Below are 144,179 nucleotides of genomic sequence, written 5' to 3' on the forward strand. Positions count from 1 at the left end.
TTCCCAATCCTGTGATGCCGCTCTGTGGTGATGTTCAGACAACAGTATTGTAAAGGAAATGTGAGGCTTTGATTTAGCCTTACATAATATAGATATAGTTGAGACACTAACCCTAGAATCTTCCTCACTGTATGGGAAGGAAAAGGAAACTAAATGCCTATATACCATTCTTTTGATGCTATTGATGGTTACTGAATTTTTCCTCTCCACTTGTAACTAGATCAAACCCAACAATTTGAAATGCATAGATCAGTTGAAGTCTTTACTATTCAAAACTTTAGTAAGTGATAAAATTCCCCATGTCACAGGAAAATATTACCAATCTCCTAAAGGATGGAAGACTCTTGACAAATGTGTTTGACTGCAAAACTAAACAAAACCTGGGGCTGACACTGCTTCTCTGTACAGAAAACAAGATGAAAAACTTTCAAAACCAAAATGGATGACTTAATGTTAACCAGATATTGTTCCTGGAATCTTGGGGGACATAATTATTACTTGACTTAATTTTGGAAATATTATTTGGCACGAATTTCCTCTAAAAATCAGCTCTGACGAACTAATAGGAAGGTGAAGGGTTTTTTTTTTTAAGATTTTATTTTTAAGTAATCTCTATATCCAACTTGGGGCTCGAACTTACATCTCCAAGATCAAGAGTCACATGCTATTTGGACTGAGCCAGGCCATTGCCTCCAGAAAGGTAAAGTTTAAATACATTGATTGAGGTTTAAAATATAGGATTTTAAGATTGTCCAACACTGTACTCAGACACTTAGTAAAACCATGCTACTTCTTTCTATTAAAAAAATAAATACAGGGAGGCTGGGTGGCTCAGTTGGTTGGGCGATTGCCTTCGGCTCAGGTCATGATCCTGGAGTCCCGGGATCGAGTCCCGCATCAGGCTCCCTGCTCAGCAGGGAGTCTGCTTCTCCCTCTCCCACTCCCTGTTTGTGTTCCCTCTCTCGCTGTGTCTTTCTCTGTCAAATAAATAAAATCTTTTAAAATAAATAAATAAATAAATACATTGATTGAAGTAATTGTAACAATAACTAATATTACTGAGTGCTTAGTATTTGCCAATCTCTATCCTAAGAAAATTTTGTGATCAATCACAAAAATGTGATTGATCATCACAACAACACTTGCAAGGCAGTAACTATTATTTTCATTTTATATATAAAGGCACAAAGAATTTAGGTAACTTGCCAAAGGATTTATGCAATTAAAGAGGCAGGATTTAAATTCAGGCAGTCTGGCTCCAAACTCCATGCTCTCAGCTATTACATTCTACAGTCTCTTAAGTATTCCAAACAAGGAAACATAAGTAGGCTCAAGAGACCACACACAGATAATTTCAGCTAGAATAGGGCTTAGGATGATGTGTAATTCAACATAAACTTTGTTAACTGGTCACTTTGTGTTAGGCATTGAAACTGAGTCCTGACGATGCAAAGATGAATGAGATACAGTGCCTCTCCTCAAGGAAATCACAGACAGGATGCAAGAAGCATACATGCAAATAAACAAGTGAAACAAAATATATTGACTTATCTGCAGAAGACATTAGAAGCACAAGAGACAGGGGGTGCTCAATGCTACCTTACGAGAGTCAGGAGAGGCTTCTAGGAGGCATTGCCTGAGCTGAATATTTAAAAGTGAGTTTGTTCTGGGTATTTACTCTATAGAGAAATGAGCTTATATTAAAAAAAAAAAAGAAAAAAAAACCTGTACTCAGGTTCATAAGGTCAAATACTGTAAACAGCCCAAATGTCCTTCAGTGGGTGAATGGATACACAAACTGTGGGCTATTCACAAAATGGGATACTACTTAGCAATAAAAAGGAACCAACTATTAATATACACAACCTAAATGAATCTCAAAGGCATTATGCCAAGTGAAAGAAGCCAGGCTTAAAAGGTCATGTACATTTATAGGATATTCTCAAAAAGATAAAACAATAGTGATGGAGAACTAATCAGTGGCTGCCAGGGTTTATGGGTGGGGGAGGGTGTGACTCCAAAGGGATAGCAAGAGGGAGTTTGAAGGGTAATATTTTATATCCTGATTATGGTGGTGGTGGTTACACTAATCTATCTGTGTCAAAATTCACAGAACTGCACAACAAATCGATTTTACTGCACACCAATTTAAAAACAAAATTTTAAGGGGTGCCTGGGTGGCTCAGTCAGCTAAGCATCTGCCTTCCGGCTCAGTCATGGTCCCAGGGTCCCGGGGTTCTGGGATCGAGCCCCACATTGGGCTCCCTCTTCGGTGGGGAGCCTGCTTCTCCCTCTCCCCGCCCCCCCCACTCGTACTCTCTTTCTCTCTCTCTAATAAATAAAATCTCTTTAAAAATTAAATAAATAAAAGTTTACAAGCTTCCAAAAAAGTGTTTGTGTTTGTTAATCAAAATGGAAAGGGAGACAGAAAGAAGGTTATTCTAGGTAGAATATAAAAAAATATACAGAGAACTGTTGATCAGCAATGCTGGAGTATGGGTTTGGGGCAAGTGTGCCCAGTGAGAGAGAAGGCTGAGGAGGAAAGCAGGGTCAAATCCTGTTAAACCTTGAATGGCATCCAGTGGGCTTTGTGCTTTATCACCTTATGCTGCGGGTGAGAGAGAACAATTAGAAGGGCTTTATGCAAGTTGATAGCATAACCCCATTGGTATTTTGGAAAAGCAGTAGCTTGGAGGAGGACTTCGAGACTGAAGGCATACACCACTTAGGACTCGAAACAGTGTAACCAGGAGATGATGACCTGGATTAAGGCAACAGCAGTAAGGATGCCATGAAAAAAAGAGATATTAAGGGGTAAAATCCATAGGATATCTCTACTTGGATGTGGGAGCAGGAAAAAAAAAAAGTGCCAGAACAACTTCCAAGTTTCTGACTTGTGGGACTGGGTAAATGATAGGTGTCATACATTAAACTAGACCACGCATACATACTAGCAAGAAAATTCCTAAAAGTTAGATTTTATACAGATCGCATGTGAATGGCCAAGTGAAGATGTCCAATAAGCACTTAGATATATGGGGTTTTTTTTTTTTAAGATTTTATTTATTTGACAGAGAGAGACACAGAGAGAGAGGGAACACAAGCAGGGAGAGTGGGAGAGGGAGAAGCAGGCTTCCCGCTGAGCAGGGAGCTCGATGCGGGGCTTGATCCCAGGACCCTGGGATCATGATCTGAGCCGAAAGGCAGACGCTTAACGACTGAGCCACCCAGGCGCCCTTAGATATATGGGGTTTTGTTTTTTTTTTTAAAGATTTTATTTACTTATTTGACACAGAGAGAGCACAAGTAGGCAGAGCAGCAGGCAGAGGGAGAGGGAGAAGCAGGCTCTCCGCTGAGCAGGGAGCCCGATGTGGGGCTCGATCCCAGGACCCTGGGATCATGACCTGAGCTGAAGGCAGCCGCTTAACCGACTGAGCCACCCAGGCGCTCCTAGATATATGGATTTTAATGCAGAAATGAGACCTAAGTTGGATATACAGGTTGAGGCATTGTCAAATAATTGAATTTATGTGACTATACTTTCACTCATGGAGAATATGTTGTCTGAGAAGAGAGCCAAGAACAGAATCCTGACCAAATTTAAGAAGCAATTTAAAATAAGTCCAAAAAAGGAAAACAAGAAAGAAAAAAGTTCAGAGAGATAGGAAAAGAAAAGCCAAGAGAAGATAACTTTCCAGAAGACAAATATAAAATTTGAAAGATAGGATAAAGACTGATTTTATACAGAATACAGAAATTTAAATGTCAGGATTGAAAAAATCGTATTTGAAGAGCAAGCATTTATCATTTTTGTATTGGGACTATAGCCTATGAAAGTGATACCTTAGTAGGATTTAGTCTAGGCAAGACAACAAGTTGGAGGAAAAATGATAGAAGCTTGAACTAGGTGGTGGCAGTTATGAATAGAAAAAAGAATGTCAAAATGAGAATCAACAAGGAGTTGGAGGCTCACTGAATATTACTCCGAAAAAAGAAGGCAAAGTCATATATATGAAAAAAATTAAACTATCAAGCTCCCATGGCAATTCCACTGTTTCCAAAGAAGGAATAAGTTTTGGAATAAAAGAGGAATTTAAGGGACAGGGAATTTGAGTTGACTGCAGTACTATCAAGAGACTTTTAAAAAAATTTTTTTTGATTGATGCATTTTTTCTTTTTTTTCTTTTTAAAATTTTATTATGTTATGTTAAACACCATACATTACATCATTAGTTTTTGATGTGGTGTTCCATGATTCATTGTTTGCATATAACCCACCCAGTGCTCCATTCAGTACGTGCCCTCTTAAATACCCATCATCAGGCTGACCCATCCCCCCACCCCTCTCCCCTCTAGAACCCTTAGTTTGTTTCTCAGAGTCCATAGTCTCTCATGGTTCGTCTCCCCGCTCCGATTCCCCGCCTTCATTTTTCCCTTCCTGCTATCTTCTTCTTTTTTTTAACATATAATGTATTATTTGTTTCAGAGGTACAGGTCTGTGATTCAACAGTCTTACACAATTCACAGCGCTCACCATAGCACATACCCTCCCCAATGTCTATCACCCAGCCACCCCATCCCTCCCCCCCCCAACTCCAGCAACCCTCAGTTTGTTTCCTGAGATTAAGAATTCCTCATATCAGTGAGATCATACGATACATGTCTTTCTCTGATTGAGCGAAATAAGCATTTTTTTATTTTCAGCTATTGTGATAAGTGTTGTGTCGTGTATTTCTTTTCTATGTATTTCCTTTTTAAATTTAATTTTATTTACATTCAATCAATTAACATATAACATATTATTAGTTTCAGAGGTAGAGTTCAGTGATTCATCTGTTACATATAACACCCAGTGCTCATTACATCATGTGCCCTCCTTAATGCCCACCACCCAATTACCCCATCCCCCAACCCCCTATCAAGTGACTTTAAATAGCATACAATTATAAATGTGGGACTGGATTTTGGGAAATAGATTATAGCTGGGAATAGAAATTTTAAAGTAATTCAGAGACCGTTAGCTGACAAATTAAAAAAAATAAAGAGGAGGGGCGCCTGGGTGGCTCAGTCGGTTAAGCGGCTGCCTTCAGCTCAGGTCATGATCCCAGAGTCCTGGGATCGAGCCCCACATTGGGCTCCCTGCTCAGTGGAGAGCCTGCTTCTCCCTCTCCCTCTGCCTGCCTCTCTGCCTACTTGTGCTCTCTCTCTCTCTAATAAATAAAATCTTAAAAAAAAAAAAAGAGGAAAAAAAGACTGAAACCCTTGTACACTGTTGGGGAAAATGTAAACTGGTACAACAGCCATGGAAAGTACTATGGCAGTTCCTCAAAAAGGTGAAAACAGAATCACCATATAATCTAGCAATCCCACTTCTGGATGGATATATATATAAAATCACCAAAGCAGGGTCTCAAAGAGATACTTGTATACCCATGTTCATAGTGGCATGATTCACAATAGCCAAAAGGTTGAAGCAATCCAAGGATCCATTGATGGATGAGTGGATAAGCAAAATTTGGTATACCCATACAATGGAATATTATTCAGCCTTAAAAAAGGAAATTCTGACACATGCTACAACATGGATGAACCTTGAGGATATAATGCAAAGTGAAATAAGCCAGTCACAAAAAGACAAATACTGTATGATTCCACTTATATGAGTTATCTTGAGTAATCAATCTCAAGTAGAATGGTGGTTACCAAGGGCTGAGGGTGAAAGACAATGGGGTACAGAGGGACAATGGGGTACAGACTTTCAGTTTTATAAGATAGAAGGTTCTGGAGATTGGTTGCACAACAATGTGCACTATATATATATATCTCAACACTACTGAACCATACATTTAAAAATGGTTAAGATGGTAAATTTTATCTGTATTTTACAATTAAAAAAATTAAGAATAAATATATAAAAACCAAGAGAACCCAGGAACTAAACCATGGAAGATGCTCACAATTAAAGGTAGAGGGAAAAGAGAAGTCATCAGGTGACAAGATGACTAAAGGAGGTGAAACATGAAGGCTTAGGAAAGAGATAAGAAAGACTTGTGGTCAATAGTTTCAAATACAATAGAGTAGAGGAATGAAATGAGGACGAGAGGAAGACCATTAGATTTGGCTATGAAACTGTTGTTGGTGACCTTAAAGAGTAGTTTTAGCAAAAGAGAGAACATAAAACCCAGATTACAGGAGTTAAAAAGACTGTGGGTGCTGAAGTGCAGGCCACAGGTCTAGATCATCTATATAAGATACCAAAACACTCTTCCTAAGAAGAATGTAGATTTAACTACTTCTGCCCCTTCCAGAAATCCAACTGGAGCAATGGTATAAGATTTCCTTTCCTTTTTTTTTTTTTTTTTTGTTGTTTTTTTTTTAAGATTTTATTTATTTTTATTTGAGAGAGAGAGAATGAGAGAGAGGGAGTACATGAGAGGGGGGAGGGTCAGAGGGAGAAGCAGACCCCCCGCCGAGCAGGGAGCCCGATGCGGGACTCGATCCCGGGACTCCAGGATCATGACCTGAGCCGAAGGCAGTCGCTTAACCAACTGAGCCACCCAGGCGCCCCTTCCTTTCCTTTTTAAGGCACAAAAGAATAGCAAAAGTCAAGAAACAACAGCAACAGAAAATTCAAAGCTGAAAGGAGATGAAGAGTGATCAGACTTTGCAGACAGGAGAACACTAAACTTTAAGCTATCAAAGACTAAGAAACAACTCAGTTTACATTGTAGAATCCCCTAAAGGCTCAAACACCTCTAGAAGTGGGAGTAAATGGAGGAGACCAACAAAGAGTGATTGGAAGTCTGTTTATGAAGCAGTTAATTTCAAAACTTAACAAAGTTATAGTCATCAAATCGAAATGGTATAGGGAAAGCAAGAGGGACTTAAGTCCTGTAAAGCTACTGGTATGAGGCAAGAGTTAAAAGTTTCCATTCCCTTGGAGACAAATACCTCCTTCTGGGAAAGAGAACAAATGAGAGATAACAGCTGTTAGGGAGTAATGGTTGTCTGATCAAAATTAGAAGTAACAATTTAAAGCCTGCTTGCGGGCGCCTGGGTGGCTCAGTTGGTTAAGCGACTGCCTTCGGCTCAGGTCATGATCCTGGAGTCCCGGGATCGAGTCCCGCATCGGGCTCCCTGCTCGGCAGGGAGTCTGCTTCTCCCTCTGACCCTCCTCCCTCTCATGCTCTCTGTATCTCATTCTCTCTGTCTCAAATAAATAAATAAAATCTTTAAAAAAAATAAATAAATAAAAAATAAAAATAAAAAAAAATAAAAATAAAATAAAGCCTGCTTGCACAAGTATTTTTATTTTCCAGGAGCCCTAAAGAACATTGACCATGAAGAAAGGCATCTTGTGATTGTCTTCTGTCCACTAAAACGTAACGACCGCAAGATAATGACCGTGGGACTGAAGGACACTTCCCCACTCCCAGCCTCTCACCCGTTGGAAAACTGCCTTTATAAGCCTTGCACATTACCCCGTTGGGGAGCAGGATTCCTCTTCTTGTTGGCTCCCTTGTATCCAAGCTATCTCTAATAAACTCTGCCTGCTTTATTAGAGTGTTCATTTCTGTGACATTGAGACTCAAGAACCTGGTGCTGGGGATTTAGTAACAAAATCAGTGTGGTACTGCAAAAGGATAGACATATAGATAAATGAAATCAAATTTAGAGTCCGGAAATAAACCCTTACATTTATGGTCAATTGATTTTCAACCGAAGTGCCAAGACAGTTCAATAGGGGAAAGAAAAATCTTTTTAACAAATGTTTCTGCGAAAACTTTGGATATCCACATGAAAAACAATAAGTTGGACTCCTACCTTACATCATACACAAAAATTAACTCAAAATGGATCATAGATCTAAATGTAAGAGCTAAAACTATAAAACTCTTAGAAGAAAATACTGGACTATAACTTTAAAACCTTGGATTAGGCAATTGTTTCCCAAATATGATACCAAAAGCATAAGCAACAAAAAGAAAAAATAGGTAAGATTTCATCAAAATGCAAGACTTTTTTTTAAAGATTTTATTTATGTATTTGTTTGTTTATTTATGAGAGAGAACGCATGCACAAGAGCAGGCAAGGAGCAGAGGGAAGGGAGAGGAAGGGGGAAAGAATCTCAAGCAGAGTCCACACCCAGCACAGAGCCCAATAAAGGGCTCAATTTCACCACCCTGAGATCATGACCTTAGCAGAAACCAAGAGTAGGATGCTCAACCAACTGAGCCACCGAGGTGCCCCAAAATGAAAAACTTTTGCTCTTCAAAGAACACCATCAAGAAAATTAAAAGACACACACAAAAAATTAAAAGACAACCCACAGTTTGGGAGAAAATATTTGCAAATCAAGTATCTCACAGGAGACAGTATCCCAAATATACAAGAAACTCTTACAAATCAAAAATGAGAAAACAAATAAACCAATTTTTAAATGGGCAAAGGATTTGAATAGACATTTCTCCAAAGAATATATGGCCAATATGTACATGAAAAAAATGTTCAGTATCATTAGTCATTACAGAAATGCAAATCAAAAAGCATAATGAGACACAATTTCATAAACCACTATGATGGCTAAAATACGCAAGTGTTAGAAATGGAAAAATTGGAGCCCTCATACATTGTTGGTGGGATTGAAAAATGGTACAGCCGTTTTGGAAAAGTTTGGTAGTTTTCTCAAAATGTTAAACATAAAGTTACTGTATGACCCAGCAATTTTACTCCTAAGTATATGTACAACGGTGTAGTTGCTTTGGAAAAATGTTTGATAGCTCCTCCAAAAATTAAGCCTAAAGTTACCATACACCTAAGAAAAATGAAAATATATGTCCCCACAAAAACCTGTACACGATTATTCATAGCAACATTATCCGTAATAGCCAAAAGTGGGAACTCAAATGTCAACTGAGAAAAAGACCAAACAAAACATGGTATATCCATAAATGGCAATATAAAGGAATGGAGTACTGATATGTCTTACAACATAAATAAACTTTGAAAACATAATGCTCAGTGAAGAAAAGCCAGTCACAAAAGACCACATATTTTATGATTCCATTTACATGCAATGTCTACAAGAGGCCAAAAGAGAGGGGAAAAAAGAGACAAAGAGACACACAGAAAGGAGATTAGTGGTTGCTAAGGGCTGGAAGGAGGTGGGGGGAAGGTAGAAAGGACTACTAAGGGGGTACAGAGTTTCTTTCAGGGTAATGAAATATTCTAAAATTACATACTGGTGATAGTTGCACAACTTTGTGAATATACGAAAAAGCACTGGAGTGTATACTTTAAGAGGGTGAATTTTATAGCATATGAATTGTATTTCAGTAAAGCTTTTCCTTAAAGGCACTTAAAACCCCCTTCTTTTCCTCCCCTATTCTACAGAACCAAGCCACTTCCCTTCCTGCCCCTAGTAGATGAATGGAGCTTATTCTCTGGAAAGGGTAAAATAGAGGCCTCTGGACTGATGGGCACCAGACGAAGTTGAGAATAGGGGTATCATCCTGAAAGGAGAGGGATTAAATGAACATATGCACTGGACACTGAGACTCACAAACCTCAGGAGGCTGACCGACAAGCATTTACCCTCCAGTCAGGCAAAGGGAAAAGCCTAGAGAATCTGAACAAAATGGAGCAATCAGATCACCCTACAGGGAAGCCCACAGTTGACAAACCCCAATTTAAATATTCAGTAGAAAGTGTGGGGTTGGATTAGTGACAATTATATATAAAATCAGCAAATGAAAAGCCTTGACAAGAATTAGCCCCCACCAGGGGCGCCTGGGTGGCTCAGTCGTTAAGCATCTGCCTTCGGCTCAGGTCATGACCCCAGGGTCCTGGGATCGAGCCCCACATCGGTCTCCTTGCTCAGCAGGGAGCCTGCTTCTCCCTCTCCCACTCCCCCTGCCTGTGTTCCCTCTCTCACTGTGTCTCTCTCTGTCAAATAAATAAATAAAATCTAAAAAAAAAAAAAAAAAAATTAGCCCCCCACTGTATGTTAACCATACTAGAATTAAGTTTTTGTGTTTTTGTTTTGTTTTTGTTTTTTAAAGGAATTAGCTCCCCAGGGAAAATGAAAGTTGGGGCTAAATTGCCTCAGCTAATTGCTTTAACCTAATCAATATTATGCTATCAACTGTATCGGAAGGTGGAAAAATAAAGAAGTTTGCGTATATACATTGGGTGCTGAGGGGAGGGGAAAGGGGGGATAAATTCACATCTTCCAAGATGGGGAGCCAGTGGATAAAGCCTAAAACTGAGAATTAAAGTAGTAGCAACACAAGCATATTACAGCACATTACAGCATCAAGAGATACAGAAGTGAATACCAAAAGAATCAGCTGAAAGCTGAAAATCTTGCCACCGGGGAAGAGGAATTGGAGACTGAAGGAACAGGTTTCTCATAACAACACATCCTGTGAAAACCATGTGCATGTGTGACATTGGTTACAAAAATAAAAAATTTTAAGAATAAATTTTACTGGGCGCCTGGGTGGCTCAGTGGTTAAGCGTCTGCCTTCGGCTCAGGTCATGATCCCAGGGTCCTGGGATCGAGCCCCGCATCGGGCTACCTGCTCCGCGGGAAGCCTGCTTCTCTCACTCCCACTCCCCCTGCTTGTGTTCCTTCTCTCGCTGTGTCTCTCTCTCTGTCAAATAAATAAATAAAATCTTTAAAAAAAAAAAAAAAGAATAAATTTTACTGCATCAAAAAATAAATTATATTGCATCAAAATAGGACATTGGTTTTGGATAAACTTGGGTTTAAATCTTAGTTTGGCCACTTACCTAGCCGTATTTGAGGACATGTTACCTCATGTTTCTCAGCCTCCATTTCTGTCATACAGGGTGATTGATATTTACATTTTACAGGGCTGTTATGTCAATTAAATTGGATGTGTTTACAGTGCTTATCACAATGTCTGACAGATATTAGATGCTCAAAGTATTAGTTATTTCTTCCCTGTCCCTCATTGATTCTGAAACCAGAGTGATATAACCTTGGGCACTGGTTTGGAATCTTTGGCAGAAATTAAAGAGATGTGGACACCTAGGTTTTCATGAGACAGCTGTCCTTATAGTCACAATAAGCAGGCAGCCAACAGTCATAAGATGAGCCAACAGAATTGGTTTGGACCAAGCAGTTAAAGAGCCCGCAAGTCAGAAAGTGGAAAATGAAGTGGGAATGTATAAAATGAGATATTGTCAGAGAAGAAGACCTCCAAATACAAGATCTTACAAAAGTGAAGAGGGCCATGCAATCATGAATGGTCATGCAAGTAAAAAGTTGGGAGATGAGACAGGGTCTACAAAATCAGTGAAGTTCTATGTTAAGGACATCAATGAGTCCTGAACATAGGTATTTGTCCTCATTGAGGACAGTTGTGAAAACAAGAGAAAAATAATATAAGCCATCCTTTAATCACCTGAAAATAGAAGTGGGTCCTGGGAGGCTTTTGACTCTCAGGACGAAGATATGGAAAAGGTGATATAGACTAAGGGAACCAAGGACTATATATGGTCCACAATTGGAAGACCAACCTTCCCACTCTATCAACTTCCCCACTACACATACACACATACTTCCATTTTGTAGGCAAAAGATGAGAGACAACCTGAGGACTTCCTCACCATTCACCCCCATCACTCTGGCCAAATAAAAAGCCAACCAGGAATACAATGACATCAAGAGAAAGATAAGCTTTAGACAAAGAAGTATGTTTGGGGGAAATGATAAAAATAAAGTGAAAGTAAGAAAGAATTCTCCTGGCCACTCTCCAGGGTGAATGGAGAAAGCAGGTATGAAGTTATTAAATAACAGAAATGGAATGGGAGAGGGGCACCTGGGTGGCTTAGTCTGTTAAGCGTCTGCCTTCAGCTCAGGTCATGATCCCGGGGTCCTGGGATTGAGCCCCGCATCGGGCTCCCTGTTCAGTGGGGAATCTGCTTCTCCCTCTCTCTCTGCCCCTAGCCCCACTCGTGCTCTCTCTCTCAACTAAAATCTTAAAAAAAAGAAAGGGAATGGGAGAGTATGGAGATAATTGAAAGAGAATTAGTGACTATTTCCAAACTGGGAATCAACAAAAGTCTGATCTCTTTCCCTTAAATAACTTGTTTGGGTTTTAAGCCATCATTCCAGCCTATCAAGTTTATGTCACAAGTTTATGTCATATGATGTATGCCTTTTATGCTTAAATTCTTGTTGAATAAAGAAAAAGAAAAGGCTGAACTTTATCGTGCAAAACCAACCTCATAACCAGTTAGGTTGGATTTTGTTCCCACTGACTTTTGACTCTTAGAGCTTACAGGGCAAACTTTAGGCTCCATGGCAGGAATTATTCCCTGTCACTACTATGCCCTCCTAGTTCCTCCAACTGAACCGTACGAATACCATGCCAACATAAATTTATACCATCTCTAAGGGAGTTCCTTAGTTTAGTAGTAATTTATCAATAAAAGGAAATGAAATGATAAGCTTGCCATGACTAAGTTTTAGGAAGCTCAACCAGGCCCCTACACAACACCATTCTCTTTTCAAGGTATTCACAAACCAACATTATATACATAGCATGAAAGAGCCATCTATCTGGTACTTTAAATATCTACAAAAGGATTAAAAAAAAATAAGTCAGCAGTATGAAAAAAAAAAAGTCATAGGTTCAACTGAAACCTTACAAAACCCCACTCTAACTTTTGAGTCTTCATAAAATTGATATCATGATAGTCAATGTGAGTGATGCACTTGCGCTCACATGAAGAAAAATTCCAAACAATACCACACAAGTGGCCTCCACCACTTCAACTCATATTACAACAGACGAAGGTGTTCATAACACAATGCAAATGAATAAATACATTTTGGGTACCCCTAAATACATTTGGGTACCCCTAAATACCACAAAAACTATCATTTTAAGGGGAAAAAAGTATAAACAAAGATAAAGCTCTACTTAAACTTTTCTAGGAGGTTGTCTCAACCCACCAGGTATCTAAACAATATAATCTAAAATTAAATTACAAAGGACAGACAATTTGGTTATCAGTCCAACTGAACTGACCTAATGCCGAAAAATAACCTAAAATAGCAGCCCACCACCTCAGGCATCAATTTGTTCCCTGATAAAATGTTCACTGTCAAATAGACACCATCATTTCCCATACTACTAAAAATGCGTAGTGCAGACAGGCCTTGTGATCGTTTTTCATTTTTATGATTACTGTATTTGCTATATTGATGGTTGGCTTGAGAATGATTAGACTTCATTAATAAGAAAAATATGAGAAATATGGTACACTGGTGTTCTCATTGTTTTTATAACAACTTTCATAAAGGGAGATTGATAAAAGACAAGCACATTTGAGCACAATTTGAACAAGAGGATAGAACTGAAGCACAAAGGGGACAGTGCTTTATTGTGGAGTCAGTGAGGCAGGGGCTCAGATGAAACTGAAATACATAGTTCAAGATTTAAACTCAACATGACCTCAGTCAGTGGGAAACAAACCATATGGTGCCCCAAGGCTATTCCTGTAGGAAGGTATGTTTTGGGGAAATAAACCACAGAGCTATAAGATTAAAAAAGACAGCCTGTGGCAATATCTATTTGGTTGCCATCAGAAAACAATGATAGCATTTATGAATGCTTAATCATGCCAGTCACCATATTAAACACTGTCTTCCATTTACTCCTCACAACTGGGGTATTATCTTCACCTACAGATGAGAAACAGAGGGCTCGGAGAGAACAGTTATGATCGCAAAACTAGGAAGCATCTGAGCCAGGTCTCAAATCCATGACTACCTGACTCCAAAACCTGTGCTCTTACCCAGATAGTTTAACTTTTCTGTTTCATATTCCTAAGGACAGTGGACATTTTCTAGTATGAACAATTCAATCAGTTTGACTGAATTTTTTTCTGACATCTGACTCCCAGAGCTTATAGGATAAACCCTATGTCCACATCATGAACCTTATAAAGCAGGAGGTGATGAAAGCATCCACATCCTACTCTAAGCCACCTTGAACTCGAAGAAACAAATGCCTCAAGCAAGCTGTACTGTTTGTCCAGAAGTACCACCTATCAATTCATGCTTTGTCTTTACATAGGCATGTAACTCTAAATTACGACTAAGAAACTTTGAATAGGTGATAAGTAACAAGAAAAATAAGGCATGCAAACTCCTAAGGTTTTTAAAAGCAAGTTTAACAAAGAACAGCATGTAATATATTTAAAATCCATGGTGATGCTCTCAGACAATGTGAGAGCCCTTAAGATAAACTTGGGAAACTTAGATAAGAGATTAAAATAAAAGGGACCCCGTAGATCAGGTCCAGGATTCTCATGGATTCACTCTACTGTGAAGCTACCACATGAAATACTCATCCACATGCAAAAGGACGAAACTGAACCACGATCTCACACGATAAACAAAAATCAACTCAAAATGATTTAAAGCCTTGAATGTTAAGAAATGCTCACAATTACTTGAGCTCTCACAGAATAAACTCCCACTCTTCTAAACTTTCCTTTTAATGTCTAATTCTGAAATACAGAGTTGAAGAGGGATATGGAAATCTCAGCAACCCAGGCATGTGAAAAGCATTACAAAATCGAATTTAGAGAGTGACCAAAAGAAACAGGAATTTCTGTGGTAAAGAATCTTCTTTTCCCCCTATGATCCAGTAATAACACTACTGGGCATTTACCCAAAAAATACAAAAACACTAATTTAAAAGGATACATGCACCCCTACATTTATTGCAGCATTATTTACAATAGCCAAAATATGGAAGCAGCCCAAGTGTCCATCAACTGATGAATGAATAAGACGATATGGTATAGGGGCGCCTGGGTGGCTCAGTCAGTTAAGCACGTCCAACTCTTGATTTTGGCTCAGGTTATGATTTCATCATCCTGGGATCCTGCCCGGCATCCAGCTTCCCACTCTTCGGGGAGTCTGCTTTGCACTCGCTTGCTCTCTCTCTCTCTCTAAAATAAAGAAATAAATCTTTAAAAGAGAAGACATGGCATATATATTCAATAGAATATTACTCAGTCATAAAAAGAATGAAATCTTACCATTTGCAACAACATGGATGGAGCTAGAGTATAATGCTAAGCAAAGGAAGTCAGAGAAAGACAAATACCATATGATCTCACTCGTATGTGGAATTTAAGAAACAAAACAAAATGGAATACTAGTCAGCCACCAAAAAAATGAAATCTTGCCATTTGCAACAACGTGGATGGAACTAGAGGGTATTATGCTGAGTGAAATAAGTCAATCAGAGAAAGACAATTATCATATGATCTCACTCATATGCGGAATTTAAGAAACAAAACAGAGGATCATAGGGGAAGAGAGGAAAAAATAAAACAAGATGAAACCAGAGAGGGAGACAAACCATAAGAGACTCTTAATCTTAGGAAACAAACTGAGGGTTGCTGGAGGGGAGGGAGCTGGGGAGGATGGGGTCACTGGGTGATGGACATTAAGGAGGGCATGTGATGTAATGAGCACTGGGTTTTACAGAAGACAGATGAATCACTGACCTCTACCTCTGAAACCAATAATACATTATATGTTAATTGAATTTAAATTTTTTTAAATGAAAAAAAAAAAGGAGCAAAGGTTAAAAAAAAGAGAGGCAAACCAAGAAACAGACTCTTAACTACAGAGAACAAACTGATGGTTACCAGGAGGGAGGTGGAGGGGAGATGGGGGAAATAAGTGATGGGGATTAAAGAGTACACTCATCATGATGAAATAAAGTGATTTAAAAAGTAAATAAAATAAAATGAACTTAAAAAAACAACTCTCCTTTTCCACAAGTTCTTTAAAAAGAGAAGGGGACTAGGTTCTCATGTCTGGTATGAGTCCACTGTAGTCCTGTTAGGACCAAGGGATTAGGGAAAGGATCCTGCTGAGACTGTGATGGCCCCAAGATCCCATCACCTGCATTCAATCTGCTGGCCATCAGCTCAGGCATTATTTCTTAAGATGCGCCTATGCCAAGGCTAACCTACCCATTCTGTAAGTTGTAGTTTATGAAGCCAGGGTTTCTTTTGTCACCCTTCTTAGGTATGAAATGTCTAGGGAAAGGATTCTGTTCCCCTCTATCCTCACCCGTCAGTAAAACTTTGGCACGAGTCATACTAAACACAAAGTTTAAAGGCTAATTTGGAAAACCAGGTAACAGGACGTGAAGGAAGCTAGAGAAAACCATTAAGACTGGGTTTCCCCTCCTTTGGGAAGTCCATTAGCCTTTATATAGAATCCTTAAAAGCTCTGTAAACGAAAAGAGAATATGGATTTGTCCCAAAGTTATTCAGAAGTTGAATTTAAATCGAGCAATTTAACAAAACTCAGTTTTTAGACTTAACTTCTTTACACCCTGATAGGTGCAAAAGAATGTACCTCCAATTTTTTCCTTTTTTGGGGAGGGAGAGGGTATAGGAGCATCCATGTGTTTATAATAGCATGTCTTAATACTAAGAGTATAAAAAGTAAAAGTACTTAAAACAATTTCACTCAGAAAACTTAACAATTTGGTCTTCACATTGTCTATTTGGGTTAGATGCTGTTAACTGCTAATGACTTCCTAGTCAGCAAATACTCCATTTGGCTCATTTAACACTTGACTCAGCTAACAAACAAAAAGCATGTGGCCCAAGTTTCCTTTGGGTGCATCCTGCATAGTTGTGCCCAACAGTGACAGCAGCACGCAGTGTAATTGCTAAGCACCCAGAAGTACCTTGATGGCTTCTCCACTGGAGAGCAATTTGCTTTACAAAGTGAGCCTGTGACACTCATGGAAGAGATTCTAGTCCCTTGTGCAATCAGGCCATACAACATCTAAAGCAATCTACAAACAGCCCTATTTGTGTTTTTAAAGCAGTCTACTAACCCATTGGGTCTTCTACCCCCAATCAGACTAGTGCGGGGTCTGTCACAGCAAAAGCCCATCTCTGAGGCTAGTAAGTCTTCTTAATTAAAAAAAGCTGAACCACAAATGGACTGCTCATTGATCACAGCTAAGCTTATTGGAATGTTCTTGTCATTCTGTCTTCTTTCGCACATAGATATATAAGAAGCAATATACCATACAGATATTTGAGAAGGAATAATAGCTGGCTCCCTATTATTCTAACATTCCAATTCTTAATTTAGGCAAATATGGTATCTCTGATTCCGGATAGTTGTTAGAAAAAGAGATTCTGATTATAATCAACTTTTCTTTACAGTGAATTTGTAAACAGTGTAATATTTTCCATGGGCTAAAAGTGTTTTGGATATCTAAAAAGAGTTATAGAAGTATGTCCAGTCTAATTGCCCTATCCCATCCACCTTTGCCTCTAAGAGCAACACAATGTTTTTCCCTATGGCAAGATGGATAACCTAAAAAACAGGGCTCTATTTACAAGACAGTGAGAAAAATATTTGTAATCAGAACAATACTCAAAAATCTACAAGTTAAAATCCCCACATTATAAAAACCCAAGAGGAAAAGAGGCCGCATACATTGTATTATTCAAATGGCAGTGTATTCACATTAAAAGTATAGATAAGTACACATGTTTGGTATCAGGTAATGACACTAGATTCTGATGGAAACCTTTCAGATTCATTTTAAATTTAATCCTGTTTCATGTTTAGAAATAAAGTAACACTGGAAGTTTATCTTCAAAATGTACAATGCAGAAGGAAGTCTACAATAAAATAGGCCATGACAACTGTCATCACTTTATACTAAAAATGGTGGCCCAAATAGGGTAAATCCACCTTAGAAAATCAAGAAACTACTTTTTTAAAACTCAGGGACTTGTCTACCTGACCATAAGTCAAAATGTTACCCTATGAAATACAATATATAATGGCGGTTCTCTAACTTCAGGGAGGCTCAGGAACCACCTGGATGCTTGGAGAAAATTAGAGAAACTATGTGACCTGTCCCCAGAAATACGCACACAAAACTTCAAATATAGTAAGAGGTTCATACATCTTCTGAAAGTAAAGAAATCTAAGCTAGATGGACGTTACCTGGTTACACAGTGACACACAAGTCAGGTGAAGTTCTAAGTTCTTCAATAAACATTTTGGGTTACTTTATACAAACTACCTTTAATGATGGACATAATTATATGAATTTCCCATAAGAATTAGTCGGCATCCATAAAAATCCTTGGAAATGTCAGGTTCAGCAAGAATAAGTATCCCAAAATGCTCTTTTCCTAACTTAAAAAAGCTCTAGTCATCACCAAGACTAAAGTTCCTAACATACAAAGAGATGAAGAATCCTACGCATATGAGACATTCAAAATAGGGATGTTCTTAAATGCAAAAAGGCTTCCCACAGACTCTCATATCAGAAATGAAAATACTTTTTACAGTTAAATTAGGAATTTCTTAAATTTTAACATTAAATATCACATAATATAGCACATATTTTACATGTTATCAGGGTACAAACAACATCTTGTGAAAACTGAAATAAACAAATCTTTAAGTTAGACTAACCAATTTACCTGAACTATTTTAGCGATCTCAATAGCTCAAGTTTATATAGCATTTGCTAACTGGATCTTGTAGACTCTCGTTAGGACTTTATCTAGCACTATGCTGTATTATTACTTCCCCATCAAAAATAAGCTAGGGCGCCTGGGTGGCTCAGTTGGTTAAGCGACTGCCTTCGGCTCAGGTCATGATCCTGGAGTCCCTGGATCGAGTCCCGCATCGGGCTCCCTGCTTGGCAGGGAGTCTGCTTCTCCCTCTGACCCTCCTCCCTCACATGCTCTCTGTATCTCATTCTCTCTGTCTCAAATAAATAAATAAAATCTTTAAAAAAAAAAAAATAAGCTAGATAGAAATTCAGGCTCTTCAGTATGTCTTAACAAGTAGTTTTATAATAAAACTTGACAAAAGTTCAAGTTACTAAATGTGTTAAGATTTTTTAAACTCTGAAGTAAATATGATATTACATAGTGGGGGAAAAAACTCCCCCAAAGCCCCTGTCCAGGAAGAACAAGAAGGACATCAAGATGTTCTAAGCAATTTCCTGAACAGCAGGAAATGAAAGGCTGGAGATGCTGAGTGTCTGATCAGTTTACTTTTTTTGTCTAAATAGGCTTACTCATTATTAACTGATGAAAGATAACACACATGTGATATTAAAAACTAAAATGTAATGGTTCTACTGTCATGATTGTCAGTTAATACTCAAGTAGGAAAAAAGTTCATTTAGTTCCCTAGTTTTCTGAAGGGAAAAAAAATCTATCTCCTGGACCATTTCAGAACTGCATAGCTTTCATTTTACATTATTAACATCAATTGTAGAAGTTGCTTTCCCAAGTCAGACAATTATATCCTCCAAGACAACACTATGCCCAAGTCCGTGCTGATGAAAATTTGTTTTCGGTTATAAAAGGTCATGTTTCTTTCTCATGTCCATTACTCATTCCAGTGATTGTTTTTTTTTAAATTTTTTTATTGTTATGTTAATCCCCATACATTACATCATTAGTTTTAGATCTAGTGTTCCATGATTCATTGTTTGTGCATAACACCCAGTGCTCCATGCAGAACGTGCCCTCCTCAATACCCATCACCAGGCTAACCCATCCTCCCACCCCCCTCCCCTCTAGAACCCTCAGTTTGTTTTTCAGAGTCCATCATCTCTCATGGTTCGTCTACCCCTCCAATTCCAGTGATTGTTTCAATCACATAAAAATAGAAAATGTGCTGGGGGCCATCTTGGATTTTTTTCTTCCAATGAAGAACTAGCAGACTATTTCTAAGTGTAATTTAACTGAAAGCACTACTTCAACTTCAAATTTATTTTAATGATATGTACAGGAGTTAACAAATTACAATTAAAATGGAATCAGTTATGTTAATTCCACATAACTTAAAATCATGCAACACTGCATGGTAAAAACAGCTTCATTCATATACAAAAAAGTATTACTTTGAGACTCGTGATAGTATATTGAAATTTTTGACATAAGCTTTTTGCAAAGAGCATTTTATAAAAATTTAAAGACCTGATTAATCAGTTAATGCATTATTAGGAAAGATAATAAACACATTATTAGTAAAGTGAGATTACAAGCAATTAATTTTAAAATTATACCAGGTACAGGGTTGAATGTAGTCCCATGAAATAAATGTTTGGTTAAGAAAATAGTTTTGAAAAAGATCTCATATTGAAGCTATGTATTACTTTTGTCAAATCAGGTTATATAAATCAATAGTCAAGTTTATTCAGTTAAAGAAAATATGCCTATCCTTTCTTATACTCATAAATAAGTACTTATATAGTTTTTATATACAAGTGAAGAAAACTTCAATGTAAAAAATATACTGCCAATCCACTTATTATGGTTGAAATAGCTCTTTTTATCTACACATTAAATTGCATTGATGAAATACCCAATTTAAATCACATTCAACCAGCATAAATATTTAAGCTGAGTATTGTTGTAAACAATAGAGAAAAACAAATTTTTTATCTCATCACTTGGGTAACACAATCTACTTCTCAGCTTAGCATGCTATAGAAAGGCCCAACATTTAATTTAATCAAATCCAAAACCCACTAAACTTAGAGTAAACAAAGTGAATGTTTTTCAAAGTGCATAATTTCCAACTCTTCCACTTGTAATATTTATCCAATTCCAGTTCATCAGCAAGAAAATAAAATGTACTTGGCTATAAAAATACTAAGGAATGTTATTGAAAAGGAAAGGCTATTTGGTAGAAGTAACTACAAAAATAATTAGTTTAAATCTTTGTAAAGCTTTAATGCAAGAACATCAGTACACTTTCTTTCCATAAACCTTAAAGCATGATCAATACCAAGATTTTAAATTTCCACCTTTCAAGTACTTGAAAAAGGTTGCAACAAAGTGTCTCTTCAAAAATTTAGCAAGAAGAATGATCATGAAGGTGTTAATCTGCTAACATTTGGGGACACTGATATCTGTGTTGGGTCGTCATCTCTGGCTCCACTGGTAGCAAGTACAGGCAAGGAGTCACTCTGAAATGTAGATGTAGGACAACTAGTCATGCCAACATTTTCATCTTCACCCGTGTCTGAATCTGGTGTTGTAACTTCACTGTCCTGAAGTCCCAGGATCTCACAAACTGCTTGTGGCAATTCCTGAATATGCAAAATTAAACACAAAACCATCCTTCACTATACAGGAAAAGTAATCACAAAATAACACTTCTACTTAAGACTACATTGATTCCAGAATCTGAACATTTACTCTAACAGTGTGATTGTTATGTATCTTCTCACACCTTCCTTCTCCATTCCAAATGAAATCCTAACCACTTTTTTCATAAGCGGTTCCATGATCTTCTATTCTAAATTAGTCACTCTCCACCCCACCCTACCACTCCCACAAATGTTAAGTTTTCTTTCTTTCCTTTCTTTCTTCTTTTTCTTTCCTTCCTTCCTTCCCCCCTCCCCTCCCTCCCTTTCTTCCTTCCTTTCCTTAAGATTTTATTTATTTACTTGACAGACACAGTGAGAGAGGGAACACAAGCAGGGGGAGTGGGAGAGGGAGAAACAGGCTTCCCGCTAAGCAGGGAGCCCGATGCAGAGTTCAATCCCAGGACCCTGGGATCATGACCTGAGCCGAAGGCAGACGCTTAACTGTCTGAGCCACCCAGGCACCCCAAACATACGTTTTCTAATATTTAGCATTTATTTCATTCTACCTGTTATTATAGAATCTTAGGTATTAAATGAGATCTTATTTACAGCATCTTTCTCCCTTAATGCACAAGGTTCCTTTAAGAAAGAAGTGTCTGACATATTTTGAACAGAATAGCTATCAAATAAATGTTTGTAGAAGTGAACCAAAATAAGTTTTTGGAACCATGAACAAATGACACAAAGACCAAACAGGAACTCTCATAAAATACATCAGAAGAACGATTTGGTTTGAATTCAGATCATAATACATCAAATTTGCCTTGTTTTTAGAAAGAACTAAGAGCCTGACTGATTCAGTTGTAAAGACACAGACTAAATACTATTCATTTAATTATTTCTGATTAGCATCTGTATTTAACATAAGATCCTAGGCTCTATTCAGACTGGATAATATATCAATACTTAAATTCTACAGCCTTGTTAGTTGTTGCAGAGACGTTTTCATTATTTTTGCCATTTTGCTGTCCTACGTTTCTTATCTAGCGTAATTAATTGACTGTTTTCAATTAAGTGCTATAAAATCCATAATGGTAAACAAAATCCTAGCTAATGCTTGGTGCCTGCCTTCAACTTGCTAAAATTGCCATTTATCTTACTTCTACAAAGAAAAATTCTTTCTTGACCTCAACCCACCAAATGCATACAAATAAAAAATCTTACAATTATTTAAAACACTGTGTACCTTGCATTTTACCATCTGTAGAGAAATTGCTTCTGCCTTGCATAGTACATCTTCCACATCAATTTTCATGGATAATTCATTGATATGCTAAAATGAATCCATAAAATAAAATGATAATTGAAACTAAAAGCACTATTATATTCTACTATATAAACAATTTATTACCAGTTATATTTCACTGCAGATAAAATCCTTAAAAGTATTCACATACTACAAATAAGCAGGAAATTCAATATATCTTTCAGTTTTAAAGTTAAAGAATAACTAATAAGCTTATGGAACATTAAATCCAGCATCTGTCCCAAGTCTACTATCTCAAAGTTATAAGCAAAAGGCAATTATTTTTTTTAGAAAACTAAACTACATAAAAGAGCATTTGCTGAATTTCCTTTTCTTCCTAATTAGCCAGGTAAAAATAACTGGCCAGTATGTAGTCATTGAACTGTCATTCTCAGAGTCAGTTTAGTATCAAGTGTTATTGATACAATTTAAGTTTTATCCAAGGGACTCAATAAAACTCCAAGGAAATGTTTTGTGTATTGGTACCACCAAATGAAGGAAAGAGCCAAAATATTAAAATCTAAATTAAAGGAATAACTACCTTTAGTATTTCATTAAAGCCATAATGCTTTTCCATTATTTGCTGCTTTTCTGATTCCAGAATAGCACAACAGAGAAGAAGATGGAAATTTTTACATGGCAGTTCAGTCCACATTACCTATAAAAAATAGAACTATTTAGTAAACTATATCAATTCTAAAATATTTTCCTCACAGAAACAATGCTGAACTCTGAATGACTTCTATGCAAAGCAGAAGTTGTCTAGATGGGGTAGACCACTGTTTTTCTAGTTAGGAAATGAGGAGTGGAGAAGTCTTACCTTTACCTACATAGTAACTAATATCAAGTTTAACATTATGTGAATATGATGAATTCCAAATGTGGCCCTTTAGGTAACTACAATAAGCAAATCACTGAGCCTAATTTATATGATAAATGATATTAATTAAGAAGCTTACACCCATGAGTTTAAGGTATAAGGTTAGAGGCATTTTCAGTATTTTCCTGACCTTTCAGTTTCTCACTTTTAAATCACCTTCAATCTCTGGAGAAATTAAAAAAAAAAGCTAAATCGTGGATATAAAAGAAAAAAAAATTCAGTTAATAGTGCATGGGATCAAAACTACCCAGAGATAGCTCTACATTATATTACATAACACAGAGTATCCCTGATTGTGACAAAAACTGAATCAACTACCCAAAATTTATATCCAAATGTATAAAACATCTGATCAATAGCTGCACTTCTTAAATAAAGTTAATGACCTCAAATAATAATGTACATAACAATATCTTATCTGGAAAGCAAAAAAGACCCACATAAACAATACTATTAAAGCACACCTGAAATGTTTTTACTTCTTTCATCAAGAGTAAATCAAACTGAATAATTTTCAGACTAAATCCAATTTTTAATTACAATGCAATTAAGCTCAAAATTTTCATTAGAAGTTCAATTTATTTGGTAAACAGATTGAGGATTATTCTAGCTATACAGTAATAATATTCTCAATTCATCCTTTAAAAAAGAAGTTGAGATACTTATTCAACAACCAAACTGATAAACTTTAAACTGTGATTCCATACAGAGAACAAAATGGTGGTTGTCAAAGGGAGATGGGAAGGTGGGCAAAACTGAAGGGGATTAAGAGGTACAAAATCCCAGTTATAAAATAAACAAGTCATGGGCATGTAAAATACAACACAGGGAATGTGGTCAATAGTATTGTCATAACTTTGTATGGTGATAGATGGTAACTACATGGAGAGCATTTCATGATGTATATAAATGCTGAAGCACTATGCTGTACATCAAACTAATAATACTATATGTCAACTATACTCCAATTTATAAATAAATAAATTCTTTTAAAAAATACAATGTTGTCAGCAACATATTTAATGGAAAATCAGGATGTGATAATTATTGTGCTTTTTTGCTTAATTATTAAACCACTAAGATTAAATTTTATAATGACCCCCCAAAATTAATCACATTAAATGAAATAGGATTCCAGCTCAAGAACATATTAGTTTTACTTCTAATTTCAAACAGAAGAAATCATCCCACAGAAAGCAATGATCCTTCAATTAGCACATCACCTTCCCTAATGGTAGCATGGTCACCAGAAGTGTAGGAACCAATTTCCAGCTGTAAAAGCCTCAGAGGACACATGGGTTCCACTATATATGTCTATTTATTATCCAAATGGATTATTCCCCCCTTCCTTCCTTGGGAGAATTTCTGTAACCCCTTGCCTTTATAAAGATAAGGTAGCAATCAGCAATTACACCAACATTCTCTTTTAAAAGCATACTGATCTGTTAACTTAACAATTAATGTATTTTAGAAGAAAACAGTAATTTTCTGCTTTAATCAAGTTACCCTGGGTCCAAAATGAATAAAAGGATATACATTCATGAATATCCTCTAGAGTTGGGGACAGGGAAATGGGACTTGGGGTGGAGATATATCTTTAATTCTTTTTCTTGGAAAAAAGAAAAACTAGAAATAAATATGGCAAAATGTTTACATATGTTAAATATGGATGGTGGGATGTTTGTTTGTTTTTTAATCCACAATTATGTTCCATCTCCTCAACCCCAAGTAATTAGCTAAGGTAATCAGGTCAGAGTCCAAGCTGACTACAAGTGATTAAATGTGGCCTTTCCTATCTTTGGTGTGCCCATTCTGAAAAATAATCATCTCTCACCTCTTCTTGGGAGTAATTTGGCAAAATCTATCAACAGACTTAAAAACTGACTAGTCTTTGATTCAGAGGTATCTAGAAATTTATTCTAAGGACATATTCAGAGGTATACATGAAAATTGGAATATTAAGATACTTGCCTTAGTGTTAAATATGATGTTCATTGCAACATTGTTGGTGCAAACAAGCAAAATATCAGAAACTAATTAAATGGTTATATATTCACAAGATGTTTGCTGTATTATTCTTAGTCTTTTTCTCTGCCTTAAAGTTCTTTAAAAAAGCAAAACACAAATCAGCTCCCTCCCAATACTTCAGACTACAAAGTGCCATCTCACCTGATTGTGTGACAAAACTTCCTTGAACTCTATACAAATCTATACCAGAATGTGGAAGAGCCTCACATAAAGTCAAGCCTCCCAAGGAAAGAAAACAATTATGAATCATCTAGAAAAGTGGTTCTAGGAAACCCAGTGGCCCCAAATCACATGAGGATTGAGATTTATAAAAAATGCTCCAAAGACCAAATATTCAAGATCATTAAGTAAAGACCATAAGACCATCAGAATTTCATAACATACATGCTTTAGAAATTTCAGTTAGGCTATTATAATCCATTTATACTCTACAGAATAAAGTGTTTCTTTCCATAATAAATATTACATTTGTATAATAATTTAAGAACTTACCTCCCATAATCGAAGAATATCTAGAAAACTAAATTCCCTTTTAAATCTAATTAAAAGCCATCTGAAGCAAAAATAAAGGTATCCAGAGTCCTGAGATTCTATACAAAATGGAAAAAAAAAAACATATATATGGCTTACTCTTATGCTAATTATCTCAGAATACAGTAACCTATTTCAAACTCAAATTTTTCCATGCAGCTTAAGCTACTAGAAGTCCTAGAAATTTAATTGCCTTCTACTAATTCAAGGAAACAATTCAAATTTGTTTAAAAGAAAACCATAAAAAAACAACAAATAATTCATTTTATGAATAAACTGTCTTAAGGCATTATACAAAGAAAGTTTCGTCCCACACTTTTATTCCTCAAAGGAACTCAGGCAATAGTGATAAGGGTATATGTATCTTTAAGACAGTTCTTTACATTTTTTCTCTCTGTATATATTATCCTACAATTTGTTGGGTATATAATTTTTTTTTTTAAAGATTTTATTTATTTATTTGAGAGAGAGAGACACAGCGAGAGAGGGAACACAAGCAGGGGGAGTGGGAGAGGGAGAAGCAGGCTTCCCGCTGAGCAGGGAGCCCGATGCGGGGCTCGATCCCAGGACCCTGGGATCATGACCTGAGCCGAAGGCAGACGCTCAACGACTGAGCCACCCAGGCGCCTCTGTTGGGTATATAATTTGATTCACTAAACTTACCTAAGTAACTGCAAAATCCACTATCCAACAATCGAAGTAAGGTACTTAGTTGAATTAGCTGGGTCTTCATACCTTGCATTTGTTCTTCAAAATTTTGATGCTTTAAAGGGAAATAAATGTCACCACATAAATAATACTTAATAAATATTTTACATTACAAAATCACTGATAACCAAACCATGAGTTTAAGGACAAATGCTGGACTTATACCACACTGGTTATATTCTTAAAAATCACAACAAATTAAATTAAAAAGCTAAAGCAACATTAAAAAGGAGGGAAAGAGAATCCTTGGTCTCAAACTAAGGATTATTTTTTTCCTCTATTCATTTCACTTAAGAATGCAGAGCTATAGACTGATACACTGATTTCTTACATGAAATAAGGAAGTTGGTGAAAGAAACACACATCTGGGCAATAAACTTTTACTAAATCACTTCCATTGTTAAATATTTCTTCAAATTGTCATATAAAATAAATTTTAGCTGTAACATATATCTTATTTTGAAGAACTAATTTTAATTATTTCTTAAATTTGATGACATTAGGGAATCTATGAAATCAAAACCATTTTCATGACAATTCTAAAATACTATATGCATTTTGCACTTTAAATTCTCCCACAATGGTAAAGGCTGTATGAGGAGTGCTATCGCAGTGGACTGAATACAGGGGCAGATATGAAAATCCAGCTGTCTTCCATTAAACTAGACATCAAAGAAAATGGAAAATGGAAAACAATCCCTCTTCTCAGTAAATTGTTTCTGTTTTGGAAAAGTCACTTTTCATTAAAAGATAGTATTATGTATATTAAAGTATAAAAGGTTTATTGTTATTTTTAAATAACTAATAAATGTTCATACACTTCTCAGTATTAATTTTTCATATAGATAAACATCAAAAGATATAACCTACATAAACAAATGTTCTCAGAGTCCTCAATATCTAAGAGTGTGAAGGGGTCCTGAGATCACAAAGTATGACAACTGCTATGGTTTATATAATTTTAAATACTCTGCAAAGTTGAGCAGACTCCCTACCAAAACTTTAGTCAAGGGTTGTGAGATGGGTGGGGAGACCAAAATAATGTAAAGTCTCCTTAGATCATTCCAATCCCTTTTATCCATGTGCCCCAACCCCTCTATGGTAACCTACTGTGCTAATGCTTATAAAAAGCCTAAAGACAACATCTCTTCCCTCAAACTTCTATTTAAGTTTTGGAGACAAAGCATCATTCTTGGTAAAAATAAAGTAAAATAACATTTTTAAAGCTACTGATTCTCAAATAACTGATTTCTTGGGGCGCCTGGGTGGCTTAGTCGATTAAGCATCTGACTCTTGATTTCAGTTCAGGTCATGGTCTCAGGGTCATGGGATCCAGCCCTGCACAGCGGGGCGTATGCTTGAGATTTGCTTTCCCTCTCCCTCTGCCCCTCCCCCTGCACACTCTCTCTCTAAAATAAATAAACAAATCTTTAAAAAAAACCTGATTTCTCCTTTATGCCTTAAAGAACTAGTTTACTAGACTGACAAGCCTTTGGGATATTGTTTCTTCACATTTACCACATAGACCTGTAAGGGAAAGACAGAATCAACTCTTTGATTAACACCATCATTTTTATTATGACAGCCAAAGGTTAGAGTTGGTTTGGGAGTACCAACATGGCACGATCTGCTATAAAAAGAAGCACTCCCAAAATGACAGCTACTTTGGAAAAGTAGCTACTCTGGGAGAGGGGAAAATGAGATCAACAATGGATATACAAATGGCTTCAACTGTATTTGTAAAATAAATACATGTGTGCATACAAATACATATGTATGTGTGCATGTAACACATATATATGTATATATAGAGATATATACATATATGTATATATCTATCTTAATATCTGTGTATATATACACGTGCATATATATGTATATACACACACATATATATGGGGGAGGGAGGTGAGGAGAAGGAAGGGAAGAACTAAATTACATGGTGAAATGAATAGTGGGTATAAGAAAGTTCAGTAGATCATTTTGCTAATCGTTCCATAATATTTCTGTAATAGACACATAGCCTATGCCTACACCTACATTAGATATGAGTAAATATAAAAAAAGTAAATCTATGGACATTAGATTCAGTCATCACAAAAGAAATAAAAACTTACATGAAATAAAGCTGTGAAACAAAAAGGAGTCAAATAGCAGTACAGATTAAAGGACACCAAGCCAATAGCAATGCAGTAAAAAATAATCATGCAGATTATTTTGATTGCAAAATATTGCCCTTTTATTCAAATCGAAAAAAAATGTGAGTAGACAATATATTGAGATTTTTTTAGAATAAAGACTAGAAAAATCCCCAGACTGTCCTCAATGGAAAAGGCAAACACAGAGAACATTTACGATGAAAAAGAAGAAAGAATCTGAACCTTCATACACAAAAATGACAAACAGACCGTAAAGTGTATATTACAAATGTTCAGAAAAGTCTTTACATATGAGACCTAAATACATGCACAAGTATGTATGTACATATGCATGTAGGTGTACGTACATGGCATCATAAGCCAATTTTTTGAACATGCCAATACTGGCTCAATTTTATGAAAGTTATTATTGTAAAAATCTAAATGCAGTATGTTCATGTTAATTTTTTTGGAATACTTACTATAAGTAAAGGTCTAAACTAAGCACTGGGGAAATATTCATGTGTTTATTCTACAAAAATCTGTTGCACAAAAACCTCATGTTGGCATTAGGAAAATTCTGGAAGCACACCGGAAAACTAGTTAAACAAAGACATGACCTATCAAGGAACATACTAGCTCTAGTGAAAAGAGGATAAACAACAAAAACACAAGAAAGGCAGACAACAGTTTTTATACAATTAGTATCAGTTGTACAGACCTTTATAACAAATGCCTCAGGTTTCTAGAGCACTTGGGAATAATTGGAACTAAGAAGGCAGGTAAAATCAATCAATCAAAAGGTAAGGAAGACAAACTATGATATTAGCAGATTACTGCAATTAATAATCTTTCCAAATAATCTAAAACATTAATTCATGTTCATGACTATGTACTCTGAATACTTATTAACAGTAAAAGATATTTTTAAACTTATCAAATCTTATCAAATATGCATTTGGAAAAGAAGTAGGAGAAGTGAGGATGAGTTGGAACCATGGATATAAGAGACGTGAAGAAATAGATAAAAGTGGGAAAAACTAGGGGGGAAAAGAAAAATTGGCAAGCAAGAGGGGAAGAACAGAAGTATGGAAAAAAGAGAAGGGTACTTCTTCTAAACTCCACATTTATATCCCAGAAAATGAATTAAACCCTGTATTACAGGGAAAAGTTGCATATGATTACATATTCAAAATCTTTATCCCCTTGCAGTGAATACCCAACATCAAAGTCCAGCATCAAGTATATTAGTTTTTCTCTGAAACAGTACAGTGACCTATGTATTCAGGTCTTTGGATTTCATATGCCTTTATCTACTCTTAGCCCTCTGCTGTTTTTTTCTTTCTAACAGATTACTTGAGAAGACTATTCTATTTTGTTCCTCTGTTAATACTCTGTGCTATTGTCCCAGAATTCTGTCTCCAAGCTATTATCAATAGATAAAATGTTCTTTGTAATAATATGTATATATAAACATAGTTCAACTCTGATAATCACATGCTACTGAGAAAATAACAATGAATTACTAAGAAAGTGTCACTGTTACAAATAGTTCAAACAGATTCAGAAGAAAAATCAGTTACTATAATGACAAAATCCAAAATGTTCACAAAAAGTAAGGATATTACTTGGCATGACTAAGCTTTATCTCCAAAGAAGATATGAAAGTTCAACTACTTCATAAGCACTGAATTCATCTATTCCATCAATATTCTATGACTCACAGCTCTTCTGCAGAACACAAGCATTTACTGATATTAAATCCTGATTATTCCTGTGCCACAGGCACTTACTATCTACATTTTGTATTAAAAATAATGTCCATATTTTCAAGCCCCTTGAAAAGGCTATTTAAAAAAGAAACAAACAAACAACATGGAGCAATTTTAAGTTCCACCATAATTGTCTAAATACAAACACCAATCTTATAAGATTATACAACTAAAATTTTCAAAATTAGTTTGATTAAAGGAAGGAGCCCCTGTTCTTACCATTTGGTCCATATAGGAGGCAAAGCACCAAAAGGCATCCACTTCATTTTCCATCACATATAAAAGAGGGGAAAGTAAGTCACTCATTCCCTGAACATACCCTAAGAATAGGGAAAAAAAAAAAAAAATCATGTCTCTGAAAACCTAAGCTTTATGTATCCGTCTGTGCATATCACCACGATTTCACTTAAAATTTCATCTTTTCTTTGCTTTCAGAAACTGGTAGATAATGACATTTACCAAGAAAAGAAAATAAACGAGGAGGAAGTCTAGCAATCAGTAAGAAAAAGGAATTGTTTTAGACTGAAATGTCAAGCAGATAGACAGCTGCTATTATGTGTCTTAGCGTAGGTATCATTACCAAGAGAGGGTAGTATTATTAAAAAATAATATGCAAAATTTTTATGATAAAGAGGAGGGATAAAAAGAAAACCCAGAGGAACATCAAAGGTAAGAGTATATACTCAAAGGACATTTGAGAAGGAGTAGTCAGAAGTAAGAAGGGGGGGAAAAAATCAAGGGAGAAAATTGTCATAAAAGTCAAGGGGAAAAAAATTTCAGGACCCAAGCAGCCAACAGCACCTAACTGCCATGAACAAGCCAAATAAAATAAGAATGAAAAAGGGTCCAACTGCTTTAGCCACCAGATCATTGGTAATCTAAACCAAAAGAAGTCATAACAAAATTATGTACTTCTTTTAAGTACTCCTATCTATGCTCTTCTTGCCTCTCTTTTCTTGTTACTCTATGCACAACTAATGCTAGCAACTGGGTTTAATCCAATTAATACTCTTTAACTGAAAATACCACTCTAACCACCTTTCTCTTGATGCTGCTATAATTTCTCAGTCATGACAATTATAGCCTATGATTAAAAAGAAAAACCGTAAAGTTAAAGAATCAGGCCCCTCACTTAAACAAAAAGTATTGGTTTTGCTTTCCACCTGAATATGTCAAGCTTCTTATTTTTTAGTTCCACCTTATGAAACTCAATTTTCTTAACTGTTTAACAATTGATTTCAGATTTAAGACAAACATTTTTGAATGAACAAAGGGGCAAAAGTTCAAACTATGCCTTCTTGCATACATATTATCATTCAACTTTGGTAACTTTTATACATGTGTTAAAGTTACATAGAATTGTTTTTTTTTTTTTCCAAGGTAGCTTGAAGTCATGGAAAATACAGTCTTTTATGTGTAAGTCCAAAGCTTACATTCTTATCATTCACAAAAATCAATGTGCACTGAAGCCATTAAAAGAGTATATATTTTAAAGGGGAAGAGGATATTTCTGCTAGAAATGATGTGCCTCTGAAAACCACGATTCTACACCTCTCTTCCTATTTTGGAATAAAACTTTAAACTTTAACAAATGACCTCAGAAAGCATGTAGGCCAGTCTCTTGAGAAACCTCAGATTAGAGGTATAACACAGAGACAATTCAGATCACCTCAGGATCTCCCTACAAATAAAAGTTTCTCTCTATCTGTTCTGAGGCTCTGCCCCATCATCTACTGCTGTGTTCCTATCAACCTATGTCTACATGACACCCTGTGGAAAAGTATGGCTCTACTCACATTAACACGAAAGAACACTTGGGTTGCCATGGTGGGTATCCAATTATTACAGTACCAGGGATAACATTTGGAGACAAGTGCCAGAAAAAAATGGCATATGACATGATATCTAAATGTAATATTTCTACAAACAGACTTTTTTAAAAACCATGCACACTTGTGATGATTAGTTTTATTTGTCAACTTGAGTAGGCCTCAGGATGCTCAAAGCCTGATAAAGCATTATTTCTGTGAGTGGCCTGAAGGTGTTTCTAGAAGAGATTACCATTTGAATTGATGAACTGATGAAAGTAGATGGCTCTCCCCAGACTGGGCACCACCCAGTCCATGGAGGGCTTGAACAGAATAAAAAGATGGAGGAAGGTTGAATGTGCTCTCTGCCTGGCTTTCTGAACCGAGACACTGATCTTCTTCTGCCTTTAGAGTTCATGGTTCTCATGCCTACAGACCTGAACTGGCATCTACACCACTGGCTCTCCTGCTCTCAGGCTTTCCTGGGTCTCCAACTTGGAGACAACAGATTGTGAGACTTCTCATTCTCAGTCTCCATAAACGCGTGAGCCAACACCTTAAAAGAATCTTTTTCTTTCTCTGTGTATCCATGTTAAAATATATAAAATATATATATATAAACAGAAATAAAAATATATAAACATACATAACCTTAATGGTTCTGTTCCCCTGGAGAACACTGACTAATAAAAAACACTTTTAAGAAAAGAATAGGGGCGCCTGGGTGGCTCAGTCAGTTAAGTGTCTGCCTTCAGCTCAGGTCATGATCTCAGGGTCCTAGGATGGAGCCCCACATTGGGCTCCCTGCTCAGCGGGGAGTCGGCTTCTCCCTCTCCCTCTGTGATCTGTCTCACTCTCTCTCTCTCTCAAATATATAAATAAAATCCTTAAAAAAAGAATAAATAGGTTGGAAGGAAGACTAAATTGTTACCAGCACTTTTCTACATGACACTGACACAGTGAAAGCAATGACAAATATAAAGCATGAAAGAAATTTGATCTGAATTCAACAAACTGCAAACGAGTACTACTTTACTGGGTCTGACTGCATATAGTCTATAATAAAAATATTTCAAAGTGTGCTATTCAAAAGATTTACAAAGCACCTTTCGTCTGGAAAAAAAGTGCTTTATTATAAAGTTATAATGAATAAAAATTTCTAAGAAACTAATTTAATTATTTAAGTCTTCAGCTTTCACATAGGATCACTACCATATTTCTTATACAAGTCTTAGCTGAAGTAAGTCAAATTAATCTTCATACTCTAGTTGCTTTTAATCTTATTTTATACATGATGTTCTTTGGGGTATGTCATGAGTTGTGGGGGTGGAATTAATGTACAAATTCCTTTTAATTAAAGAAAGATTAAAGCTGTTTAAATTAGCATTCGGTGACACTAAGATCCTGCAGCAGTGCTGACTGATGCACATCTTAATCAGCACTACTACAATTTCTCAAGTAGTTCCCTAAAATTATTTTCATAGCAAGTTTGTTTCAGGGGGGAGGTATGAGAAATGAACTCCTTATCATCCTAGTGTACACTTTCTTCCACCGAAAAGAAAAATTTCACCTACATCTAGGTCAATTTCCAGGTTAACTGAAGCTTAGCCCTTAGAGTATCAAATAAAAAATAGTAATCTTAGGAGTTGGATATCATTTTTTTTAAAAATTAGACACTCTCTGCCTTCTTACATACAGTATTTTGAGTATAATTTAATGTTTTATTGGTTATTTAGGATCATTATTATGTACATACACCACTTAAAAAGATTACCTCCCATAGAAACATCCTAAGTGTAGTCTTTGCACTAACTAAAAATTATTCTTCCTTGAGTTCTTCTTTCTGCTTTTGGTAATTTCTGTCTCCTTCCTCACTATTAATGAGATTGTATTCAATGTAAATATACCTATACCTCATCTATATGGGCTATGAAGCCAAACAACTCAATATGATATAGAATTACCTACAAGAGTAAATTTACAGCCCAGGTTACTTTGCCATGGTAAAAGACAAGAAATGTGGTGCACTGCTTTATGAAAACTACCTTGGCTCCTCACAAGGCCAGAGTTCAGGAACCTTGGCTTATGTTTCAGATAACTTAAGTATTTGACTAGAAAGAATGAGGGATTAATATGGACAAATGAAGACAGCAATTTACCCAGTTAGCGGTCTGGGACTATGCCCTGAAAAAACTAGCATTTAGGAACTCCAAAAAATATGCATGAATTCCTATCTCAAAATTACCACCTGAGAGTACAAGACAATGCCTCTTGTTCCCTAAGACAATGGTCCTAGTCCCTGTAGTAAAATGGCAATGGGTCAGCGTGGTGGATGTGTAGAGGTAAAAATGCCAGCCTGAAATAAAGACCTGGGTCTCTACCCCAGTCCAATATTTACTACTTGTGCAACCTTGAGTCACTCTCTAAAACAATAAAACCTCACTCATAAAATTGGGATTATTTCCCCACTTCGTCAAAAGGCTGCTATTAGTAATGAGTCAAAATCAAGTATGACAGCGCTTTAACCTGTTTTCTTTTTCTTTTCTTTTTTTTTTTTTTAAGATTTTATTTATTTATTTGACAGAGAAAGAGACAGCAAGAGAGGGAACACAAGCAGGGGGAGTGGGAGAGGGAGAAGCAGGCTTCCCGCAGGGCAGGGAGCCCGATGCGGGGCTCAATCCCAGGACCCTGGGATCATGACCTGAGCCGAAGGCAGACGCTTAATGACTGAGCCACCCAGATGCCCCTAACCTATTTTCAATGATCCAATTTGAGGTGTGATAGATAGGACTGGCTAAATTTTACATTTTAAAGAGAGATCTGTGGTTTTCAATTTACTGTCACCAAAGAGGCTGATGCCTCAAGATCCACAAAAGAGTTATATCTTCCCCCTAACATATAAAAGAGGAGGAATTCACAAAGATACAAATGGTGAGGAAAATGTACCATAATTCAAGGTTCATTTAGGTTTAATATGCTAAATATCCAATTACCTTCTCCAAAAGCTGTCTCAAGCTCTATTAAAATAATCTGGAAAACACCTATTTCCATTATTCTCTACTTGGGAATCACTCACATGGTAGATAACTCAGAAACTTTTCCATTCCTTATAGTTACTTAAAGGCTGATGCATAGAGAATTTCCTTTAAAGAAACAGCTTGAGTTCCCTTACCCCTTAAAATATTAATTCCTTATATTTTCTACCCCTTAAATCTTCATGCAATCCACTACTGCCCCTACCAGCCCGTCTTGCTATCCCATTTTGGTAGGAAACACACTTACCAAGAAAAAAGAGTAAAGTAAAGTTCTACATGGCCTAGATAATATTTATCTGCATGGCTTGTCCAAGATATCATCATATCAGTATTTTCCTTCACAAGGGAGGAAAGCATTTAAAACAAAGTTTCCCAAACTTTCTCAGTTCAGACTCCATAATGTCTTAGTAATTTTTTCTAAGGCACCCCTAGGCTCAAAGAAATAAACTAACATTTCCATTTATTAAGTACTTAGATCCATATTTATGTCCTATGAATGTAGCACATGTTGGGCACTGCACTACTTCTCAAATTTTGGAATCCAACTGGATACCACCATCCTCATTTCCTGTCCCTCATCTATTTTCACACAGTACTTGCTTATCACGACAAAGCCAAAAGCCCTGCTTTGCAAAACTATAACTTCATCAGGAGGAATTTGGAGATCTAATGTTGAAACTCTGAACTACTTCAGCGAGGACTCAGAGCAGTATCCTTACAGATGTCACTATCTTTTCTCAAAAATTTAAAATATCCCACATTGCCCCACAAGTATGCTGTGGCAACCCAGTGCTCTTCAGTGCACAATCGAGGAATCACAGCCTTCCAAGTTTCCAGTCCAATAGAACAATCCCTATAGAAACTAGCCCACAGAGCTGTTACGTATGCCTAACAGGTTAATAAATTTAAATTCTAAAATAAATATATATAAATCTTTTAAAATTAGGATATTAGAAGAGAACTTACCTAAGTCAAAATCATACATACAATAGGTCATCAAAATATCATGAAGCAAAATCAACCCTGGATTATCTTGGCCTTCATAAAACTTGTTTGTCCGATCTGTTCTGTTAACATCTTTTTCTGAGGAGGAAAATCATCATATATTTGAAAACTTTTCAAAAAAACTCATCAAATTCCATTTCAGATATGCAATAAAGTAAGATTTTAGAATATTTTTCAAAAATCAGTCCACTTCCTCATGGGTATATTTTCAAATATTTTTCAATTCTTATCTAACATAGAAGTTTTTCAATAGTAGAAAACACTTTTAATTAATTTAAAGCAATGCCAATAATTCACATTAGTTAGCAATAAAAATGCTAGTCATGAATGCATGTGATAGGCAGTATTACTTGAAAATAGTAATAAAAAAAAGCTACTACGCAATCAAGTGTAATCAAAGAGATTTGTTTCATTCACATTTGCTTCATTCATTATCAACTTCTTTGTCATGTCCACAGTCATCTTCAGGACAAATAACTTCCTTATTCTCATATATAAATTATTCAGTTTACATATTAGTATAAACAATTTATTTTAATTTTGAAAAAATGAAAACCCACATTGTGCTAGGAATGATTTCATGATATTAAAAACAGGTTTGGAAACATCACCATGAGTGTATCCCAAGTTGTACTGACAATTCAATTCACAAACACTAATACCTATTAAATGCAGCAATTTATTGTGGAAGGCTTTACAACTAAAAAGGTATTCCCCAAATGAATCCCTCAGTAAATGAGGAAGAAATAATTTAAAGAAACTCAAAAGTGTTTAATCTACTCTATAATCAATTCTATTTAAAAGTTATAACTGACCTCTCCCCCCCACTTTAAAATGAATAAATTGAAAACATTCTCAATACAGGTACTCCTGCTTTTCAAAAGTTTGCATTACACCACTTTATCTTTACTAAAGACCTACACTAGAACCTGTTTTCATTAACCAAAAGAAATCCAAAGATTTTCACTTTTACAAAAAAAACGACAAAAAGTGAAAAGAGCATTCAGGGTTTGTTTTGCACTGAACGGTTACAGAGGCAGCACTCACCCTGGGCAGCTAAAGGTGCCCCACCATGCTCCTTCCCCAGGACCTACACTCACACTCCTTCCCCAGGACCTATACTCAACATCTCAGCATCAAGCCACCACAGCTTTGAACCGTGTCTGGGGCATCTGTGCTGTATTTTGACTGCTTTTGTGTATCTGTTAGCAAAAAGCCTAAAAGAGGTTATTTTTTGAGTCTGGGAATGCTTAAAAAATCTTCCATATAAGTTAATAGTAATTATTTCTTTGCTTTACACCATTCAGGCTTACAAAAGGTCTCATAGGAACACTCTACTTTCAGATAGCAGGGTAAGCCTGTACTTGTTTAGAGATGGGGAGGTATTTTACAACAGAGAAGAATCTAACAACAGAAAATGACATGAGTTTAGATTCTGTAAGGGCATTTAAAAGAAAATATGAGAACAATACTATAGCTTTCTATTAAAATACACTATATTGGAGGAGCAAGATGGCGGAGGAGTAGGAGACCTAAATTTTGTCCGTCCCAGGAATTCAGCTAGGTAGGGATCAAACCATTCTGAACACCTACGAACTCAACAGGAGCTTGAAGAAAAGAATAGCAACAACTCTCTGAACAGAAAAGCGACCACTTTCTGGAAGGTAGGACGTGCGGAGAAGTGAATCCAAGGTGATATTCGGGAGGATAGACGGCGGGGGAGGGGGCCTCTGTCAGCCACTAGCGGCAAGTGATAGAGCCGCGGAGCACAAAATTGGAACTTTTAGAAGTCAGCTCCGCTGAGGGACATCGCTCCAGTGGCTAAGCGGGGGGTGGAACCCTCGTGGGACAGTGTGATCTCAGGACCCTCGGGGTCACAGTAAGACCGGGGTGCCTGAGTGCGGCAGAGCTCCCAGGTATCGGAGCCGGGAAGCCGGCTGCAGAGATGGAGCCGAGGCGCGGGCTCTCAGCTCGGGGTTGCCATAAACCATGACCCATGGCATAGTCGGGCCACTGCTCCTCCAGCAGGGACCCAACAAGCGGCAGATCCAGGGAGACTCCCCTTCCTCCCCCGGGAGGAGCAGTGTGGGAGCACACCGCAGGGATCTGCTGGGTTTGGAGACTCCACGCGGGGTCGTGTGCCAGAGATAGAAACGCTTGGTCACAGGCTGGGTGAGCACGGAGTGCAGCCGGAGACAGGGGAGACGGGAGTGACTGACTGCTTTTCTCTGGGGGTGCACTGAAGAGCGGGGCCCCGAGTTCCCGGCTCCTCCAGGGTGGAGATTGGGAGGCCGCCATTTTCACTCTCGTCCTCCAAAGCTGTACGGAAAGCTTGCAGGGAACAAAAGCTCCCCAGAGCAAACCCGAGCAGATTACTTAGCCCAGACCGGGCAAGGGTGGGGCAATTCCGCCTCCGGCAAAGACACTTGGGGACCACAGCAACAGGCCCCTCCCCCAGAAGATCAGCAAGAACAGCCGCCAAGACCAAGCTTATGGATCAATGAGAAGAGAAAAACGCCAGCACTAGGGGAATACTGCACGTAGAATTCATGGCTTTTTCCCCCTGATTCTTTAGTCTTTCAAAGTTAATTTTTTTAATTTCCTTTTTTTTCTTTTGAATTTTTCTTTTCCCCTTTTTCAACCAATATCTTATAATCCCTTTTTTAAAAATCTTTTTTAGTTTTCATTTTTAGAGTCATATTCTATCCCTTCATAGTAGTTAACCTTATTTTGGTATATATATAAGTTGTTCTCTCTTTAAAATTTTGGGATACAGTTTCTTCTAACAAACCAAAATATACCCTAAATCTCTAGTGTATGGCTTTGTTCTAGTCTCCTGCCTGATCACATTCTCTCCCTTTTTTTCCTCTTCTTTTTTTCAATCAACTTCTTATCAATTCCTTTTATACAATCTTTTACAATTTTCATCTTTACAGTCATATTCCATCCCTTCATCGTATTTACCCTTATTTTTGTATATATGTAAGTTTTCCTTTCTTTAAAATTTTGGGAGGCACTTTCTTCAAACAGACCAAAATACGCCCAAAATCTAGTGTGTGGCACTGATCTATGCACCAGCCTGATCATATTTGATCATATTCTATTTTTCTTAATCTTTTCCTTTTTCTTTTTTTTCCTTTTTTTCTTTCTTTCCCTTTCTTTTCCCCCGGTTTCAGGTCTGAGTTGTTTAGTGTATATTTTTCTGGGGTCGTTGTTACCCTATTAGCATTTTGTTCTCTCATTCATCTATTGTCCTCTGGACAAAATGACAAGATGGAAAAAATCACCTCAAAAAAAAGAACAAGAGGCAGTACCGACTGCCAGGGACCTAATCAATACGGACATTAGTAAGATGTCAGAACTAGAGTTCAGAATGACGATTTTAAAGATACTAGCTGGGCTTGAAAAAAGCATGGAAGATATTAGAGAAACCCTCTCTAGGGAAGTAAAAGAACTAAAATCCAACCAAGTTGAAATCAAAAAGGCTATTAATGAGGTGCAATCAAAAATGGAGGCTCTAACTGCTAGGATAAATGAGGCAGAAGAGAGAATTAGTGATATAGAAGACCAAATGATGGAAAATAAAGAAGCTGAGAAAAAGAGAGATAAACAACTACTGGATCATGAGGGCAGAATTCGAGAGATAAGCGATACCGTAAGACAAAACAATATTAGAATAATTGGGATCCCAGAAGAAGAAGAAAGAGAGAGGCGGGTAGAAGGTATATTGGAGCAAATTATAGCAGAGAGCTTCCCTAATTTGGGGAAAGAAACAGACACCAAAATCCAGGAGGCACAGAGAACCCCCCTCAAAATCAATAAAAATAGGTCAACACCCTGACATCTAATAGTAAAACTTACGAGTCTCAGAGACAAAGAGAAAATCCTGAAAGCAACTCAGGACAAGAGATCTGTAACCTACAAGGGTAGAAACATTAGATTGGTAACAGACCTATCCACAGAGACCTGGCAGGCCAGAAAGGACTGGCATGATATATTCAGAGCACTAAATGAGAAAAATATGCAGCCAAGAATACTATAACCAGCTAGGCTGTCATTGAAGGAGAGATAAAAAGCTTCCAGGACAAACAAAAACTAAAGGAATTTGCAAACACAAAACCAGCCCTACAAGAAATATTGAAAGGGGTCCTCTAAGCAAAGAGAGAGCCTAAAAGCAACATAGACCAGAAAGGAACACAGACAGTATACAGTAAGAGTCACCTGACAGGCAATACAAAGGCACTAAATTCATATCTTTCATTAGTTACCCTGAATGTAAATGGGCTAAATGCCCCAATCAAAAGACAAAGGCTATCAGACTGGATTAAAAACAAGACCCATCGATATGCTGTCTGCAAGAGACTCATTTTAGATCCCAGATTGAAAGTGAGGGGGTGGAAAACCATTTACCATGCTAACGGACACCAAAAGAAAGCTGGGGTGGCAATCCTTATAGCAGACAAATTAGATTTTAAACCAAAGACTATAACAAGAGATGAGGAAGGACACTATATCATATGTAAAGGGTCTATCCAACAAGAAGATCTAACAATTGTAAATATCTATGCCCCTAACATGGGAGCAGCCAATTATATAAGCCAATTAATAACAAAAGCAAAGAAACACATCAACAACAATACAATTAATAGTGGGGGACTCTAAGACCCCCCTCACTAAAATGGACAGATAATCTAAGCAAAAGATCAACAAGGAAATAAAGACTTTAAATGACACACTGGACCAAATGGACTTCATAGATATATTCAGAACATTCATCCCAAAGCAACAGAATACACATTCTTCTCTACTGCCCATGGAACATTCTCCAGAATAGATCACATTCTAGGTCACAAATCAGGTCTCAACTGTTACCAAAGGATTGGGATCATACCCTGCATATTTTCAGACCACAATGCTTTGAAACTAGAACTCAATCACAAGAGTAAAGTTGGAAAGAACTCAAATACATGGAGGCTAAAGAGCATCCCATTAAAGAATGAATGGGTCAACCAGGAAATTAAAGAAGAATTAAAAAAATTCATGGAAACAAATGAAAATGAAAACACAACTGTTCAAAATCTTTGGGATGAAGCAAAGGCAGTCCTAAGAGGAAAGTATATAGCAATACAAGCCTTTCTCAAGAAATAAGAAAGGTCTCAAATACACAACCTAACCCTACACCTAAAGGAGCTGGAGAAAGAACAGCAACTAAAGCCTAAACCCAGCAGGAGAAATCAAATAATAAAGATTAGAGCAGGAATTAATGAAATAGAAACCAAAAGAACAGTAGAACAGATCAAGGAAACAAGGAGCTGGTTCTTTGAAAGAATTAACAAGATTGATAAACCCCTGGCCAGACTTATCAAAAAGAAAAGAGAAATGACCCAAATCAACAAAATCATGAATGAAAGAGGAGAGATCACAACCAACACCAAAGAAATACAAACAATTATAAGAACATATTATGAGCAACATATATGCCAGCAAATTAGATAATCTGGAAGAAATGGATGCATTCCTAGAGATGTATCAACTACCAAAATTGAACGAAGAAGAAACAGAAAATTTGAACAGACCCACAACCAGCAAAGAAATTGAATCAGTAATCAAAAATCTCCCAACAAACAAGAGCCCAGGGCCAGATGGCTTCCCAGGGGAATTCTACCAAACATTTAAAGAAGAATTAATACCTATTCTTCTGAAACTGTTCCAAAAAATAGAAATGGAAGGAAAACTTCCAAACTCATTTTATAAGGAGAGCATTACCTTGATGCACAAACCAGACAAAGACCCCATCAAAAAGGAGAATTACAGACCAGTATCTCTGATGAACGTGGATGCAAAAATTCTCACCAAAATACTAACCAATAGGATCCAACAGTACATTAAAAGGATTATTCACCACGATCAAGTGGGATTTATCCCTGGGCTGAAAGGTTGGTTCAACATCCGCAAATCAATCAATGTGATATAATACATTAATAAAAGAAAGAAGAACAAGAACCATATGATCCTCTCAATAGAAGCAGAAAAAGCATTTGACAAAGTACACCATCCTCTCTTGATCAAAACTCTTCAGAGTATAGGGATAGAGGGTACATACCTCAATATCATAAAAGCCATCTATGAAAAACCCACAGCAAATATCATTCTCAATGGGGAAAAACTGAGACCTTTCCCCCTAAGGCCAGGAACACGGCAGGGATGTCCACTATCGCCACTGCTATTCAACATAGTATTGAAAGTCCTAGCCACAGCAATCAGACAACAAAAAGAAATAAAAGGCATCCAAATTGGCAAAGAAGTCAAACTCCCACTCTTTGCAGATGATATGATACTTTATGTGGAAAACCCCAAAAGACTCCACCCCAAAACTGCTAGAACTCATACAGGAATTCAGTCAAGTGGCAGGATATAAAATCAATGCACAGAAACCAGTGGCATTTCTATACACCAACAACAAGACAGAAGAAAGAGAAATTAAGGAGTCGATCTCATTTACAATTGCACCCAAAACCATAAGATACCTAGGAATAAATCTAACCAAAGAGGCAAACGATCTGTACTCAGAAAACTATAAAATACTCATGAAAGAAATTGAGGAAGACACAAAGAAATGGAAAAATGTTCCAGGCTCACGGACTGGAAGAACAAATATGGTGAAGATGTCAATGCTACCTAGAGCAATCTACACATTTAATGCAATCCCTACCAAAATACCATCCACTTCTTTCAAAGAAATGGAACAAATAATCCTAAAGTTTGTATGGAACCAGAAAAGACCCCGAATAGCCAGAGGAATGTTGAAAAAGAAGAGCAAAGCTGGTGGCATCACCATTCCGGACTTCCAGCTCTATTACAAAGCTGTCATCATCAAGACAGTATGGTACTGGCACAAAAACAGACACATAGATCAATGGAACAGAATAGAGAGCCCAGAAATGGACCCTCAACTCTATGGTCAACCAATCTTCAACAAAGCAGGAAAGAATATCCAATGGAAAAAAGACAGTCTCTTCAACAAATGGTGTTGGGAAAATTGGACAGCCACATGCAGAAGAATGAAACTGGACCATTTCCTTACACCACACACAAAAATAGACTCCAAAAGATCTAAATTTGAGACAGGAGTCCATCAAAATCCTAAAGGAGAACACAGGCAGCAACCTCTTCGACCTCAGCCGCAGCAACTTCTTCCTAGAAACATCGCCAAAGGCAAGGGAAGCAAGGGCAAAAATGAACTATTGGGACTTCATCAAGAGAAAAAGCTTTTGCATAGCAAAAGAAACAGTCAACAAAACCAAAAGACAACTGACAGAATGGGAGAAGATATTTGCAAATGACATATCAGATAAAGGGCTAGTATCCCAAATCTATAAAGAACTTTTTAAACTCAACACCCAAAAAACAAATGATCTAATCAAGAAATGGGCAGAAGACATGAACAGACATTTTTCCAAAGAAGACATCCAAATGGCCAACAGACACATGAAAAACTGCTCAACATTGCTCGGCATCAGGGAAATCCAAATCAAAACCTCAATGAGATACCACCTCACACCAGTCAGAATGGCTAAAATTAACAAGGCAGGAAATGACAGATGTTGGCGGGGATGCAGAGAAAGGGGAACCCTCCTACACTGTTGGTGGGAATGCAAGCTGGTGCAGCCACTCTGGAAAACAGTATGGAGGTTCCTCAAAAAGTTGAAAATAGAGCTACCCTACGACCCAGCAATTGCACTACTGGGTATTTACCCCAAAGATACAAATGTAGTGATCCGAAGGGGTATGTGCACCCCAATGTTTACAGCAGCAATGTCCATAATAGCCAAACTATGGAAAGAGCCAAGATGTCCATCGACAGATGAATGGATAAAGAAGATGTGGTATATATATATATACAATGGAATATTATGCAGCCATCAATAGGAATGAAATCTTGCCATTTGCAATGACGTGGATGGAACTGGAGGGTACTATGCTGAGTGAAATAAGTCAATCAGAGAAAGACATGTATCATATGATCTCACTGATATGAGGAATTCTTTTTTTTTTTTTTTAAGATTTTTTATTTATTTATTTGAGAGAGAGAATGAGAGAGAGAGCATGAGAGGGGGGAAGGTCAGAGGGAGAAGCAGACTCCCCGCTGAGCAGGGAGCCCGATGCGGGACTCGATCCCGGGACTCCAGGATCATGACCTGAGCCGAAGGCAGTCGCTTAACCAACTGAGCCACCCAGGCGCCCGATATGAGGAATTCTTAATCTCAGGAAAGAAACTGAGGGTTGCTGGAGTGGTGGGGGGTGGGAGGGATGGGGTGGCTGGGTGATAGACATTGGGGAGGGTATGTGCTATGAGAGCTGTGAATTGTGTAAGACTGTTGAATCACAGACCTGTACCTCTGAAACAAATAGTACATTATATGTTAAAAAAAAAAAAAAGAAGATAGCAGGAAGGGAAGAATGGAGGAGGGGAAATCGGAGGGTGAGACGAACCACAAGAGACTATGGACTCTGAGAAACAAACTGAGGGTTCTAGAGGGGAGGGGGGTGGGGGGATGGGTTAGCCTCGTGATGGGTATTAAAGAGGGCACGTACTGGGGTGCCTGGGTGGCTCAGTCGTTAAGCGTCTGTCTTCGGCTCAGGTCATGATCCCAGGGTCCTGGGATCGAGCCCCATATTGGGCTCCCTGCCTGGCGAGAAGCCTACTTCTCCCTCTCCCACTCCCCCTGCTTGTGTTCTGTCAAATAAATAAATAAAATCTTAAAAAAATAAATAAATAAAGAGGGCATGTACTGCATGGAGCACTGGATGTTATACGCAAACAATGAATCATGGAACACTACATCAAAAACTAATGATGTGATGTATGGTGATTAACATAATAAAATAAATAAATAATAAAATCAGAAAAAATAAAAAATAAAATACACTATATTAGGTTCAATAAAAGCAAGTATATATCTATAGAATTGTGGATATGTTTTTCAAAGAAATAAAGAAAAGCTATATCAAAAAAAGCATAATAAATGTAAAATTTAAAAACAGCATTTAAAAACATCAAAACACCTGGGTGGCTCAGTTGGTTAAGCATCTGCCTTCGGCTCAGGTCATGATCTCAGGGTCCTAGGAAAGAGCCCTGCATTGGGCTCCCTGCCCAGTGGGGAGTCTGCTTCTTCCTCTCCCTCCTCTCCCTCTGCCCCTCCCCCCCCTTGCTCATGCTCTCTCTCAAATAAGATCTTTAAAATATAAAAACAAAACAAAACAAAAAATATCAGAATCTTTCATTCTCAAATCAGTCTTGATAAGCGGGTACATAAGTTTATTTTTTTAATTAACTCAAGCACAATTTACATAGTCACAATGAAATACAGAATATCTGCCTTAACAGAGGTTTTAAACATGGTAAAAATTATTTGTACCCTCATGAACTATCTGCATTTCTTTCCTCTTGTAATATTTAGAAGTGTCATGCGAGGCAGAAAACAAAAAGGAATCAAAATGATATATAAAAATATTTTATAAGGAAAGTACTTCTAGAAACTATTTCTAGAAAGAAAATTAGTACTTAAGTTCGAAAAAAAAAAAAAAAGCCCTCATTAAATCCAACTCTCCATCTAACTTGATATAGCTAAAGATGGAAGAAAACACAACCATGCCAACAGACCCCATTTTATATACGCCATCACTAACCTCAATGGACCCCTAATGTTGCCTGGCAATCATGCTTTATTTTGTTCATCCATTCCTTATCCCCATTCATATAACTATTTTATATCTTTTCCTTTGTCCTCAAGCCTCCAACATGTTATCTCTTCCCAACTCTAGCTCTCAGATGAGGACCTTGCTTCCTATTTCTGAGAAAACGAAGTTATCCAAAGAGAACTTCTACAGGATCCTGCTATTTTAACCACATAACTGCATTTGTATTCACACAGTCTCCTGTCCTATCACTCTAAAGGAGATTCCATGATGGTGGTGAAGTCTAACCCCTCCTCTAGTGCATGAAATCCACCAAGGATACTGCCCTAGTTAATTCTTGTCTCCCTCTCTAGTTTCATGAGTTTTTCTTCCTACTCGATCCATTCTCACCTAGCTTTCAACCATACTGTTGTTTCTCTCATCTTCATAAAAACCTTACTTAACCTCACTTTCCCATCTCACAGCAGCCTATTTTGTCTCCATCTGTTTAGAGTAAAACTTCAAAAAAGAGCTGTATATATTGTCTCCAAGTCATCTCCAGCCCCTATCTCTCCCCTGAATTCCAGCCCTATATATCTACCTCCTACTGTACATATTAATATAGGGACATCCATTAGGCATTCTCACACTTAAACATGTCCAAAACCAAGTTCCAAATATTCCCTTCCAAACTTGCTTCTCTCACAGTTTTCCATGTCTTAATAAAAAAACCCACAACTCCATTCCTCCAGTTACTCACCTTAAAAACTCTGGGAGTCACTCTTGAGTCTTTGCTTCTCTTGTCTGACACTGATACACACACACACACACGTTAAACTTTCAAAATATATATAGAAACCAACACTGAACTCTCCAAATCATTCACTCCATGCCACCCCTCCCATTCACTTGACTCTAGCCATACCAGTCTCCTCCTTGCTCTTCTTCAAACATATGGAGGCCCTGAGGCAGAAACAAGTCTAGACCATGCTGTTCCCCTCTGCTCAGAATGTCCTTCGTCCAGATAGCTGCATGGCATACACTGTTTCTTCAAGTTTCTATTCAAATCTCATCCACTCAACCGCTAGCTCTCTGTATCAAGCAACCATCATCTCTCACCTGAATTATAGCAATAGTCTCACATGATCTTTATATTTCCTCCTTTGCCCCCCATAGCTATTCCCCAGACAGGAGCCAGAGTGATTTTTAAAAGTCAGATTATATCACTCTCCTGCTGAAAACCCTCCAGGGGCTTCCCCTCACACTCAGAGGAGAAGCTCAAGTCTTTATAATGAATTACAAGGCTCTATGTGATCTGTACCTATTCCTCCACTGTTTCTCTGACCTCATTAGTTTCTATATTCTACTCCCTAACCACATTTACCTTCCTGCTATACTTCAAACATGCAGAGACCCTGGGGTGAAAACAAGTCTAACATACGCTGTTCCTTTCTACCTGGAATGCCCTTCACCTAGATATCAGCACAGCTCACCCTTCCCCCTTCAAGTTTCTACTCGAATATCATCTTTTCAGTAAAAGCCTTCTCGGGTCACCCAAGTTAAAACTACAACATCACATAAACTTCCTAACCATCTTAGCTGCTTTATTTTTCTATTTAGCACTTATCACTAACATACTACATATGTTACTTACCTTGTTTACTGTCTGTTCTTCCCTACAAGAATATAAGCTTCTTGAGGGTATTTTGTCTGTTTTGTTCACTAATAAATCGCCAGAGCCTAGGGGAGAGCCTAGTACATAAGAGGCACTAAGTAAATATTTATTGAATGAATGTATGAATGTTTAAAATAATGAACATGATTTTCAAAAAGATTCCTGGTGATTCTAGCATACAGCCAAAGTTAGGAACCACTGCTCTAAAGACTGGGATTCCTGGGCCTTCTTATCTGCCTCTTTTTCCCCCCAGGTGACATTATCTATTCCCGTGGATATTTATACTGATAATACCCAAATTTATATCTCCTAACCAGACTGCTCCAGATTATTCAACTAGTCACTGGACTTTCCATTTGTAGGTGTCACCTTAAGGAATATATAAGTAACACCTAATTCAATTTCACCATACCCCATTCTCCTCATCTCCATAAGTGAAACCACCAACTGGCCAATTTCTCAAGGCAAGAAACATAGTCCCATCCTAAATTCTCTTTCCTCTTCATATCCTACATTCCATACATCAGAAAGTCTTACCAATTCTATCACCAAAATATAAGTTGAATGCATTTATTTCTCTACATCTCCATTACTACCATCTGTTGCTTATAGTTGTTCCCACTTATTGGTCTCCTTGTTCCTACTTTACCTTGACTCAATACATTTTCCATACAGGAGAAATACTGATTTTAAAATATAAATAAAATGGTCTTACTTAAAATGCTCCAATAGTTTCTCTTCACAAAATCCAACTTCTTGGCACTAACAGCAAGATCTACAGCTTACCTGTGTATTTTCTAATAAAGCAAATTTATACCAAAGAAAACAAACAAAAAAGCTTTTGGTAATCTTTCCAAAAAAACACTTTTGAGAAAAACTACTACAGAAAAAGAATGCTTTAAAACCAACTTATTATATACTTCTACTGGTAGACAGCATGGTATAGTTGAAAGGCTACTGAATTAGGAATTAGACCCGATTATGAATGAGTCTGGGCTATGAAACTACAAAGATGACTAAAGACAATTTACTAACCTTTTCTGGGCTTCAATTTTGTTATCTGCTAAAAATGAAAAAAAAAATTGGACTAAAGTATGGCTCAATTCAAATTATATTATGGGGATTTAAAACATCTACATTTTTCCTCCAAATTCCTGGCAAAGGGAGAATAGGACACAAGACAGATTGAGAATATCAGAGCCATTATCACTGCTGCCTGATAAAAAAAGGAAGATGATATGGCATGTGGAAAGAAAAGGCTTGGGGGATGCCTGGCTGGCTCAGTCAGGGGGAGCATGCAATTTTTGATCTCCGGGTCATGAGTTCAAGCCCCATGCTGGGTGTAGAGATTACTTAAATGAATAAATAAATTAAAACTTAAAAAAAAGAAAAGGCTTAAAATACTGAATTACTTAATCTGTAAGATCCCTTCCAGTTCAAATATTTTATGTCCAAGCAGGAAAAAACAGTCCATTACCATTTTCCCTACTGAAAGAAAACAGCAGGAGACTTCAACTGGAAACTTCACTTAACCACATGCCTCAAGATTCCCAACCTTTTGCCTTAACCCGAGGAAAAACACAGTTTATTCTGGTATAATTTATTTTTCAGAAAAAAAAAAAAAAAGTTCTTTTACAATCAAAAGTACTGCGGCACCTGGCAGGCTCAGTCAGAGGACCATCCAACTCTTGATCTTAAGATTATGAGTTCAAGCCCTACACTGGGTATAGAGATTACTTACATGAATAAATAAAAACTTTATAATCAAAAGTACTATCACCAAAAAGATCGCATCAGGAGGGAAAAAAAAAAAGACAACATCGGAGAGGAAGACAAACCATCAGAGACTCTTATTAATCACAGGAAACAAACTGAGGGTTGCTGGAGGGGAGGGGGGCCAAGGGATGGGGTAACAGGCTGATGGGCATGAAGGAGGGCAAGTGATATAATGAGCACTGGGTATTATATAAGACTGAAGAATCAATGAACTCTACCTCTGAAACTAATATACTGTATGTTAATTAACTGAATTGAAATTAAAAAAAAACTCATCATTTGTCTTTATGTCTACAAATGCTACCAAATTGGGGCGCCTGGGTGGCTCAGTGGGTTAAGCAGCTGACTCTGATTTTGGCTCAGGTCATGATCTCAGGTCCTGGGATCAAGCTCCACAATGGCCCTGAGCTCAGCAGGGAGTCTGCTTCAGGATTCTCTCTCTCTCTCCCCTGCCCCTCCCATCACTTGGTCACGCTCTCTCTAAAATAATCTTTTAAAAGGGGGAGGGGCGCCTGGGTGGCTCAGTCAGTTAAGTGTCTGCCTTCAGCTCAGGTCCTGATCCCAGGGTCCTGGGATGGAGCCCCTCACTGGGCTCCCTGCTCAGTGGGAAGTCTGCTTCTCCCTATCCCTCTGCCTCCTCTCCCCCCCCCCCCCACTTGTGCTCTTTCTCTCAAATAAAATCTTTTAAAAAAGAAAAAAAAAGCTACCAAACTGGTTATGTTGCACTTTCCAACTATAATTTAGAGATTTTCTTCTTCCATGGGAAGGTGGTATTGACCATGGTGGTAAAAACATCCCCCATCTTTATTTATGAAGCTATAAATAAATCCAAAAGCAATTATCAGAATTTTAAAAATAAGTTCCACTACTATCCAAAGCTATCCTAAAATTACATAGTGGCTAGCTAACAAGATAGTTAAGAGTATTAAAACTGGCTACTGCCCTTAACCATGTGATCTTGGACAAGTCATTTATGCTTTCAATGGTTCAGTTTTCTTTCGTAAAATGGAGATTATCAACAAAAACTTAGAGACATGTACAGCAGTAAATATGTATTCTCTCAATAACTTATACCAACCTGGCCTTTATCATAAGAGCTAGATAACCCAGTACTCACTCTTTGGAAATAAATCTAATTCTTTTAATGTAAAATTCTGTCAAGCATCTCTTTTTTATGAAATAGTTATTCCTAGATAATAGTTATTCAATTCTCAAAAACACTGACAAAAATTTATTATCTGAAGTCATTTATTAAAAAAATGAAATGTATGCATATTCAGAGATGGTCTGGAGGGATATAAACCAATGTCTATTAACTATAGTTATCTCTGGATGAAAGAAACAAAACAAAACTTTATTTTCTTCTTTTTGCTGATCTATAGTTCCTAATTTTTCTATTAATAAACACAGACTTTTTGTAATAAGGGAGACAATAATTTTTTTTAATGAAATTAATTCCATAAGCAAATAAACCTTTTTTAAATTCACATTTTGGAACTGGAAATGAAATATATCAGTACTTATACTGACTGACCTCATATTCCTATTGGAAAAGGAACAACCAAGAACATCTAACACACATTCTAATGTACTCTCCAATTGTGGTTTCTCTTTTGAGCCCTATCTCTGCATATATCTTCACTTCTTCAATCTTATCAAGACTTCATTGTAGACCCCTCTCACGCATTTCCAAAATTAGGAAAAAATTACCGATAAGACTTCTATAATCTCTTAACCTCGAATTTCTCTTCTCTTGTTCTTCGCTGACAGATTTCCACTGTAGTTTCATCCTGAAGTATTCGTCACTACAGAAAACAATTTTATACCAAAAAAAGCTATGAACATGGTATTTTTAAAAATTCTAATTGGGTTTTCCTATTAATAATATATCAAAGCATTTATGATGCTAGTGAAATGTGAGGTTATAAATATGATAGTGAAATGTTTAAAGTTACAATTCGTAAGTGAAAATAAAGGAAAAATTAAATAACCTTATACATACCATAAACTTTGCTTAAACGAATAATTTAGGTATGATTTTAAGAAAACATTCACCTCAATCCTTAATATACCTAAAATTATTCTAGTTATTAAATATTTTAACCACTAAAGTTTCTGAATAATTATAAATGCAAATCTACAAATTGCTGTTTATTTTTTTTTAATGTGACATAAGACTTCCATTGTCTAGCCAGTTTATTCACAAACTTGTTAATGTGAAATGTCTTAGAAGAACTGGCAAATTGGGGTACCTGGGTGGCTCAGTCAGTTAAGCTTCTGCCTTAGGCTCAGGTCATGTTCCTAGAGTCCTGGGATCGAGCCCTGCATCAGGCTCCCTGCTCAGAGGGGAGTCTGCTTCTCCCTCTGCCTCTCCCCTCTGGCTTGTGCTCTCTCTCTCGCTCACTCTCTTTCTCTCAAATAAGTAAATAAAAAAGAACTGGCAAATGTGTTGAAAGAGAAAGGACTGTCTGAAAGTTTAAATATGCACATAATGATTCAGAGTGAGCTTTAAATCATAGGCTAGACTGATGAACTGGGAATAAGAAGGGTACCTGGAAAGTCGGTCTAAGTTTTCTTTTCAAGTCTGAGAAATTACTTAAAAATAGAACCAGTCTTCCAAAAAAAATGAAAGACTAGTTTATGTTACAAGAGCACCAGGAAAATAATTTAAAGGTAATTAACTTAAATAGTAAATATACTTCTTATGGGACACTTTTATAATTTCATAATAAATTACAAAAATGAATAAATATGAATGATATATTTAAAAATCCCTATCTAGTTAGTTATTTTTCAAGTATGCAAAATGTTTTTACAAGGGAACTGGAATTTTTTTTCCCCATCTTTCTATATATTCACCAACACAACTGCAGTGAGTGTTTGAAATGACTAGTTTGAGTAAGTACAGAGCTCATGATTTTTCAATTAAAAAGATGAAAATAAAATTATTTTCCCATACCCTCATCTATTTAAAATAATCATCTAGATGCTCTATACTAATCTGTATGGGTGAGTTATCTGAATTTCTTTAATGAATACACAAAAGATCTTACTTACATTTTTTGTTTTTGTAATTGAGTTCTTTCCTCCTTGGTACTGTCCCAAGGAAAATAACCCAAAAGAAATTTCCATGCTTGCTTTCTCAACACATGACTAAGTCCCTAAAGAAAATATGCATATTAAACACATTCGTAAAAAAGAATGCAATACTTTAAGTTCATAAAACTTGCATATAAATATACAGGGAAACTAATATTTAAGAGATAGTTTTATAAATAAAATAGCTCAATTCAGTGAATACTAACTTGTTTTTTACCTCTAGACTCTGAAAATGCCAGAAAGCTTAAACAATGCAGAGTATACAGATTATATAGAAGGCAGCAGGACTGATTAGTTTGTCTAAGTCCAATCCTTATTAGATAAGGCAACTACCACTGGGGTACATACATGCCTCCTTCACATTACCCACAGAACTTTAGGTAAGGAAGACTATTCTTCCCTAGGCTTAATGGTATTCAGTCCCCACCTCCCCAACCAACCTTAAGGGATATCACAAGGACCTCACACTGTCCTACAGGATTTTAAGGCATCATTCATCAAAAAGGAGTTCATTCCATGACTACCTCCACACCTCCCACACACACAAAAAAATTTAAATATCAGCAGTTTCAAATACCCTCCATATTAAGGTATTTACCCCTCTAAATATCATCTGCTTCATATTATCTACATTTAAAATTTTTCCTTCAGAATCAATGTTCTTAGTCCATTCTTCCAGTGATACTGGCTCTCTCCTTTGAACAATAGGTCGTTCTCCCAAATCAATCTAAAAGAAGAAGATAAGCAATAAGGAGTACACTTTTAACCAGTGAAATTAAATCAAGGTACATGGAAACCATTAAAATACTATTTATTACTCAGGCATGAGTTCTAACATTTCTAATATCTTCCCTTATTTTCCAATGTTTAGTTTATGAACTTTAATAGCATTCCATACATTTTCCTTCCTACTAAACATACAAATAACAGGGTTATAAATTCAGAGACAGGATTACATTTGCTATTCTGAGTTTCAATTACGTAAGTACAAAACATTCGACATGTAAATTCCATAAGAGACGCTTCAAATTAAATGGTATGCTGTATTATTTAAAAAGTATTACTCCACTAATCATATTCTAAAATTAGCTTTTCTTCCAAACTACAATTTGTAGCTCTCAGAATTGATTCATGATCCACTAGCTCCACTTGGTATTTTCTACAGTTTTTTATTCAATTAACAGGTGTTGGTAATTTAAAATGCCATTTGTAAGATAAACCCTTTAAATATTACAATTCAGATATTTATAATGTTTTAACTATGTACAGCCTAGAATTGTAGCAAATTCAAAAGTCTTGCTGAGCATATATAAAGATTTGCCATAATTCAGGGCCAAGATCCATCTTACTTAAAAAAGAAAAGACTCACATGAGCATAAAAGCCCTAGAGTAGTGTCCTGACTAGCTGCCTCTGGTCCCTACTGAGAAAACATATAAATTAAGGAACAGAACTAAGAACAATATGTAAGGCTCACTATTCACTCACTGCTATGCACTCAATGAAACAAACAACCTGCTCATTATTATCAAAAAGTAATCAAAGAAAAGAGATCCAACTTATTAAACAGAAAGTATAAGTAGTAATCGACGAAGAACAACCCAAGAATTTGGTGGCAAAACAAGTATTAGTTGTTAGATACATTAGTTAGTAAAAAAGTTATAAGGATTATAAGAGGCAGATATAACCAAAATTGAGTTTCTATTTCTACAGCATTCAGTACATGTTTAAAAAGCATTTCTCCTGTTAAAATATAAAAGATATATTAATATAAATCTTCACTCACTCTTGTGATGACTTCAAATCCTGGTTCTTCTTGTTGATTTATCTTTAAACCTGGAATAGCATCACTAAGAAAATCTGCCATTTCTGAAGGCGGTCGTTGATGTGTAGAGGGATCACTGCCTCTCAAACTATCAAAAATGTAGTTTGTGACTTTGGAAAATCCTACCATAGTTGCTGTATAAGGATCCTTTTTAATTTTCTATGTAGTAAGAAGAAAAATATTAGCATTATTAATTCAAATGAAGAATAAAAATACCTTATGATAGGCAAAAGGGCCACGTTTTTTAAAGAGGGGAAATCAGAACTAAAACAGAGTGTTCTAAGATTATTTTTAAATTTTATTTTTTTTCCGGGAAGAAAAATTTATATTTTCTAAGCCATTCTTTTCATTTGGTTAAAACAGAATATTACACGGCAAGGTAATGCTACTGATTGAATTGCAGATAAACAAATGATTTGCAGGCTTTATTCAATCTGCATACATCACAAATATATAGAGTGCTTACTTTCCACTGATGAATGGCCCACAACAGCTTTCTTCTGTCTAGCAGTCCTGCCTTTATAAAAAAAATATTTCTTCAAGTGTTCAGAACCACACTAGTCTAACAGAAAATATTCGATAGCTAAGCTTTAAAGCTCACCATATTTAAATATCAGCTGACATTTTAATCTAATTATATGATTAATAAGTCATGCTAATGAGTGTAATTTGTTCTGGATGGTGCTACCCTGGAAAACAGCAAAAGGTTTTTCTATTGCTAGGGTTACTTCCAAATCCCAAACTGCCTACTTATTCATATTTAGCAAAAACAGTTACTTTTTTTAAAGGTCTTTTATGATTATTTTCACAATAAAAACTGCTGCCTAATTTTCTACTTTAATCAGTATCTAGCTATCTTGTCCTCCTTCCTCAAAAGTTCCCCTTTTATCTTGTTATCTTCAGAACCAAGAAGAGGATACTTGGGACAGAGTAAGCACCCAAACATTTGTTGAGTGAATAAGTGAATCAATAAACAACCATTTCATTACTTTACATAAAAATCTGAGTGAAAAATAAGTTAACTTAATTTCTGCCTATGTTAAGTGCATATTTTTAGCCAAATGTAACAATATACTCAAATACTTTAGGGGGAATTAGATTATCATGCCCCAAATGAACCTACTTAAAATGGAAAATAAAAATTCAAACCATATTTTTGAGTAAGTTTTTCATTAATGAATTCAAAGTGGCTTACCCAGTGACCTTGCAACTAATCAGTAAAAGCTATGATAATAAAAATCTACTAATGTCCAATTTCAGTATTACAATAAAGGGAAACATTGCTTTAAGAGGAACTAAGAACCAAGGAAGCTTCTGAGTCTTACAAATAATATGAAACATATTATTTCTAAAAAATTACAGAAATTACAGTTCCATAAACTTTACACACAGAGACACTTGCCTTGTTCTGTATAATCTCTGAGAAAGTGAGAGAGAGGTAGGAGGTGTATGAAATAATGGTGTCAGATTAACAGATAAGTACAAAATAGATTAAGAAACATACTTGGGGCGCCTGGGTGGCTCAGTTGGTTAAGCGACTGCCTTCGGCTCAGGTCATGATCCTGGAGTCCCTGGATCGAGTCCCGCATCGGGCTCCCTGCTCGGCAGGGAGCCTGCTACTGCCTCTGACCCTCCCCCCTCTCATGTGCTCTCTCTCTCACATTCTCTCTGTCTCAAATAAATAAATAAAATCTTTAAAAAAAAAAAAAAAAAAAAAAAGAAACATACTTGTATTAAACCATATGCAGGTTCATCAAGAAGATTTTCAAAAGACTGTGAAAGACTCTTATTCTGACAATTCACAAGAAGTGTTCTTTTATCCTGTGGAGATCTGTAATAAAAGAAGGGATCCGTAGAAAATAACTAGCACACTACATCAATTACTACCTGAACGATTACTAATGCCTAGTTACTCTTCCTTAACAACAGTAACAACAACGAAAATCCCAAAACTCAAATGTCCAGTTCTAGAACTGCTTCCCATTAATACAATATTAGCAAGTACTTAGTAACTATCTTAAAGGAGCTCCAAAACTACATGAAACATGAAATACTAAATTGACAAATATAAAAGGGTTGAAGTGTATTTTTATTCTAGGTAAAGCCAAGAGGACTAAATTGTAATTAACCAAGTTTTTGTTTATAATTATAGTAGAAAAACCTTACAAATGTATGTCTTTATTATCATAAAAATTAAAGAAAGTTAAAGCACACTTTGGATTCATCAGTATATATAATATGTACAAGACAGGAAAACACCTATTTTTTTTTTGTTGTTTTTTTTTTTTTTTTGTAGTTTTTAATTCTATTATATTATGTTAGTCACCATACAATACATCATTAGTTTTTGATGTAGTAATCCACGATCCATTGTTTTCGTATAACACCCAGTGCTCCATGCAGTACGTGCCTTCCTTAATACCCATCACTGGGCTAACCAATCCCCCCTCCCCCCTCCCCTCTAAAACCCTGTTTGTTTCTCAGGTGCATAGTCTCTCATGGTTCATCTCTCCCTCCAATTCTCCCCCCATTTATCCCTTCCTTCTCCTAGTGTCCTCCATGTTATTCCTTACGTTCCACAAATAAGTGAAACCATATGATAATTGATTTTCTCTGCTTGACTTATTTCACTTAGCATAATCTCCTCCAGTCCCATCCATGTTGATGTAAAAGTTGGGTATTCATCCTTTCTGATGGCTGAGTAATATTCCATTGTATATACGGACCACATCTTCTTTATCCATTCATCTGTTGAAGGGCATCTCGGCTCTTTCCACAGTTTAGCTATTGCGGACATTGCTGCTATGAACATTGGGGTGCATATGGCCCTTCTTTTCACTACATCTGTGTCTTTGGGGTAAATACCCAGTAGTGCAATTGCTGGGTCATAGGGTAGCTCTATTTTTAAATTTCTGAGGAACCTCCACACTGGGAAAACACCTATTTTGAAAGAGTTTCCAACTTCATTCCACAGCTTGGTAGTATTGCAATATAAGGAATTAAAAACACAAGATAAAATAGATTATTATATGTTAAAGATCATAATTATGCTAACCATAATTATAAACACACATACATGAACATATTTAACAAGGTTATAATATATCATTAAGGTAACAGTATGTTTTTAGTTCTTGCTTATTAAGCTCTAGAAGCAAGTTTTTCTTCACATTTCTTAATAACTGCAGAATAAATGTTTTCCAAATAGACATTTAATTTCAAGTAATCAGATGAATTATCCAGTCTTTTTTCTATTCAGTAAGTTTTATAACTTAGTAAGTTCGCTATAATAAATCCACAACTTTTCTGTGTTTAAAATAAAACTTAAATGTGTTATGTTGTGGCTATCTACTTCTAGTTTATTATAAATGTTTGAGATAAGAACTTTAATAACAGTTATCTCTTCTCAGTTCTAACATAACGGGATGCAACAGCAATGCTGGAGGGGATATGAACTCCAAAGCAGGATCTTATTTTTACACATTCAGAAACAACGCTTGATCTTCAGAGACAACAGTAACTTAATAAGCCCCTTGGCTTTTTAAAAGGAGATGAGGTTGAGTCATTTGAGGTAAGAAAAACATAATGACTTTTAAAACGTTCAATTTTCATTAAATGTCATTTTTCTGAACACTTACTGGGGTTATGCTTAATATGAAGACTTATATGGTCCCACAAGGCATTTTTAATAAGTCTTTTAAATATAGCACCAGAAAAAGTAACTAATAGCAATATACACTTTCCTAGCACAGTACAGCTGGCACTGTGGTTATTATTTTATTTCTAACAAATTAAGTCAAATTATTTATTTAAAATCCAAATAAAGGGGGGCCTGCGTGGCTCAGTCATTAAGCATCTGCCAGGTCACGGTCCCAGGGTCCTGGGATTGAGCCCCTGCTCAGCGGGAGGCGTGCTTCTCCCTCTCCCACTCCTCCCGCCCTGCCTTGTGTTCCCTCTCTTGTTGTATCTCTCTCTGTCAAATAAACAAACAAAATCTTAATAAATAAATAAATAAATAAAATCCAAATAAAAATTGGTCATCAAAGTCAAAACACTGGTTATGCATGTAGAACAGGAATAAATTTGTAACCTTTAGCTATGTGGGCTCAGATAATTATTATGGCTCCAGATTTAAAACTGTAGTCAATAAACTAGCAATGGGAAGAAGAAACGACTGCCCAACCAATAAGCAACCACGGATATTCTTTTAAGAAGAAAGGATTTAGGGGCTCCTGGGTGGCTCAGTCGATTAAGTGTCCGACTTCAGCTCAGGTCATGATCTCAGGGTCCTGGGATCAAGCCCCACGTTGGGCTCCACGCTCAGTGGGAGTCTGCTTGTCCTTCTTCCCCTTTCCTTCTGTCCCTCCCCCTGCTCATGCTCTCTGTCTCTCAAATAAATGAAAAATATCTTTTCAAAAATAAAAAATAAAAAGAAAGGATTTCACTTTTTATATCCAATGCTCTGTGATGAGGGGCTGGGGAAAGCTCTAGGAGAAAGAGAGATATAAGAAATTTAAGACTTGGGGCGCCTGGGTGGCTCAGTTGTTAAGCGTCTGCCTTCGGCTCAGGTCATGATCCCAGGGTCCAGGGATCGAGCCCCGCATCGGGCTCCCTGCTCTGCCGGAAGCCTGCTTCTCCCTCTCCCACTCCCCCTCCTTGTGTTCCCTCTCTCGCTGTGTCTCTGTCAAATAAATAAAATCCTTAAAAAAAAGAAATTTAAGACTTAGTTGCCCTTAGCTAAGGAAATCAACAAACATTTTTAAAAGGTATATGAGTCAAAGGACAAGTTGTGTATTTCTAGGTAATTGCAGAGCTCATCAAAAGGAGGGTTGGAATTCCAGAATGTTGTTACATTTCCACCTGCCAGGTTATCACAATGACTTAATTTGGAAAGACGAAATATTATGGATTTATATGTATATATTCTGGAAATATAATGGATTTTGGAAGTTGATCTCTTATGACAACATTATGCAAGACTTTCAAAGCAGCAAGACAGAACTTCTAATGATGTTTACATCAGCAATTCTATTAGAGCCTACTAAAGGGCTTAAAGAAAACCACTGTCTAATATCACAACTATACAAGAGTATCTACTGAATATTCAGAAGTATTTCCCAGGCTTTTGAGTGAGCCTCTCCCAAAGACCTCAGAATAAATTCAGAAATGATAACAGTTGAAGAATGTTCTGTGTGCTGAGATGTTGTGGTAACTATTTTCCATTGCTACTGAGAAGGACCAATATGGAAAGCTAAAGAAATAAAAGTATCACTGCAAAGGCTGTATCAATCAAAAAAGGTTGATAAAATAAAAAAGTACAGAATATTCACAATAAAACTATATATATAATATATTCTTATTTTATACATATAACTCAAAGGGAATAAATGAGGTTTTGTAACCTAATCTTATAAATGGTGTTATATGATAATATGAAATATCTTACTGCTTATTTATATATTAATGTAAAAATGGCCCAATATACAAAATAATTTTAATGGAACCTTTATATCACAACCTTCATTCATATCCTAGCAACCAACCTGGTTCCAGAAAGGTGACATAAATGTATTTGTGATTCATTCTTTACCCAAGTATCATGTTTTAAATGGTGATAAATCAAAGAACACTAACAAACATGAACAAAAAGGACAATTTGTTTTTCCCAGAAGATAAGAAAACCATTTGAGAAATAACAAGTCTCAAGAAGCTAGCCTATTTTGCACTGCCTGATCCAGCTGGTGAGAACGAAAGACGGAACTGTGTGTGCACAGCTGGCCCAGCCTCATTCTCACTCTTATAAGGCTGCACATCCCCAGGACATTCATGATTTCTGTTCATCTGTATGGTAAGGCCTTTAATTCGTTAGGGCAGTCTTAGGAAGAGAAGATGGCCACAAACACAAGCCACATCATTCAATTTAAGTTACTCAGAGAAAAAAGAGAATGTGGTCTGACTCTCTCTGTTGGTTCCGAATTGAAAAGAAGACAAGAAGGGTGACGCTGGCATAGACTGCCTGGCACCCCAGTGAGGCTGCAGAAACCACGATTTTCTGAACTATTCTTCTTCCTTCTAGTCTCTACAACAATCTCTGACCACAGGAACTGACTCTGGAAACATCATTTTGCTTAAGGTAACTGCTCTGGGGACAGGAAATGAGATTGCCATGGCTGACATCTAGTAGACTGAAAAACCAAGAATATTTGGGAATTTTCATTTCTTTGGAGTTCAAATTAATTGAGAATTCCATTTATTTAGATCATAACTAATGAAAAAAGGAACAAGGATTTTTACTATCTCCCTAAGAATCTGATAGAGATGGCTTATACAAATATGGAATTTCTTTAATGTCAGTGACAGTTTATTTGGAGTATCCATATTCTACCACTTAGGCTCAACATATAATCTCTAGTAAGCTCTATAGTGCAATATAACTGGGTATAATTTATGATGGTAAAGAGAACAGGAAGTGTTTATTTTCACCTTAGGGTACAGAGGGGCCTTGGAGATAAAAAATCTGATGTATTATTCTTACATATTTCAGACCATCTAGGGGGCAAAGAGTAAATTAGCCCCCAATATCACAGAAGAATACACAGCGGAGAAGTGGCTGGTATTAGCAGTAGTTTTTGAAGGACTCACTTTAGGCTATCTCTCCCTACCACTACCTCCCCCTTTCCTCCCCCCCAGAATGGCCACATCCCTTGTTGACCATAAATTGAAAGATAAAGCCCAAAAGGAAGAGAGAAAAGAACAAAGTATAGGGAGGGAGGTCAGTACCTCTGTTAGGTTCTTCTCTTTGACCAGGTCATTAAAGGTTGTGATTAATCACTGATGCTCATATCATGTCCCATTTTATCCTCCCCTTAATTTCATTCTCTCTCAGAGCTTCAATTACTACTGACACACAAAAGACCTAAAAAATATCCTATTATATGCTGTGACAGTGCTACACATTTCTTATCTGGAGTACTTATTACAGCTAAAATGCTACCTTTATTTGTATAAATAATGTTTGTTTTTCCCACAACAGTACAAACTTCATGAAGGCAGGGCCCGTATCTTTTCTGATTATTGCTTTTTCCAGCAAGTTAGCACAGAGTGTCTAGAACATAAGTGGTCCTCAAAAATAAACTTGTTGAATGAAAAATTAAAAAAAAAAAAATATATATGGAAGAACACCATTCCCTTGGCTTCGTGTTTTCAAATGGAGAAGATGCACTTCTATTAAACTCTCCTTCACTAGGACGTATCTGATTACTGAGATCAGGAAAGAGTAAGGTGCATGCTTGGCATAAATAACCCCTTTCAGGCTCGCTCGCTTGCTCGCTCTCTCTCTCTCTCGCATTTGCCTACCAACCCATAGAAGGGGCTTTCTTGTCTGCTTTCATTCACATCATAAATAGTCTGTCCTCAATAGGAAGACTTGTAGTTGTTCAAAAATCATAACTGGGTGACTTCAAAACTACTTTGGGGTGAATTATTATGATGCTGCACATCTAAGCCTCACTAATAATGATATTTTTACCATCATGATTCCTATATTTACTCCTTACTTTGTTACCTCTTCTGTATTTGTAAAGAGGTTTCATTTACAATCCTCATTAAAACATCACCCACACACATTCAAGGTACACATACTCTTATAAGCACCTAAGTGATTGTTGAGTCTATCCTTGAACCCACCCAAGACAGAAAACTCTCTAATCCCTGAGCTACAACCCTTTTCTTCTAATTGCTTCTTGGAGCCACACAAAACAAATCTATGACATATTTCTTATAACAACTCTTTCAAAATTATTTGTAGAACTAGTTAAGTACTATGCCATTTATTCATTCAACTGAATTTTTTTTTCATTTTTTTTATTCTTATGTTAATCCCCATACATTACATCATTAGTTTTAGATGAAGTGTTCCATGATTCATTGTTTGTGCATAACACTCAGTGCTCCATGCAGAATGTGCCCTCCTCAATACCCACCACCAGGCTAACCCATCCTCCCACCCCCCTCCCTCAACTGAAATTTATTGTACAAATATTATATGCCAGGCATTGTGGCTAGGAACTTAAGTGAAAATGTAAACAAAACAGATGCAATCTCTGCTTTTGTGTGCATACATTCTAGAGTAGAATATTAAAAAAGTAAAGAGATAACATTATTCTATTAAGAGTTATGAAGGAAGCAAACAAGGGAAAGAGACAATGAAAAAGAATGGGGGTGGGAACCTACATTACTTGGGAGAGGGGGCATCCAGAAAAGCCACTCTGAGGAAGTGACATTAAACTGAGACGTTAGGATCAGAAAGGGAGAAGAATATTCCAGGCAAAAGAAACAGCATACATATAGGACTCTAACTCAAGAGTTTGGGGCATTTCAGGAACTGAAAGAAAACTATATGGCTAGAATATAAAAGAGAATGGCATGAGATGAGGCTTAAAAGATAAAAAGAGTTAATAAGGCAATGCAGGACTTCAATGACCATAGTAAGTTTGGATTTTATTTAATGTTGCACCAAAACTCCTCTTCAAGTTAAATCCCTATACCCTTCTAATGCTTTTCATGATACCACTCTGATCCCTCTCATTACACTGGTCATCTTTTCTATGTAGTATAGTCTAGCACATTTAAAATGCAATGTTTAACACCAACCCTAGTTCTCCAAAGTAAAGACCAGTAAAGGGTAGAGAGGAACTACCACTTCATCCTAAATACTATGCTTTAATCAGTGGTCTCAAATTGAATGAACTCTTTTCTGACAGTTATTTCACAACACTGACAGATACAGAACTTGCTATGATACTAAAACCCCCAAGCCTTTAACACCTGCTATTCAACAGCCAAAACTTTTGCTCTAATCATGCCCCTCCCGAAGTCTTCTTAAACCCCCACCCACACCCCCGGGAGGTAACCTATTCAAAGCTTCCCACTTCAAGATCCAAGACCCACATACTGCCAATGAGGCCTGACTTTCTTATGGATACTGATACTGATTTATGCCTAGTGCCAGCCAGAGATGGTCAACATGGTAGGAAGGAGAATTTCGTATCAGAAAACACAGCCAAAATTTTCCAATTTTTGGATCACTACTAGATTTATACAACCTAAATTTGGGTATTATGTTACTCTATTATAAAGTGACATTATTAACAAGGTTAACACTCATCCCTACAGCTCCCCAAGCTAAAATCTCAACTTCTCCCTTCTTCTCACCTCCACATACCCACTCAATCACAAAATCAAACCCTAAATATTTTTCTCCAATACTCTCTCTTTCCTGTCACTCTCCTAATTCATGCCACTATAATCTCATCTACATGAATGGAACAAACAGCTAAAATGATTTACAAGATCCTCATGCTCTGGCGTTTACTCAGCGCTCTGGCCTCATCTTTAAATTTGGTACCCTCTGTCCCCCAGTATGCAGACCTGTGATATTCAACTACTCTGTTCTGTGATTACATCATGTTTTACATCCTTCCATCTAAAACATTTCTCCCTCAAATATGTCCTTCTCTTTCATGCTAATGTTCACTCATTTGTCAAGCTTAACACACATACTACTTCCTCCAGAAAGTCTTCCCTGAACCCTAACCAACCCCTAGTCTGAATGAGGGACCCTTCTTCCCTTCCTGGGATCTCTCAAAGCACCTTGTACTTCATTTTAGTTCTTGAGTTTTATTGCCATTTACTGGTTGGCATCCTTCACAAGACTATAAACTCTCAGATACCCAGGAATAGCCTGTTGTGTTCACTACTTAACTATCAAGCAACTAGCACGGTGCTCAGAACTTTGATACCCAAAATATATTTGTAGGGAGTGAAAGCAAGTAAGAGTATGTGTGTTCAAATGCACATAGGTGAATAAATATAAGACACCAGATTTTTGGAACGTGAGAAAGCCCTGTCTTCCACACCTATAATAATTTTATAAAGGCCTTAGATTTGCTGGATTTAAATATGCAACAGTACAAATAAAATTCTATCTTTAACAGACAATATGTAATAAAAGGTTAATTACATAAATATATAATCCATAAGTTATTGATGTATCATCATTCATTTAAATGTGTATAAAAAATATTGGACCACTCTTCTCTTTAGAACAGCAATAAGGTGATAGGTTGTAGATCCAAAGTACTAAAATGGCAAAATTTTATTCAATCATTCATCCAAAGCAGTCAATATCCCAGAAAGAACAAAGTTCCTTGTGCCCTCATCTGCACACAGGTCACTAATGCCCAATGACAAGTAAAAACTGTTTGCCTTGGGACCAATACAATAATCCAGTTTCAATAAGTAGAAAATAATTTGATACTTACTCACACAATACCACATATTTTTCAAGAGAGTCAATCAGTAGTTTGCTATCTCCTTGATGAAAGTGCAGAGCAGGGAGAACGACGTCATCCTTTAGACAGAATACCAAATACGACCAGCCCATACCCTCTCTGTTTTGCTTGATTGATTTCAGGTCTGTCAAACTGAACAGGAATGACCATTTGCTTTTCCCATTTCTATGACTTGGAGCATCTTAAAAACAAGAAAGTGGGGCAAAATATTTTTGTTCACCTTTTTAAAAGGTACTGATAGCGCTCTTCATGACTGCCTAACAGATACTTGTTGAACCTAGGGAATGACTATAGCATTCATATTACTATGGTTTCTACCTGTATTAGAAATGGCAACATACATTTTCTTAAAAGAATAGTTTTGAAAATAATCATCTTATTGCATACAGAGGGAAAAAATATTATCCCTATTTCAAATAAAAGCTTGCCCAAAAATGACTATGGCTTTGGAAGCAGGCAGGATGGATTCAAATTACAGCATCACCATCTTACTAAATGAATGATCTAGGGCAAATAACTGAATCTCTCTGAGCCTTGGTTTCTTCATCTGTAAAAATGGAGATAATTATACTTACCTCCCAATGTTATTCTAAGAATTAAAAGAGCTAATTAATACTTGTCACCTAACTAGTATAGTGCCAATTATATAGCAAATACTCAAAAAATGTTATTCTTTTCCACTGCCCACTCCCCACCCCGCCAAATACGAATGGCATGATGCTCTTGGAGAGTCATTAAAAGTGAAACAAAAAACCTTTACTTCCTCACTTCCTTTTGCAATTATTTTTACTAGACTACACTGAGTGAAGGTAAATAACACTGGTATAAAAAAATAACATTGGAGTAAACATACCAACAGACATTTTATTTACAAAAACCCAAAGAGCAGTGAGGAGTTGCGGATGAAAATATAACTTAAGTTGTGAGTGCTTCAAAGAGAATGAAGACAGTGCTTGCTTGAGCAACACATACACAAAATTGGAACAATACAGAGATTAGCCTGGCTCCTGTGCAAGGGTGACACGCGCATTCGTGAAGAGGCCTGTGTTTTTTTAAGAAAAGAATGAATACATTCAATCTTCCTACTAAATCCATCTACTAAAGTAAGGACTCAGTTCAACCCAAACTATAGTAACATAAAACAAAGTATTTTCTGAGGTTGTGGGCTATTTATGGAAGCTTAAAAATCCTAGGCTTGTGAACAATATCATACCTGATAACAAGCAGCATAAAAAACATATGAATAAAAATGTAAAGAACAAAGGGAAAAATATTACTTTCCCCCTACTACTTATAATTTCTATCCAAAAATGCCATTTTGACCTGTTTTAACTTGGACATAAGCATGTCATGTCTGTGAAATTTTAAAAATCCATTTCTCTAATGTTATTTCCTAAGAAGTGTTGCACTATCCTGTTATTCAAGATCTTAGTTCCATTCCACGCTATCAACTCCACAAACTAAACTGCATAGAAGATATGTGCTTATAGAACTTGATCAAAGAGTAGATCAGTGTTGACCTGCATATATGTCACCTTCCTATATAGTCAGGAACACCATAGCTCCATCAGCTCCAACAAGGATCTCCTAAATTGACACAAAGAAATCTACAGCTTACAGAACCTCTACCTACCAGGAATACAGGCACCATCACTATTTCATGGACACTTAAGTATCATTTGAAAGAAGTCCAGAAAGGCTAAAAAGTAATTTATCTCCACAGTGACCTGCCTAGGTTCCACACCAGTCCAGATGGTGAACTCATATCTAAGGCTGATACTAGATTAAGTGCCATGTGCCAACTTGACTACCATACATCATATTTCACTAGAATTTATATCATAGAGCTCATAACACCACTACAAGCTAATATCAAAATGAAAACTATTCTAGAATTTCAGTGTCTCCCTGAATCATTTACATGTTAATGTATTTAGGACTACTAGATTATTTGCAAAGACCAAAAATATTTTCAAAGCAACGAAAAACTAGATATAGTCAGTTTTTAAAATTAAATTCTTAAATTACATAGAAAGACTTAATCTTAAAATTAATGCATGAAAATCATATGGAGAATATAAATACATGCAAGCTATATGAATTTTCAGGAGTTTGTGCATATTCAAAAGTAAAATTTTTACACAGATTTTTCCCATGTTAGTGGAAGAAACACATCACATATGGAATAGAAAATGCCTTACACATTTCCTCACTTGAAGCTCTGATAAACAATGAAAGAAACATTACAAGTCAATTCTGGAAGCCCCTTTACTTGAATATAGTAAGTTTCATGAGAACAAGAACTTTATTTTGTTCATAATTATATCCCCAATGCCTAGAAGGGTAAATAACACATAGTAGGTACTCAAAGATGCATTGAATAAATGAATAACCTAGTACCAAGTCAACATAAAAGAAACCTGCGATTTAGTCTACTACCAATAGCTAACCAGAAATAGAAAGGGTTACACAAAGGAAACCTAATGAATCCAAGAGTTAACTCAGAATTTCCTTTTCTCTCTTGAAGAAAAGTAAATAAAACTAACTAGTTCTGGGATGCCTGGGTGGCTCAGTCGGTTGAGCATCTGCCTTTGGCTCAGGTCATAATCCCAAGGTCCTGGGATCAAGCCCCACATCAGGCTCCCTGCTTAGCAGGAAGTCTGCTTCTCCCTCTCATTCTCCCTCTGTGCCCACACACTCTCTTACTCTCTCTCTCTCAAATAAATAAAAATCTTTAAAAAAAAACAACACATTAGTTTTGATGAATGATGTTACCAAATACACATAAGAAGTATCCCCAACACAATGACATGGGAAAACTAACCATAATAGCATAAGTGTAAAACTAAAACAGTTCAGTAAGTCCCTATATGTCTTGAATAGAATTAACACTGAGGACATGACATTTTATTTGGATGGGTGTACAGAACATGATGAAAGTCTGTTGTTCTGGTAAGAAACATTTTCAAAACATTTGATCTGCTATATAAAAACAAAGACTTCATAATAGAAACTCTTAAAAAGTATAAGGAAAGTTAAGTCTTTGATAGTCAATTTTTTAAGTTTTGTCCCAATTTCCTTTGTCGAACAAAAAAGTAAAAAGTAGGGGTGCCTGGGTGGCTCAGTCATTAAGCGTCTGCCTTCGGCTCAGGTCATGATCCCAGGGTCCTGGGATCGAGCCCCACATCAGGCTCCCTGCTCAGCGGAAAGCCTGCTTCTCCCTCTCCCACTGCCCCCGGGCTTGTGTTCCCTCTCTCACTCTCGCTCTGTCAAAAAAAAAAAAAAGTAAAAGGTATAAAATGTGAAAACTATAAAATGAATAAAATTAGAAAAAAATACTTTTTAAACATATAAAAATGTTTCATAATGGCATAAATTTGAGTTTTGAAACATCAAGCTTAGAAAGTGTCCCCTTTAGGAAGAATTTTTGATGAAATATAATTGGATGAGACAGTCTGGGAGAAGAAGGGATGGGATGGGGTGGAATAGAATGCACTACACTTGGGCGCCTGGGTGGCTCAGTTGGTTAAGCGACTGCCTTCGGCTCAGGTCATGATCCTGGAGTCCCAGGATCGAGTCCCGCATCGGGCTCCCTGCTTGGCGAGAAGCCTGCTTCTCCCTCTGACCCTCTTCCCTCTCGTACCCTCTATATCTCATTCTCTCTCTCAAATAAATAAATAAAATCTTTAAAAAAAAAAAAAAAAGAATGCACTACACTTCATAACTCCTGTTCCGTCAAATATGTGCTCATGTATGCATACTGGGCCATACTATATTCAGTATTGTTTTCTACTGCTATACATATTCATAAAATTTTTTAAATACAGAGAAAAAAAGAAAATGTCTCCTTAACTTTCAATAATTGCTAAATAAAGGCTCTTTATAAGTCACAGTTCATGGCCAAGTCATATAAGCAGTATTTACATCTGTGGTTTTTTGCTAAACTACACAGCTACACACAGGTTCTCAGTTCTGTACATTAAAATCAACAGGACAGCATTTAAAAAATAGAAATGCCCAGTTTCCATCCCCAGAGTCTGATTTAATTCATTGGGATGAAACACAGGCATTAGTATTTTTAAAAAGCCTAACCTAACCAGGTTATTTCAATGTGCAGCCAAAGTTGAAAACCACTAATCTAAAAAGACGTTTATTGTCAGATTATGCTCTTCTCATACACGCAATGCTTCTCTTTTATGAAATTCTGAAAACTCATTCCTTTGTTCTTTCCTATAGCCTGTCATTTTCATTTTCAAGGATTCAATGATATTAGGCAACAACAAACAAAAAAAAGCACAATTCACAAAACTTAATCCTGAAGATCTAATCTAGAGCAGTTAAAAACCACTTCCCATGCCAAATACATTAAAACCCAGTGGTCTTACCTTAATACTTTGTATTATTCTGGTAAGAACCTTCCCTTTCAATAGAAAAAGAATGCCAAAAAGGAAAAACAAACAAAAAACAACACACCAGCATGAGCTGATTTTAATTCACCAAAAGCTTATGAATTACTATTAACTTCTTAATTGCCACTGTTTCCAAGAAATGATACAGTACAAAATGTAACTACTGTATATGAGAATGATTCCCCAGGCCATATATGAAAATCAGATTCACTGGGTAACAACGCTATATAAATGTAGCATTACATATTCCAGCCAATTGTGGCCAGCTTTTCTGAATCTGGGAAATGTGGGTAAATCATAAACTCAGACTAAAATGAGTAAGACATTAAATGTCTTTTTAGTTATAAAACACAAATTAATCAATAAGGAAAAAACATTTTAACTCTGTACAAGTATTTATTATTTTTAAAAGAATCACAAATCATATTTGGTGTAGTATATGTGTTCTATCAGGCTGTTAGCTTGGCTCTTTTTTGTTATCTACATGTAGATAATCATCACACAGAAACACAGATTTAAATATATACATGTAGTATATAAAGGAGAACAGTCACTGAACATATATTGTAATGAGCTGTGAAGATCTCAGTAAGCACTGAAATTAGAACAGTATTGTTTAGTGGTATACTCCATCTCCCCCTGGTGCTTTAGGACGAAACAACATGCTGTTTTTGTTTTTTTTTTAATGCTAGAAAAATGTGCATGAGAGACATCTAAAGCAATTTTTTAAAGTGTTTCTATTTTCTGCCATGAATAACTACAAAACAGAACACGTATTTTTAAAACCTTGTTTTTTTATAAAGTCACAACCAACAAAACAAAAAGAGAGATGAAGAGGGAATATAACTAAAATATGAGTTCTATGTATTAAAGCACCAAATCATCCTTGCGACAGAGAAACACTAAAGAATTTTTTGCACTTTTATTTTTATTATATTGTAGCAAATCAGTTTAAGATTTCAAAAGATTTAATTCATACCTTCATTGGTATGTGGCTTCTTTTTAGACGGAACTGTATTGACCATGTCCCACTCTGCTTCATAATTGTTCAGATGTTCCGATCCCCGATGACCTCTTTCCTTTGGGGCCTGCGTCCACTCTACAACTGAACTGGAGTCCTAAAAAAAAGTATAACATATGAAATATTTAGGGACTAAAATTAGAATTTAATTTCAATTAACAATATATTCTCAACTTCTACATAAATTAAGTTTGGAGATTGTGACAGACATTACTGGTGGGAAAAACAACCACTATTTCCTATCCTTTTCTTTCTTGCCTATCTTTACCTGCCACCCACCCCATCCCCGCCCCCACTTCTCCACCCACCCTCCCTTACCCCCCTCCACAAAAGAAAGAAAAAAAGAAAAGCCTGCCCAGATTCCCTTGCAGTTAGGGTTGTCAATGAAATAAAAGCAGAGGTCAACTACAGGGCTTTTGGAAATGCTTTTGCTTTCCTAATAGAAAAGCCTCATCCCTTTTCCCCTTTCTCCTGCTTTGAATGTAGCTATGATGCCTAAAAATATGGCAGCCATGTTATGACTGTAAGAGAAAAAACAGGAGAATCACTCCAAACCTGTAGATTTGTAGTTATTTGAGGAAAATAACCAATGGTGGCTATTTTATTTAAGCCACCACTGGTTGCATATTTCTCAGTCAAAATTAGCTAAGAGCTACAAATAACATATCTACATGTATAATTCTAAAGAACTTACTATTTTAAAAGAGAATAAAACCAAATGTCTAAAATTCCATATTAATAATTTAAATCAAAATATTTAATTCCTATACTATAAAAAGTAGCACACCTAAGTTAAAGATAAACAAGACTGAGTGAAAATGTTTTCAAAATATATGGCAGACAAAAGAAAAACATCCAGAATACAAAAACAACACCTACCAAATTATTTAGAAACTGGCAAATATCAAAACAGAAAAACAAGCAAATGGTATGCACAAGCAAGTCAAAGAAGAAATATGAAGCAACAAACACATAGGAAGATGTCCAACTTCAGAAACAATCAAAGAAAAGTAAGTTAAGGGGCACCTGGGTGGCTTAGTTGGTTGTGTCTGACTCTTGGTTTCGGCTCAGATCAGGATCTCAGGATCCTGAGATCGAGCCCCACATCAGGCTCACACTCAGCATGGAGTCTGCTCAAGATTCTCTCTCTCCTTCTCCCTCTCCTTCCTCCTCTGCCAAACCCCCTGCACATGCATGCTCTCTTTCTCTCAAATAAAATCTTCAAAAAAAAAAAAAAAAAAGGAGGCATGCCTGTGTGGCTCAGTTGGTTAAGCATCTGCCTTCGGCTCAGGTGGTGAACCCAGAGTCCTGGGATCGAGCCCCGCGACAGGCTCTCTGCTTCTCCTTTTCCCTCTGCCCCTCCCCCGCTCGTTCTCTCTCTCAAATAAAATCTTCAAAAAAAGAAAAAGAAGAAGAAAAGCAAGTTAAGATGAATTTCAATTTTTTGACCCATTCAAGTAAAAAATAAAATATGAAAGACAGCGTAAAGACCTAGTATCTCACACTGCTGATGACAGTGCTAATTACTACTGACTCCAAAAGGTCAATATAGCCATTATTTATTAAAATTCAAACTAGGGGGGCGCCTGGGTGGCTCAGTCAGTTAAGCATCTGCCTTCAGCTCAGGTCATGATCCCGGGGTCCTGGGATCAAGCCTGCGTCGGGCTCCCTGCTCAGCAGGAAGCCTGCTTCTCCCTCTGCCTGCCACTCCCCCTGCTTGTGCTATCTCTCTGTCAAATAAATAAATAAAATCTTAAAAAAAAAATTCAAGCTCTACATGTGTGTCATTACAATAACTCTCTTTATATCATCCACTCCAGAGAAATACTTACACATGTACACAAAGAGGCATATGTAAGAATTTTCATTGCAACACTGTAAAAATGAAAAACTGAAAATATCTTAATACCCATCAGTGAAGGAATGAATAAACAAACTAGGGGGTAGCCAAGGAAATACTAAGCCATAGTTTAAAAACTGATATATTTTAATATTTATTTACTCTTAAATAATAGTAAATTAAACAAAGAAGCTGCAAAACAATGTTTGCAGTGTAACTACAGGCAGCATATGCAATTAGAAACAGAGAAAAAAAACTAGGTCTAGATAGATCGATAATAAAATATGAACAGATTAAAGTCTGGAAAGATACACACTAAACAGGGACAGACGACAAGATTCTAGTCAAGCAAGACTTCAATTTCTATTGTTTCTATTATTTGAGTATTTTTACAAGAATGTATTCATATATTGCTACTGTAATTCTTTTTAAAAAGGGAAAAAGGAAAATTTGTAGGAACAGAAAGATATTATAAAGGCACAAGAAAAATTAAGAAATAGAAACAGACTGAAAAATAGAGAGGAAAACTGAATGAATGAAATCAATGAGGAGAGCTAAGCAGCATCTATAGAGCCCCACCAGCACAAAGGCTTGGAACTGGTTGATCAAGTACTTCTGGAAATTAGGATAGAGGTCAAGCTAAAAAGAAGAGTACTAACAAAAGTCCAGAAGGCTGGAGGGTTATCCATTAGAGAAAATAAAAGAGATTATTTCTGGATTACGAGAAACCAAGCACACTGAGCACAGGGGTAACACACTGAAAACAAGAATTAATTAAAAGTTCATCTACAGGGGCGCCTGGGTGGCTCAGTTGGTTAAGCATCTGCCTTTGGTGGGTCATGATCTCAGGGTCCTGGGACTGAGTCCCGCATCAGGCTCCTTGCTCAGCGGGGAGCCTGCTTCTCCCTCTGCCTGCAGCTCCCCCTGTTGTGCTCTCTCTCTGACAAATAAATACATAAAATCTTTTAAAAATAAATAGATGATAGAAAGATAGATAGATATTTTGAGAAGAAATGCAGAGAACTGAGCCTGAGTTTCAGGGTGAATTAGAGATAAAACAGAAATCTCTACCTTCCACAGTGAGTCAACACACGATACAAATGGCAAATACATAGTTATCATATAACCCAACAATCCCACTCTTAGGTTTTTAAAAGAAAAATATATATCCACACAGAAACTTGTGTATGAATGTTCATGTCAGCATTATTTATATTAACCTAAAAAATGAAAACAACACAAATATCCATCAACTAATGAATAAACAAAATGTGGTACAGTAGTTCCCCCACCCCTGACCCCATATCCACGGTTTCTCTCTTTCACAGTGTGTTACCCAAAGTCTGTTACCCGCAGTCAACAATGGTCCATCCAGAAACAGATGATCCACCTTCTGACAGTACATACATACAATTAGTAGCCTAACACTACTTCACAATGCCTACGTCATTCACCTGCCTAATTTATAAATTAAACTTTATCATAGGTATGTATAGGGACAAACATAATATGTATAGGGTTCAATAGTATCTGTGGTTTCAGGCATCCATTGGGGGTCTTAGAATGTATCCCCCATGCATAAGGGGAGACTACTGTATTTCCATAAATGCAATGTTGTTCAGCAGGCAGGCAAGAAGAAAGGCAAGAAAGAAAGCAAGAGAGAGAGAGAGAAAGAAAGAGAGAGAAAGGAAAGAAAGAAAAGAAAAAGGAGAAAGAAAAAGAAAAAGAACAAACGAACTGAGAGGTGTTATAACATGGATAAACCCTAAAAACAACAGGCTAAGAGAAAGAAGCCAGTCATGAAAGATTACATATTGTATGATTCCATTTAGATGAAATGTCCACAATAGGCAAATTCTCAGAGATAAAAAGTGGTTGCAGGAGGCTGAAGTTAACTGGGAATGAGGGGTGTACTACTAAAAGGCAGAGTTTTTCTTTTAGGAGTAATGAAAATGTTCTAAAATTAGATATTGGTGATGGTTACACAACTCAATATACTAACACCACTGAATTTATACACTTTAAAGGAGTAAATTTTATGGCATATGAATTATAGCTCAAAGAAGTTGTTTTAAAAATGGCATTCCTTACAGTGGAATGAATAAATGAATAAATGAATGATGAATGAACAACAAAAACAAAAAAATAAAAATGGCATTCCTTTAGCCACACCCTTTCTTTCTTAAGTACCTTTCCAGCATAGAGAATACTAGAAGAATCTAAAGCATCATCCAATGGTCTCCAGTCGACTATTACTTCAGCATCCTAGAGAAAGAAATTATGGACTATATTTACTAGTCAGCAATATCTTACATTCTTAGTTACCTATTTTTAATTCCCTGAACGCAAAATGAAAATTTTAAACCCTTAAATATTAGCATTTTAAATATGCAATATCACAAGTAAACCACTATTTGACAATAAATGTTATGTACATTTTTAAATTCTGCTTATTTTTCATGACAAAAATTTGTAATACTGAAACTTTTACATAAGTTTTTAATATTCCATGCCATTTTACGGGCTTATCTAAAGTATTATTTTCCTGGGGTGCCTGGCTGGCTCAGTTAGTGGAGTATGGGACTCTTGATATCAGGCTTGTAAGTTCGAGGCCCATACTGAGTGTAGAGATTACATATTTTTCAACATCATTTTCATGTTAAATTTATAACCACTGTTCAATTACGTAATTTCACCTTACACATGAAATTCAAACTTACTGATAATGCCCCGAAGATACACCACTGCCATAAACAATTATTAAATAAAATCACTTACTAAAAACATACCTTTTCTAACACACGTAATATTCCTGAAATCAAGCTGTCTTGGTCATTGGTCTTTCCACAAGATGAGTGAATATAGACCCCTTCCTGTTCATATATAATCTGGAACAACAAAAAAAGAATCACACCATTATTATTCAGTAAGATTTCGACATTTGTTAAAAAAAATTATGTATTTTCATATAATGCCTGAACCACATTTCTGACTATTTCATATATAAACGTATTATTTTAAAAATACCACTCAGGCTTAAGAGCACTTCAAATTAAGATAAACTGGAAGGTAGTCTGCTCTATGGAAGTTTGCTGGTTTAGTGATAATCACAATCTTGATCTTCTCCATAAACAAAGATGTCACAGTAATTGCTAATGTGTCTCAAGTGAATTCCACTTAAAATACATTTTTAACAAACGTTAAGCAAAATATTGGATTCAAACTGAAAAAGGCCATGAAAACATTCAAGAATAAGAACAGATGAAATACAGTACATGTTTTACTGTAAGATCATTTCAGTGTGTTTTTGTAGCACAATGGCATAGAAATTCAGGGAGTAACATGGGAATTTTAAGGAGTAATGATGAGGACTTCTAGGAACGATTAAAGTAGTTCATGCACACAAATATTTACTGAGTGCTTCTATATGTAAAAGCATGCAAAAGACTATAGCTATATAGATATGATTAAGACATGGTCCTGAACAATATCCTGTGGGAATATAAGGGAGACTGAAGCTAATTCCTGAGTAAACTGAACCATGTAAAGTTAAGTCTTGTCTTCTATTAGCAGAATATTATAAATTTAAGATTCCATTCCTGGGACCCATTTCCCAAACAATTACATTTTTTTTCATTATGAAAATAAGAGAAATAAAATAATCACTTTGAGACCTAAGTACTTTTCACATACAGAAGTTTGGAATAGAGTGTAAGTTTCTATTTATGTAGACCTCTTTTTTTTTTTTTTTAACTCCAGTATAATTAACATAGTTATATTAGTTTTAGGTGTACAACATAGTGATTCAACAATTCTATACATTACTCCGTGCTCATCATAAGTGTACTTTTTTTCTTTTTTAATTTAAATTCAATTAATTAACATATGATGTATTATTTGTTTCAGGGGTACAGGTCGGTGATTCATCAGTCTTATATAATACCCAGTGCTCATTACAACACATACCCTCTCTTAACCGTCTTCCCGTGCTTCACCCATCCCCCACCACCGGCTCTCTGGTACCCACCAGTTTGTTCTCTATATTTAAGAGCCTTGTTTTTTGTCTCTTTTTCTTTGTTCATTTGTTTTGTTTCTTAAATTCCACATATAAGTGATATCATATGGTGTCTTTCTCTAACTGGCTTATTTCACTTAGCATTACACCCTCTAGATCCATCCATGTTGTTGCAAATGCCAAAACTTCATCTTTTTATAGCTGAGTAATATTGCATTGTGTGTGTGGGAGGGTGTATATCACATCTTTTTTTTTTAAGATTTTTTTATTTATTTGACAGAGAGAGATAGAGAGCACAAGCAGGGGGAGCAGCAGAGGGAGAGGGAGAAGCAGGCTCTTCGCTGAGCAAGGAGCCCAACGCGTGGCTCGATCCCAGGACCCTAGGATCATGACCCGAGCCGAAGGCAGACACTTAACCGCTGAGCCACCCTGGTGCCCCCACAACTTCTTTACCCATTCATCTATCAATGGATACTTGGGATGCTTCCATATTTTGGCTATTGTAAATAATGCTGCTATAAACATAGGGATGCATGTATCCCTCTGAATTAGTGTTTTCATATTCTTTGGGTAAATACCCAGTAGTGGAATTACTGAATCTTATGGTAATTCTATGAATGTTTTGAGGAAGCTCCATACTGTTTTCTATAGTGGCTGCACCAGTGTGCACTCCCACCAACAGTGCACAAGGGATCCTTTTTCTCCATATCCTCGCCAATACTTGTTGTTTCTTGTGTTGTTGATTTTAGCCATTCTGACAGGCGTGAGATAATATCTCATCGTGATTTTGATTTGCATTTCCCTGATACATGATGATGAGCATCTTTTTATGTGTCTCCTGGTCATGTGTATGTCTTCTTTGGAGAAATGTCTATTTGTGTCTTCTGCCCATTTAATTGGATTATTTGGTTTCTTTGGTGTTGAGCTGCATAAGTTCTTTATTTATTTTGGATACTAAGCCTTTATCAGATGTGTCATTTGCAAATATCTTCTCCCATTCCATAGGCTGCCTTTAAGTTTTACTGATTGTTCCCTTTGCTGTGCAGAAGCTTTTTATCTTGAGGTAGTCCCAACAGTTTATTTTTTTTTTATTTTTATTTTTTTATTTTTTTTTTAAAGATTTTATTTATTTATTTGAGACAGAGAGAATGAGAGACAGAGAGCATGAGAGGGAGGAGGGTCAGAGGGAGAAGCAGACTCCCTGCTGAGCAGGGAGCCCGATGTGGGACTCGATCCCGGGACTCCAGGATCATGACCTGAGCCGAAGGCAGTCGCTTAACCAACTGAGCCACCCAGGCGCCCCCCCAACAGTTTATTTTTGCTTTTGTTTTCCTTGCCTGAGGAGACATATCTAGAAAAATGTTTTTACAAATGATGTCTAAGAAATTACTACTATGCTTTCTTCTAGGATTTATATGGTTTCAGGTCTCATATTTAGATCTTTAAACCATTTTGGTTTTATTTTTGTGTAGATTATAAGAAAATGTGTCCAGTTTCATTCTTTTACATGTAGCTGTTCAGTTTTCCCAACACCACCTGTTGAAGACACTGCCTTTTTCCCAATGCATATTCTTGCCTCCTCTGGTGAAGCTTAATTGACATGGGTTTATTTCTGGGCTTTCTGTTCTGTTCCACCCATCTGTGTGTCTATTTTTGTGCTAGTACCATACTGTTTTGATTACAACAGCTTTGCAGTATATCTTGAAATCTGAGACTGTGATATCTCCAAATTTGTTCTTTTTCAAGACTTCTTTGGCTAATCGGGGTCTTTTGCAATTCCATACAAATTTTAGGATTATTTATTTTAGTTCTATGAAAAATGCTGTTGGTATTTTGATAGGAATTGCATTAAATCTGTAGACTGCTTTGAGTAGTATGGACATTTTATATTTACCATCTCACTATTCAGAATACCATGGGAACCACCATGCAAGACAAGCACCTTCACAACCCATCACCATCACACCCTAGTTATGAATGTAAATGGGTATGCATCTTCCTGTTTTTAACTAACATTTATGGAATACTTATGCACCAGGAACTCCACACGTTATAGCTTAATCCCCCTAACCCTAGACCACAGGCTCTATAACTGTATCCTACTACATCATTAGAATGGAAAGCCCATTTGTGTTAATGAGAAAACTGAAAAAGATATTAAATAACTTGCCTAAGATCGTTGATGCAAATAGTAAGGGATGGTTAAGGAGCAGTGTGGAGATTAAAATCCAGGCAGTCGGATCCCAGAGAACTGTGCTCTTAGCTACTATGTTATAAAGTACATTACTTTTACTGTTATTCCCATGTTACGTTAGTCACTTGTGATATGAAGTTATATGTCAGGAAAAGAGTCCTTCTAGTAATCAAGATCACCAGAGAAATTCTGATCTCAAAAACCCAAGATGGCCTTCACTGAAATAGTCGTTAAGCACCGGACCAGCATTAAGCAGAAGGCAAAGACTGGGGACAGCATGAGTTGGGGAGCAGTAGAAGACAATTCTATACTGTTTCCATAAAGATAAAAACTTTTAAAGTACACAGATTTATTCACACATGTGCATAAAGATATGCTTAAAACTATTCACAGCACTATTATTTATAACATCAGGCGGGGTGAGGGAGGGAGAAAAAAAGGAAAGGGAAGTTATGAATCTAGATACCCACACAGGGGAAATGATCAAATATCTCCTGGGATAGTCATTCTATGGGGAATACTATTCAGGAATTAAGAAAGGATATGATAGATTAAATGAACAAACAAACATGGAAAAAACTGCCAATTATATATAGTATGATGACATTTATGTATTTTTAAAAGCTTCTCTAAATTGCTCTAAAATACCCAGAACAAGTTCTGGAAGGACACACTTTAAGCTGTTAACAGAGATTACTTGTGAAAGAGAATGGGATATGGAAAGGCTGAAAGAAAACTGTAACAGTCTATGTTAATGCCTCTAACATACTTGAATATTTCAAAGCTAAAATACAGTTACACATTGCTTAGTAATAAAAAATAATTTTAATAAGTAAAAAAGGAAATTGCAGAAGTATAAACTATAACCTTTCCAGACTTCAATTTATCAATTTTCAAAACAAGAGGTTAAACTAGATAATTATATCTGGGGCCACAATATGAAGTTAAGGGAAAGAAATCCGTTAAAATCTCAAGCTTTAGTGAGAAATAGATCAGAGACATGTCTGGAAACTACATGTTAGCATACTTTCACCTAAGTCTCAGCTAAAACAATAATCAAGAGCTTCATAGTTCTCCCGTCGCCTGGGTGGCTCTGTTGGTTAAGCCTCCGATTCTTGGTTTCAGCTCAGATCATGATCTCATGGATCAAGGGATCAAGCCCCACATCAGGCTCCCTGCTCAGTAGGGAGTCTGCTTGAAATTCTCTCCCTCTGCCCGCCCCCCCAAAAAGAGCTTCATAGTTCTCATAGTAGAAAAAAGGACACTCATTTTGCCCAGAAAAGTTTGGTATCATTAACAATGCAATCTAAAATTCTGTGATACTATTAACACTAAACAGACTCTGGAACCTTAATAAAGTAAGTGAATCCTAAAGAACCAAATAAAACACTTTACCTAACTGAAGCACATAAGAAGAGTTCCTTACTTTCTTTCCCATGCATATATTGGTCAAGTGTTGCCTATTCTCTTTTTCATTTAAGAAAAAGTTGAGATTCCTAAGTAATTTCACTGAGAAAATATTTAAAAAGCATTAAAGTACCAGGCACCTTACAAAAAAAATCCAAGCTGCACTCATTCTGGGTTCTGTCCTTAACTCTTTAGCACTTTCTGGGGAACAAATTACACGTCCAAAAATCCACAACTCCAAACCCAGACTTGTACTGTCTTTAGAAAGCAGTCATATTCAGCTTTCTAATTTGAAGGGTGTGATGTTAATCAATACAAATTATTAATCCTGCCAGAAATAGAATGAAATTAATAAACTTACCTTCCTGAGCTCCTAAACCTTATGAAGTCTTATGAGACTTACAGGGACCAAACAAACTAGTTACATCAGTACATAATTTACTTCAAATAGTAAACAACTAAATGATAAGTTTTAACTATTTATTGTTTTCAAAACACTCCGATCTTATTTAATCCTCAGAGCCAAATTGAATGTCTCAGAAATAGACTTTATTTCCATCTCCATCTTACAGAAGAATAAACTGAGAAACAAAGCGGTTCAGTGACTTTACTCAAGACCACATGCATACCAAAGAAAGGAGTGGATTTCAGATTTCCCAATACCTTCATCCATTAAATTTCAACTGTTATTGCCTCAAGAAACTACCAGAAAAATTTCACATGGCTTCCCTAGAGGAAAGCAGTTTCTGAAATTGCTTAGATGTACAAAATGATGCTGCTTAGGACTAAAAATAATTTTTAAATGTCTTTCATTTATAAATCAATGCAGCAGCTAACTACTTAATAATCTGGCCGTTAAACAAAAATCTTTGGTTTTAACCCCTCTGTAATTCTAAATATTATACACAAAAAGCTAGTACTCTCTTTTATATCATCTTCGTTTGAATCATTCATTTTAATATAGTCCTTCACTCTATTTTTGCGGGAATGATTTTACTTATTTTTTTATTTACAGCATATGTCTGTTCATCACTCAAGCTTCTGAGTACATGTGCCTAATAAAATACAACTCTACAGGTATCAACTACCTTCAATAGCTCAAAACACAAAAACAGAAGTCCAACTAAAATTCTGATCTTACACAATATAAAAATGGTATTTCTTCTTCATTAGACTCTATAAGTGAATTGATTCCTGAGGAGTATCTTTCTGCCATAGGACATTTTGCTTCCTATCTTCATCAATAGTAATAATTAGAATTTGAAAAGCTATCTCCAAGCTTGTTTGATATGAAAAATTATTTCGCTACAGGGAATAATTATGATATCAGGAATTTCATCTGAGGCAATACATTTAGTAAAACAGGTTTCCAATTTCTTTACTCTGGTTTTGTTCATAATCTCTAATGCAAAATAAAAAGAAAAGTTAAAATGCTATTATGAGCATGTAATATTCTATTATGCATTACTTTACACAGCATTTGTATGTTATCACATTTGATCCTCATAACACAATTAGATATGTGTTATCATTCCCACTTTGTAACTGAGAAAAAATGCAAGGGAAGTTAAGTGATTTGATCAAGGTTCTTCCACTAGTCTGGGGTTGAGATCCAGAAATCTGCTCTGACATGTTTTATTTGTCCAAAGGGTACACAATGACAAGCCAATCAACATAAGTGCAGTATATAAAGACACTAGCAAAATTATTCCAGTATACTATGGCTCATATTCCAATCCGAAGAAGTCAGCAATTACCAATGCTGTAAACATAAGTAGGTCCTCTGTGCTACAGGAAGCAAAGAAAGGACACCAGCAATGCCTCTCTTTCTACTACCTGAGATTTGAGACAAGATGAAGAGTTCATACGAATAGGAAAAAAATGTAAGTCAGAAAGAAAAACAAGAAAAAATCATATTCCAATGAGGTAAAGGGCAAATAAAACTAATGTCAGGAAGTTGGCAAATGGTATATTTGCTGCTGAAGCAAGCACAGGAAGCTGGGAATGTAGAGCTAGGAGAAGAAAAAGACTGAGACAAAAGTCTGCACTACTAGAGATGACAGCACGTTTGAGACTCCTTGAGTTATCCACACCAAGCACCACAAATAGGAACACAATGTACAGGCAGTAAAGACATCCCATGATTGCTACCCTAAGGACAAAGGCACTGACTGAATGTAAAAATATAACAGCCTAATCATTTCTCTAGCACACATATCTGAGATACTGTAAAAAGTCTATGTCAGATTCTCCAAGCCTAATAACTCACAAATTTATGATATTCTATAACAGAACAAATTATATGGCAAAAACACATCTGTGATACATCTCTAATGAAGATATAAATGGTGCTTTCACTTCATCTTCCAGTTTATTTGGCAGGGAAAATAAAGTATGAAAACTGTACACAATAGGATATACAGTTGTCAAAATCAGGATTTGGGTGGTTTGGGGTAGTTTTGGGTTTTGGTTTTTGAACCATGATTCCTGTATGGTCCAATTTCTCGAAATCAAGAAATACCGTGTTTGGGTGGTTTGGGGTAGTTTTGGGTTTTGGTTTTTGGACCATGATTCCTGTATGGTTCAATTTCTCGAAATCAAGAAATACCGTGTTAAAATGAAACAGGAGAATAAACAAACTACCTAAGGAAAAATAAATATCAAATACCATAAAAGACAAAAGGTGCAAGACTGAGGAAAAAAAAGAACTGAAAGAAGTATCCAGTAATACTAAGTAGAGAACATAAAAGAAGAACTGAAATACAAACCAAAAAAAGACAGGACAGCAGTGTTTAAAAAATGCTAGTACCAATAACGAAATGCAAGAAAGTAAGTACTACAAAAGTTAGGGCAGTGGTTACTTGGGGGAAAAGGGTACATGGAAGATCTTCTGGAGTGGCTGTAAAGGTCTATTTCTTGACTGAAGTGGTGGTTACAAGGATGTCTGCCTTATGAAGTTATAGACGTATCATTTCTCTGTAAATAAGTTTTGTTTTACAACCAAAATGCTAAAAATCACTGGTAATAAAAGCAAAATGTGCAGTTTTACAAACAATTTAAACCAAATCTCATAGCTAGTGGAGGAATACTGTCAGATGGAAATCATGACATGAATTCAACAATGAAAGGACATACACTGAGGAAACTAAACAGAAGGATACATCAAGCAGATTTGAGGGAATAGCACCACCTACCACTACACATACCAGCAAAATAAAAGGAAGGGAAGGAGGGGAAAGAATGTTATCTTTACAGAGATTATACACAGACTACCAATGAAATAGGGAAAAAAGATACTTTCATATCAATTACAAACTGGCATAAACCCACTCTTATAGAGGTGATGATGACCTTCAGCTACCCATATATCTACGTGACATTCTCTAAATACTTAGCACCTGATAAAATTCTTGAATGTCTTGTTGACAACATCACCTCTCAGAAAACACAGAGCAAAAGAAAACCAATACAGATAACAAGAATGAAATGGTTATTACAAAAACTGGAAGAGGGGCACCTGGGTGGCTCAGTCAGTTAAGCGTCTGCCTTCGGCTTGGTTCATGATCTCAGGGTCCTGGGATAGAGCCCCACGTCAGGCTCCCTGCTCAGAAAGGAGTCTGCTTCTCCCTCTTCCTCTGCCCCTCTCCACTGCTCATGTGTGCGCTCCACCTCTCTTGCTCTCTCTCTCTCAAATAAGTCTTTAAAAACAAAAAAAAAAACAAACAACAAAAAAACCTCTGGAAGAAAAAGATCTCAGAGTTCCTAACAACCAAGGAAACAAACTTGGAACACAGTCAAATACTCAGCCTGAGCCTGAGAAAAAAAAAAAAATACATAGCAGAAATAGGTATTAATCCCACCAAAAACAGAGGGGAAAAAACCCTATAATATACATGCAGCCAAGATAGAGCGAAAGAGACTGGATTTACCCTCTCACCAGAAAACAAAAACAAAAACAAAAAAGCAAGCAAGCCAACCAAACGTTTGAAACAGTTTGTTTTTTGTTTTGTTTTGTTTTGTTTATCAAGTAATGAAAGACAGTGACTGCTCAAAGGAAACAAATGAGGTGAGCCATACAACTGCAGGAGCTTACTGTCTTGAGAGAGTTTCTAGCTGGCAAAGGGAGAGAAAACCCAGACAATACCTAGTAGTCTCCTGGAGTTGAGGACATAGAGCTGGGAATTGGGGGAGGCCAAGACAGAGTTCACAGGACAGAGTCCCAGGGAAGAGAGAAGGGCACAGAGAACTCAAAAGAGATCTGCAGAGGTCCATCCCTGAGTAGCCAGCAGAGTACTGGTCAGTGCATGTGTATCAGTAATTTACATTAAATTAACTAAGGCTAGGGGGGAAAGTCACTTAAAATTATTAGAAGAAACAATATGCAAGCTCACACAGAACTATTCCCACCAGAGTGGGAAACTTCATAATTCCCAGGGCACTGGATAAAGTACTCAGAACAGCCTAGCCTCAGCAGTGGGGAAAAATTAGTTCCACATTAAATGCTGTGCTGTACCCATCTAACAAAGTTTAAAAACAAGACCCAAAACTGTTGGTTTCCACATAACAGGATAATACATAAATACATAAATATCTACAACCAACAAGATAAAATTCACAAGAGCTAACATCTAGTAAAAAAAATTTACCAGGCACACTAACAGGAAAATTTGATCCTAATGAGCAGGAAAATCAACCAATTAAATATGACCCCAAATGACATAAAAAATAGAATTAGCAGAGAAGAATATTAAAGCATTATTATAACTGAATTGGATATAGTCAAGATTCTAGAAAAAGTCAGAAATCACTAAGAAGACATCAAAAATATAAAAAACACCCAGTGAACTTCTAGAGAAGAAAACTTCAATGTAAAATGAAAAATACACTAAAAGGAGTAATGGCAGATTAGACATCACAGAAGAATAATGAACCTCAAGTTACAGCAATAGAAACTATATACACACAGGAAAAAAAAGACTGAGAAAAGGTGAAGAGAGCATCAATGAGCTGCAGGAAAACTTGAGGTGGTCTAATATACATATAATTGAAGTACTTGAAGATGATGAAGAGGAGAAACAGAAAAAGATCTCTTTTGAAAAAATAACTGCAGACATTTCTCCAAATTTGATGAAGACTAATAAACCCACAGATCTAAACACCCCAATGAACTCAAAATTGCAAGAATCACAAAGAGAACTATATATAGGTACATCATAATCAAATTGTACAAAATCAGTAATATACAGAAAATCTTGAAATCAGCCAGAGGAAAGAAAAATGTTAAATATAACGAGTTCAGCAGATTTCTTTTTAGAAACAAGACTAGAAAACAATGAAGAAACACTTTTTTCTTTTTAACCACGTTACTAAGATATGATTGACATGAATTTAATGTGTACAATTTTTTTAAAAAGATCTAATTTATTTATTTGACAGAGAGAGAGTATAAGCAGGGGGAGTGGCAGGGAGAGGGAGAAGGAGGCTCCCGCTGAGCAGAGAGCCCGATGTGGGGCTCAATCCGGGGACCCTGGGATCATAAGCTGAGCCAAAGGCAGACAGCCAACAGAGCCACCCAGGCACCTCTAATGTGTATGATTTTTAAAAAGATTTTATTTATTTGAGATAGAGAAGGCACACGCACACACGCACATGCAGGAGCAGGGATGGGGTGGAGGGAGAGGGAAAAACAGGCTCCCTGGGAGCGTGGACGCGGGGCTCAGTCCCAGGACTCTGAGATCATGACCGGAGCCGAAGGCAGATGTTTAACCAACTGAGCCACCCAGGCGCCCCTTTAATGTGTATGATTTGGTAATAAGTCTGGGGATAAGGATACACCCATGATACCATCATCATCAAACCATAAACATATCCATCACCTCTCAATGCTTCTTCCTATCTCCTTGGAACATCTTGAAAGTATTGAAAGGAAAACATTGTTAACCTATAATTTTACATGCAGAGAAAATATCTTTCAAAAAAAGAAGATAAAATACTTTTTCAGACATATAAAAGCTAAAAAAGGGGCGCCTGGGTGGTTCAGTCGATAAGCGTCTGCCTTCGGCTCAGGTCATGATCCCAGGGTCCTAGGATCGAGTCCCACATCGGGCTCCCTTGCTCAGCAGGAAGCCTGCTTCTCCCTCTCCCACTCCCCCTGCTTGTGTTCCTGCTCTCGCTATCTCTCTCTCTGTCAAATAAATAAAATCTTTAAAAAAAATTCCATCACCATCAGACCTACACTACAAAAAATGTTAAAGGAAGTCTTTCAGGCAGAACAAATTATACTAGAAGGAAATCTGAATCTACACACAGAAATGAAAGCCACCCAAAATAGTTAACTATGTGGATAAACACATTTTATTTCTTGTTAATCAAATCTCTTTGTTTAAAGTGTAAGTAGAATGCAGCACATAAACTAAAATTGGAACAATACACAGAGAAGATTAGGATGACATGGAAATTCGTGAAGTGTTCCATATTTTTTCACTATATTGTACACCTGAAACTAATATAACACTTTATGTTAACCATAGCAGAATTTTTTTTTCTTTTTTTTATGTTCAGTTAGCCGACATATAGTAATATCATTAGTTTTTGATGTAGTGTTCAACCATTCATTAGTGGCGTATAACACCCAGTGCTCATTATAACATGTGCCCTCCTCAATACCCATCACCCAATTACCCCATTCCCCCCCCTACCCCCCTTCCCTCTGCAACCCTCAGTTTGTTTCCTGGAGTCCAGAGTCTCTCATGGTTTGTCTCCCTCCCTGATTTCTTCCCATTCAGTTCTCCCTCCCTTACCCCATGGTCCTCTGCGCTATTCCTTATGTTCCATATGAGTGAAACCATATGATAACTGTCTTTCTCTGCTTTCTCTCACTTAGCAAAATACCCTCCAGTTCCATCCACATCGATGCAAATGATAGGTATTCATCCTTTCTGATGGCTGAGTAATATTCCATTGACCATACCAGAATTTAAAATAAAAGAGAAAAAAAGAAAGCACAACTAGATAAATGCACGTATATCTTTGTTTTGTGGGTCTGTAACACAGGCAAAGTAAAATAAAAATAACACAAAGGTCAGGAGAAGAGAAATGGAAGTATATTATTCTAAGTTCTTATACTTTACGCCAAGTAGTATAACTCTCGAAGATAAATGTTAAATGTTAAAGATGTAGAAGTTAAGGTAAGTTAAAGTAGTAAAGATGTATACTATAAGCCCTAAAGCAATTTCTAAAATAAGAGATATAGCTAATAAGTCAACAAAGGAAGTAAACGTGGAATAATTAAAACTACTCTGTTAATCACAAAGAAGGCAGAAATAGAAAATGAAACAAAGAAAAGATGGGACAAATAGACAACAAATAGCAAAATGACAGATTTAAATTTAACCACATCAGTAATTGCATTAAATGTAAATCATCTAAAGACTCCAACTAAAAAGAGGCTGTCAGACTGGATAAAAAATAAAACCAAACTCTATGCTACCTAAAAATATTTTAAATATAGAGACAAACAGGTTTAAAAAAAAAGAAAGATATATCACACTAACACAATCAAAAGAAAGCTAGAATGGCTATATTAGTATCAGACAAAAGTAAATTTCATAGCCAAAGAAATATTAGCAGGTATAAGGATAATTTCAGAATGATAAGGTAGTCTATACATCAATACAATCTAACAACCCTAAATGTTTATGCACCTAACAACAGAATTTCAAAAATTTTAAACATAAACTGATAGAACTGCACAAATAAACAAATCCACAGTTAAGAGTCAGATTTCAACACACCTCTTTCAGTAACTCCTAAAACAGCTGACAAAATATCAGTCACAATGTAACAACTTGACCTGATTGGCACTTACAGAACACTCTACCCAACAACAGAATACACTTTCTTTTCAACTGTATACAAAACATCTACCAAGACAGATCATATTTTGGACCATAAAACAAATCTCAGCATATTTAAGAGTTCAAGTATATTATGTGACAACGATAGAATTAAATTACAAATCAGTGAATGAAATATCTTCAGAACATTCCCACATATCTAGAAATTAGTAACATACTTCTAAATAATCCAAGGGTCAAAGAAAAAAATCAAAAGGGAAATTAGGAAAAATGTGAACTGAATGAAAATACAAACACAGGGACACCTGGGTGGCTCAGCCGGTTAGGCGTCTGCCTTCGGCTCAGGTCATGATTTCAGGGCTCTGGGATGGAGCCCCACGTCAGGCTCCCTGCTCGGTGGGGAGCCTGACTCTCCCTCTCCCTCTGTGCCTCCCCCACCGCCCCCCCCCACTCATGCTCTCTCTACCTCAAAAAAATAAATAAAAGCTTAAAGAAAACGCAAACACATATAAAAATTTATGCAGTGTCAGGGTACCTGGGTGGCTCAGTCGATTGGGCGTCTGTCTTCAGCTCAGGTCATGATCCCAGGGTCCTGGGATCGAGCCCCTCATCGGGCACCCTGCTCAGCAGGAAGTCTGCTTCTCCATCTTTCCCCTGCCCCCACCCCGCTCGTGCTCTCTCTCTCTCTCCCAAATAAATAAATGAATAATCTTTAAAGAAAAAATTTGTGCAGTGTCACTAAGCAGTGCTTAGTGAGTGGGAAATGTATAGCACTACATGCCTTTATTAGAAAAGAAAAAAGGCCTCAAATTAATGACCTCAGCTTCTAACTTAAGATACTAGAAAAAGAATTGCAAATGAAACCCAAAGTAAGCAGAAAGAAATAACGATCAGAGAAGAAATCAATAAAAATACAAAAAAGAAAAATGGGGGAGGGGGAAATCAATGAAACCAAAAACTACTTCTTTAAGAATAAAACTGGTAAAACTCTAGCCAGACTGATAAGGAAAAAACAAAAGACACAAATTAACCAATATTAAGAATTAGAGCATTAACATCACTACAGATTTACACAGAAAAAAGATACCACGAAAAAAAAAGGGAAAAAAGATACTAAGAAATTTCTTGACCTTAGACTAATAAATTTGACAACTTAGAAAAAACAGATAAATTCCTTAAGAGACAAAGCTATCAAAGCTCACTCAAGATGAAATAGATAACCTGAGTAGCCCAGTATCAATTAAGGAAATTGAATTTGTAGTTAAAAACCTTAAGACAAAGAAAATTCCAGGCCCAGATGCTTCTACTGATGAATTTTGCCAAATATTTATAGAAGTAATACCAACCCTACACAAACTCTTTCAGAAAACTGAAGAGTAACTTCCCAACCATTCTATGAGGCCAGCATTATTACCCTGACACCAAAATGAAACTAAAACATTACAAGAATATAAAACTATAGACCAATATATCTCATGAACTTAGATGCAAAAATTCTAAACAAAATTTAGCAAACTGAATCCAACAATATGCAAAAATGAAAATACTTCATGACCAAGTGGGGTTTACCCTACTTGAGGTTGGTTTAATATTCAAAAATCAATCCCTGTAAATTCACCATAGTGAAAAAAATTTTAAAGAATAACCATATGATCTTGGGGCACCTGGGTGGCTCAGATGGTTAAGCATCTGCCTTCGGCTCGGGTCATGATCCCAGGGTCCTGGGATCAAGCCCCATGTCCGGCTCCTGGCTCAGCAGGGAGCCTGCTTCTCCCTCTGCCTCTCCCCCTGCTCGTGCTCTCTCTCTCTCTGTATCTCTGTGTCTCGAATGAATAAATATTTTTTTAAAAATTAAAAAAAAAAAAGAATAACCATATGATTTTTTTTTTTTTAAGATTTTATTTATTTGAGAGAGAGAGACACAGCAAAAGAGGGAACACAAGCAGGGGGAGAGGGAGACGCAGGCTCTCCGCCGAGCAGGGAGCCTGATGCAGAGCTCGATCCCAGAACCCTGGGATCATGACCTGAGCCGAAGGCAGACGCTTAACGACTGAGCCACCCAGGCGCCCTAACCATATGATCTTAAAAGGTGCAGAAAAAGCATTCAACAAAATCCAACATCCATTTCTGACAAAAACTCTCAGCAAATTAAGAATAGAAAGAACCTTTCTCAGTCTGATAAAAGGCACCTATGAAACACTAGAGCTGATACCACATATCATATAAAGACTGAATGTTTTTTTCCTAAGATCAAGAACAAGATAAGGGTGTCCAGTCTTACTACTCTGTTCAACACTGTACTTGAGGTTTTAGATATCACAATAAAGAAAAAATAAAAGACATCTATATTGGAACAAAGAAGTAATACAACTTATTTGCAGATGACATGATTGTCTATGTAGAAAATCCAGTAGAATCTACAAAAAAGCTACTAAAACTACGTGAATTTATTATTATTTTTTTAAAGATTTATTTATTTGACGGAGAGAGACACAGCAAGAGAGGGAACACAAGCAGGGGTAGTGGGAGAGGGAGAAGCAGGCTTCCCACCGAGCAGAGAGCCCGAAGCGGGGCTCGATCCCAGGACCCTGGGATCATGATCTGAGCCGAAGGCAGACACTTAACGACTGAACCACCCAGGCGCCCCCTAAGTGAATTTATTTACAAGAATCCAGGACTCAAGATCAATATACAAAAATCAACTATATATTAATATATAAATATAAATATATATTAAATACAGCATTTACAATAACATCAAAAACTATCAGGTACTCAGATATAAATCTTCTTATTTAAATGCAATTAGCCAACATATAGTACATCATTAGTTTCAGATGTAGTGTTCAATAATTCAATAATTTATCAGTTTCATATAACACCCAGTGCTCATCACATCACATGCCCTCCTTAATGACTATCACCCAATTACCCCAGCCCCCCACCTACCTCCCCTCCAGCAACCCTGTTTGTTTCCTATGTTTCCTCATGGTTTGTCTCCCTCTCTGATTTCTTTCCATTCCATTTTCCCTCCCTTCCCCTATGATCCTCTATGCTGTTTCTTATATTCCACATATAAGTGAAACCACATGACAACTATCTTTCTCTGCTCACTTATAAATCTAAAAGATATGCAAGACTTCTAAACTGAAGATTATAAACGTATTTGAGAGAAATGAAAGAAGACCTAACTTACATACAAAATACACCATGTTCATGGCTCAGGAGAATCATATTGCTAAGATGTCCATTCTCCCCCAAACTGACCTCTAGATTGATTGCAATGCCAATCAAAATCCCAGCAGGCTCTTTTGGAGATATTAACAAGCTGATTCTAAATTTGGTGGAAATTCAAAGGACCTAGAATAATCAAATCAGCCTTGAAAGAGAATAATGGTGAAGCACTGACATACCTCACTATAAGACTCAATATAAATCTATAGTAATCAAGAAAATGTATTATTGATGTAAAGAAAAATAAACAGACTGACAGTACAGAATAAAGAGTTCAAAAATCCACATATATATATATATGGTAAATTTATTTTTGACAAAAGTACAAAAGCAATTCAGCAAAGAATAGTCTTTTCAATAGCACTTGAAAAACTGTTCTTCAGTGTGCAAAAAATAAACTTCAATCCATATACTGCACCACATACACAAATTAAATTGAAATGGGTCACAGATTTAAAGGTAAAAAGTAAATCTACGGGGGTTCTTGGGTGGCACAGTCAGCTAAGCATCTGACTCTTGGTTTAGGCTCGGGTCGTGATCTCAGGGGGGTGAGATCAAGCTCCATGTCAGACACCACACTCAGCAGGAGTCTGCTTGAAATTCTCTCTCTCCCACTGCCCCTTCCTAAACTGTGCTTGCATGCATGTGCTCTCTCTTTCAAATAAATAAATTAAAAAAAACAAAACAAAACCTACAAAATTGAGGAAGAAAACATAGGTGATAATCTTATGGCCTTGGTTCAGCAAAAATTTTTTAGAAATGACACCAAAAGCATAAAAGAAAAAAACTGACACATCAACAAAATTGAACACTTCTGCTCTTTAAAAGACATTATCAAGCAAATGAAAAGCCAAGGCTCAGGCAGGGAAAAGACATTTGCAAATCACATCACATATCTAATAAAGGACCTATATCCAGAACATAAGAACTCTCAAAACTCAGTAACGAGAAAATGAGTAACACAGTTTAAAATGGGGAAAAGATATGAACAGACACTTCACCAAGGAAGATATAGGGATGGCATAAAACTACATGAAAAGATGCTCAACATCATTAATCATTAGGGAAATGCAAATTGAAACCATAATGAAATACTACACATCTATTACAATGGCTATAATTAAAAAGACTAACATGCCAAATGTTGACAGAGATGTGGAACAGTTGGGACTTTCATACACCACAGTGAGAATGTAAAAATGGTACATCTACTTGGGAAAATAGTTTGGCAGTTTCTTAAAATGCTAAGCGTGCAACTAACATGATCCAGCCATTCTACTCCGTGGTATCTGCCCAAGAAAACAGAAAGCATCTGTTCATACAAAGACTATACCAATTTTCGTAGAAGCTCTATTTGTAACAGCCAAAAGTAGAAAAAAATCCAAATGTCTATCAACAGGTTAATGAATGAACAAATCTTGGTATACCCATACAATGGAATACTATTTGGCAATAAAAATGAATAAACTAATTATACATGCAATATTAATGAATCTCAAAATAAATATGCTGAATTTATATGAAATTCTAGAAAATGTAAACTAATCTATAGTGATAAAAAGTGATAAAAAGAAGCTCAGTGGTTGCCTATGGACAAGGTAAAAGTAGTGATAGATTACTGTGAGTCAAGAGGAAACTGACAGAAATATCATCATCTTGATTGTGTTGATGGGTTCACAGTATACACATGCGTAAGTTATCAAATTACACACTGTATGTATAACTTATGACAATAAGTTGTAACTTATTGTCAATTGTACCTCAAACTGTATGAAAAATATTTTACATGAAAGGTCTATTGTTTTAAACTGTAAAACCCCATATAAAGGTAAATACGTAAATAGATAGTTCCCTTAAAAAAAAAAAAAAAGAAAAGGGAAGTTGATCCTGCCTCAAAATAAAAATGAGATTACACCCTGTTTTCATTGCAGATTAGGTGTCCATAGGGAGCAAACAACTATCAACAAAGACTTGCCACTTAGTGGTATTAAGCTAATTATATAAAACTGATTCAAACTGAAACTTTTATTAGGCACTTATTACGTGCCAGACATCATGAAGAACAGAAAATAAACAAGATAAAGTTCCTTGCATGTACCTGGCAATGTTATAAAAAAGGTAAAATCTTTACACAAACTAGAATATTCTAAGCACTACCCACCCTCTTGGGAGGGGGAGGAAAAGAACAATGTATTAAAGTACTAAAAAAAGGAGAAAAGTTGTTCATTTGGAATAAAACTGCCTCATGCCCTCCAGGATCTTATCTGTTCTTAAATATTTGCTAAGATGCCTAAGCAGGTAAGTATATTTATAAAACTCTCAGTGATGATGGCCTGCTGATGGCAAAACAAACTGCACATTTTTTTCCTTTAGCAAAGGAACTCCGCCAGATATAACTTATTAAAAGAACTCTAGACCACAGCAAATGTTTTAGAATAAACTTGATGACCTCTAATTTAGCAAAAGTTAAAATTAAAAGGCAAAAATGAGGAAGGCAAACAGATAAATTCACCTTTCTAGATAAACCGAAATGTACTTGGGACTATCCAACTCAAGACCATGCTACTTTCTGACAAAAAAAGCTGGAAAAGATAAGTTGCACAACACACCAGCAAGTAATTTTTTATATTGTTCCTACACTTGAGTGGGATGGGATTGGATTTTTATTTGTATTATTATCATAATCTTTATTTTCAAAATTTTACAATTCAACCCAGCTTTTTAAAATTTACTATTAAGCTTAGGGGTAAAATTCTTGCCCTAAGTATCTGTTTAAACATGTTAATCCAACACCTACTATGCATAACATACATTCTTGAACTGTAGTAGCTATGTTAATTTTATAAGCTAAATTGAACAACAAAAAAAGTTTTAAAAATTCAGTTTCTTTAAAACCATTAAGCAGGGGGCGCCTGGGTGGCTCGGTTGTTAAGCATCTGCCTTCAGCTCAGGTCATGGTCCCAGGGTCCTGGGAGCCCCACATCGGGCTCCTGCACAGCGGGAAGCCTGCTTCTCCCTCTCCCACTCCCCCTGCTTGTGTTCCCTCTCTCACTGTCTCTGTCAAATAAATAAATAAATAATCTTTAAAACCATTAAGCATATTGAAAATTTAAACTTTGGTTAGAGAAGGTTACCCCCACAAAATACCAGAGTGAACCCAGAAATTCTAATGAACTCCACACCCAAATATCTAAGCACCTACTTGATATTTCATTTGAATAACCCACAGGCATCTTAAGCTCAGTATGTTTTACCCTATATCTGCTCTTCTGATAGTCCCAGCGCTGTTAAAGACATCCCATCCACCCAGTCATCCTTTTTTTTCATCATCCCCATCCTATCTCCTAAATCACTCAAACCTTCACCTCTGACTTTGACCCCTCATCATTTCTATCCTGAGTTGCTAAAATAACATTCTGGTCTCTCTTCTCCCAATCTAGTCACCTTTCAATAATTTGTGTAAAGTGAGTAATGTGTAAACACTGCCAAAATTGATCTTTATAAAAATGTACATCTGACCATGCCATGACTGAGCTTAAAAATCCTTCTGACTGCACTCTCTATATTTTACCTCTGCAGCGAATCAACACCTGACACCCCCCAATACATACCAACTTCCTGCCTTGGGCCACTTTGAACTCACCTGTTCCCTCAAAGCCTTGTGCCTTTTTATGTGTGCACTCTTTTATTCTCTCTTCATTACACATTCTCTCTGCAGATAACTTCTAAATCCTTCAAAAGACCAATAGCCCATCCAAACTCTTCCCACCACCCCCTCTCCACCTAATCTGATTTAGAAGTTTCTTTACTCATACACTCTACACATTTATGAAGCTTCAACAAAATACTGGGAATAAAAGATTTTGGTGGAAAAACACACACCAAAAAAAAGTATCTGCCTAAACCAGTAATGTCATGTAAACCAGTAAATAAATTGCCATAGCAGAGTGTGATGGAAGTATGCACTGGCTCCTGAATGAGATGTCATTTTCAGTTATTTCTCCAAAAAATACATAATGAATGCATACAATGTGCCAGGCACAGAGCATGTTTCTAGGTATAAATATGTAAGATTCAGTCACTGCCTTCATAGCATTTACAATCTAAGAGGGGATTAGGACAAGAAAACAGCATGAATAGGATACCACAGGAGGACCTAATAAATGATATCTAATCTAGACCTAAGGACTTGGCAGGATGGGGGCGCCTGGGTGGCTCAGTTGGTTAAGCAGCTGCCTTCGGCTCAGGTCATGATCCCAGGGTCCTGGGATCGAGCCCTGCATCGGGCTCCCTGGAGAGCCTGCTTCTACCTTTCCCTCTGCCTGCCACTCTGCCTACTTGTGCTATCTCTCTGTCAAATAAACAAATAAAAAATATCTTTAAAAAAAAAAAAAGGACTCGGCAGGATGAGAAATCAGAAAGACTTAGAGGGACATGTAAACTGAGACCTGGAGAATGACAATTTTAACTACAAAAGGGCTTATGCTCTTGGCAAAAAGTATATGTTCTACACAGGAAGCAGCAGTTCAGTGCATGGCTGCAATCCAGACCAGACAGTAGAGGTAAAAGAGTTTAGAGACAAGAGTAGAGACATATCAGATCACAAAGAGTTACACAAACCATGCTCAAGAATTTGGGAGTTTGGAATTTGTCCTGAAGAAAACTCTTTGCACTAGAAAGCCATTAAAAAGTTCTAGCAGGGGAATGCCATGGTCAGACTTGCCTTTTCTAAGCACACACACTGGCTGCAGAGCCAAGAATGAACAGCTGCAATAATCCAGGGAGGGAGAGAGTCATGGTGGCTTGAAGTACAGCAGTGGCGGTGGGGATGAAGAAAGGCAGATGGCTTAGAAATATATTTAGAAGGTCAAAATGATAGGAAGGACTTCATGACTGATTAGATGTGGGAGAGGAAGAGAAGAGAAATCAGGGACAAAACTGAGTGGATGAGGTTATTCACTGAGATAGGGATACAGAAGGAAAAAAGTAAACAGTGAGCTTTATTTGAGACAAGTTAATCAGTAATGACTGTGGAACAAAAGAAATGTAGAACATAAATGGTTTTAAGAGTAACAAGTCACAGAAATTCTGGGAGTGAAGATATAGAGATGTTGAGATATTAAGGATGTTACAATTCTCAAATGGCAGGCAGCAGAACCATTATTGCTTCTTAAGGGCAACAGTGTGCCAAACAATGTCAGACAGGAGGACAGGAATAATTTAGCAGTCTGTGGAGGTACAATGAGGACTAAATGAATGACTTCTCTTATACCAAGGACTACAAATACATTACAGTGTTCCACATTAAGAGACAGTAAATAGGTTTCATAAGGATTTCCTTCCACCAAAAAGTAAAAATAAAAAAGCTGGGTTATAATTTTTCATTTAGTCCCAGCAGCTATGTCCCATCAAAGACCTAACATTTTAATTCTTTCCCCCCCAAAAGCCATGTTTTTATTAACTCATAAACTAACATGTTAAATTTGCAAACTACTGTACTGTATCAAAAATAAAGTCTATGTTTAACCACTCAGTATCCAAAGAACTCAACATACAAAAGGTATTAAAATGTTTGCTAAAGAATGCCAGAAAAAGGGATGCCTGGGTGGCTCAGTCAGTTAAGCGTCTGCCTTTGGCTCAGGTCATGATCCCAGAGCCCTGGGAGCAACTCCTGCATCAGGCTCCTTGCTCAGTGGGGAGCCTGCTTCTCCCTCTGCCTGCAGCTGTCCCGCTTGTGCACTCTCTCCCTCTCTAACAAATAAATAAAATCTTAAAAAAAATAATAAAGAATACCAGGGGAAAAAAAAAAAAGACATATTGTATTTTACACCAGGAAGGTATTACCATGTTATAAGATCTAGTCTAGGAAAAGAAAAGTTCTCCAGGAAAATCTAGATACTAGAATATTCTTTCCATTTCTTAAGCACAAGGGTTTTACAGGACTATAAGCATATCTAAAGGGAATGAGAAGGGGCCAAATTCAAGTTACAAGTTATAAGGAGCCAAATTCAAGTTATATGAATTCCTACTAAGAGTGCCATCAAAGCAAACTCTTAAAAAATAACAGCTGATTTCCCAATTGTTTCATGTTTTTTTCCGATAGAACTAAATTCTAAAACAGTCACAGTAAAAATAGAGTGAAACCCAAGTGTACTAAAATAGAACTTTTTAACTCCAAGACAAGAGGACTCTTAGTGATTCCATCTCTCCCCACTCATTTTCTCTATCTTCTTGCTCATTCCTAATCACTGAATACCTACTATGTGCCAGAATCTTGGCTAGATGCAGGTGAAACACTTCAGGCCCTGCCCTCATAATGAGTCAGTTTACTGGTCTTCAGAATACAAACATTCACTAAAAATAGCACCTACTTCAAGGACGTGAAATTCATTTTGCATTTCTTATTTAGACAAGACAAAGAGGTGGGTGTTACTGAGTATTTTCCCTCTAAAGAACTTAAGTCTTTAAGAAAGAAGGTAAGGGGCTATCTGATATACACCCAATGCCTAATATAGTGCTTGGAACAAATCAGATGCTTAATAAATATTTGTTGAATAAATGAATGAAAGTAAACTAACAATCAGAGCAGTGGGTCTAAGGCCAAAACCTATTTCAGGCTATCTCCTTTCTCCTGCCTTTTCTGTGATAGGTAAATTCAACTCATTCTATTAATTCAATTCTGTCCACCAGTTATAGAAGACACAGGATGGTCTTTACAAGCAGTGTCCCTGTTTCTTCCCTCAATATTCACAAGAGGATGTCACTTTCTCTGGTTGGTTGACTGTTAAAACATATTGTTCTACAGACAGTTAAAAGAAAAAAAAGGTGAACTCTAAAAACTAATCAGGGTTTCTAATCAAACTCAAACCTATTTTCAAAAGCTCAGCTAAAAACAATATTCATGTAAAATTGAATTCATCCACATGCTGACAAAAACCTACCCTTGATTTAGTCAAATCATCAGAGACCTGAAGATGTCAAATTGGTACCCTGTATTTAGTAACAACTGAACTACCCACTGGCATAAAACTATCAGCATCCTAGAGGCATTACACGGTCCTTTTTTCTTACCAAGAAGATACAGAGGCACCTGATGGTGCAGTCGGTTGAGTGTCCGACTTTTGGTTTCAGCTCAGGTCATGATCTCAGGGGTCATAGGATGGAGCCCCACATCAGGCTCCACATTCATTGTAGAGTCTGCGTGAGTTTCTCTCTCCCTCTGCCCCTCCCCCCCGCAGGCTCTCACACTATCCTCCTCCCTCAAATAATCTCTAAAAAAAAAAAAAAAAAAGATGCAATATACCATATAAGTACATACGTTATATTACATAGTACAAAAACCTACAGGAAACTTTATTCTCTGGTCTACCCTTCAGAAACTAGATTTTTGGGGTTTTACTTTTGGTTTTATTTGAGTGTGGATCCTATCATCCTTATAATGGATCAGGTTCCCCTCTTTACTTTGGCTGCTAAAAAACTTAAGAGCTAAACTGTGCCCCACTAAAGCATACAGTTTATTTAATAAATATACTTCCAGTACCATTTACCTTTTTTACCCTTACTTTCCTTTTACTTTTTTTCCTAATGTATTTTACATAACTATATTGCTTTTATATTTGTGAGCAGCTTAAATTTTTGTGGAAAACGGCAGCAAAAATAAATATTCAACTATTTCCTAACCAATAATAATTTTATAATGTTTAAGAAATCTGAAAGATTTTCCTTAACAATAGTAGCAGCTAACATTTATTGAGCACTTACTTGACACCAGGCACTGTTCTGAATGCTTTGCAAATATTAACTCATTTAATCCTCTTTACAATTCCATGATGGAAATATAATTATTCCTCATTTACAAATGAGAACACTGGGCTCAAGGAAGTTAAGAAATTTGCCCAAAGTATACAGCCATAAAGCAGTGGAACCAGAGGTCTGAACCCAGACAATCAAACTCCATCTCCTTACCCACTGCCCAATTAGGATGATTTTTCATTCATCAAAACTACATGATTTCTGAAACAAGGTATTTTTCAATTCCTAAAGTAAAAATGAGAATCAGAGGTAGAGCTAACTTCAAAAATGTAAGTTTATACCCATACCAAAACCATATTGTAAATCTTTAAAATTCTGCTATACCCAATGACTTGCAGAGAAATTGAGATTACGAATTAACACCTACACAGCATCTACCACGTGCTAGGATTTCTTCTAACATATTTACTTATTGATCCTCTCCACAATCCCATTAAGTAGGTACTATATCATCCCCATATTACAAACGAGGAGACTGAAGCACAGAAAGGGTAAGTAATTTGACTGACGTCACAATAAGTGTGAAGTTAGGCACAGGGAAAAAAAGAATCTCAAGCAGACTCCATGCTGAGTGCAGAGCAGATGCAGGGCTCCATGTCATGACCCTGAGATCGCCACCGGAGCCAAAATTAAGAATCAGATGCTTAATCAACCAAGCTACTCAGGTGCCCCAGATTTTGTTTGTTTTTTTAAAGCAAGAAACAATCAGATTTGTACATTACAAAACCAACCAACCAACCAACCAACCCTCCAGTGGTGGTGTAGAGAGGGGACTGTGGGCAAAGAAACTGCAACAAGGAGAAAAATCAGCTAAGAACTCAAGACTAGAGGCAGACTAAATGGACTAAAAACAGAGAATGAAGAGTATGCAGAAATTTAAGAAACTTCTTTAAGGTAAACTGGTAGGACTTGGTTCTTTTTTTTTTTTTTTTATTCTTATGTTAATCCCCATACATTACATCATTAGTTTTAGATGAAGTGTTCCATGATTCATTGTTTGTGCATAGGACTTGGTTCTTGATAAATTTTTATTGAAATGGACGTCTCCAAGTTTGTTTTACATGCAACCACTGAATGATACCATTAAACTAGATCTGAACTTACTGAGGGAAGAATAAGTTGGGTTTGCGCGTCATGATAGTATTATTTGGGAGAGGAGCAGGTTTTGGCATAGAAACATAATTTAGGTGGTATGATGGTAATGGGTGTCAAATTACAATGAGTGAGAATAAATGAGATGATGAAGCACAGTTATGAAATAAAAGACTAATTTTAAGAAATCAGATTATGGGGGCACCTGGGTGGCTCAGCCGGCTGAATGCCCAACTCTTGATTCCAGCTCAGGTCCTGATCTTTGAGTCATGGCACTGAGCCCTACGTGGGGGCTCCATGCTCAGCAGGGAGTCTGCTTGAGATTCTCTCTCTCCCTCTGCCCCTGCCCCGCTCACGCTCTCTCTCTCTAAAATAAATAAATAAAATCTTTATAAAAAAGTCAGATTAGGGGGTGCCTGGGTGGCTCAGTTGGTTGAGCGACTGCCTTTGGCTCAGGTCATGGTCCTGGAGTCCTGGGATTGAGTCCTGCATTCGGGACTGCTTCTCCCTCTGACCCTCCCCTCTCTTGCGCTCTCTCTCTCATTCTCTCTCTCAAATAAATAAAATCTTTAAAAAAAAGTCAGATATGAAAGAGAGTGACTGGAAGGAAAGGGTGAAAAAAGTCTTATATTTCACAACTGGGCTTCACCATCTCAAGGATTCTCTCATAAACAATCCATGCCTGAAAGAGGGAAGCATAGTTCAAGGAAAGGATCCCTTCTTGGAAAGACCTAAATTGAATCGGTCCAGACAAAAAATCAAGCAGGATAACTTTCAAGTATGTAATGAATCATATAGAAAATCAGCATCTGCTATGAAGACTTAAAAACTAACAAGACAATCAAAGAGCATGAATAATCAAAAAAACTATGACCAATCTATCATTTAAAATAGCCAATATGCAGAAGTATGAAATCTTAATGTTTTTATTATTTCATGTAGTCCCAACAACTCCAATACAAATAACAACTGGCACCACCACTATTCTGGAGAAAAAATTTACGAAGGACAGAAAAGTCATACTTGCTCAGCTTCCCAAGGTCACACTTCAAAGTAACAGCAAAACCAAGACCATATGTGTTATTCTGCGGCCAAGTCTAGTGGTCCATACACCAAACCACAAACATTGTCAAATAATTCAAAATGGGATAAGGAGAGCAGCACAGAGAAAATGACTCAAACTCGATCACCAGAGGAAGCTACTGGTGACAAGTAAATACGTAGTCATTAGTTTTCCATGAGTCATCACCAGACCCAACTGTTTACGAAATACTCCCGCAATAGGAAATACTGCCTGTGGCATGTCATGACAGTCCTAAATAACAGGCATTAAGATGTGCCCTCGGAACGTATATAGGCAATATACAACGATATCTCCTCCGCACTAATCCTAGTTCCTAACGAACTAGGAGGGAGTTAAGACAGGATCACAGATACTCCCCACGAGAACATCATAGAGACCTCTATGAAATACCGTAACTAACGCCTTCCTAGACAAGCGTGAGATGGTCTAAATCTCCTGCTCCCTGAGTGGAAACATGCCCTGCTGCTCATAAGCACCAGCCAACTCGGCAGTCTGGTAAAATGAATCCAATACACTCTTTTCTTCTACGTGCACAGCTGCACAACACCTGTTTTCAGCTCCTCCCGATGGGGGCAAAGATGCCTTCACCAGAGTGAAGCAGAGAAAGACGGGAAAGTTAGATTAACGCCTCAAAGGAAAAGAAAAAAAGACGCTGGAGTCAGAAGAGTACATCTAAAGAACTAGAGTAAGGAAAAAGTGAACCACAAAAGAAAGGAACTAGGCAACTACCTGTCTCTTAGAAAAAGCAATACAAATTAAAGCCCCCTGCTGCGGGGCAGTGCAGAGCAGAACTGCGCCCGAGGCCTAGCTGGCCTTGGAGCAGGAGCCGGTCTCTAATTCCCTGACTGAGCCGGCAATCTCGAGAAAACAGCTGACACGACCAAGTCCTCTTCTCTTACATCCGCCACAAGCTGTTCCTGATACAGAATGGCCTTCACGTCCCTCCCCAACCGGCCTCCAAGCAACAAAAGCACACCATCCCAGAGAAAAGTAGGGACGTTCGCCGGGGCCGTTACTTACCTTCCCGCTCACAACACTCTCCGCCGCCATGTTTCCTTCGCGTGCCTGTGATGACGTAGCAGCGCCTCACGTGTCTCTGGGATTCACAACAACATCCGCCAAAACTAGGCTGATATCCGGGCGGGAAAGGGGCGGGGAGTGGGGGGAACAGCACGGAGCGAAGGGGCGGGTGAGAACAGCCTGGCGCATGCGTACTGAGTGGATCACAAGCCGCTAGGGTGGGGTGTCTGGTGCATACCGCGCATGCGCCAATTTTTTCCCAAGGAGGGACGCTTAATTAAAGTGTTTTTGCCTTTGAGTTTTCCTGGGGACGAGACTTTGAGCCACTCACAGGCCATTTCTGTTTGGTATGATGGGAAGACCATATATTAGGAGCCAGTAAACGTGGCCCTGGCTTTGTGGCCATAGGTAAGTCACACCTTCAGCCTCTGTTTCTCATCTGAAAATCGGGATAGTAAGACTGTGGCGAAGATTAAAGGAATCCCAGCCCTCTATCCGAGCACCCACACAGAGACTTTCCCCTTCTGTTTGTGAAGTTTCTGAATTTGAGTCTGATTACGGCAACTCACACATGACCTTTAGTAAGGTATTTTGATAGGAACTGCGATAATACCACGCCCCTGTTGCTCCGGAGTCCCAAGCACATAGCTCATAGCTCCTACACAGTTACTTAATAGCTGTGTGACTTGAAACAAGTTTCTAAATTCATCCACGCTTCAGGATGTAAAATGATTACCCATGGAGTGGTTGTAGGGATCTCATGGGTCAGTGCATGTGTGTCAAGATGATTTGTTGAGATATTAAGATACTGTTTTGTTCTCAGGGCTGCAATAGAATGCGGGGGGTGGGGGGTAGAGAGGAGTAGAATGCCAGAGGGTGACTGGATAGCACCCCAAAGATCTGGGACTTTCCTTGCCCCAGGGCAGAATAAATGGCCCCTTTGTGTGAAAACATCTGTACCCACTGAGGTGATTCTCTCTCCGAACAATGGAGAGAGGTTGAAGACTTTACAGGTTGGTTAAGTGGCAACCAAAGGGAGTAACAGAAAAGGAGGGTTGAAAGTTCTGTGAATATCAGGAACCTAATGGGAAAGGGAAGTGGCAAGACCTTGTAGTATCCATTAGGGAGGCTGCACACTAGGCATCAGAGATTCTAATCACGGCCAAGACCCCATGTCCAAGCTTGGCATTGAATCAGCAAAGCAGGTCACCATCAAAGGATAAATGAGCTGGGGAAGTGAGCGTATTAGTAACCAGCACTGAGTGAAGACGAGGCCTTTCCCAAAAGAACTGGATTGAGTAAGACCCCTAGAACCTTCATACAATCCTAGGTATGGTGTGTAGATCCTTAATAGTGACCCACATTAAACTTTCCACCAGCTCAGGGCGCCTGGGTGGCTCAGTTGGTTAAGCGACTGCCTTCGGCTCAGGTCATGATCCTGGAGTCCCGGGATCGAGTCCCGCATCGGGCTCCCTGCTCAGCGGGGAGTCTGCTTCTCCCTCTGACCCTCCCCCCTCTCATGTGCTCTCTCTCATTCTCTCTCTCTCAAATAAATAAATAAAAAATCTTTAAAAAAAAAAAAAACTTTCCACCAGCTCAAAGTAATTGGGTATGGTTAGAGGAATTTTTTAACAGACATTTCTTACACCCTGTGTTTTGGAGAAAAGTTGAAGCCTAGTACGCTGCCTGGAATAGAACACTCAATAAATGGCAGCTATTATTTATATAAGTTTGGGAATTAAAGCTTTCTCACTGTAAACTTGGCATCCTAGTTTCATCTGCTGCTTCCATGTTTTAAAGCCTCATCCTTCAGATGCCCCTTAAATGCTGGCACTGACTACTCATGGGCTATCCTTGGGTTTCTTTACTTTTTTCCAAGCACATTCCTAGACCATTATCTTTATATATTCTGACATCACCACCTCCTATGTGCCAATGACTGAAATATCTCCAGCCCAAGTCTCTCCTAAAATTTAGGGCCTACGCCTGTTGCCTGCTGGACCTTTTTACTTGAATGACCCATCACACCTCAAAAAATCCTAAATCTTTGCTCCTTAAAATGTAGTCTGCAGACCAGCAGCGTCTGGAAGCTTGTTAGAAATGCAGAATCTCACATTGGGGAGGGTATGTGTTGTAATGAGCACTGAGTATTATATACGACTAAAGAATCACAGACCTGTACCCCTAAAACAAATAATACATTATATGTTAATTAATTTAAAAAGAGGGGAAAAAAAGAAATGCAGAATCTCAGGTCCCACCCCAGAACTACTGAATCAAAAGTTGCATTTTAACAAGATCTCCAGGTGATTTTTGGGCATGTTAAACTTTCAGAAGCACAGTCTTAAATTTTGTTTTGTTCTCTGAAATTTACTACCATTTGCTTAATTAGGGATGCAGACAGAGCACAATTTCTCCAGGAAAGTGTTGCTATCATGTTACCCAGTTCTGGGAAACTCGTGGCATGAGTTTTCTGGAGAACTCATGGCAGACATCCCCACTGTGTCTCTCCTTCCTAGCCCCACTACCACTCCTACAGTTGAGGTCTCTGGTTACCCCTGGTTTGCATCTTAATTCATTCCCTTGCTTTCTGCTTCATCTTCCCCCTAATAATTCATAACCCCACCAGATTTGTCTTCCCAAAGCATAAATGTGATCATGTGAACTCCCTGCTTAAAATCCTTTAATGGCTTTCCATCTATTCAAGGAAAAAGTCCAAATTCTCCAGCATAACATACAAGGCCCTTCATAAACTGTTCTTGCCTATTATTTTAGCTTTATCTCCCAGCCTTACCCACTCAGACCCAAGTTGCCAACCATAGCCAAATATCTGCTGTTCCCTGAATATACCATGCTGTGTCCCAAGATCCCTTGAACTGCAGCAGATTGGGTTGGCTTGGATCCCTAAATCAATCACTGTGTCCCAAAATATATAGATGTTCTAACTGGCCAGATTTGACTCATATGCCTACAGCCCCAGTCAAGTACAGAGAATGACAGGAAGGGTAATTCCCAGAGAAAAAATCAGGAACCATTCTAGAAAAAAGGGGAGTGGTTGCTGGGCAGGCCAAAGCAGACATTAATTACAGAGGATCCATCTGTGCACTCCCATGGTATCACACTGTAAAATACCTGGTTAACTGACCTGCCTTCCTTTCCCTGCTAGGCTGTGAACTAATGGAAGGTAGGAACTACACTTTTCATTGCTATGATCATCACTCTTGGCACAAATGCCTGACCCATAGCAGATACTAAATAAAGGTTTGTTTAACAAATTAAATCAGTTCTTTACAAATGGCAGTTAGGCTTTACATTCAAGAGGAAAGAGACCATTTTCCTTTTTCAGTGATATCCTCTATATGCAAAGGGAAGAAACAAGGTCAGGATTTCAGTGTAGTTTGTTTCATGTTTTAGTTGTTTACTATATTAGAAGAAAAAAATCATAGTACACTTACATGAAACAAATGGACAGGTTTTTAAAAGCAGCATGCATATAAATTTAATGTAAATAAAGTAATGGGGCTCCCTATAACTTAAAATAATTACTGTTTTCATGGGAGTGAGTAATTTTATAGTTCCTGAGTTCACTCCCGTGAACTATATAGTCATTCGCTAATTATAACTTATCACTCAAAAAGTTATCTGATGTAAAAGAATCTTAATAAGTATCCTAAAGCAACTTTAGACCTGGGCAGAACTTTAGCATTTGTCTCCCCATGTTTTTCATTTGAAGAAATTGAGTCTCTTAAGAGATTAATGATTTGCCAAAGTCACAAGCTGCTTTATAGCTGAATTAGACTTCATTACTGATAAATGTCTTAGTCAGCTGTGCCACACTATCAGCTGAAAGTGATTACTCCCCTCTGTGAACTACAACATTTAATTACCCATTCAGTTTGATCCCCCCTCACCTCAGTTTCTGACCAAACTATTTGTCTTTCAGAGCTTATCCCATGTCACACATCATCTGTTAAGACTTATCAACTTTGCCACTACTCATTGACCTCTACGTTTCCTGAACTCTTAGAACAGTCAGACTAAACGGGGGCCTGGGTGGCTCAGTTGGTTAAGCGACTACCTCCGGCTCAGGTCCTGGGATCGAGCCCCGCATCGGGCTCCCCCTGCTCTGCGGGGAGCCTGCTTCTCCCTCTGCCTCTGCCTGCCACTCCCCCTGCTTGTGCTCTCTCTGTCAAATAAGTAAATAAAATCTTTAAAAATAAATATATACCACTGAATTGTACACTTAAACAGTAGCTGAAATGGTAAATTTTATGTATATTTTATCGCAATATTTAAATAATTGGAAAAAATAGAGGAAAATATTCAGAATGGAGGGTTAAGCAGAATTCTTAGACTTGACATCAAAATCATGATCCATAAAGGAAAAGTGGATAGACTAGACTTTATCAAAGTTAAAAACTTTTGCTCTCCAGGTTGAAAAGGATGAAAAAAACAAGCTATAGACTAGGGTAAAACATTTGCAAACCACAAACCCAACAAAGGACTAGTACCTAACCTTTATAAGGAACTCCCAAAACTCAACATTTAAAAAACAATCCAATTAGAAAATGGGTAAAAGAAATTGCATTAATTTTCCATTGCTGCTCTAAAAAATTGCTGCAAATTTAGTTTCTGGAAAAAACACATCAGATGTCAACCACAGGTCTCATTGGCTTAAGATCAGGGTGTCAACAGGACTATTCCTTTCTAGAGGTTTTAGAGGAGATTCTATTTCTATGGTGTAAACCCTGAGAGTTGGGTTGTTTTTCCTTTTCTCTTTCTTCTTTTTGTAATGCAGGTGCTGACTTAAGCCTTGACTGCGGAGGCATCCACTGCAGAGAAACATCCTCTTCAGTGATGGCTATTTCAAAGAAACACATGGCCAGCCACAGGACTAGATAAAAACCCAGGTTACCTCCCCGCACTGAGTTTCCTTTGTTTTAGAGCTCTTGGTTGATTTTAATAACTGACCATTTGGGCCACTTGTTTTTTTTCTCTTCCTGCACTTTAAATTCCTACTGTTATGTTTTATTTATTTATTTTTAAAGATTTTATGTATTTGACAGAGACACAGCGAGAGAGGGAACACAAGCAGGGGGAGTGGGAGAGGGAGAAGCAGGCTTCCCGCTGAGCAGGGAGCCCGATGTGGGGCTCGATCCCAGGACCCTGGGATCATGACCTGAGCTGAAAGGCAGACGCTTAACGACTGAGCCACCCAGGTGCCCCATACTGTTACGTTTTAAATTTACTACTAAGGAGTGTGCCTGGAAAACCCCAGACTCTCACCCTTGATACCAGGGTATCAAAGACCAAACTTCTTGCCATATTTCTGCTCTTTCATTTGGAGAATGTTGTCTTTTGTCTTAAAGTTTTTCACTCAGTCTCAGAATGGCTACAGCAGCCCCGTTAATCACATCCTTCCACAAAAACATGCAAAGGCCAGAAGAGATAAATTTCCTTTCATGGGTTCCTTTTGTAAGACTAATGAAAAGTCCTCAGGATTCTTTTTCTCAAATCTTACTGGCCAGAATTGCATCTCATTCTCAGTCCTAAATTAGTATGGCTCTGGGAATGTAGTAGGGCCCTGAAGTATATTTACTCAATACTAGAGAGCAGTTAGCAAAGAAGAAGGGAAAGATGCTTATTGGGTAGACAGCCTCTATGTATGCAACACCAGTGTAGAGTTGGAATTGAAAAGTTTGTTTCATCCTTAATGCAACTGAAAAGTAATACCTTTAGTTATCCTTTAAGGCTACTATCATCTTGCCCATGAATGACTATACCAGCTTCCTTGTACTTCCTGCCTAAAGTATTGTTCTCTTCTAATCATTTCTTCACAGTGAAGCACAGTGATATCTTTTTCTTTTCCAAATAACAGTGTAATTAGCCTGTTAAAGTCATTCACTAATTTTTCATCCACATCGATGAGGTGAAAGCCAGGCCCCTTCCTTAACTACTCAGCCTATTTTCTACCATTTCCTGCAGAACTTGATACTCTAATGACCCCAAACTATGGTTCTATGAACTCCTTGCTATTTCTTCCTTTGCTTATGAAGCCCTTGTAGCCTGGCATGCCCTTGCTTTCCATTTCCAAACCTACCCATTTCAACCAGGAGATGTCTCCTCATCCTTTTAAGAATCAGCCAGGACGTCAAATCTCTGGAAGGCTTCTCCACAATTCTTCTTCATAGTAGTGATAGTCAGGAGTCTCTATCAATAGAATTATAGGAGTGAGCTTGAAAAGCAAAGAGCTACTGAAACACAAACAAAAACTCCAAATCTGAGGCATGGCTATATGGAGAGAGTTTTTGAATAATCATCAATTGTTTGTATCTCAGTGACAGCCTATTTATACCATATTTCTTCTCTGGTGCTATGATGCTTTGGAAATAAAAGATCTACTAGGCAAATAATAACAATTAGCTTCCCAAACTGCTGATCATTCATAAAATGTTACATTTATCTCTGAATCATAACAGCTATTTTTTTTTTTAAAGATTTTATTTATTCATTTGAGACACAGGGATACAGAGAGAGAGAGAGCATAAGGAGGGAGAGAGGCAGAGGGAGAGGGAGAAGCAGGCTCCCCGCTGAGCAGGGAGCCCGATGCGGGGCTCGATCCCAGGACGCTGGGATCATGACCTGAGCTGAAGGCAGACGCTTAACCATCTGAGCCACCCAGGCGCCCCAACAGAGCTAACTTGAGAAATGCAGTTATTGTTGAAGCCTGAGGAAGTATTCTTGTTTTCTTCTGTCAAGGTACATATTACCCAATATCAAGTATTTCCTTTTCAGTTTCATTGCTTACCCAGTCACATTTTTCTCTACTTTAGTATGTCATGAAACTTTATGTTAAATGCTTTTTTTTTTTTTTTTACTATTTATAAAATGAAGAAAGAAAACAGGAAATTTATAAGCTACTTGGGAAGAAAAGGGATTATCAATGTAACAATCATTTAAAATTATATTAGCATGAATCTACAACATTTCTCTTTCATACTCTGATGAAGCTAATGGAAAACAAAACTAGCAAATTCAAATATTTGCATAAACTGAACACTTGAAAATAACAGTTGTTGCCATCTAACTACTCCATCCAAAATTTGAGAGGTATGTTTCTGTATAAAAGCTATTTAAGCATCATATGTGAACATTTCCTACATAACAGCATATGCATGCATAGTAAGCGTACTTTCCCTTACTTCATACCCCCAACCTTGAGTCAGTATTAAACATTAAGACATATGGTATACATGGGACCTAATTCAGTCAGCCAATAGATTCAAGAATTGTACCTTCTAACCCTGTTATTAAAATTTAAGAATGTTTTGGAGTGAATTTTTTTTATTTTTAATTTGACAGAGAGAGAGACAGCGAGAGAGGGAACACAAGCAGGGGGGAGTGGGAGAGGGAGAAGCAGGCTTCCCGCTGAGCAGGGAGCCCAATACGGGGCTCGATCCCAGGACCCCGGGGTCATGACTGGAGCCGAAGGCAGAAGTTTAACGACTGAGCGTCCCGGGAGTGAATGTTTTAAGTGAACTATTTGATTTCCTTATTTGTAAGGGCATAAAGAATACAAGAGAAAAAACAAAAAGCCCTAAGGATCTACAGTATAGATTCTACACTAAATGCCAACATCCTAGGACTGTATGAAGAATTCCATTCTCTACATTGGGCAATTTGTATTGTCTGAAATTTTATATTGCTTTTCTTCCCTCTTGCTAGAAAGGTTTTTACTGAAATTGGATTCCCTTTTGGCAGTGGAGGGTGGTAAAGAATATGGTATCTGGAGACAGTCTTGGGTGAATCCTTACCCACAATACGACAGGGCAAGTGGTTTAATCTGAAATTTGTTTCCTCAACCAGTCAGTGGTTTAATCTTTAAATGTTACGGCATACAAGTTCCTGAACTTGTGTTCCTAAGGGTCAGAAGCTTGGCAACTTAACAGGAGAGCCACCAGACACCACACAAACCGGCAGGAAGTCCAAACTAGAAATTCAAGCCACAAACTTTACTCCATTTATTCTATACAAATGAAGATAAATATTTTACTTGAAGGGTGGGATATCAGTAAGAATTTCTAAGTTGACTTTTTTCTCTTCCTTTAAAGTGTAGATATTCAGAATGCTTGGGTGGCTCATTTGGTTAAACATCTGCCTTCGGCTCAGGTCATGATCCCAGGGTCCTGGGATCGAGCCCCGCATCGGGCTCCCTGCTCCATGGGAGGCCTGCTTCTCCCTCTCCCACTCCCTCCGCCCCCTGCTTGTGTTCCCTCTCTCGCTGTGTCTCTCTCTGTCAAATAAATAAAATCTTTAAAAAAAATTAAAAATTAAAAATTAAATAAAAAGAAGGAATTAATCCTTCTGAACTCCCCAGAACATCACAAACCTCTTACTAAAGCAAAGCTATCAGTTAGAAGTTATTTCAGTAAGAGCAGATGAATGGATAAAGAAGATGTGGTATATATATACAGTGGAATATTATGCAGCCATCAAAAAACAAAATCTTGCCATTTGCAACAATGTCGATGGAACTAGAAGGTATTATGCTAAGTGAAATAAGTCAATCAGAGAAAGACAAGTATCATGTGATCTCACTGATATGAGGAATTTGAGAAACAAGACAGATAAGCATAGGGGAAGGGAGGGGAAAAATGAAACAAGATGAAACCAGAGAGGAAGACAAACCATAAGAGACTCTTCATATCAGGAAACAAACTGAGGGTTGCTGGAGTGGTGGGGGGAAGGAGGGTTGGGGTGGCTGGGTGATGGACATTGGGGAGGGTGTGTGCTATGGTGAGTGCTGTGAATTGTGTAAGACTGATGAATCACAGACCTGTACCCCTGAAACAAACAATACATTATATGTTAATAAAAAATAAATAAATAAATAACAACAAAAAAGATGTTATTTCAGTAAGAGAGAACACTACCTGGCTGAATCTTAGCAATGTATCAGAAAGGGGAAGTCAGAAATGGAATACTGATTGAGTTTTGGATTCTGAGTTCAAGTGGTTTAAGATGGGTCTTTCAAGGCAAGGAGATGACTAGGATCAGGCAAATATGTGTTATAATTATTTAAAATTTGGTGACAAAGAAAGAGGATCTTGAAGTGACTTTTGTTGTCACTTGTTGCAAGTGTAAATCGTGGATACCTGCAAGCTAATTGTGGAAGTGAATAGTCTACTGTCTCAGATAAATTGATCTGTGGGAATTTTCTAAAGAACTGAAATTAATTACTGTTTATAGTAACATCCATTCCAGGCAAAATTTCCTTGAACAACCATCTAAGTCAAGTTGACCTAGGTGGTCTACAGTCTTACCTAAGTCATATTGTCACACATATTCTCAATTTTTAGTGCATTTCAACTTTATGGGCATAAAATTATTGATAATATTTTTCTTGTTATCTTTTACATTTCTAATGTAACTATAGTTATGTTTTCTTTCTCATTCATGACATTGCTTAGGTGTGCTTTCCTCTTTCCTTGAAATTTTTTCCAAATGTTTTCTATTTTGAGATTTTCATAGAACCAATTTCTGAACTTATTTTTTTCTCTTTATTGTATCTTAGCTTTCTCTTTCATTGAATTCTGCTCTTATTATTTCCTTCCTTCTGCCTTCTGTTTTCTTTGGGTTTTATTCTGTTGTTCCTTTTCTAATTTAAGTGAAATCTTTATCTTATTTTTCAGCCTTCCTTCTCTAATACAAACTTTAAATCTATAAAATGCCACAAGGACCACTTCTCCGCATCCCACAGGTTTTGGTATGTAGCATTTTCACTTATCATTCAATTCTAAGTATTTTTTAGTTTTCAATATGATTTCTTCTTTGACCCATAAGCTATTTTACATGTGTTTTTAAATGTTTTATATTCTTGGGGGTTTTATTTATTTTTATTTTTACTTCCTTCTAGCATTAGTGACATATAATTGACATATAACATTGTGTAAGTTTAAGATGTACAACATACTGATTTGATACAATATATATTGCAAAATGATTCTGCAGTAGCATTAGATAACACTTCCATCACCTCACAGAATTACCATTTCTATTTGTAGTGAGAACATTCAAGATCTACCCTCTTAGCAACCTTTTAAAGTATATAACATTGTATTATTAACTATAACTACCATGTTATACATTAGATTCACAGAACTTATTCATTATAAGTCATAATTGGAAGTTTGTACCCTTTGACCAACATCTCCCCATTTCCCCCAACATCCAGTCCCTGATAACCACCGTCCATCTACAGATTAATGGATAAATAAAATGTAGCATATATATATATTTATATATGTAACACTCACACAATATAAAATTGTTGAGCCATGATAAAGAAGGAAATCTATTAATTAAAAATGGTCTAAGAACTTGACCACAACTGTATGGCCAATTAGTCTTAGACAAGGCAGGAAAGCATATCCAATGGGAAAAAGACAGTCTCTTCAACATATGGTGTTGGGAAAACGGGACAGCAAAAGAATGAAACTGGACCACTTTCTTACACATATACAAAAATCAATTCAAAATGGATTAAAGATCTAAATATGAAACCTAAAACCATAAAAATCTTAGAAGAGAACATAGGCAGTAACCTCTTTGATACCAGCCATAGCAGCTTTTTTCTAGATATGTCTCTTGAGGCAAGGAAAACAAAAGCAAAATTAAACTGTTGAGACTACATCAAAATAAAAAGCTTCTGCACAGCAAAGGAAACAGTCAACAAAACTAAAAGGCAACCTATGGAATGGGAGAAGATATTTTCAAATGACATATGTGATAAAGGGTTAGTATTCAAAATATATAAAGAACTTACGCAACACCAAAAAAAAAATTAAATAAATCAATTAAAAAATGGACAGAAGACATGAACAGACATTTCTCCAAAGAAGACATAGAGATGGCCAACAGACACATAAAAAATGCTCATCATCACTTAGACCATCAGGGAAATGCAAATCAAAATTACAATGAGATATCACCTCACACCTGTTAGAATGGCTAAAATCAACAACACAAGAAACAAGTGTTTGGGTAGATGTGGAGAAAAAGGAATCCTATGTACTACTGCTGGGAATGCAAACAGGTGCAGCCACTGTACAAAACAGTGTGGGGGTTCCTAAAGAAGTTAAAAAGATCTACACTATGATCCAGCAAATGCATTACTGGGTATTTACCCAAAGACTATAAAAACACTAATTCAAAGGGATACATGCATCTCTATGTTTATAGCAACATTATTTACAATAGCCAAGATATAGAAGCAGCCTAAGTGTCCATCTATTGATGAGTGGGTAAAGAAGATGTGTGTGTGTGTGTGTGTGTGCACAATGGAATATTATTCAGCCATAAAAAAGAATGAAATCTTGCCATTTGCAACAACATGGATGGAGCTAGAGAGGATAATGCTCAGTGAAATAAGTCAGTCAGAGAAAGACAAATACTATATGATTTCACTCATATATGTAATTTAAGAAACAAATCAAAAGAGTAGAAGGAAAAGAGAGAAAGTGAGAAATCAAGAAACAGACCCTATCATAGAGAACAAAATGATGGTTACCAGAGGGGAAGTGGGTGGGGGAATGGGTTAAATAAGTGATAGGGACTAAGGAGTGCACTTGTCATGATGAGTGATGTATAGAATTGTTGAATCACTATATTGTACAACTGAAACTAATATAAGACTATATGTTAATTAATTGGAATAAAAGTAAAAACTTAAAAAGCCAAAAAAAAAAAAAATGGGATAAGAACTTGAATAGACATTTTTCCAAAGAAAACATACAAAAGGCCAACAGGCATATGAAAAAATGCTCATTGTTACTAATCATTAGGGAAATGCAAATCAAAACTACAATGAGTTATCACCTCATACCTGTCCAGATGGCTAGCATCAAAAAGACAAAACACAACAAAGGTTGGCGAGGTTGTGGAGAAACTGGAACTCTTGCATAGTGTTGGTGGGAGCGCAAAACAATGCATGGGAAACTATATGGAGATCCCTCAAAATATTAAAAATAGAACTATCATATGATCTAACAATCCTACTCTGGGAATTTATCCAAAGAAATTCAATCAGAATCTTATGTAGGTATTAGCACTCTTATGTTCATTGCAGCATTAGTCACAATAACCAAGATGTGGAAACAAGCTAAATGTACATTGATAGATAAATGGATAAAGAATGTGTGGCATATACATATAAGAATACTATTCAGCCTTAAAAAAGAAGGAAATCTGAAATATGTGACAACATGGGTGAACCTTTAAGAATAGAGAAATAAGTGAAGTGAAGCTAAGTGAAATAAGCTAGTCACAGAAAAATTCTACATGATTCTACTTATATGAGGTATCTAAAATAGTCAAACTCATAGAATCAAAGAGTGAAACAGTGGTTATCAGGGAATGGGAGGAAGGGTAAATGGGGAGTTGCTAATCAACGTACATATTCAGCTAAACAAGATGAATAAGCTCTAGAGATCTGGTTGTACAATATTGTATTTCTAGTCAACAATAATGTGTACTTAAAAATTTGTCAAGAAGCACCTGGGTGGCACAGTCAGTAAGCGTCTGACTCTTGGTTTCGGCTCAGGTAGTGATCTCAGGTTTGTGAGATCAAGCCCCAAGTCAGGCTCTGCGCTCAGTGCAGAGTGTGCTTAAGATTCTCTCTCCCTCTACTGGGTATTATAGGCAACTCATGAATCACTAAATTCTACCCCTGAAACTGATAATACACTACATGTTAAGTAAATTGAATTTATTTTTATTTTTTTATTATTATGTTATCTTAATCACCATACGTTACATCATTAGTTTTTGATGTAGCATTCCATGATTCATTGTTTGCATATAACACCCAGTGCTCCATGCAGTACGTGCCCTCTTTAATACCCATCACCAGGTTAACCCATCCCCCCACCCCCCTCCCCTCTAGAACCCTCACTGTTTCTCAGAGTCCATAGTCTCTCATGGTTCGTCTCCCCCTCCGATTTCCCCCCCTTCATTCTTCCCTTCCTGCTATCTTCTTCTTCTTCTTTTTTTTTTTTAACATATAATGTATTATTTGTTTCAGAGGTACAGGTCTCTGATTCAACAGTCTTACACAATTCACAGCGCTCACCATAGCACATACCCTCCCCAATGTCTATCACCCAACCACTCCATCCCTCCCACCCCCCACCACTCCAGCTGGAGTAAATTGAATTTAAATAAAAAAAATTTTTTAAAGAGAGAGGGGAAAAAAAGATTCTCTCTCCCTCTCAAATAAATAAACCTTTTTAAAAAAATTGTCGAGAGTAGATCTCATGTTATGTTCTTACCAGAATTTTAAAAAGATTTTATGTATGTATGTATGTATGTTAAAGAGAGTGTGACTGGGGGAAGGGGCAGAGGGAGAGAGAATCTCAAGCAGACTCCCCGCTAGTCCAACAAGGGGCTTGGTCGCATGACCCTGAGGTTATGACCTTTGCTAAAATCAAGAGTTGGATGCTTAATCGACTGAACCACCCAGGCACCCCTTACCACAAATTTTTTTAAGTGAAATAGAAGATAGGCATACTCTGCAACCCAGAGATCACACTACTAAATATATTCCCTAGTGAATCTTCCCCATGTTATGAAGAGTCATATATAAGAATGCTCACTGCAGCATTATTTGTAAATAGTAAAAACAATGTGAATGATCACCAAGGAAAGAATGTTGTATATGCTGTGGAATACTATACGCCAATTCAAATCAATAAACTAGAGTAATTTGTATTAGTATGGGAAGATTTCAAAAATTTTTAAAATATTTTTGTAATGTTTAGATTAAAAGTGTTTTTCAAAAAATCTATGGCTCACTTATTTTTATGCACTGCTAGAAAATTGAAGTCTTTTTGTGTCTTTTTCATCCTTAAATGAATTCTCTTTACTGTCTTACCATCTCCTTCTCTTTTCATTGGTTAAGAAATAGTTTTCTAGGGCGCCTGGGTGGCTCAGTTGGTTAAGCGACTGCCTTCGGCTCAGGTCATGATCCCAGGGTCCTGGGATCGAGTCCCACATCGGGCTCCCTGCTCTGCGGGGAGCCTGCTTCTCCCTCTCCCACTCCCCTTGCTTGTGTTCCCTCTCTCGCTGTGTCTCTCTGTCAAATAAATAAATAAAATCTTTAAAAAAAAAAATAAAAAAATAAAAAAAAGAAATAATTTTCTAGCTGTTATAATAGGAAGAACAATACTTGTTTCCTGGCTTGTTACAAGATTGTATTTCCATTTGCAAATTCGTCATGGTATATTAAAACACAAATGAGGTAGCTATAATCAATGGCAGTGGAACTCTAAAGTACAATTACAGTGCTTCACAATTTGACTGGAAATGACAGATTGTAATTTGGATTACAGCGTATTACAATTAATGCTAAATTGCCAATAGTGAATACATTTAACCCTCCTTCACACTTGTAATCAGTCAAGCATGAGATAAAGCATATCAGAGAACACAAATCATTACAGAATAAAAAGTACTGGCACTTGCGGAAGAAATAATGCAATATCCATTTCTGTTAAAGTCAACTTTTTTTTAATGCTTTTGTTTTGGAATTTAAAAGGCAATTCTCGTGGTAAACCATCTCATCCAATTCACTCAAAAGAACCTGTTAATTTGAAAGGGAAAAAAGTCCAATATATTTCATGAAAATATTCTTTACAAAGAACTGGATTATAACATGTCCTTCTTTACATGGAGAGTTCTTCTATTATTGAAATGTATTTTCATAACAAAAACAAGGCACCTGTGACCAGTATTAAATAACCTTTGATTAATAATACTTATCTGCTAATAAATCAAATGTGGTTGTTAGAATGCCTCAGGTAGTGTCAGTAGGATATGTTTATCCTGAGTCTATACTGAATCACAGAATATTGGAAATTTCCCTTGGGAATAATAATACTACACTATTAAACTCATATACCCTCTTTCTAAGATGCTAAATTTCACTTTATGAATTTGAAATTGCATTCCAAGAATGAATTTTTCTCTGTATTGGATTTTACCTGTTATAAAGGTTATCATTCTACATGCAATTATCCAGAATTGTTCAATATGCAAGCTCAAAACAAGGATTAAGTTAGCCTCTTCATGGTGACAAATGAACAACAGAGTACCATTTAATAAGAAGAATTAACCTATGGTAGTACCACAATCTCCTAATAGAATTCATGTTCCTCTCTCTAATTCACTTTCAGAAAGTAATTTAAGGGTTGAAAGAACTGGTTGATAATTAACCTTTTAGAAAGCTTCAAGGAAGAAGGATGGCTTTTTTGATTTTTTAGTTCTTATTAGTGTCCCATAAAATAACCATTAAGTACTTGCTTGGTTTTGCTCTTATGTCCCTTCGAGTGTCTGGATCCAATTACTAGTCATGCCTATAAAATACCAGTAACAGGGACTGTCAATGGCCCAGTATTACTAAAGAGGACTTTAAGTAACCATTGGGGACATTTTGCCTCTCTCAACAGACTAACCTTCATCTTCCCTTGTAGCCTTGCCCCATTTCTCAAGGGTGACCTATTCCATTGGTTCTCAAATCTGGCTGTTAATTAGAATCACCTGAAGAATTTTAAAACTGTCTATGCTCAATCCTTAGCCCTAATTAACATTTCTGTGAATGGGGCCCAGGTATCAGTATGGAAATTCCCCAAGTGATCAGAATGTGCACTCAGTGTTCTATGTCCTCTGTTCTTTATACTTCCTTCCTTCCTCTTTTTTTTTTTTTTTTTTTTTTTTTTTTAGAGAGAGAGAGAGAGCGGGGGTAGGGGCAGAGGGAGAGGGAGAGAGAGAATCTTAAACAGGCTCCATGCTCAGTATGGAGCCTGATGTGGGGCTCCATCTTACGACCCTGAGATCATGACCCAAGTGGAAATCAAGAGTTGGAAGCCCAACTGACTGAGCCACCCCAGGGCCCCTCCTTCCTCTGTCTTTCGTTTAAACTTACCATTTTCAAACTTATTTTAGCAGGAGAACTATTTTTTTATTAAGCTTTTTATTTTAATTCCAGTATAGTTAATATACAATGTTATATTAGTTTCAGGTATACAATATAGTGATTCAACAGTTCCATATAATACTCGGTGCTCATCATAGTAAGTGCACTCTTAATCCCTTCACCTATTTCACCCATTCCTCCCACCCACCTCTCCTCTGGTAACCATCTGTTTGTTCTCTATAGCGTCTGGCTTTTGGTTTGTGTCCTCCAGATTGTGAGCCTTCTCAGTTTCTATAATCACATGAGCCAATTCCTCTTAATAAATCTCCTGATAGATAGATACTGGTCCTGTTTTTCTGGAGACCACTGACTAATACAGTTTCTTTAGGCAACTTAAATCTCCATTGTTTGCAGAATCTTCATACTAACTCATTGGAGCTCTAGGACTGCAGAATAGAATTTAAAATCTGCTTTCTCAGACCTTGGAGTATCTCCAGAAGCATTTACCGAAAATACAGGAACCATAGTGACTCCCCATGAACCCATTATATTCACATTCCCGTTTGGGCCAGGCTCTGAGCTAACAGGGCTAGTAAAGAGATAGGAGGAATGGTTCCAATCTTCAAAGTAGCTCCTGGTCTAAAGTAGAAGACAGAAAAATAAATAATCACAATTCAGTGTTCATTCATTCAATGCATATTTAGTGAGTGCCTATGATGTTCCAGCATTATTTTAGGTGATCAGGATGTAGCAATAAACAAAGGAGACAAATTCCTGTTCTCCCTGATTTTACATTCTAACCAGGGAAAACAGATATAAACAAAATAAATAAGTAAAAATTATACTATGTTAGAGGGGATATGAAGTGTTGAAAAAATTATAATTTTAAGGTAGTCAGGAGGCTTTGGGATACAATGGAAAAACATAGGAGAGGCATTTTGAAAATAGTTGAACTTGGTAAAAACAATTTTGTAACATGATGGGGTCAAGTAGAAGATTGCAATAGTTTGAGGAATGAAGGGAAAATAGAAGAACATGGAGGTTCCAGTGTGGACTTTTAATAAATTTGATTATAAAATAAGAAAGAAAAAGAGATGCTCACAATTAAGGGTAGATTTTAAGTGGGAGGTTCTTGATCATGTTTATAATTCTAGAAGAAGGGCCAGTAGAGAGAATGTTGTTCAATATGCTGGTGGGAAAAATGAGATCATCTATTAAAAGATCACTAGGTGGAAGGAGGTGGGATAGAGTTGGTGGGAAATATTAGCCTTGGGTGAAATGACACAAGCAAAATCTGCTAATAGTAATAACTGCTAATATTTATTAAGAATTTACCATCGTGGGGGTGTTCTAAGCACTTTATATGTAATAACTCATTTAATATTCTCAGCAACCTTATGAGGTACATACTATTATTATCTCTATTCTATAAATGAAGAAGCTCGGCAAGGAAAGTTAAGTAAATTGCCCAAGTCTCATCGGGAAATGCAACATAAAATTTCTAACCCAGGCATCTGGCTTCAGTCTTCAATCTCAAACTTTATCCTATACTGATAAGTGTAAAAAGAAAGGAGGAGGGAGGGTCAAGCAGTTTGAGTGATGACTTGAATTGTTACAGAGATGGAGATGTCTAAGGATGGACAAAGGGTTAGGGGTGTTTAGAGAGTGTCAGACTAAATACATAGCCAGAATTTTGAAACAAAGGGGACCATGGAGATTGCGCACTCTGTTGAGGCCCAGAGGTGCCCACTAGACTAAGCTCTATCAGAACAGGGATCATGTCCATGCAATACCTAGTACTGGACCTGGTGAATAGCAGGCACTTATTAAAATTTCTGTTAGCTTAAATAAGATAATTGAAGTTAAATATGTGCCTTAGTTAGGTTGGTACTGGGTTGAATGTTAGAAAATTACCATTTATATTAGTCTTAATTCTTCTGCAAAGCACTTACCTTTTCCTTATTTCTTCTACCAGGCCCAGTGCCCCCCACCCCACCCCCAGTCAAGTCAATTTGTTTGCTAAAATTTGCTACTTCCCATTTTCATGTCATTGCATATATCTTCCTCTTAAAATGTCTACTTCGCCCTCTATTCATGTCTCTATTTCAAAGTCCACTATAAATATTATCTACTCTCAAGTATTCTTAAATGATTAAATCTACCTTTGTTAATTTTTAACTTTGTGATCCCTTGTGTCATTCTTAAGATGTTTCTTTGCAAAAATGCTCAGTTTTTTAGCAAATTCTCTGTTTATACACTTAATTTTTCTTTCTTAAGCTTTATTTATTTTCTGGAATAGGCAATATATTTGCATGGCTCCAACTTAAATAAAATACACAAAAAGGTATCCAGTAAGAAGTATGCTTCTCAGGGGTGCCTGGGTGGCTCAGTCAGTTAAGCACCTGCCTTCGACTCAGGTCATGATCCCAGGGTCCTGGGATGGAGCCCCGCATCAGGCTCCCAGCTCCCTGCTCTTAAAAAAAAAAAGTATGCGTCTCATCCTTTTTCCAATCCAACCCAATTTCTCTCTTCAGAGGCAACCAGTATTACTAGTTTCTTATGTATCTTTTTGGAGATATTCAAGGTCTATGGAGACAAATATGCATATGGTTACTCTTTTTCTCTTTATCTTCTTCTTTAAAGATTTTATTCATTTATTTGACAGAGAGAGAGAGCACAAGCAGGGGGAGCAGCAGAAGCAGACTCCCCACTGAGCAGGGAGCCCAATAAAGGGCTCATTCCCAGGACCCCCGGGTATCATGACCTGAGCCGAAGGCAGATGCTTAACTGACTGAGCCACCCAGGCGCCCCTCTTTTTTTTTCTTTTCAACAACAAAAAAGATCAAGAACAAGGCAAGGATGTCAATTCTAACCACTTCTATTCAACATTTTACTGGGGGTTATAGCCAGTGCAGGAAGGCAAGAAAAAGAAAAACACATCCAAATTAGAAAGAAAGAAATCTCTTTGTCTTTACTGACTGATGACATAATAATGTAAAAAAAAATGTCGGGGCACCTGGATGGCTCAGTTGTTAAGCGTCTGCCTTCGGCTCAGGTCATGATCCCAGGGTCCTGGGATTGAGCCCCGCATTGGGCTCCCTGCTTGGCGGGAAGCCTGCTTCTCCCTCCCCCACTCCCCCTGCTTGTGTTCCTGCTCTCGCTATCTCTCTCTGTCAAATAAATAAAACCTTTAAAAAAAAATACGTAATCTACAAAGAAGTTATTAGAACTAATAAGTGAGTTCAGCAAAGTTATAGGATGCAAGATCAAGAGACAGAAATAATTTGTTTCTATATGCTAGCAATAAATAATTAGAAATTGAAATTTAAAATACCATTTACAATAACATCAAAAAACATGAAAACTTAGAAAAACATCTGGCAAAAGACCTGTACACTAAATACTATAAAACATTGCTGAAAGAAAGAAAGAAGACCTAAGTAAATGGACAGCTATACTATCTTTATTGGTTGAAAGGTTCAATAGTTTGGTCAACTCTTCCCAAATTCATCTATAGATTCAATGCAATTGCAATCAGCATTCTAGCAAGGTTTTTAAAAATTATTTTTATAGACATTAACAAGCTGATTCTAAAATTCATATACAAATGAGTCTAAAATAGCCAAAAACAATTTTGGAAAAAAACAGAGGTAAAGTACCAATACAACATCAAGACCAACTATGAAGCTGCACTAATCGGTACAGTGTGGTATTGGCATCAGGGTAGACAAATCAATGGAATAGAATGATGTTCAGAAATAGAACCACTCATCTGAGGCGCCTGGGTGGCTCAGTCAGTTAAGCGTCTGTCTTCAGCTCAGGTCATGATCCCAGGGTCCTGGGATTGAGCCACATGTTAGGCTCCCTGCTCAGCGGAGAGCCTGCTTCTCCCTCTCCCTCTGCTCTCCTGCTCCTGCTCTCTTGCTATCTCAAATAAATAAATAAAATCTTAAAAAAAAAAAGAAAAGAAATAGAACCACTTATCTGCGGACAACTGACCTTCAACAAAGATGCAAACACAAAGCAATAAAGGAAGTCTTTTCAACAAATGGTGCTGCAGCAAAAAAAAATAAAATAAAAAATAACTTCAGTATTTACCTTGTATCATATTTAAAAAAATAACTCCAAATGAGTCATGGACCTAAAACTATAAAACTTTAAGTAGAATGCATAGGAGAAAATTGTTGTGACCATGAGCTAAGCAAAGAGCTCTTAGAAACAACACCAAAACACAATCCATAAAGGAAAAGTTGTCAGATTTCATCAGAATTTAACATTTCTCTTTGAAAGACATTAGAGAATGAAAAGATAAGTCAGACCAGGAGGAAATATTTCCAAATCGTATATCTGATAAAGAACCGGTATCCAAAATATATAGAGAAGTCTCAAAACTAAGTAACAAAAAAAATCAACAAATACGGGCAAATGATTTGAACAGACATGTCACTAAGAAGATATACAAAAGTCAAATAAACACATGAAAAATGCTCAACATCATTTGTCATTAGGGAAATGCAAATTAAAACCACAATGATAAATACATCTATTAGAATGGTTATAACTTTAAAAAATGCCCATATCAAATGTTGGCCAGAATGTGGAAGAACTGAAACTCTCATACTACTAGTGGTAATATAAAATGGTACAACTAGTTTGGAAAACACCTTGGCAGTTTCTTGAAAAGTTAAACATACACCTACCAAATAATCCAACCATTTTACTCCTAGGTAGTTTACCTAATGGGGGAGAAATAAAAGCATCTGTCTTTACAAAAACTTATATACAAATGTTTCCAAAAGCTTTATTTGTTTTTTGTTTTTAAAGATTTTATTTTTAGGGGCGCCTGGGTGGCTCAGTCGTTAAGCGTCTGCCTTCTGCTCAGGTCATGATCCCAGGGTCCTGGGATCGAGCCCCGCATTGGGCTCCCTGCTCAGCGGGAAGCCTGCTTCTCCCTCTCCCACTCCCCCTGCTTGTGTTCCCTCTCTCACTGTGTCTCTCTGTCAAATAAATAAATAAAATATTTAAAAAAAAAAGATTTTTAAGTAATCCCCACACCCAACGCAAGGCTCAAACTCACAACCCAAGTTCAAGAGTCGCACACTCCACCTACTGAGTCAGTCAGCCACCCTACAGAAGCTTTATTTGTAATAGCCACAAATGGAAAACAACCCAAATGTCTACCAACAAGTGAATGAATAAACAAAAAGAAGTATATCCATACAAAGGGATAGCAATAAAAAGAAATGAGCTATTAATAAACACAACAACATGGATGAATCTTAACATAATTATGTAGAGTGAAAGAAGTCAGACTCAAAAGTGTACACACTCTGATTCCATTTATATAAAATTCTAGAAAATTCAAAGTACTATAAGGGGGGATGGGAGGAAGGGATTACAAAGAAGCATAAGAAGACTTTTGGGTAATGGGTATATTCATTATTTTGACTGTGATGATGGTTTCATGGGTCAAACTTGTCAAACTGCACACTTTAAATATGTGTGCTTTATTTTATGTCTGTTGTACTTCAACAAAGCTAATTAATTTCTTTTAAAGCAGTGTACACAATTCTGCTCCCTGGCCTTTTTTTTTTTTTAACTTGATATGCCTTTTAATTGTTTCTTTTAAATATACAAAGCTTTCTCATTCTTTTTTACCTACCTAGGATTCTATTATATACATGCACTATATTTGATTTTATGATGTCTCCTACTGTTGACAAACAATACATTGAAAAACTTTGTACAAACTCATTACTTTCAGATACAAGCATATCTATAGAATATATTCTTCGAAGTAAAACTGCGAGGTCAAAACAAAATACATTTACAGTTCTGATTGCCATTGCCAAATTGATCAGTCAGTTTTCAGTGCAGGAAACAGAGCCATTCTAGAGATCTTAAACAGGAAGGCACTTGTTATTGGGACTCTGGAACGTAAAAGGTCATTGAAAGGGCTGTAAGAGCAGGGTTTAGGAATATAGGTTGAGCCTCCCAGAATGAATCCCACTGTGATACAGAACTGACTTACTAGGGTCTATGACCTCTGGAGTCGTTGTGGAGCCATGCTAGGAGCCAGAGACCACCACCACCTTCCCTCAGTCCTGGGAAACTGGAGAAAGAAGATCTGATACCACAATCCAGGAATTAAAATGTCATTTTAAGAAGCTGGTGCCACCCTCACTACTTCTCCATATTCAGGAAGTTGGAGGATAGATGTTTGATCACTGCTGCATGGAAACACGTTTCCCACAATCTTGCAACATTCAAGAACCTCAAAAAGACGGCCTCTGCCTCATTTCTCGTTTCAAATCATGCGGGGAACAAATAATTGGGAAAATCTAATTAGCTTCCAGAACAGTAGCTGCACAAACAAATCTGGGAAATGTATGTATTTTCCAACCTCTCTGACTAGGAAGGAAAATTGGTGGTTGAAAGAATAAATCTAGAATAGATAGCACACCATTTTTAGTGGTTGTTCTAATTTACACCTCTACAAGCAAAAACACTTGTTCCCCAATTCTTATCAATAATATCTAGGATGTAACACAATGTCTTACAAAATTTAAAAAAATTCTCCTTGATCAAAAAAAAAAATAGGTTAAAAACTTGTATCTCAGTATAGTTTTTATTTTGTACTTCTCTTAACAGTGAAGTTCAACTTTTATTTTCAGTTTGTGTCATTTATATCCTTTTCTGTGAAAACTGTTTATAGTTTTGGATCTTTTTCCTTTTGGATTGTTGAATTTTTTCCTTATTAAATTCTAGGACTTCTTTATATATTAAGCAATGCGTGATATGATTTGCAAATTTTTTTTCCAAATCTGTAATTTCTCTTTGCTCCTGGTGGTTTTTGAGATGAAGAATTTATATTATCGTTATTATATATTATACATTACTATAAATGTATACTGAATACCTTTTTTTTTTAAGATTTTATTTATTTATTTGACAGAGAGAGACACAGCGAGAGAGGGAACACAAGCAGGGGGAGTAGGAGAGGGAGAAGCAGGCTTCCCGCTGAGCAGGGAGCCCAATGCTGGGCTCTGTCCCAGGACCCTGGGATCATGACCTGAGCCGAAGGCAGACGCTTAACGACTGAGCCACCCAGGTGCTCCCTGAATACCTTTTTTATTGTTTCTGGATTTTATACCACATTTAGAAAAGTCTTCACCACACTAAAATCTTTTAAGATTCTCCTACGATTTCTTCAAGTACTTTAAACATTTCAGTTTAGGGGCGCCTGGGTGGCTCAGTTGGTTAAGCGACTGCCTTCGGCTCAGGTCATGATCCTGGAGTCCCTGGATCGAGTCCTGCATTGGGCTCCCTGCTCCGCGGGGAGCCTGCTTCTCTCTCTGCCTCTGTCTCTCTCTCTCTCTCTGTCTCTCATGAATAAATAAATAAAATTTAAAAAAAAAAATTTCAGTTTAAAACTGGATTTTAGGGCGCCTGGGTGGCTCAGTCGTTAAGCGTCTGCCTTCGGCTCAGGTCATGGTCCCAGGGTCCTGGGATCGAGTCCCACATTGGGCTCCCTGCTCGGCGGGAAGCCTGCTTCTCCCTCTCCCAATCCCCCTGCTTGTGTTCCTGCTCTCACTGTGTCTCTCTCTGTCAAATAAATAAATAAAATCTTTAAAAAAAAAAAAAAATAAAACTGGATTTTATTTTGGTATGAGGTATGACTCCAACTTTTATTTTTTCCTGCAAATAGCTACCCAGGTGTCCTAACACCTTTTAATGAACAAGCCATATTTTCCTCACTGAATTAAATGTCATCTTTATCTTGTGCTAAATTCCCATATCTGAGTCTATTTTAGACCTATTTTATTCTAATGATCTGTCTAGTCATATGCCAGTACCAAAGTGTTTTAATTTCTGCAGTTTTCTATTTTTAAAATTTTGTAAGAGTAGTCTGTCCTCACTGCTTTTTTTAAGAGCTTTCCTAGCTAGTCTTACTTCTTTTTCATTGGAATCGGCTTTCTAGTTTTAGAAAATCCTGATATTTTTGGAGGGGGAGATGAACCATGAGAGACTATGGACTCTGAAAAACAAACTGAGGGTTCTAGAGGGGAGGGGGTGGGGGGATGGGTTAGCCTGGTGATGGGTATTAAAGAGGGCACGTTCTGCATGGAGCACTGTTATACGCAAACAATGAATCATGGAACACTACATCAAAAAGTAATGATGTAATGTATGGTGATTAACGTAATAAAATATGAAAAAAAAAAGAAAATCCTGATATTTTTATTGAGATTGCATGAAATTTATAGATTAACTTACAAAGAACTGGCATGTAGATGTTGGTAAGTCTTCCTATCCAAGAATATGATATACCTCTCCATGTGTTTGTGCTTTCTTTTCAGGAGAAACAAAGCTTTCTTTCTGTGGTCTTGCATACTGTTTATTCCTAGGTATTCTTTTCTCCTTTGTTCTTTTTTTTTTTTAAAGATCTTATTTATTTATTTTATTTGAGAGAGAGAAAGGAGAGAGAGCAAGCAGGGGGAGGGGCAGAGGGAGAGAGAATCTCAAAAGCGCTCTGCACAGAGCATGGAGCCCCATGCTGGGCTTGATCCCATGACCCTGATTATCACCGACCTGAGCTGAAACCAAGAGTGGGACGTTTAACCACCTAAGCCACCCAGGTGCCCCTCCTTTGTTCTTACTTTATTTTTTTTTAAAGATTTTATTTATTTATTTGTCAGAGAGAGCACAAACAGGGGGAGCGGCAGATGGAGAAGCAGGGTCCCCACTAAGCAAGGAGCTCGATATGGGACTCCATCCCAGAACCCTGAGATCATGACCTGAGCTGAAAGCAGACTCTTAACCAACTAAGCCATCCAGGCGTCCCCTTTGTTCTTACTTTAAAAGGAGCTTTTTCTTCCATTATATCTTCTAATTGGCTGTTGTTTATATAAATAAAAGCTTTTAATTTCTATGATTAATTTTATACCCAGTGACTTTATTAAGACACGTTCAGTTGACTCTTAAGCTTTGCACTATCTTCTACAAGTACTAATTTTACTTCCTCCATTTTTAATGTCTCTAAATTCTCTTGCATCTGTTAGATAATTCTCCCCTAGGTTTTTAAGTTCCTTGAGGACATGAATTATAGTAGAACATTTTGTATATCTTTCAGAGACCAGTAAGATGCTCTACATAGAATGTTAGGAAAACAGAAACACAAAGTGCCTGCTAAATTCTGAATCTGCTTATTTATTCATATCCTTTTGTCAGGTCCCCACTCATAAAAGAACCCAAAACTGAAAACCTTTTGAAGTGTCACATACATATTTTGCAACAAAGTAGGCCTTTTAGCTACAAGTTTTTTTCTTGGATTTACATATGAAATTGCAGGCAAAATCTAAAATTTTTAGGTTCAGTTTTGCTTAAACATTATTGGTGAAATTCATACATTGTCTATAGCACTTTTCCTAAAGCCATGTATAATTTCACTTAAAAACTACATATATGAGGGGTGCTTGGGTGGCTCAGTTGGTTAAGCATCCCACTCTTGGTTTTGACTCAAATTGTCTCAGGGTGGTGGGATCAAGCCCTGCATGGACTCCATGCTCAGTGGGAGTTTGCTTGAGATTCTCTCCCTCTTCCTCCTCCCCTCCCCTCCCCCTGCTCCCACTCTCAATCTCTCTAAAATTAATAAAGAAATAAAATCTTTAAAAAAAAAACTACATATGTTAGGTGAAATGTGGGGGGAGGGGTAGAATGGCCATTAAGGCTTAAAATCAAATGCAGAAACAGAAGACTGAATTCTATACACTATACAAGAAAATCAGTCTTCAGGTGCCTGGGTGGCTCAGTCGGTAAAGCAGCTGACTCTTGGCTTAGGGTCAGGTCATGATCTCAGGGTCCTGAGATCAAGCCCTGCATTGGGCTCCGCACTCAGCACAGAGCCTGCTTGTCCATCTCCCTCTGCTCCTCCCCGTGGTCTCTGTCTCTGTCTCTCTCTCTCTCGAATAATCTTAAAAAAAGAAAAATCAGTCTTCTTACTTCATAGGTAAGAATCTTATGTTAAAATATTTCCAAACCATACCAGTTACCTACATAGAAAGGATAAATCAGTCATGTGTGCATCTTAAAAATACTACATCAGAACAGAAGTTCCTGAGGCTCCTCAGTGGCTCAGTTGGTTAAGCATCCAACTCTTGATTTTGGCTGAGGTTGTGATCTCAGGGGCGTGAGATTGAGCCCTGCATCGGGCTATGACCTCAGCGTGGAGTCTACATGTCCCTCTCCCTCTGCTCCTCACCCTGCTCTCTCTCTGTCAAATAAATAAATAAATAAATAAAATCTTAAAAAAAAAAAAAAGAAATTCCACTTGATAAAGCAAATGTTTCTTCCCCAGACCATTTTCAAGTGTGGTAAAAAGAATTCTAAGTTCTAAACCAAACTTGTATAAGGTGCAGAAAACAACTGTGTGATACAGTGAAATAAGATGAAAATTCAGGAAGTACAGATAAATAGCAGCTCTTAAAACTGCCCAGCAAAATGGATAAATATTTGTAGATTTTCCTCACAGAGTCATGAGACCCTCTCCCCCAGACTAACTCTAAAGCTTTTCTCAAACATCATGATAAGGTTCTTTCTCTAATAACTAAACCTTCCTTGTACCTTATATTGGACCTTATATCCCTTGGATCTTATATTAACTGTATTCGCCACACCCCAATTTTCAAAAACTGAGGCATAAATTTTCAAATGTGCTAGTTTTTATGATTACCATCAAAGACCATCAAAGGCAGATACAGAGATTAAAAATCTAACCAATGACTTTGTAACACCAGCACGTGAATCCTGACCACAATACTTACATAAGTACAATTAGTTTCAATTATTTATTATTCAGATAAATAAATGTCTACCTACAAGGCTAATCAGTGTAAGTGACAACCTGAGATCATGACTCAAGGTTATTTTACATTTTGTCTCTTTTCCTGTCCATTCACTGCTTAGTTCTCACCTGGGGTGCCCCATTAAGCACATGCAGAGGCTCCTTTTAGCATTTCTTGGTGAGTATGTACCTAAAGATGGCATAAAAATTCATGTGAGTTAATATGGTAAGTGTAATGATTTGCTTTGAATATCCCATCAAATGTATTGAATTAATAAGTAACTGGCACATGCAATTTTTAATTGCAAAGTAGCCAGAAAACAAAAACAGCCAAAATCATCTTGAAAAACTGAAGCTAAAAACTTTATATGTTTTTTTAAAAATTTCTATTAGAGATTATGAATTTGGGGACACTAACTTATATTGTTTTCAACACTAAGGCAAAAAGGGTGGTGAACAGCTCAAGTTTTCTAGTTCAAGTTTTTCCAAAATATAACAGGCAGTGCCCGAGTCAGCTTCAAAAAAACAGAGCAAAGATGGTATCCCTATGATCATTAAATACAACATTTTTTTTAAAGCAATGCTTAGCTTAAAGCTTCTTTCTTTTTCTTTTTCCTTCCTTCCTCACTTCCTTTCCTCCTTCCTTCCTTCTTTTTAAGCACCACTACAAATACTGTGTTCCTTTGACAAAATATATTTTCTAGAGTATCTTTTGAAAAGATTTATTTATTTATTTGAGAGATGGGGGCAGAGGGAGAGAGAGCATCTCAAGCAGACTCCATGCTGGGTACAGAGCCCCACACGTCCTTGATCCCATACCGAGATCAAAAATCAAGAGTCGGATGCTCAACTGGCTGAGCCACCCAGGCGCCCCCCGACAATATGTTTTTAAAAGGCTGTTTTTGGATTCTTGGCTTTTAATGTTCTGAATCACAAATCCTTGCCAATTTTTCTTTCTCTAATTAAAGCCACCCATATCCCTATGATTCACTGTCAATAAAAGGGACAAATAAGTTACTTACCAGATTGAATGAAGGTCTCAATCAACACCACTCTTAAGCTTTAGCTCTTCATTCGGCATTTAAGGAAATGCCTAATTTTTTAGAATCATATCCTTGTCAAACATTCCATAGATGAGAATTTCTTATACATGGTGATTATTTTGCAAATCATTCTATATACAGTTAATAATCTTTTAAATGTTTGATTGGAAGAGGCAGCAGCACAGCTTTGGTTCTGGCAAAGCAGTGGACTAATTGTTAGGGAATTAGGACTGCCAAATGTCAGCCTCAAAGCAACACACCAAAGGGCGCCTGGGTGGCTCAGTTGGTTAAGCGACTGCCTTCGGCTCAGGTCATGATCCTGGAGTCCCGGGATCGAGTCCCACATCGGGCTCCCTGCTCGGCAGGGAATCTGCTTCTCCCTCTGACCCTCACCCTTCTCCTTCTCTCTCTCTCTGTCATTCTCTCTCTCGCAAATAAATAAAAAAAAATCTAAAAAAAAAAAGCAACACACCAAAGAGAAATAATCAGTGAGTTAACAGTGCCCCATCTGACCATCTTCAATAAGGTTCCTCCAAAATTATGTCCTTCATAAATAAATTCCCTGTGCCACTACTGTTGGCCTTAAAATATTTGAAGGGGAGAAACTACCATGCCACTTCTTAAACATTTTCAGGTTTTAAAATACTAATATGGGATTAGGTTGTGGTGGGGGGAGCTATTATTGGAAAGCTTTGAACAAGATGAATAATTTTGTCACCCAGGAAACAGCAAAAAGTCCTCAAAGTATCTTGTCCTTGCTATATAGTTTTTCTTTCACGGGGCTTTACATTTTGAATAACTGTCACTATTTCATTAAAATTGTTCACCTTTTTGGGGCACCTGGGTGGCTCGGTCGTTAAGCATCTGTCTTCAGTTCAGGTCATGTTCCCAGGGTCCTGGAATTGACTCCCGCATCGGAATTCTTGCTCAGTAGGGAGCCTGCCACTCCCCCTGCTTGTGCTGACAAATGAATAAATAAAATCTTAAAAAAAAATTCACCTTTTGTGAATCAGTGCAGATGAATTAATACAGCTGAATGTTACTTTTTTTTTTATTTGAGAGAGTGAGAGAGAGCATGAGAGGGGGGAGGGTCAGAGGGAGAAGCAGGCTCCCCGCTGAGCAGGGAGCCTGATGCGGAACTTGATCCCAGGACTCTGGGATCATGACCTGAGCCGAAGGCAGTCGCTTAACCAACTGAGCCACTCAGGTGACCCCTGAATGTTACTTGATAACTGGCTTGTGAAATAAAACTGATTTCACTCTTTTCTCCCAAAAAGGGCCAAGAAGGGACCTGATAATTTGAGTTAACTTTAACAATATACCGTTAATATAAAAAATATCCTTAAAGTGCATTGGAAAGATTATCAGAAAATTCAGATATTCATTATGCTTTCTGGCTTAATCTTTCTGGTCTATATCTTCAATTTCAGGTAGGAAAAAGGGGACTCACTTCCCATTTGAAAAGTGTATTTAGAAATACATAAATTAGGGGCCCTGGCTGGCCCAGTCAGTAGAGCATGTGACTCTTGATCCTAGAGTTAAGTTCAAGCCCCATGTAGAGCCTACATAAAAAAAAAAATTAAATATACAAATTATACTATGATACACTCTCCAAATGGGCCTACTATGACTTAGGAATGGACTGTATCCTGGGTTATTATCTGGTGACAAGACATCTGTCAAAAACAAAGAAAATAATACCATTGCTTTTTAAAATGCATTTTTTTCCTACGTTAAAAAAAGCAGCTAAGCAAAAAGCATCTGTTTCTTCACTGCTACTACAAAAATCTGGAAAAGCAATTTGGGCTTAAGGATCACTTAATTGTCTCCTTGAAGCTAGAAAACAAGTTATTCTATTTTAATTTGGTTTGAAAATGTATTATTTGCAAGACTCAAAATCATTCTGTCTGGTTTTACCTCAAATTCATGATGAGCTCCAACTACTGTCATGCTAATTACCTCACCTCAGAAATTTACATGTATATATCTGATCAAATATAGAATGTGAACACCTGTGCTCAGTCAACCTCATATATACAGATAAACTACTTACATCCTGGACTACAGGCAATGGTCATTTCTTCCCCATCTCTAAGCTCTAACTACGAAGGAAGCTGGTTCCCCTGCTGTATGTGCACTGGGCACAGAGCAGGTACTCAATAAATGAGTGAAACAGATAAATAGTCATGATGAGCAGAATGTTTTAAATTTCTTAAAAGACCACCCAGAAACAATTAACAAAATCATGTAAACTTGTGCTTAATTTCCCCTCTGAATTATTTTCATTAAAAGTCAAATATGAACAAATTTGTTGTTCTGGGGCATGCACAGCTACCTTTGTGTCAAGGCACTCACATGCTAAGCTATAGCCTTAACAGTGAGAAATACCTATAAAATGATTGTAGGGGACAACTGCAATGCTCAGGTAGAACATGCCAAGAGGGCGCCTGGGTGGCTCAGTTGGTTAAGTGACTGCCTTCGGCTCAGGTCATGATCCTGGCGTCCCTGGATTGAGTCCCGCATCAGGCTCCCTGCTCAGCAGGGAGTTGGTTTCTCCCTCTGACCCTCCCCCCTCTCATGTGCTTGCTCTCTCTCTCAAATAAATAAAATCTTTAAAAAAAAAAAAAAAAGAATATGCCGAGAATGAGGCCAACTCAGAATTTTGTCACAGGTACTAGAGCACACTACCCTATTTCCACATGGTATAGAAACCAATGATTTGACTTTCCCAGAATGCTAGTTACTCTTTAAGCTTAATTTATGATAAACATAAAACATATTAAGAATCAAGTAGTTAATTTCCAGTTCAAGAATGTCACCACTGATATAACTTTCTTTAAAGAGGTTATGATTCTGGTTTGTTCTTGGTAAATTGGTCAGTTGACTGAAGATGGAATTTGAATAGGGTTGAAGTTGATTTCAGGGAACTGAAAATTCATAAAGGACAAATATAAATAAAAACATTTATATATGAGAGATACAGACACACACCATTAACAATGGTTATCTCTTAAGAGGGATAGGGATGTGGGATGTTGGGGGAAGGGAAACCTGAAAGGGACTTTTTATTTTTTCATTAAAGGCACCGACCAACTAGAAGTTTTAATTTTTGGCAACATGAAGTCCTGTGTTATGTAACTACTCCGGAGTTGTATAAAGACTTTACCCTGTACGCTTTCCCTATCAGCTATTCCTCCCCTCTTTTCCTTCTCCCCTCAAATAAAAACCTATTGTGAATAAAGAATCTGCTAAATTCTTGAATTGTATATATTAATCAGTCAATAGTAGGCCAAAAGTAATGTACTTCAAATGAATTATAAGCAGATGTCTTTCTAATATCCTGATTTACATGCTTGAGACCCTGATTCTGTCTAAGCACTGGCTTGCACTTAAATTCTATGATTCTAATGAAATCCACCTAAATGACAAGATTCCTTTTGGTAAGGTTTCATGGAGAGTCAGAAGTTATTTTGAAAGGCAACCACCCCAAAGACATGTGGGAGAAAACAAAAAGAAAGTCTGCATGTACTGACATAACAGTTCCTAGACATGATGGTAAGACAAAAAAGCAGTTGCAAAACATATGCATAGTAAGACAGAATTTATGTATATAAAAATTTAAAACCCATAAAACTATGTATTTCTATAGATAAATATGTATGTATATAAATGCACAGCAAAAAGGTAATTGAAGAGTATATACTACAGAGCAGTATTTTCCTTCTGGGAGGGGAGTACTTTTTATTCTTTTTCCTAGAATATATTCTCAGATAATTAAATACAAAGTGAAGAACTTTTACATTTCTAGGAAGTACTACATATGATGATTTCCTTAAAATAGTTTGCTACCGAAGATACAGTTTAGCAAATACCACTGTTGTCTATATTTCAACATTACCATATTTTATCCCTGCTGTCCCTCACCTTTCTCTCATTGGTCTACACAGGCTCAAATTTAAGGAAGTCATTTTAGCTTTTTCTTGAGTATTTGATAATGAAGAGCTGGTACAGTTGTCAGAAGCATCAAAATCAAGGTGAGAACTGATACAATGGGAATGAAGGTAGGCAGGTTCATCTTTTGGCTTTAATGTGATGCATTTGGTATGAGCAGGCCTCTGAAGAGGACAAGATGCTTTAAGAGTAAGATTCTTATTGGGTGTGCTGTGTAACATCAACTTGCCATGTTCATCTATGTACTGCAGAGAAAAAGTTGTGGTACAAAGGTTAACATATCAAAGCACACTCAGCTTCTCAGAAGAGAGGTGATATCTAAGTCCCAAAGAGCACAAGCAGTGCTAAAAGTCTATCAAATTAAAGTGATATTTGTTTAGAAGCAAAGCATTGTTGCTTGAAATTGGAAACTCTTAAGAGTATTTCTAAAATTGTTTTCATTCATATGATTAATGCTAAAATACTTGCATTTAGGAAAATTTGCTCAGAATTCTAATTTGTTTCCTTTGAAAAGGGAAAAGCCATCAAAGTCAAACATTTGTATAACATGAACTTTGATCCACAACACCAAATATATTGTTTTTGTTAACTGAAAATTACAGAACAGCAACATACCAGAATCAACGCCTATTATGAAATCAAGTAAATGTATGTATTCAATGAATCCCAGCTTTTAGTTATTAAAATCTAGGTAACACATTTTGTAATTTAGAAAAGAAAAAAGATCTCCTTAGTCTCTGTATCTCCAGACATTATTGTAAGGCTCCTGCTGGTTGCAACCATCTATACCCTTTTCTAGAAGAGCTCATCTTCAATAGTCACAGAGTATGTAGTCCCTCTCTGCCAAACTGCATCTATAAAGAAAACTATAATGGCAAACAGAAGTCAAAAGATGAATTTCAAAAGTTAAAGGCACAGATCAAACCACTTCTGGAGATAATGTAAGTGGTAATTATAAGGGTAAATTCTATTTGGAGATAACATCAATGATCTAGACTCCTTGTAGCATTTATAATATAGAAAATTGCAAATTATATTAAAAGACATAGTATCACAATTCATTTTTTATATGTTCTAAATATTTGGCACAATGCATAAATTGCCTTATTTAGAAATGACTTGATAATGTATTTTCAAAACGATTATAAAAATGTCAGGTTGTAGAGTTTCATATCTACCTGATTTCCATTCTCCTCCTCACTATCCTCCTTTCACATGTCCCAAATTTTATCTTTTCTTACTGAAAACCTGTATCATTCTTATTTCTTAATTTAATGCCAAATAAAAAGTAATCACTAATAATATACAGCTAGTACTAAAAAAAACAAAACAAAAACAAAACCATCAATTTAGCTGTAACAGCCATAGCTTTAGGGTATTTTCAGGAGATATCCCCAGAACAAAACAAATTCGAACACTCATATTTCATACAATAACGTGATGCTTTTTTTTCAGATTGCTGTTTACCCCAAAACTGTTGCAATATACATTTTTAAAAACAATATTTTCCTCTATAATCACAAAGCAAAACAAGATGCAGAATACCCATCATCATTACAGAAACAATGTATACTTTTAACATAATATTCAGGTATTTTTAATGACTATCTTATACCAATTTTTAATTATATATACTAAATGTATACACTTACGAGTTGAAAAATATATTGGTTCTACCTACCTACTACTTTTAATACACAATACAGTAACTTGTGTCTTCTCCCTAATAGCACAATTTATAAGGACAGGAACACAAAAGATATGTTAGAGAGGTGAAGAAAGTATCAGAGAAATTTCCTCAGCCTTAGTTTACCCTCTCTTTACCTCTCCTTTATGCACATACTGCAATTGGCTGGTCCTCTTTCATTCCTCTTTTATCCTATTCCTACCTAAATACCTCTCAGGCCTCAGGACAAGGACAAGTATTCTATTTTATTTATTGTTGCTAATGAATTAGCTTAAATTATAGGTCAAAAAAAGAAGAAACGCTTGAGGTTAGGAAAGATACACAGAAACCAAGGGAGAGTAAAGGAAAAAAAATATGGAGAGTGGTTTTATCCCATCAATAATTATCTGGCAACTCTGGAGCAGAGGTTCCTATCTGGACTTAGTATCACTTATATAGGGTCAAAAATCAAGAGTACAACTCTCCAATTATCAGGCTTTAAGACTTTACTTTTTGGAATAAAGCTCAATTTCATCTCTAATTAGTGTAAAAAATATTTCACTCCAAAGGAGAAGAGCTTATTTCCCATCTGCACGTATACTAGTAGAAATGGCAAGGCTTTCTTTACTATCTGTGGAAGAACCAAGGGGACAAAAACAATTTTTCCTGTATTTGTACTCATGATTCCCCTTGTCTCCCCTGATGCCCTGCATAAACACAAACTTCACAGGACACTGAGAGACTATACAATCATCTGATAAAAAAACAACAACAACCAATTTTAGCTTATCTCCCTGATTTTTCCCACCCTACCCTCCCCAAACACACATAACAGAGATCAGTGTGTTGAGTTTAGCAAGGAGAGTAACTAAAGAAGGTAAAGTGAGGGCTCACAGAACACTTAATACTAAGTTAAAATTCTAGCATCGTAACATCTAGGTGTCAATTCAACTTTAAACCCACTTGGGAAAGTTTAAGCTATTAACTTAAAAATATGGTAGTACTTCTTTAGTAACTGTAACCTCTTTATATCCTCTTAATTGCTCATGCTAACAACTTTATTGCATACTACTGCTTCTTATAAGAAGTAAATCCAGGGACCATTCCATTTTATCTTAGACATAACATTTACTAGTTTTCCAAGCATGACAGAAATGGAAAAATATATATATTAGAACAAGAACAATTTATGTTAATCTCCACAATTTGTGATCCTTCTGTGAGCAGTGTCTGATTCTATTAAAATTAACAAATTTAAGTTCAGTCCTATGCTTAAGGAAAAAAAAAAAACCCTCTAATGAGACTAATTTACAAAGTATACAAGAATAAAATTTTATAATAAATCTTTCCAGTGTTCGCTATAACCACATTACATGAAATGTTTCCCTTCACAGAAACTCAGAAGGACAACTCTTATAAAATGGAACAAACTTCTGTGTTCGTCTCCGGCAACCATTGAACAAATACAATTTGCTCACAAAGGGTTTAAAAGTGCTGCCCCAAGAGAATAAACTACCCCCTAACATGCTGTATGAATGAGTCTTGGCGAGTGGCAACTCTCTGGGACCTCTTCCTCTCTTCTCGTGCCAGTGAACCCATCTCACATAAAGTCTAAGAGAAAACTAAAGCCATTGCAGAAGTGAAACTCAGCATGCTCCACCCAAATACTTCTAAGGTAACCACTTCAAAGCAAAATCAGCAGAATTCATCTCTTTTATCCAAAAAAATCCCCCCCAAAACAACAAAAAACCCCAACAAACCAAAAGGCAAATGCTGTTGTTCAATCATCAGAAAGACTTATAGAGGCAAAAAATATGACAACAGCAATAATTCAAGTAAAGTATATGTGAAAATTTAAACACGCCACTTTCAAGTTAAGACAAAAGTGAAGGGGAGCTATGATCTTTATATCAGAGTCAAAAAGCTTAGGCATTATCACCAAATGTTAATTCACTTTACAGTCATCAATGAGACTATTGTATATATTTTTGCACCTTGCGCTTGTAAAAGCAGATAAAATATTTAATATGTAATTTTACAATGTATTTTACCAGCTCAGCATACAGGTTGTATATAGATTATATCAAAGTAGTAGACAGTTAAGGGGCCTGTGCAAACCTGCAAAAATAGTACTTCAGGTATCTGCTAATAAAAAAAAAAAGAAACAAAAACAGTTTGCTATTTTCTAGAAGTGATACAATTCAAACTACCACAAAATACAAAGGGCTGCAAAAATGTATACCATTCCAACAACATATATAAGTTATTAAATAAAGATTTGATTTAAAAGAATATAAATGAAGCCTTTAAGTAGGTCTTTTCTACATGCATATTATTCCCTATTAAAGAAAAAAATATGTAAAAAGGCCATTGGTAATTGCTTTGTTAACATTTGTAGAAAAATGCCAATTCTCTGGTCACAAACTCCACTAAGTTTAGCACTTAAGGTCTCTGCAGTGTTATAAACGTAATTTAAAATACTGTTAATTCTATAATTCCATTGGTAAAATAATGTGACTTGGAATATGGCAGTCTTCATGTTGAGGGCAATGATCCACAGTTTGTTTAACTTCTTAAGTGTGAACAGTTATCCAGAAGAACAGCAACCTCCACCACCGCTCTGGGCTTGAGGTTCATCATCAATAATCTGTACACCTCGCCTTGCAGATCCTGGTTGACTGGAGCCATTGCCTTTTGCTCTCTCATCCACTTGTGCTGTTTCTATCATCCCTAAGAGAGGGAGAAAACAAATTATTTAGGACCACAACCTATGAGTTTTCTCTATAATTTCAGTATACCACCATGATAGCCATTTCTGACTTTCAACCAATAAGGAAACAAAATATAATAAACATTTTGTCAGCTCACTAAATAGCTTTTCCTGCAAGTTATAAATAGTTAATAGCAACTGTATTTGTCCAGTTGCATCATGGCCACAGTGACATCAATAGAGAAAAAAGTTTTTGCTTTGAACAAGTAACTGTATACAAGTATAATCCTTAAGATTTTCCAAATATACTTAGCAACATGTCAAAGAAGTTCAAATTATTCCACGTGCAACTAATATCTAGGGAATAAGATTTATTCTACAAATAGTAATGTAATACTTTTAAGCAAATAATATTTGAAAGAATGAAAGAGTTTAAGATGAGGGAGGAAGAACAAAGCTGGAGGACTCATGCTATTTGACTTAAAGATATAGCAGAAAGTTACTCCAATAAAGAGTGAGATACTGGTGAAAGGAGAGCTCTAAAGATCAATGAAAGTAATAATACACTATATATGTTAACTAATTGAATTTAAATAAAAAATAAATAAAGATCACTGGAACACTGTCCAGAAATAGATCCCTCATATATGGTCACTTAATTTTTGATGTATGTGCCAAGATTATTCAATGAAGAAAGAATAACCTTTTCAAGAAACAGTATTAGAACTGGACATTTACATGTAAAAAATAAACCTTGATCTATCTATATCTCTCACCATATGTAAAAATTAAAAAATGAATTATGGACCTAACCAGAAATTTCTAGAAGAAAACATAGGAGGAAATCTCTGTAGGAAAAAAATCTTTGTGACTCTGAATTAGGCAAAGATTTCTCATATAAGACACACAAAAAATGAATTATAAAGAAAAACTGACAAATCAGACCTTATTAAAATTTAGAACTTCTGCTCTGAAAGACACAGTTAAAAAATGAAAATAGAAGACACAGATTAGGAGTAAATAGTCACAAAATACATATCTGAAAAGATGAAGAAAGAAAAGAGGGAGTCATTAGAACAATAATTCTTAAACTTGGGTTCAAAGACCCAATGAACAATGGTTTCCAAATTTAGGTGTACAGGAAAATCCAGTATAAGAAAACACCACAAATTCTAATTTCTACTTATTGTTCCTTAACCTTTCAAAATTTCTAGTTTTTCATGTTTTATAAAAATGTACAAAATATATTATTTGTGTATGTTCTATACTTTTTAAATATACATGGGAAATATTCACATTTTTTTCTATAAAGATGTGAGATTTAGGGGCATCTGGGTGGCTCAGTCAGTTAAGTGTCCCTTTCTTGATTTTGGCTAAGGTCATGATCTCAGGGCTGTAAGACTGAGCCCTGTATTGGGCTCCATGCTCAATGCAGAGTCTGCTTGGGATTCTCTCTCTCCCTCTCCCTTCGCCCTTCCCCACCACTCGTGGGTTCATGCACCCGCTCTCTCGCTCTCAATAAAATCTTAAAAAAAAAAAAAAAGATGTGAGATTTATAACATTTCTAAGCTACAGATCTAGAACCTTGGTACTCAAAGTATGGTCTGAGGACCAGAATTATCACCACATGGATGTCTGTTAGAAATGAAAAGCTGAGGCCCACACCAGACCCACTCTATCAAATACACATTTTAACAAGATCTCCAAGTGATTGATAGGTATGTACAAACAGTGAAAATAGAAATAAATTCTCAAATTTTAGTGTGCATCACAATCACATGGAAGGATTGTTAAAACAGATTCTAGGCACCACCTCCAGAGGTTTTGATTCAGTTGGTTTGGGTTGGGCACAAGAATCTGCATTTCTAATACATTCTCAAGTGATGCTGATGCTACTGATCAGGGGACCTCACTTGGAGAATTAAAGCTCTACAAGAATTATGAATGATCTTCAGGTTTTTGTAAAAATGAAATTTACTCCAAAGTATGTGTATATGTATATTTTCCTAGAGACAAAATACACAGTTTCATCAAATTCTCAGAAGAGTTTGAGGTCCATAAATTCAAGGAATATAATTTGACAAAATCGTTTCAATCTATTATTCCATAGACTAGGGTTTTCCTAAGTATGGTATACATTCTATTGGTGATAAACATTTTCCTCTTTTTTAAAAACTTTCTACTATGAAAAAAACTTCAAATATATATATAAAAGTAGAAAAAACAGCATAGGGTGCCTGGGTGGCTCAGTCGTTAAGCGTCTGCCTTCGGCTCAGGTCATGATCCCAGGGTCCTGGGATCGAGTCCCACATCGGGCTCCCCACTCGGCAGGAAGTCTGCTTCTCCCTTTCCCACTCCCCCTGCTTGTGTTCCTGCTCTCGCTATTCTCTCTGTCAAATAAATAAAATCTTTAAAAAAAAAACAACAGCATAATGAAAATCCATTATGTCCATCACACAATTTCATCTATACTAAGCAAGCATCCTTAGTATTATTTTGAATCAAATTCTAGACACGTAATTTTATTCATAATTTTAATATGACCTCAAAAATATAAGGACTCTTTTTTAAAAAAATAAGAACTTTTTTAAAAAGTATAGCCACAACACCATAATCATACCTTAAAAAATTTACAATAATTTTTAAAATAAAGAATAATTCAATTTATTTAAACTAAAAAACAAAACATTTCAACCATTTTTCCCACCCCCAAACCCCTTCCTCTGGCAACCACCAATCTGTTCTCTGTTATCTATGAGATTGGTTTTATTTATTCATTTTTAGATTTCACATACAAGAGGGATCATATGTTATTTATCTTTCTCTGACTTATTTCACTTAGGATAATGCCCTCAGGGGCAGTGGGTGGCTCAGTCGTTAAGCATCTGCCTTCGGCTCACGATCCCAGGGTCCTGGGATTAAGCCCCGCATCGGGCTCCCTGCTCGGCAGGAAGTCTGCTTCTCCCTCTCACACTCCCCCTGCTTGTGTTCCCTCTCTCGCTGTGTCCCTATCAAATAAATAAATAAAATCTTTAAAAAAAAAAAAGAAAAGGATAATGCCCTCAAGGTCCATCCATGTTGTCACAAATGGCAAAATCTCATCGTTTTTTTTGGCTGCATAGTTAGTTTGATGTAGTCCACTTGTTTATTTTTGCTTTTGTTGCTTTTGCTTTCACTGTCAGATTAAAAAAATCAGGGCTATGTCAAGGAGCTTACTGCCTATATTTTCTTTTAGGAGTTTTATGGTTTCAGGTCTTAGGTTCAAGTTTTTGATCCATTTAATTTTTGTGTATGGTGTAAGATAGTGATCCAGGTTCATTCTTTTGCATGTGGCTGTCCAATTTCCCCAACACCATTTATTGAAGAGACTGTCCTTTCCCCGTTGTATATTCTTGACTTCCTTGTCATAAGTTAATTCACTATATATGCATGGGTTTATTTCTGGGCTCTGTATTCTGTTCCATTGATCTGCGTGCCTGTTTTTATGCCAATACCACACTGTTTCACTATAATTCTGTAATATAGTTTGAAATCAGGGAATGTGATGCCTCTAGCTTTGTTCTTCATCTCAACATTGTTTTGGCTATTCAGGGTCTTTTATGGTTCTATACAGATTTTAGGATTCTGTTCTCTTTCTGTGAAAAACGCCACTGGAATTTTTTTAAAAAAGATTTTATTTATTTGACAGAGAGAGAGAGAACACATGCAGGGGGAGTGGGAGAGGGAGGGGGAGAAGCAGGCTTCCCGCTGAGCAGGGAGCCCAATGTGGGGGATCATGACCTGACCTGAAGGCAGACGTTTAACAACTGAGCCACCCAGGCACCCCTGCCACTGGAATTCTGATAAGGACTATGCTGAATCTGCTTTGGGTAGTATGGACATTTTAACAATACTGATTCTTCTAATATATGAGCATGGATTATCTTTCTACTTATTTGTATCTTCTTCAGTTTCTTTCTTGAATGTCTTACAGTTTTCAATATACAGGTCTTTCACCTCTTCTTGAAATTCATTCATAGGTACTTTATCATTTTTGATGTAAATGTAAATGGGATTGTTTTCCTAATTTATCTTTCATTATTAGTGCATGATTTTGCATGTTGATTTCCTATATCCTTCAATGAACCAATTTTATTTATTAGTTCTAACAAGTTTTTTTGATGGGAGTTTTTAGGATTTTCTTTGGGGTTTTGACATATAATGTCATCTGCGAGTACTGACAGTTTTGCTTCTTCCTCTCCAATTTGTATGCCTTTTGTTTCTTTTCCTTGCCTAATTGCTCTGACTAGGACTTCCAATACTATGTTGAATAAAAGTGGTGAGAGTGAGCCTCCTTGTCTTATTCCTGATCTTAAAGGAAAAGCTTTCAGCTTTTCTCCAATGAATATGATGCTAGCTATGGGCTTTCTGTATATAGCCTTTATTATGTTGAGGTATATTCCCTCTATATCCACTTTGTTGAGAGTTTTTGTCATAAATGGATGTTGAATTCTGTCAAATGCTTTTTCAGCATCTGTTGAGATGATCAAATGATTTTATCCTTCATTTTGTCAACATGGTATATCACAATGATGACGTGGATGTTGAACCATCCTTGCATCCCTGGAATAAATCCCACTTGATCATGGTGTCTTTTTGCTATATTCTTGAGTTCAGTTTGCTAATATTTTGTTGAGAATTTTTGCCTCTATGTTCATCAAGGATACCAGCCTGTAATTTACTTTTCTTGTGGTGTCCTTGTCTGGCATTGGTATCAGGGTAATGCTAGTCTTGTAAAATGAGTTTGGGAGAGTTCCCTCTTCTACTTTTTGGAAGCGTTTGAGAAGGACTGGTATTTTAATTCTTCTTTTTTAGCAGAATTCACCAGTGAAGCCATCTGGTCCTGAATTTCTGTTTGCTGGGAAGTTTTTGATTACTGATTCAATCACCTTACTAGTAATCAGTGTGTTCAGAGTTTGTATTTCATTATGATTATTAGTAGGTTATATATTTCTAGGAATTTATCCATTTCTTCTAGGTTGTCTAATTTGTTGGTGTATAATTGTTCACAGTAGTATCTTATGATCTTTTGTATTTCTGTGGTATTAGTTGTAAAGTCTCTGCTTTCATTTCTGATTTTATTTGAGTCCTCCGTTTTTCTTGGTGAGCCTAACTAAAGTTTTTTCAATTTTATCTTTTTAAAGAACCAGTTAGTTTCATTGATCTTTTCTATTGTGTTTTTCTTATCTATTTCATTTATTTCTGCTCTAATCTCTGTTGTTCCCTTCCTTCTCCTAACTTTGTTCTTTTTCTAGTTCTTTGAAGTATAAAGTTATATTATTTGAGACTTTTTAAAAAATGTTTTACTTTTTTTAGTAATCTCTACACCCAATGTGGGGCTTGAATTCACGACCCAGAGATCAAGAGTTGCATGTTCTTCCAACTGAGCCAGCCAGGTGCCCCTATTTGAGACTCTTTTTTACTCTTGAGTTAGGTATTGCTATGAACTTCCCTTTTTTTTTTTTTTAAAGATCTTATTAAGTTACCTCTACATCCAATGTGGGGCTTGAACTCACAACCCTGAGATCAAGAGCCTCAGGCTCCACCAACTGAGCCAGCCAGGCGCCCCTAAACTTCCCTCTTAATACTGCTTTTGCTGGATCCCATAAATGTTGGTATGCTGTGTTTACATTTTTGTTTGTCTCAAGGTATATTTTGATTTCTCTTTTTGATTTCTTCTTTGACTTATTGTTCAGTAGCATGTTATTTGATTTCCACATATTTGTGAAATTCTCAGTTTTGTGTAATTTCTAGTTTTATGCCATTGTGGTTGGAAAGGATGCTTGATATGATTTCAATCCTCTTGAATTATTAAGACTTGTTTTGTGGTTTAACATATAATTTTGGAAAATGTTTCATGTGCACTTGGGAAAAATGTGTATTCTGTTGTTTTTGGATAGAAATGTTCTGTAAATATCTGTTAAGTCCATCTGATTTAACACATCATTTAAAGCCAATGTTTCTTTACTGATTTTCTGTCTGCATAATCCATCCACTAATGTAAGTAGGGTATTAAAGTCCCCTCCGTTATTTGTATTGCTGCCTATTTCTTCCTTTAGGTCTGTTAATATTTGCTTCATATCTTTAGGTGCTCCTGTGTTGGATGCACAAATACTACAAATGTCTTATCTTCTTGTTGGCTTGACCCCTTTATTATTATGTAGTACAGTTCTTTGTTATTACAATCTATGT

At 36.8% G+C, this 144,179-nt stretch overlaps 2 protein-coding genes, 1 non-coding gene and 1 pseudogene across 9 annotated transcripts in view; 2 read left to right on the forward strand and 2 right to left on the reverse strand.

Moving 5' to 3' along the window:
- Positions 1–19,817: 19,817 nt before the first annotated feature.
- TBC1D15 (TBC1 domain family member 15) lies at positions 19,818–101,973 on the reverse strand. 7 transcript variants are annotated; one of them, XM_021678586.2, is made up of 18 exons: positions 101,766–101,811; positions 74,841–74,939; positions 74,242–74,316; positions 70,170–70,308; positions 64,752–64,962; positions 56,158–56,260; positions 54,896–54,946; positions 54,391–54,588; positions 53,205–53,333; positions 52,565–52,668; positions 51,218–51,312; positions 36,340–36,456; positions 30,750–30,850; positions 26,576–26,675; positions 25,874–25,971; positions 23,015–23,131; positions 22,414–22,500; positions 19,818–21,167 (listed from the first exon to the last, which is right to left on the reverse strand). In XM_021678586.2, exons 1-18 carry the CDS (start codon positions 101,793–101,795, stop codon positions 20,946–20,948), a joined length of 2,076 nt encoding a protein of 691 aa, XP_021534261.1. In that variant the 5' UTR covers positions 101,796–101,811; the 3' UTR covers positions 19,818–20,945. The 7 variants fall into 7 exon arrangements, with proteins under 7 accessions (XP_021534261.1, XP_021534255.1, XP_021534256.1 ...); XM_021678580.2 differs by lacking the exon at positions 54,896–54,946 and having other exon boundaries at positions 101,766–101,973; XM_021678581.2 differs by lacking the exon at positions 54,896–54,946 and having other exon boundaries at positions 30,750–30,790; positions 101,766–101,795.
- On the forward strand, positions 65,731–65,833 carry LOC123324979. Its single transcript, XR_006540154.1, has one exon. It is a non-coding gene; the product is annotated as a U6 spliceosomal RNA (small nuclear RNA).
- On the forward strand, positions 86,055–86,147 carry LOC123324991 (annotated as a pseudogene).
- Positions 101,974–137,175: 35,202 nt separating the features above from the next.
- Positions 137,176–144,179, reverse strand: part of RAB21 (RAB21, member RAS oncogene family) — a 35,491-nt gene continuing 28,487 nt past the window's right edge. Inside the window, exon 7 of the mRNA XM_021678653.2 lies at positions 137,176–137,968. Coding sequence (XP_021534328.1) covers positions 137,826–137,968 — 143 coding nt within the window. The 3' untranslated portion in view covers positions 137,176–137,825. The remainder of the gene's footprint in view (positions 137,969–144,179) is intronic.

Source organism: Neomonachus schauinslandi, chromosome 5, assembly GCF_002201575.2.
Source record: "Neomonachus schauinslandi chromosome 5, ASM220157v2, whole genome shotgun sequence".
NCBI classification, from domain to species: Eukaryota; Metazoa; Chordata; class Mammalia; order Carnivora; family Phocidae; genus Neomonachus; species Neomonachus schauinslandi.

Excerpts from the sequence above, each read along its gene's own strand:
- TBC1D15 (XM_021678586.2), bottom strand. The coding sequence starts at position 101,795 with ATGGCGGCGGAGAGTGTTGTGAGCGGGAAG. Across the intron at positions 64,963-70,169 it reads GAAGCCACATACCAATGAAG|ATGCTCCAAGTCATAGAAAT; the intron begins GTATGAATTAAA and ends CTTGTTTTTAAG. Across the intron at positions 30,851-36,339 it reads TATGTATGATTTTGACTTAG|GGTATGTTCAGGGAATGAGT; the intron begins GTAAGTTCTCTT and ends CCCTATTCTTAG.